This window comes from Grus americana, chromosome Z, assembly GCF_028858705.1.
Source record: "Grus americana isolate bGruAme1 chromosome Z, bGruAme1.mat, whole genome shotgun sequence".
NCBI lineage: Eukaryota > Metazoa > Chordata > Aves > Gruiformes > Gruidae > Grus > Grus americana.
Genome location: NC_072891.1, coordinates 66,354,657 through 66,498,835, shown reverse-complemented (window position 1 = coordinate 66,498,835; position 144,179 = coordinate 66,354,657). Strand labels below are relative to the sequence as shown.

Sequence of the window (144,179 nt, the reverse complement as noted above, 5' to 3'; positions counted from 1 at the left end):
CCCAGGCCCCTGGAAAACACTAATAACAATGAAAGCATCTACCCCATTTTCAGAGCTTATTGCATATTACAGATTTCACCATTTAGCTTTTTCTGTTGTGATCATAAAATATTGACATTTTTATAATCAGATACATGCCACTGCCAGCTCTGAAGCAGTTAATGTAATTTGCAGTGCAAGACAGTCTTCCACAATGATTTTTCCCTTGAATGTTGCAATGGAAGAAAACATACACTACTGAGAAACAAAAGAAAATTAAAGGGATCAGGGTGAAAAAATCACCCTGAAAAATCAGGATAATCCAGTATTTTTCTAGTTAGAGAATATTGCTTAGTGATATGATTTATGGAAAGCACAGGTTTTGCTGATATCAATAGTAACCATTATAGATTAGAACTGAATCATTTAATGACCTACCTTTCTCTAAGGTCCTCTAACGTCTGATTGCTGAAAAAGGCAAGGGATTGTAAGCAAACCTCAGAAATCTCTAAGGTTTGACTCAGAAATACGCTCACAAATCCCATTGCTTATCCTAAGCTTTTCTAAACCTCTTTCGTGTGGTAATGAAGCAGAGGATCATTGTATGATTGGATCTCTTATTCTCTTGTAGGTAGGTGGTCTAAAATAAAGGAAAACCATTACTGCTTGCAATCTTTATCTTAATCTTAAATAAGTAAAATGCAAAAACCTGAAACAAGTAAAACATTAGCCATACTTTTTGCTTTCTTACCAAAAAGATAAAGCCGGCTTCAATCTTGTGCACAGATTCAGGTTTTTCACATTTGTTAGTGATTTCCCTGTGCTGAAGACCATCGATTCCATACCTGTGCCTTTCCCATACTTCCCAGGAGCTGTGGTGCTTTATTCTCCAAGGAAGTGACTGACATGAATGGGAATATTGGCAGCATATGGCACCACTCAGGATGTCTGAAGTGGATGGTGCCTTGTACTGGAGGGAGATTTACTCTGGTTTAGTTCTCACCGTGCACACTCTCGAACAGCGCACACGCACAGCCTCTCTGAGATGGCAGTTTTACTACTGCTGCTTTTTGAGGATTTGCTGCCACTGATGCTAATGGTGAGACAAGTGAAAGAAGCAGTACGGTAGCTAGTAGGCTGAGATTTTGACTTCTAAGAGTCTTAACTACTATTTTTTTCCTTACTGCAGTGGTAGCAAAAATAGTGAGTGGTATTAGGAAGCTAAGCCTTCCATGTATATGACTTCAAAAGTGCTTGAACACAGTACATCTTGACTTTATCCATAACACTGGACTTTTTTTTCCCCAAGAGGTACAGCCACCCTCTCCACATTGGTTTTCTTCTGCACAAAATTGGGTTTGCTTTGAAAGAGAAAAATGATTCAAAGGCCTGCTCTCATCCCAACAGTCTACACCTGTTGGAAGACTAATGGTTTTAACAGCTAGTCTGCATTTCTCTTCACCATCTTCTCTCCAATATCTGCTCCAAGCAGCAAATCCATCCCCGTGCATTCAAAGTGGCCCAGGGAGGAAAAATGGATCCACAAGCAGGGGTGGGGGGTCTCTCAATTCATAAACGATGTGAAAGGCAGGAAAGCGCAATTATGTTTTTCCCTGTAGTTGCTGAGTGGATCTGAGGAAACAGGATGTTATGTGAGATCAGGCTAAACAAGGTATTACTGAAAGGGGTGGAACAAAGATTTGCAGAAGAGATGTGGGATGTGAAATGCTGGAAACTAAGAGATCCAAATAGGAAAGGAGATATAAACACCTGTGCTTGCATGAATGTGTGTGCACATCTGTCTGCTCACATAGGATTGAGACAGGAGCCAAAGGAAAGAAAAGAGGAGTGGAAAGGTGCAAATGCAGGGAGCACTTCCAAGTCTTTTTGCATAAGAGAACAGCAACAGCTAATGTGTCTTGTACAAACACCACTGTGGTAATGCAGGAAAACAGACTTTGAACTTCTGGGGACTAATTGAATGGTTTGGCTGTGCTCCTCTAAGCAAGTCATTCTGCTTTGTTTGTACGTGATAATTGCAACAGGCTTTACAGCTAGTAGTCCCTTTACTGGTAAAGAAAATTTCACTTGGGCAAATTCATTCCAGCAGGCCAGGTTTATTGTATCTTGAATATATTCACAAGTTCATACACAGGCTAGGTAATTCCTTCTTTTGTAGCTAGGTCTTAATGGTATTTTCTTTTACGTGTCAGTTACTTTCTAGCTTTTCGGTATTTTGTTGGTCTGATCCTGCCTGAACCGTGATAGCAAATGAAGTGATTACATGAGCTAGTGAATATGGCTCGGTTCTTTTCCTTTTTCTTTGCTTCAGTATCTGCTAAATAAGTGAAAGACAGCTGCCTGAACTATTTGGGAAAAAAAATGAAACAAGAGCGAACGCATAAAATAGCCTTGGATCTTTCCAGACCCCTTAGTGTTTAGTTTCAGTCTACCAGACAATAAAGATGATTATTTAGGGAATACATACACAAGGCACACATAAAATTTTCTCTGAATCATTAGTTGGCTATGAGAGTGATCACCAAAAGCAACGCAAAAAAGCCCTTTCATTCTTACAACAATCATTCTTTTTCTATTAGCTGAGTGTATGGAAAAATCCCTCAACATACATACATATAGTACCAATTTCCATACAAGTAAGTGCTGTCCAGCACTATCACATTCCAGCTAGCTCTGCTGTGAAGACAATTGTTCATTGAAAGCTGTTGGGAAGATAAAGTTCACATGCTTTCAAAAAACCAACCAAACAAAAAAACAAACAAAAACCAAACAACCCAAAGCAAAAACCAAAACAAACAAAAAAAACCCCCTGCAAACTTTTGACTGTTAAAGTCCATTATGCATTATGCTGTTCTTTACTTAAATGAAGGCTCTCATAGAAATGCTGTTACAATAGCAATGAAAAACACATTGCTTTACATGATGCTTCATTTGTGAATTCCCTGTGGCTAGTGCATTTCTTTCCCAAATCGAAAGAAATGAAGTGTCATGTGTATCAGTTTGTTCTTCATTGCCCACATTCCTCTTTGAGTTGACGAGAATTTTTCAGTACAAGAATGCAAGAATGGTACTTTACTTAAAGATACTGTGTTATGTTAAGCAGACAGTATTGTCGTTATTTAGCAGCTATGGTAGACCGTGGAAGCAGTCCTGTTGATTTTATTAAAGAGGCTGTCAGGATCTATAATTCACACATCATTAACCGCTTCATTAAGACTAGAGCAGCTCTGTGAGCCCTAAACTTGTAGCAGTTTCAAGACAATACAAGTAAATGCTCACTGTCTGAGACATGCAGGCATCTCCAGTGACTTGTTCACTGGATAGCTAAGAGCCAGTACTCGTTTTTAGGAAACACTTTTTTCAAACTATAAGCATAAATGCATAAAACATGTTCACTTAGAATTGATTTGATTTAAGTTAAAAGCATTACTTTGCAATGAGGTGTGCAGTCTCACATCGTCAATCAAAAAAAAAAGGCAATAACATACCAAAATGTACAGTCATTTAAGTATTTTCATATGGTTTAGGTTTTCTTTACTGGAATATGAAGCAGCCTGTGTGCTGCAACAATGTGAAGCAGAACTCTAACAGACATGAGCAACATTTATCGTATTTATTTAAGGATTTAGAATTAATGGAGCATTAATTAGAGAAAAAAAATATTTTCTTATTATTTTCCCCAAGTCCTCCTATATTTCTATTCTACTATACCCATTCCCTCGTGCTTGCTTTCCCTTCCTCTTTTTCAGTAGACACCTCCTTCACCCTCTCCCTGCTTCTTTTGTTAAAGCTACCAACTCAGACATAAACACATAGCATGGATTTTGAGCAGCACTTTGGAGCCTGATAGACTTGAGCGGATTTGGAAACAAGCACAAAGATTTGCACTTCCACTGATTATGCAGAGCCAAGTGTGGGAGCCTCCCGGGTGGGATGCGTATGCAGCCCTCACAGCACCGCCGAGCTCTTTCCCTCTCTTTTCCCTGACCTTTTTGCCTTCTTCCATTGCCCCCCTCCACCACCCCACCACCCCCCCACACACACACACCCCACTGGCATGGTCACTGCCCCTTGTGCATCCTCTGGGGTGCAGAAGCGGAGAACAGATCCAGCGGCCAGTCACTGCTGGCTCAGCCACCCCTGATGTCTCCTCCCCCAGCACAGCTCTTTGATACCAGGGCATGGCTCGTATTCTGCAGCGCGCGTCTGCCGACGGGGAAGGAGTTTTCCTTCTGTTGCCAGCAAGTACAAATTTCCAGCCTTCCCTACCTCGGGAGCTGCAAGCACAGCTTGCTGGAACAGAGCCACCAGCCATCCCTCCTTCCTTGCTCTTTGGGCACTTTGCTCTGTGGTGTCCCTGTGAATATCTTGTCCATCTGCCCCAGAGGCTTCCAGCCTCCTCCCACAGCTCCTTCACCCCGAGCACCCCGGTCCCTCGGGATACCCCAGCAGCTCAGCCCCACAGCCACCCCTGGTGCTGCCCTGTCTCAGGGCCACAAGGCCATGGGGCAGTCACTGGGATGGGGACAGAGGACCAGGCGGTGTGGCTGCTCACCAGCATCGATGCTGCAAGCCTAGATGTCCCAATGGGTCTGTAGCAGCATTTCTGGGGCCCAACATCTTGTACTGGGGCTCCCCATCAACGGCAGCCTGGCACCCCTAAACTGGTGCTCATCCCAACCTACAGGTACTCCCTAACAGAAAAGCAAAATCTACTTTCTTTGCAAAAAACAAGCAAAATTTATGCTGATGGCTGTTAAAGGCTGGCAGCGTTCTGTAGGGACCAGCCCACTGCTGGCATTAGGCCAAGAGAGGAGCAAGCCCAAAGCTACACTAAGAGTGGGGCTGCAAAGGGGCTGCCAAAAGAAACTATGAGCTGCCTGGCATTCACACTTTTCATGGGTTTTTATCATGCACTTTTTGAAGGCTGCTATATAAAATAAATAGCATGATATTGTATTTGTTGTTATCAGCCTAGGAGCACTATGCAAAGCATAATTGATTGATGTTACCCCAAAAGTCCATTTGAATTTTGCTAACTTAACTCCTTGCCGCTTTACTGACAATTTAAATAGCATAGTTGTTGCCATAAAGTAAATTTCTAGGTAAATGTACGGTCAGCAAACTTATTGTACCTTTCTTAGATCCAGTACGTGAATCTCTGTATTGACATTTTTTGTAGGGAAATAAGTCAAATTTTTCTTTTCTTTTTTTTTTCCCCCCTCTGCATTTACCTAGAGAGACATGTAGATAGATTTTTGCTCAGTCATGGTAGATTCTTTGAAGGTTAAATCCCAGGTCTCCGAGGGAAGGTATTATTCTCTCTGTGAGATGTCAGTGTTTCTAAGAATGGTCTAATCAGGAAAAAAAAGTCTTTTACCAACAGCACAATGCTGACAACTATTTTTGCTGGGGGAGAGTGGTTGCATAATGGCCACCACTTACAACATGCTTACAATTTATTGGGATGTCTGGGCTGCAAATCTCTGGCTAGAGTTGAGATTATTCTTTCTAAGTTTTGGTGTACTAGTGGTTACTGAGAAATAAGATCAGTTATGGTTTTCCATCTGTTGTCTTTAGTTCTTTCCAAATGTGTCAAATACTATAGGACAAAGCCGACTTTTGCAAAAGGGGACTGAATTACGAGCTCCATGGTTTTTTTCTGTAATTATCACCGGTGATTATTTGTGCTCTCAACAGCTAAAGTATTGGTTACGTTGGGACTTGGTGGATTTTGTACAAACCGGAAGGGTAGTCACTGTGCGAACAATTAGAGGCCAAGATTTTTCACCGTGACCTTGCACTGACCTCAGCCTTGAGGTATAAACTTCTTTGCGAGAGGTAAAACATGAATGCCTTCCTGTCTGTCCAGGACAGATGGCCTAAGACATGGTAGTAAATTCAGTGTGCCCAAGGCCATTCTCTAGCAATGAAGCCAATCTACACAGAACAGTGCACATCCTTTCCTTTAAATTATCCTACTGCTCAAAACAAGGCGGCCAAATCCAAGCCTACAACTTGAGTACAGTCGCATCCCACATCCAGCAGACGGTACAGGCCAAAACTGGGCTGAGGCAGCCCTGGCGTTGTGTCGCTATGGATGGGTGAGCCTAGTGCCCAGCATTGTTCCCCAGCTCTCCTCAACAGTATAGAAATAGCAGGGGGGCTTCTTCTGGTGCTCCTCACTCTTTCTGGGGAGTAAATCTACTAATTCCATGTTCATTTTACTTAGAAAACTTGAAAGAAATGCAAGCAGTTTCCTCTTAAAGGAAGGTCAATAGTCGCACATCTGAGCAAGTCAAATCAGGCTCATACATTTTCCCAGCTCAACCAACATATTCCTTTCACAGCCTCATCCTTTCCCTGTAACCTATATTCATTCTCAAGTTTTAAAAAGATGAGGAAAAAAACCAATCAGCTCAGATATTCCTAGCTGACCTGATTGTGTGGAGGGCTCTTTGTGTCCAGAGCCAGGATGACAAGAGGATTCTATCTATGGTAAATCAATGAGCACTAAATGTTACAAAAAGTTAGCAAGGCTTAATTAATTAGTCCCGCAAGATACCATTTGGCAAGTCAACAGTAAAATATTTTTCCTAAGAGGTCATCCAACTTTGTAAGAGCTGAAAAACCCAGCAACCTATGATTATGCTCTGCAAACAAAACCTCAAACCCCAAACTCATGGAACTCAGCATGAGAAAATCTTTGTGACAGAAAACTGTAAAAAAAAAAACAAAAAAAAAACCAAACTGGAAAAAATGTAAAAGTTTTTACAATAGATGTATAAAAAGCTGAAGGGAAACTGCCCTATCCATCCCATGCAAATCCAGCATGGGAAACCTGCAGATGTAACAAAAAGCAAGTATTTCTGTAACAATCTCATGAACGCTCCTCCTGGTGACAGAGGATCATCATCGTCATTTAGTGTACTAAAGCAACTGTGGTCTGTGCTTAAGCCATGCAAAACTAAAAAACCCTCTAGGAATATTTAGATATCACCACAACTTTTTTAATTAAAAAAAACCCAAACAAACAAACAAAAAAACCCCAAACCCTAGATACTGGATACTGGCTAGATTTCAGCATGAAATGTTAGCCTCCAGAGCTCATACCTTAGTAATGCTTCAAAAATCAGCTACAGATGATGGCCAAGATGGCTAGTATTTTGGGCTATAAGTCCTTTTGGTAGGACCTCGTAGGACAGTCCTTAACAGTGTGCCTTTCTGATGGGTAATGTAAATCTCTCTTGCTGGATCTCATTCCTTTACTTCTCAGCCTATCCACAATGGGCAGGAAGTAAAATTACCTTCCTTTTTTGCTTTTTCTTTTGTACTGTTTTAAGACTTTCACCTCTGATCAGATTCTTTGGCAAAACTGAAATCCCTCGGTTTTTTACTGTTTTCATTGTCTTTCAGACTCACTCTACTTAGTCCACAGCTTGAAGTGTAATGACCAAAAGATGGGCAGGGCCTGGAGCTGACTTCGTCCCATTGCTCAGTAGAGAGAGGTTGTTAGTTCATGTGTTACAGACTGTGCTATTTCATGTCCCAGCATGATGTGTTGATGCTTTCACAATAGCATGACATTGTTGACATTGTTCACTTTGATTCATGATAAACCCCTACAGAGTCACTACCTAACCACTACTTGCATAGTTTATTTTCCTTACCTATGCATCACATTTTGCATATCTTTTGTGCTGCAGTTTTCCAATTTGTGAAGATTACTTAGTGCTTCAGTCCCATCCTTTAATGCACTTCCAGCCCATTCCAGTTTGGTAGGAACCATATATTTTAAAAGGGTATATACCCTATTTCATTATACAAGTTATTGGTTAATATACTGAAGAACAGCCTCAGAGCAGCTGAATGGGACTCCCCTCTCAGTACACACATTTGACCAAGAAGTGTTGATAGCTATTCTCCAAACACATTCTACCAGTCACATTTGTTCCTACTTCACAACAGCTAAATCAACACCACACCTCCCTCACTTGTACTTAGGAGCATTGTGTAACACACAGTCAAAGTCGTACTAAAGCCAAGATACGTAATACCTGGTGTTATTCTCTTAATGTCCTATCAGAGAAGGAAGTTTGGTGGTTTTGTCTTGATTTGTTCTTGTTTTGTCCACAGCTACTCAACATCTTGTTTCAAGTGATTACAAAGAGTTTGTTTTAGCATTTGTTGTTGTATTACTCTGTGAATTTGAAGATAAGTTAGCCTCCGAGCCTCAGCTAACAAGCCCTGTTAACCCTGGATTCCCACTTTCTCCCCCTTGAAAAGCTGGTGGAATCATTTCTGCAATGTGACACATAAAACAAATCCCACTGGTCCAACTGCTTAGGCAAAGAATCACTTTTTGCAGACTTGCACAAACACACTCTAAAAACTCAGATTTTTAAACACCTTGTGGCAGTCAGCTGTTTCAAGCCAGTGATTTCAACCATAAGTAGTTTACTTGTGTCTACTCTTATAGCAAGTTTTGCATAGGATCTTTGAAATATCATAACTTTCAAGTCCAAGACTTGGGAAGAAAACAAAAGTCAGCAACTGATGATAAAAGAAATAGATAAAAACCTATCAGCAACTAAAGAGAAGTGTCCTAGCATAAACACTTTCTCCCATAAGGTCCTTGGCCTTCTCAAGCTTCTTCTAACGTCAGACTGACAGTCCAAACAGCTCCCCAGCAACAAGTTAAAACACCTGCTAAGTTTCAAGGTGGAGCTTGACTGTGGCTTCAATTTCATTACTGCTTTAAATAGTGTTGAGATACTCAGCAGATGCTGATGTAAGTTAAACTATTAGCTGAGCAGATATTAAAATCTCTCATTGAAATCCTAGAACAACTCTACAACTTATAAAATAAAATTGCTTACGGGGTCCTTTTGGCTGTGTGGAAACCTGAATCCCAAAGTAGTCTCATTTTCATATTTGTCATGTATTTCACATTCGTCATGTATCATGTATTTATCGGGTACCTCATATTTGTGGTAGATATATATCTTTATTCTTGGGAAAACAATACTTGAACTCTAGATCTAGGATAACCTGAAGAAAGACACAAGATCTGCAATAATCCCTCTGTCACAGATTGTCAGTCATTTCTCAAAAAAAAGACCCTTCTTCTCATTCTAACTGTATATTCACCATTCATAATTACAACAAACAGTTGTAATCACACAGACACAGTGTAGTGGGTTGACCCTGGCTGGAGGTCAGGTGCCCACCAGAGCCGCTCTATCACTGCCCTCCTTAACTAGACAGGGGAGAAAACGTATAACGAAACGCTTGTGGGTCAAGATAAGGACAGGGAGAGGTCACTCACTAAGTATTGTCTCGAGCAAAACAGACTGAACTTAGAGAAAAATTCATCTAATTTATTACCAAGCAAAACAGAGTAGAGGAATGAGAAATAAAAATCAAATTTTAAAACCCCTTCCCCCCACCCCTCCCATCTTCCCGGGCTCAACTTCAGGCCCGGCTTCAACCTCCGCCCCCTGAATGGCACAGGGGGACGGGGAATGGGGGTTGTGGTCAGTTCATCACACGGTGTCTCTCCTGCTTCTTGATTCTCAGGGAGAGGACTCATACAATCATAGAATCATAGAATGGTTTGGGTTGGAAGGGACCTCAAAGATCATCTAGTTCCAACCCCCCTGCTGCGGGCAGGGACACCCTCCACTAGACCACATTGTCCAAAGCTTCATCCAGCCTGGTCTTAAATGCTTCCAGGGAGGGGGCATCCACAACCTCTCTGGGCAACCTGTGCCAGTGCCTCACCACTCTCACAGTAAAGACTTTCTTTCTAATATCTAATCTAAATCTACCCTCCTTCAGCTTAAACCCATTACCCCTTGTCCTGTCACTACACTCCCTGATAAACAGTCCCTCTCCAGCTTTCCTGTAGGCCCCTTCAGGTACTGGTAAGCCACAATTAGATCTCCCCAGAGCCTTCTCTTCTCCAGGCTGAACAAGCCCAACTCTCCTAGCCCGTCCTCATAGGAGAGGTGCTCCAGCCCTCTGATCAGCTTCGTGGCCCTCCTCTGGACTCGCTCCAACAGCTCCATGTCTCTCCTGCACTGGGGACCCCAGAGCTGGACGCAGTACTCCAGGCGGGGTCTCACAGGAGTGGAGTAGAGGGGCAGGATCACCTCCCTTGACCTGCTGGTCACACTTCTTTTGATGCAGCCCAGGACATGGTTGGCTTTCTGGGCTGCAAGCGCACACTGCCGGCTCATGTTGAGCTTCTCCTCAATCAATACCCCCAAGTCCTTCTCCTCGGGGCTGCTTTCAATCCATTCCTCGCCCAGCCTATAGTCGTGCTTGGGATTGCACTGACCCACGTGCAGGACCTTGCACTTGGCATTGTTGAACTTCATGCGGTTCGCACGGGCCCAACCCTCCAGCCTGTCAAGGTTCCTCTGGATGGCATCCCTTCCCTCCAGTGTGTCAACCACACCACACAGGTTGGTGTCATGAGCAAACTTGCTGAGGGTGCACTCGATCCCATTGTCCATGTTGCCAACAAAGATGTTGTTGAACAGTGCTGGTCCCAGTACCGACCCCTGAGGAACGCCACTCGTCACTGTTCTCCACTTGGACATTGAGCTGTTGACCACAACTCTTTGAGTGCAACCATCCAGCCAATTCCTTATGCACCGAGTGGTCCATCCATCAAATCCATGTCTCTCCAATTCAGAGACAAGAATGTTGTGCGGGACAGTGTCAAATGCCTTGCACAAGTCTAGGTAGATAACGTCAGTTGCCCTTCCCTTATCCACCGACGTTGTAACCGCATCATAGAAGGTCACCAAGTTTTTCAGGCACGCTTTGCCCTTAGTGAAGCCGTGTTGGCTGTCACCAATCACCTCCTTGTTTTCCATGTGCCTGAGCATAGTCTCCAGGAGGGTCTGCTCCATAATCTTGCCAGGCATGCAGGTGAGACTGACCAGCCTGTAGTTCCCTGGGTCTTCTTTTTTTCCCTTCTTAAAAATGGGGGTTATGTTTCCCCTCTTCCGGTTGGCAGGAACTTCACCAGACTGCCAGGACTTCTCAAATATGATGGAGAGTGGCCTGGCCACTTCATCCGCCAGTTGCCTCAAGACCCGCAGATGCAACTCATCAGGTCCCATGGACTTGTGCACCTTCAGGTTCCTTAGATATTCTCGAACCTGATCTTCTCCCACAGTGGGTGGTTCTGCATTCTCCCAGTCCCTGCCTTCTGTGACCTGAGCAGTGTGGCTCAAGCATTTGCCAGTGAAGACTGAGGCAAAGAAGTCATTGAGTACCTCAGCCTTCTCCATATCCTGGGTAACCAGGTCACCCGTTTCATTCCGGAGGGGACCCACATTTTCCCTCGTCCTCCTCTTATCACTGACATACCTATAGAAGCTTTTCTTGTTGTCCTTGACATCCCTGGCCAGATTAACTTCTATCAGGGCTTTGGCTTTCTTAACCTGATCCCTGGCTGCTCAGACAGTTTATCTCTATTCCTCCCAGGCTACCTGTCCTTGCTTCCACCCTCTGTAGGCTTCCTTTTTTTGTTTGACTTTGCCCAGGAGCTCCTTGTTCATCCATGGGGGCCTCTTGGTGGATTTGCTTGACTTCTTCTTTGTTGGGATGCATTGCTCCTGAGCTTGGAGGAGGAGACCCTTGAATATTAGCCAGCTGTCTTGGGTCCCTCTTCTTTCCAGGGCTTTGTCCCGTGGTATTCTACCCAGCAGATCCCCGAAGAGGCCAAAGTCTGCTCTGCTGAAGTCCAGGGTAGTGAGCTTGCTGCATGCTCTCCTCGCTGCCCTGAGGATTCTGAATTCCACCATTGCATGGTCCCTGCAGCCAAGGCTGCCCTTGAGCTTCACATCCCCTACCAGGCCCTCCTTACTGGTGAGAATAAGGTCCAGCATGGCACCTATCCTCGTGGGCTCCTCTATCACTTGGAGGAGAAAGTTATCATCAACACTTTCCAGGAACTTCCTCACACTCTGCCCCTGTTCCAGCATGGGGTCCCTCTCATGAGAGACAGTCCTTCACGAACTTCTCCAATGTGAGTCCTTCCTACAGGCTACAGTCCTTCATGAACTGCTCCAGTGTGGGTACCTCCCATGAAGTGCAGACCTTCAGGAGCAGACTTCTCCAGCGTGGGTCCCGCACAAGGTCACAAGTCCTGCCAGCAAACCTGCTCTGGCATGGGTTCCTCTCTCCACGGGGCCACAGGTCCTGCCAGGAGCTTGCTCCAGCGCAGGCTTCCCACAGGGTCACAGCCTCCTTCAGGTGCCTCCACCTGCTCCGGCGTGGGGTCCTCCACGGGCTACAGGTGGAATCTCTACACCCCCTCATCTTTCCTCCACGGGCTGCAGGTGGAATCTCTACACCACCTCATCCTTCCTCCATGGGCTGCAGGGGGACAGCCTGCTTCACCATGGTCTTCACCACGGGCTGCAGGGGGATCTCTGCTCTGGCACCTGGAGCACCTCCTCCCCCTCCTTCTGCACTGACCTTGGTGTCTGCAGCGTTTCTTACATCTTCTCACTCCTCTCTCCAGCTGCAAAAGCTCTCTCTAACTGTTTTTCTCCTTCTTAAATATGTTATCACAGAGGCGCTGATTGGCTTGGCCTTGGCCAGCGGCAGGTCCGTCTTGGAGCCGGCTGGCATTGGCTCTGTCAGACACAGGGGAAGCTTCTAGCAGCTTCTCACAGAAGCCACCCCTGTAGCCCCCCTGCTACCAAAACCTTGCCACGCAAACCCAATACACATAGACAGATAAAATTCCTCAGAGTGCTTGTGAAGGTTGGGATCAAAGACAATCGCTATAAAAGTATTTATACATCCCCATTGTCAGGTACCATGCACTGCTGTTTTTCTAGGATCTGGCCCAGATATCTGACCTATTTCTGGGGCCCTACAGTGTACACCAAATATGTGTACACAGCCAGGATGTATGTAATACACAGAACATGCGTGCCAATCAAAGCACTTCTCACATATGGCACTGTGCAAACATGGGTCCTTGCATGTGCACAAGCCTGAACAGTGTAGTGATTTCTTCTTGCAGGTTGATGGCCTTTATCTTTTGAGTCCCTGCTATTGTTTTTAGGCTTAACGTTAATCAAATGGAGCATAACTTTATTTACAGATAAACAGGTTTTAAAGAAACAAAAATGGCAGTGGCTTTAACAGTGCCTTTTCTATCACAGAAATAATGCGAGGACAACTAATTCAAGATGATAACGTTAATGGAAGTTGATAAAGTGTTTGAGTAGACAGTTGTATGGATTTATCAAGTGAAGCATGCATCTCAAATGTATTAGAAAATTATCATCTCACACTGATTAAGGATGTAACATTTCTTTCCATCGAGATGTGCTTTACATCTGGGAGGCTGTAATGTGTCTGGCAAATGGCTTCAGTATTTCACACACAAATTATGTTTCTCACTTCCACATGTTCTGTCAGTAAGTGAATGGAGATGCTAGAAAACTCAGCTCTAAAAAAAAGTTCACTGTTTTTTCCATCCAAAACAGCCTTTTCATTACAAACCAACCTTTTTGCAAGGGCTTTATTCCATTTTGAGATGTTTCTCTTGTATTCCCTTAGCAACCTATGCCACAGTTAGACAGATATGAGGAAACTTCAGCCCTGTGAACACTTGCCCATGAGAGACATGTAATCCCTGGCAGTAGTGTTTAATCACATTCCTCAGTCAGGTGTCAAACAGAGCAAAGGCACAAACACACAAGCAAGTTTTGTTTAGAGGACCTCAAAAAACCAGCCAAGTGGCAAATTTGGACATCTGTGCTAGACTGCGGCTGTCCTGTTTTTTCAGTCTAATCTGTCAAGATAACCATTTCCCCATTCTCTTAAACAAACACAGACTTCCTTGTTTAAACACTGCAACAGTTGTAACAGAGCACAGGTTTTAATCATTCTCTGCTAAGTACACCAGAAAGAGACTCAGAAAAGAAGCAAAACATCTTAAACATAAGCTGCTGATTTTGCTGTGTGCAAAAGAGCAGGGCATGCGACCCTCAGATTTCACATGGACCATAAACAGTAGGCTTGTAATAAAAAAGTATGCCTCAAAAAGAGATGAGCTCTTTTTTGGTCTCTTAATTAAAGGAGGACAAATCAAATGCAATGCCATTATGAAAAAATAATAATTAATGGAGGGGCATAGCTTTTCTTTTCTTATAGGGTATCCCTTCCTACACATCCCCTCTGCTACTCAAATTGTATTAATGTAGCACTCGTAAAAGCTTTTCTATGAGCAACATAATCATAAAATGTGATAAATATTGAACATTAGTCTACAGGTAGCCACTGCTTTTAATACCAAAATCTAGGAAGATATGCCTCTCACAGAAAGACTATTAAAATTAGACAAACAAATAAATCTGATTAAAAATAGTAATCTATTCTTTCTGAATATTGACTTATCTTTTTACTCTTTTCAGGCTTTCCCCCCTCCTTTTCTTTTCTATTAGTTCTGATTCATTCCATTCACTTCTGTATTATTTATCTTAGATTTTTTTGTTGTTCTGTGTGTTGTTCTCTTACCTTTCTCTTCTGTAACTATTTGTTCTTTTTCTCTCTGAAAGGAGCATTTCTCTTCCATTCATTCTTTACTGCTTCTATGCCCAGCACCCTTTACTGACCCACACACTTTCTCTTTCATTCTCCTATGATCTTTCTCTTATTTTCTTTTGTCTCTTTTCATTGCATTCTACTGTTTCTTTCTTTCTCTTACCTACCACATTCACCTTTCTTTATCCTTTATCCCCAAAGTCTCCTTTCTCTTGCCATTGAATCCCTCCCTTTATTTCTTTCTTATTATGGGACTTCCCCACACCTAATCGTCCATCTTTTCCTATCCAACATATGGTGTCTCCTACCCCCTCATTCCTCATGGGGTCCTTCTTCCTGTCCTGCTCCAGAGGACAGAAATGCTACTCTCCCATCTTGCTCTTTCATCTCTTGCTTTATTTACACTACAGCACCGGTTGAGTCTTACCACATGCTTGGGAATCAGTCTTCCCAGGGTTTGGATCTTGTGATTTCCCACAAAAACGATCCCAACTATTTTCTACCTGTGAGCCACCTGGGTATATTGCGGGTGTGTATTCTTTGTCAGAAGCCTCCCTCTCCCTTGGGATGAAGGTCAGTTCAGAAGATCCCCATCACACAGTTTCCTTGGTAGTTCATATAGACTTCCAAGAGCTCCTTTTTTGTGGCGCTCTGGTCACAAGGGTTTCTTCTGGGAAACCATCGTTATAGAAAGGAACACACAAGGTCTGCCAAGGAATTTTTAAAACATTTTTTTCTTGGACAGTACAGGAACCACATAGATACATGCACAAACAAGAACACCTACGTATGTCTTTCAAGCAGAGTTTATCCTCCTCTCCTCAGTGATTCTGCACGTTCAATTTATGATTGAGGCAGATATACTACTTTCCTTTTCTTTGTTACTCTTCCATTTTGCAAGGCCAGTAAACTAGGGAGAAAGCAAGTAGGTCTGGAGAAGATATCCATCTTCTGGTAAAACTTTGCTCACCCCTGTGAAGTTAATCTCCGCTTTGATACCCTGGTAAAATAGCTCATACCCAGCTCTCAGAGAAAGACTAGGACAACTGGCTTCCACTAGCTTTGGCTAACTGCTCTTGCAAAGACAGTTAAGAAAACATCTCCCTTCGCCTCTTACATTCGGGATAAAAAGAATTAGTCAACTGGTTTTATAGCAAAAGTGGGATGAAACAATCCAGATGGAAAGTGTCATGGACAGTGAGTCTGAAATACAGTGTATTTTGACAAAATGAGATCCAGACAAACCATCAGGTTTTCTTGCACAGCAATGTATAGACATTATTTCATCAGTAATGTATAGACACTGGAATAGCATGTCACATACTTGGAAAATGTTTCTCCTACCCAAAAGGTGAAGTGATGTCCTCAGACCAATACTTCACATTGAAGAAAATACGAATTCTTAAGTGTTCCAGTGATATAGCTACTCTTTTTGTTCATTGCTGAGTAGCGCCAACACCCAAACTAGCACTCAGAAAGAAGCAGTAGCTGAGGATCATAGAGACATGAGACCCAGAAAGAGACAGAAGGTGTGCATGAAGTTCTAGCAGGCATGAAGTTTCAAATGCTTGGAAACTGGAAACAAGACTTCAAATTCACCTAGAAAGTATCCAAGGACCAGGGAAATACTAGTCGCAGCCACATGAGGCAGAAGTGAAAAAAAAACCCAGCCCTGAACTGACTAAATGGGAAGGAAGGAAGGAAGGAAGGAAGGAAGGAAGGAAGGAAGGAAGGAAGGAAGGAAGGACCTGTGACCCAGGTTCTGATTGTCTCCAGAGGTGAGTTATGCTCATCAAGCCCAAAGTGCAGTTTGCTATAGGGAGTTCCTTAAAGTGCCAAGTGCAGAACAGCTGGTTGTCCATAGTCTCCACCTGAAAACAGTGTTTTTAAAGTTTTGCAAAGATTTCTAGCAGTACTTACACAGTAATCCCTTCTGTTGCTGAAGAGTGTGAGCATCCTTAGAAAATCTTTGAATCTAGAATATATTTAAAGATAGATTTAGAAATTTCAAAATTGTATTGTACTCCTCTGTGCTCACAGAGGAGATATGTCCATCTTTGGATCTTCCATACGTGATATAATCTCAGTATTGTGAAAAATAGGTTACAGTCTTCAAAATTATGAGGTCTGTTTTGGAAGATCTCTTCTGCTACTTTGTAGAGGTCATCCATCAAAACAACACATAATTGTGTGGAGTCTTCGACTTAGAAAGTTCTGCTGAGGGCTTTTATGTTTATGCAACATGATGGTGCCTTCCATCAGTTCTGATAAGATGACTAACAAATTCATGGAAGGATCATGAATTAGAGACACAATGTTCATATTTCCTTCCATATATTCCTTCCAATCCTGCCTTACAAGGGGGTCAGCTAAAAAAACTCATAATTCATCAAACACTTGAACATTCTGCAGTTATTAGTCACCTGGAGAAATTTACAGCTTGGGGGAAAGGAAATAGTTCCAACACGAATCCAAATATTAGTGAAGGCTGAGGTTCTACAGTTAAAGGATTTTCTCACAAAGGGAATATTGTCCTGAAGATTTAAATGTCAGAAGTTTATGTGGGAAAATACCATCTCACTCACTGAAAACAAAATGAGGTTTTCCTAAAACTAGATGCAAAGAGCATGAAGCAAGGAATCCAGAGGAAGACAGGATAGATGTTGCAAGAGTCCAGAATTGGAATAGAAATGTCAGAAGCATCAGAATGGAACAAGTGACTAGAAAGGAGAAAACTGAGAATGAAGAAATAGGGATCTGTCAGACATGGTGTATGAGTCTGACTATCTAGATTTCAGATTAGTGTCAGGGCTAGGATAAAATTTGTCCTGATGTGGCCTAGGACTGGCCTGCTTTGCTGCCAAGGCACACCGCTAGCTCATGCTTACCTTGGTACCCACCAGGAACCTCAGGGCTCTTCCAGTCAGACCCCAGACTGTGCTTTTTCTTTTGGTTACTGTGTCCCAGGAGCAGTAATTGATGTTTACCTTTGTTAAACCTTGAGCAATTCTTAACAACCCAATCTTTCAGCCTGTCAATGTCTCTCTATATTGGCTACTCCTTCCCATGTATGCACAGCTCCTCTTATTTTGGTGTCATACACAAACCTGGAGAGGGTGCATTCGGTCCTATCATCTCGGTCAGTTATAAGGATACTGAGTACCACTGGTTCCACTATTCACCCTGAGGATGTCTGGTTGTGAGTGGCAGTTTGACTTTGAGCCGTTGACCGCCACCAGTCAGTTCAGACAGTTTTCCATACATCTTGTGGTCCATGTGTCCAGTCCATATCTTAACGGCTTGCCAGCAAGGATGCTGTGGGAGGCTATGTCAAACACCCTGCTAAAATAAAGGTAAGTGTGTCCTCAACTCTCTGCTCACCACTAAGCAAGTTGTTTCACCATAGACGGTGACCAGACTAGTCACGCACCATTTACCTTGGTAAATCTATGTTGGCTTTTCCCAGTCACACTCTTGCCCTTCACACACCTGGATATAACAGCTTATAAGAGGACATCTACCAAAATTTTCCCCATACACAGTAGTAAAGCTTGTAACCTCCTGGACCTCTATCTGCTTTCATCTAATTGTGATTTCCTGTTTCCAGTTTAACACAGAGGAGGTGCCTCCAAAGCTTGTGTACAGCACTTGAGGACAGGTCATGCAAAATGGCACAGTAGAAGTAGGTGCCCCTGTAACTCATTTAGTCCCTAAGAAGCTCTTTAGAGGTTCATTTGGTCTTAGAGGATCCTATAGTGTAGCTCATGGAACAACTGGCGAGCTATGGAGGAAAAAGAGGAGAAAAATCCTATCATCTAAACTGTGAAGAATGTCTTCAGCACATATGTCAGGGCAAGCACCAATGATGCTACCTCTCCCCTTTCCCAGTGACCCAATATGTGTCCAATACTGTGTTGCCCATGTATACATGCATACAGAATCTGAATATAGTGAAGTCCCGCGTGCCCGTAACATCAGTACCTTCACTAGCCTGCCCTCTAACAAGAACATATACTTCGGGGGTTTTGTTTGTGAATACTTTAGGCTCTGTGTGAGTGTTTATTTATAAAGGCCAGGATGTTTTTACTTGCACCTTAAGTTCTCTCTGTTGAGGAGCTGAATCTCTTGTTTGAACATCCTAAAAACCCAGGAGATGGAATGAATATTTGCTTGATAAATTCAATAGAAAAGATACCTGAATGCATTTCTTATAGGGCAACACAAAAGAGGTCTTACAAAATAACAAAACCTAACTTTGAATATTTCCTAAGAGAAGAAATAGGTTTTGTAAATAATATAATAGTGGAGGAATAAAGTTGTCGCTAATATATTTTATCATAGTATATCCCTGCCTTTACTTTTAGGCAAGGTAATTTAATCTTTTACACTTTACAGATAGCACAGAAAGGCTGCATTCTTTTTCAGAGGAATGTGAATATTACCTATTCAACAGTGAGGCACATTCAAGACCCGTGTTGGCACAATCAATATAGTTTTATGAATACTTAGTTTATTAGTGTCATAAATAATTAATTAAATCTAGGTAGACTCCTTTAAAAGGCAATTTACTAAGCTGTCCAACAGTACAGCAACAAAATATCAGGAATACACTTTGCTAAGAGGCATAATTTTTAAAAAAGGATTAGTTACTATATTTAAAATATGATAAATACTTTTCTTCTGAACCTGCAGTTCAATTGCAGCATTGTCTTCACAAAAATTCACAACTATGTAAGGTAGAAAGACAAGCAAAAGATGTTATTTTAAATAATAAAGATTAAAAAAAAAAAGTAACATATTACAAGAGTATTTCCCATCTAAAGGAGGTGGTAAATGAATGTTTTACTTACTTCAGAATGATTTAAATATTGCTCAATAATTAATGCGCTGCTGTGCTAACGTGGCATTATAGAGAAGAGCTAATTCAGAGGCAATTAGTAGTATTAGATGAAAGTTTTGCTTTGGGGACTTTTATTATTTAGAAGCTATTTTTTGTCATTAATTTAAACTTGATAGCTTACACTTAAGCTTAGGTGGCTGTGGCTGCCTGCTACGTACAGACTCTGGCAGAGATGCATATTCTCAAGCCAGTCAGTCCTTGCAGCTCAGAGGCAGCGACGCCAGAGCAGCTCAGTACATTCAAGCTGTCCCATGGGTGTGCAAACATTTTTAACCCTGCCACCTCCTCGCTATTGTAGCTAAGATATAAGGGAAGAATGCAGCATCCCAGCTTTGTCTTGCACTTTGGTCCCACCGAGAGGCAAAGGTTAAGAATGAGGAAAATTAGGCAGACAGCCCTGTGTGGCCCAGAGAAAGACATGCTATTCTGTGGGGGTCATCTCCCCTTACATAAATGGGAGAAAGCTCTATGAATGAGATCATTTTGACTTCCTTTACTCACATGCTAATGTGGGCTTTCTTTCCTTTAGTTAAAGCAGGTCAGCCGTGCAGCAAGGTTCAGCGCCACATTGTGAACCATTTCCGAACCCCTGGTGCCTGTGCTGTGACTCGGGTCTGAAGGACGTGACTCACGTGGGCTTTTCCCGCGCTGCCGCCAGCGTGCGAGGGTCCGGCATCCCCAGAGCCCACCGCCCTGCTCCCAGCGAGGTCCCTGCAGCAAAACCCTCGGCAGTCTGCACGCCCACAGGAGAAGCGAGCTGGATTTTAGACCACCTTTCAGGGGCTTGTTAAAATTGGATTTGTGTATGTCCAGCCCTCATCGACAGCACATTAAATTTTAACGGGGGGCAGCTCCTCAACATTTAAGAGTGCCAGCGATCACGTAGTCACCATCATAAGTTATCAGGCAGACACTCTCTGCTGCTGTTTGTTTGATGGCTTTTTTAATCCTTGGATTACTTTGCCCTCAAATTCTTTTATCGTTTACTCACTGAATTATGTTCACTCCAGAAAAGTGAATCCAGTTTCTTCTGTTCCCACAGTAATCATCAGTTCAAGCTGAAGTGAAAGGGTCAGATTTAGAAGCAAGTAAATGGTGGTGTAAATTTCTCATTAGCAAATCAATGCAAATCTATGAAATTCAGTGTCATTGAGCCACAGTTAGCCCTGCTTTAAGTGAAAACAAATGCCATTAATTTCTGCGGGAATAGCATGTTTTTTACTCTGTGTTTGATCCATTGGGCCAAATTACCTCTATACCCTTGACATCTCACTGTGAATTTGAATTAATAAGGGAGGTCAGCATCTCTGACACAGTGAATGTAAATCTGTATAATTCACCTGCTGAGAGGGGAATAGAGCTGAAGTAGCAAAAAAAAAAAAGAGTCAGAATAACAAAATATACTTGGCCACCATAACATTTTTATCATCCCCTTGAACTTCACCGGTGGTGGCAGCTTCTACTTTCTCAAAATGTGCACTGCATTAATAGATTCTTACACTCAATGGACTGGATGAGCAGATGGCTGTTAGGTGGGAGATAAAGTGCCCAAAAGGAGGCTGCTGGGCATACAAAGAAAATGCCATCCCTACTGCCCTAAAGCCTGCCCTTGGCTGGCATTGCCCCAGACCGAGTGATTGCTGCTGGGGGAAGGACAGTGGCAGAACCTCTCTAGAGTGTTGGCTAAATACCTGCTGAAAGGCAGTAGGTTATCTTACACATATTAAACTTTGTTAAAACAAACTAGAAATAGTGATGAATGAGGAGAAACCAACACACACACCAAAACCTGTAAGATGTCCTTCGACCAACTACAGAGTCACCCCACAGCCCTCCACCAGCACGTGCTGTCTGCTCTCCTTCCCAGAGGCTCACAGTGCCTTGTGTGCCAGGAGCGGTGGTTTACCTCCTTGCACTGATGAGAGTGGTGCAATTTACTGCTTCTGGTGCAAGCAGGGAACCCTGCCACAGACGTCAGCCGGTGCTGGGGTGCACACTGAACCAGCAGTCAATGGCAGCTCACCACTTCCACATCCATGGCCTCTGCGTATGCTGATGAGACTCCTTAATCCCCACTGGTTTATTTCAAAAATAGCCTTTGATCAGGCTTCCACATTCATGGAGAAGTTAACAAATTATTTTACTTATGCCTTTGAAAATATAACATGCATTCAACTGTTTGAAAATCCTTAATGTAGTTTTACATATATATGTGCATGTATACATACTTATATATACATATATATCTATAAGTATAAAATTTTAAATGTAGACTTACAAATAATAAGTTACACATTAGAAATAAGAAAAACAGAAAGGGAAAGAAATACACTTTACTGTGAAATTATGTCTAACTATAAGCTTTTTAACAAGCCTTTATTCATTTAAAGTTTGCAGCAGATCAAATTTTCTCCTCTTTTTCAAAAGACACCTTACCAATGCTGTATCATATTACGAATTCACTGTAAGAGACTTAAATTCTTATGAAATGGATGTATTAGGTTAGGTCACGTTCAGCAGTAATGCTGTCAAGGACAGCCTTGGCTGCTCTTTTTTATTATTATTTATTTTTCACATTGTCCAGATTTGCTTGATATTGTTTTGCATTTTTAGCACTGTTATCTCTGAAAGACGAGATGAAGCATTATACAAGAGTCTTACTATTACCTCTGAAATATATATGAACAAAGGCATATGTGAAGTGTAAGCAGTTTGGAAAAAACACTATATTCAACATTAGAAATATTTAATGGATCAGATTCTAGCTGGTCCCTTTAGGCAGAACTGTTTCCTCCCCACACGTGCATGCAATTAAAACTAATATACTTTTAAATGAGATTTGTGACTACTTAGCTCTGTGTAGTTGCCTGCGTAAGAGCCTTACAGAACTCCTATAGAGGCTAAAATGAATTTGTGAACAAGCTAAAACAGGATGGTAGCACCTATGGGTGCAAAGGCCGCTGAACTGTATGCCAAACACATGAGGACTCGCCCACTTTTCCTGCAACCGTTATCAATATATGTTCAGGCAGACTATGCTGTCTGGAGTTAGCACTGGGGTCTGAGTTGCTGTCACGTATCTGTCTGCAAGAAAAGCTGGCGCTTGGTTTGCAGACTGCAACACTGTTCCTCATCTGACACTCACTAAACACGCTTTCTGGAAATGGTAGAGAATTGCAATAAATTTCAGGACTGTAGATGTGAGGACACATAGTCTGGATTAAAATTCTTGGCTCTGAATGTTTTAGAATTCAGATCTGGATCACATTCTAAGCAGACAGTCAATATTGGATTTGCTGTGGTCAGAGTCTCATGTGAGCTGCCAATTGTATTTCCTATCAAAAGAGCAGGAATTTTATGAAAGCAGCTGTTCTGAAGACATTTTTTGCTGTTCTCCAGACTGATTTCAACTGATTTGCCTTCATCTACCTTGCACCGTACTCGAGCTCTGGGAAATGTACTTCAGTGTGCTCTGTGGAGCAACTGAGAGATGAATCTGTGTATCACCAGCAGACTGAAAAGACTCATCTTAGCCTCCCACTTTACTTGCTGGTAGGCTTGTATATGTGAAATAGCAAAACAGTAGAGGAGAACTGTGTAGTGTAGTTTTTAACACACTGTCAGACAGAGGAACAAACACCCAGCGCCATGGTGAAGGCTCTCTCTCCCTGCCCCATCCCTTCTGCTGGGAACCACAGGAATATCAAGAACTACACACAGCTGCTGGAGGTTGTAAGACCTCAGGTATGCAAACCAACAGTTTAATTTCTACTAGCTTTTGATGGCCCCTTCTGGGGTCATTATTCCATCAGGATTGAACTTTGTAGTGCACATGCTCTCTGCCCTGGTACGTACTATACATATTACGTCATTTAACCAGTGCTTCAGGAATTAGTAGTCACTGACTTCTAGTGCAATTCTCTAGACCTAACTGCCTATTTTTGACTAACCTAATTAAAAAACTTGTTAAGGATTTCTTTCAACTCCACGTGGATAACACTCACATACTGGCCCTGTCCCATTCATTATGAAGAACAAGAACTGAAACACCCTGCTACTGCTGCTGTCAAACCAATTGAATCACCTCTTTTTGGCTAAAAAGAAATGGGTTTGTTCAGCCTTGAGAAAGGAAGGCTGAAGGGAGATTTGATTGCTGTCTACAGCTACCTAATGGGAGGATGTAGAGAAAGTGGAGCGAGATCTTCCCAAAGCTAGACAGGGGTAGGAAAAAAGACAAAAGATACAAGCTGGAACATTGGAAATTTCAACTAGGTATAATAAAGGCAATTTTCACTGTGAAGGTGGTGAAATACTGTAACAGAGGCCTAGAGAGGTGTGGGATTTCCATCCCTGAAGATGTTTAAAATCCAAGTGGAACATCCCTGAGCAACCTCATCTAATCAAGCCTTCTTTGAGCTGGGTGTTGGACTACAGGCCAACACAGGTCTCTTCCAGCAGAAATTATTCTGTCATTCTAAAAGCAAAACAAGGAGGTGGATTTAATAAAATACGGCTGAGGGTACGTTTCTCATCCTCCTAAGTTGTCTCCTGAAAAGCCTCCTAAGCGCTATGTTTCATCTGCCCTATTCCAAATCTGTACAAAATCTCATGACAATTCACAGAACTAGATTAAAATGTCAAAGCACCCATAACTCTAAATGACTTTAGTTCCCTTTCATGCTGGATATAAATACAAAATGCACTTCCACGCTTGGCTGCTTTATACCACTTCTGGCAAGGGAAGTCCTGCTTTACAAACATCTTGACAGTCAAGGGATCAGCAAGCATATGGAAAAGGATGATTCAACCAGATCGCTCCTGTGATATTGTCTACTTGGCTTTCCAAACGGCTTTTGACAGAGATCTTCACAATGCCTTTTAAAGAAATTCACCAGCAAAAAAACACATGTAGGAAAAAAAATGGGCTACAATCCAGGAAGCTGAAGGTAGGAATAAATGGGTTGTTCTACAGTGGAAAGATAAAAATGAATGTCTACAACTATAAAGGATATATTAGAAATAGAAAAGGTACAGAAAAGAATTACAAGGATGATTAATAAAAAAAAAAAAGATTAGTCTGGGAGTCTTTACTGTGGAGAAGAGATGACTTAAGCTGGAATACATTAAAGGCAAATAAAATCATGAGAGGTGTAGGGGGAAGATGACTAGGGAAGCAATTGTTTGCTGTTAATTCCAGTACAAGAATCCAGAGTCATCAAGAAAAGCTAAGAAGGACTGCATGCAGGACACACAGAGAGTCTTTATGCAATGGACAGTGCATGTGGGAACACCTTGGCAAAGCAGGACACTGTGGATACAAAAAGTTTAAACTGAATTCAAGAGGAGATTGAACAAGCGCTTTGGGAAAAAAAAGTTTGTAAATTATTGCATAGAAAAACCACAATAGAAAATGCCCTGGCTGAAAATTGTCAGAAGATGGGAGAGTATTAGCATTGATACGTTCCCTGCTCTTGCTCCTCTCTAGGCATTTGCTTGTGGCCACTACTGATGACTGAGCTAGCCGGAAACTGATTGGTTTTATGTTCTTTGACCTTCATTTACGCAGAGTACAGAGAAGAACACTGACTGAGTAGACCCCCACACCATACCCGAGTGCAGCTGGCTAACCCATGGCCATGGACTTTCCTGCCTCCTGATCAGTTCCCCAGGACTTTGAACTCCCGGGATGGCTGATGTACGTGTGTCCTGCTGAGCAGTGTCCGGAGGATTTTGCATGTATCTTGGCCATGAAGCTAAATCTCAGCAGACCTGAGACAGTGGGAGTGGGAAAGTGAAACCACTGGTGGCCTCTGCTATGTGGCCTGAACCTTCCTATGGCAAGAGCAGCTGGATTTCCAAGAGTGTTCCGGCTCTTTGCAGGAAATCTCAAAATGTGTTTCACAAGATAGTTGCCAGATGTCTAACTCCCCTTGATTGTAGTGCGATAGCACTTCTGAAAATACATGACACCTATCTACATCTTTAGGTGCTTAAATCTCTCTAGCGTGCTGACCCTGTGCCCTCCAGAACTTAAAAATAACTTTGTCTAATTGGACTCCTACTTGACCCCGTGTGGTTTGAAGCCTGCTCCATCTGCCTAGGCTGACAGGGCAAATGAAAATATATTAATCTGCAGTGAAAAGCACTTATTGCAGATGGAGCAGGATCCCTTGAGGTACATTTCTGATCCCAAAGTTACAGACAGGCACAGCAATTTTAATATTAATACTGTGTTTTAAATAATAGAGAAGCTGTGAGATTATCAATTTATGGCCTAGCAAAATACAAATCACACTGTTATACGCCAGATTAAAGGACTGTAGTCTATAAATTGTCGTGGTTCTCTATTACAACAATACTACAGTGGTAAATACTATTAAACAGGAAATTGCTATATGTGTGGGGGTGTTTTTCCTCAACACAACAAAAGAGAAAGAAAGGCAGAAGGAAAAATGGTGGGACAGGTCTTTGTAAGTGTGTTTCTGTAGCATCAAGCTGAGCAGGCTGGAAGCTTTGGTGGGCAGGGTAAAATAATTTAAACTCCAAACAAAAGAGCTCAGAAAGGCAAAAGACAGAGCAGGAGGTATGTCAGACAACAGTATTACCTGTGTATGCACGTACCAAAGGTATATCTGGTCACCAGATGATCTTGCACATATGCATATTTATGTAAGCGTTCCACTGTTTTTTCTCTCAGAGAGCAGTTTTGTTATCACACACAGGCATTCCCATGTTTGGCACATTCAGGATTCATTCCCGTGTCTTTGCTATTTTTTTCCTTTTTTTTTTTTTTCATTGCAGTATGAGGCACTGTATGAACTTTTTTTTTTGGCTCCTGATTAGGCAGAGAGAACTTCTTGTCCAATTCAAGGATGCATTCACTCACATTTTCAAAGCAGATGATTAGCTGTCCCAGGCTTTGCCAAGACAGTGGGAGTTGCATAGCTAAATCTTTGTGCAGGTCTTTGAAATTATTCTCTCTTGGTAACTAATTGCAGCAGCTGACCTTCCCAGTTTCTCATCCATCCACAGTTTCCGAACAACAGTGCAATGCACCACCTACTACACCAGTCATCCAGAGGTCATTATCTGCAAAACTGCAAAAAAAAAAAATTTTTTTCCTCTGTACTTAGTACACTGCTTTAAACTCAAAGGCAGGTAAATGGGTAATGTTGTGATCCTGGGTCTGATCCTGCTCACCTGACCTCAGTGGCAGCTCAGAGCTTTAGGATGTCACTATCCCAGCATCATGCCCATGTCAGAGGCAGCCAGCCAGGTGGTGTGGTTGTGCCTCCTCTCCACCGCTGGGGTCAGCGCAGCCCAGGGCAGCTGTGGGACAGCTCTGTACCATGCCACGCTGCCTGTCCCCAGCACGATGGGCATGTTCAGCCATGGGGCAAGCAGGGCACACGTGGCAACAGCATCCTAAAGCCCTGGAGTTAGAATTGCCACAGCTCTTCCACCTGCCTCCTGAGGTTACATCTCAGCAGGAGCAGGAGATACGGAGGAAACTCTCCCGTTGCTCTCCCAGCTTTAACAGAGGCAGTCTGCAGCACACTTGTAGGGCTTCTCTGGAGTACTGTAATTATTAGCTGAATGTTTTCTGGATCACTTCAGATGGGAACAGCACGTCTTCAGCAACACTACAAAGCATATTTGATTAGCAGCGTAGATCAGTCTGTACCAAAACCTCAGATTCAGAAAGTTCGTGTTAAGCTTTTGTGGCTGTAACGCAGCTCAAGCCAGGATGTGCTCTTCCCCCAGCTATTTATTTAGCTGAAACACATAAAACTCTTGTTAGTGCAGCTAGGGTTGGGTATTTCCTTTTTCTCTGTTCCAAGAGAAGCATTGTTCTACAAGAAGAAACAGCTTGTGTCTAAAAGTAACTAGGTTAGCAAAATAGCTGGTGTCAATGGGCAACAGGAGCACTCTCCCCATAGAGAACAACTCATTTGAGTGGTTAATAAAGAAAATAGGAGTCTGACTTTAGGTGCCCAGATTTGAAAGTATTGGCCTATGTTCCTGAACTGAGCCCTCTCATGCCCTAATTCAATTCATATCGACCTTTCTGTACAGCAGATTGGTGAATCCTAAAACTGGATGTTTGTTGTAAACAAACAAACAAAAATCACTCCTGCAACTTCCATGATAGCTATCTGAGCTCAGCACTGTGGTACAGTATGTTCTTCACTTGAAATTTCCTAATACTAAACATACATGTGCATGAAAGGGAAAAAAGATCCCCAGCAGCCACGCCAACCTCATTTGAACATTAGATTATTCACTTTCCCAACTAATCAATAATTGTTATAATTAAAATTGATAGCTGCAAATAACATGACAGAGTGCTGCTGCCAGAATACTGATTGTGTATTTGGCTTGGAAAGATAGGCAGTAGCGTGGAACACTTATTTTCCAATTTGCTTTTAGCTGTGTGCAAATTGCTTTAGCTGTATCCAGCTGATTTAGACCTTGCCTGGAGGTACACTAGATTAATTGGGAGCCACACATTCATTGCTTACAGAATGGACTCTGTAATTGGTGAAATTTGTTAGTGCCAGTTATAAAATAACTATATAGTTCTGCTTTTTAGTTGTCCTTTCATTACTCTTTCAGGAAAGGGGAAAAACAATTAGAACCTTTCAGATGATCAAGATTGCTTTTAAGTCTTTATGTAAAACCGCAAGTGTGACTACAGTCAATATTTTATGCAAGCAAACATTAGTGTGAATATGGTATTGATTTTTTTTCGAAACTGCAAAGCTCTTCAGCATACACAAGAGGGATTTTTTTTGGTCCTTGTTGTGACTGAACTTTACATAATGAAATCATTATGCTGTTACTACCCAGAGCTTTCAAATATAAGTCTTTGTTCTTTTTTGTATCTTAACTAGCTTATTATTAAACAGTAGAAAAATTCATTGTTGTTTGTTGGTCCCCAAAAGCATTAAAAAAAAGACTATGGCCACAGTTTTTCTTAAATCCAGGCTCCTTATTTGCCTATAGGTATATGAGGGACGCAGAAAGCCTGCAGCTACGTATGTAAATATAATGGACTACTTCCAAGTCATACATTCTTGTGATTACTGATGGATTTAGGAGTCAAGAGCCATGACCTAGGGTTATTTCAGTTTCCCTTGTTCATAACTTTACCCTAAAACTGAACAAATTATAAACCAGTTACTTTTCAACAGCTATGATGCCAGAGACATTCTGCATCTTACTTGTGGTGCAGAGCGTGGTGCAAGAGACTGGAGTAATTTCACAGAAAGAGTCCATGCCTGGCCCTGAACACAGCCCATCTTTGTGAGGGGAAAAGATGCCATTACGCTCACTGCCACCTTTAAGGGTTTTGACTCTTCGGGACACACACATAAGGCCACGCAGAGGATACCCTTGCACAGCTCTCATTTACAGCTCCTGTGATCACACCACGCGTATAACCTTTACCTTGCACATGGCATTCGAGCCTGCTGACCAGTTGCAATTAAACTAGATACTCCAAAGCCACCCTATAATTTCACAACTATTAGTAAGCAGGCAAAGGAGAGGCAGCCTGTTAGTGGCCTCATTTAGGAAAAATTTAAGAAGTTCACACTTTATTGAACATCTGAGGGTCTAAACAAGCAAGAAAGCCATTGAAAACTGGTCTTTATTAGCTGCACTGGTCACAGAAATTCTTGTTGTTCTTCAAGTCTCTTTTCCTTGGTGATTAGCTAGCAATTTGTTTTTGATTGTGTCAGAAGATAGAGGTAATTCAACTGTTCATTCAAGTAGACCATCCGACCTTCATACTATCACTAGGGACTAATGGATAGTAAATATAAGAAGAGGGCGAGGGGCAAAGCATAATCTAAAAGGGGTGTGGGAGTGTGAAGGGGAGATGGGGAAGCGGTCTGCATCCCGCAATGCCCTTGGCTACCCTGATAAAACCTTCTCCTGAAACCAGTGGCATGTGTTTGCTTTACAGATTTCACAAAGAGAGATTTTCAATTTTCATCCTACTGACCATTGTATACTAGTCAAATGAGCTTTAGTGTGAGTTGGGGGGGTGATCGTATTATTGACAAATATTGTCTCCATGAAATCAGTGACTTGTTTCGAAATTTGTTTTGCTTTGGATCTGCTACCAGATGGTGCCAAGAATCTGAATGATTCGTGAATTAATTTTGTCCTTTTAAAGAACTAGGGGAAAAAAATGTCCAAGTTGAATTCTTGGAAGCTTATTGTTCTGTTTCAAATGAACAAGATTAAAACAAACAAACAAACAAAACAAAACAAAACAAAAAACAAAAAACCCCCACAAACAAAAACCTCCAACCAAACAAAAAAACCCCTACAACACCAAAATGTTACTAAATATATGTGGCACTTAATATGAAAGTCTAGTACCAATTTTGAACACATTGCATCCTGAAGATTCAGCTGAGACCTCATCAAAGCTGCATGCTGAAGTGCTAATGTCTAAAAATATAGCAGCCAAAACAAAAGCATCTAGTGAGGACAAAACTATCATGTCCCATGATGGAAATATCCTTCTTACAGAGAAAAATACTCAAGATGGCTTCTTAAAAATGTATCAGCCAATTAACGAGGAGATATGGGTCCTTTGTAGTAGTAATCTAACACTGCCATTTAATGGGCCCCAAAACAATGTAAGAATCGATCTACTTAATGACAACAAACAATGAAAGAGAACAGGACAAAAGGTCTCAACTTACTGCCATGAGAGGAAGTGTAAATGGAGACATACATTTCTGGTTTGCCACATATGGTCTCCTGGCTGATAATTTTCTACTCTGCAATAAAGTTCTCCTTATGAAAAAGGTATTCCTCTTTACTCCTGTCCCCACATGGCAGATGATGGTTCTTGGTGTATAGCAGTTGGAAGCAAGGGCAATCATGTTCCCTTGGGGCAAGGGAGTTGCATGTGAGTCATGGGACAGGTTCAGTGCCTTATAAAGACAAAGTTGTCAAGGCCATGCTTGAGCTTTAAGGCTGCCTCATGCTTTATCCTGTCTCACCTTCTGTAAGTTGCTCAGACGTAATTAGGTAACTCTGACCACTCTTCAGCTCGTAAACACCCTGTCTCTTGATGCTGCAGACCTGTGCCACTGAGGAAAGCAGAGCATACGGAGGTGGCAGCTCATAAACCAGCAGCATGTGAGCCTGTAGCAAGCACCCGCGTGCTTCAGGAGAGTCAGATCTGCTCCGAGGACATTTGCTCCATGTTAGCTGCATAAAGAAGATCCACCTGTCCAGTGCCAGAGCTTTCTTTACTAGGAGCCATTCCAATCCCCAGTATCAGCGTTTGGGGACTCACCTGCACTTGCTCAGTGACTTATGCAATGCTTGGGTGAGCTAGCTGGACCCATGACCCTCCAAATCCCAGTATTTCAGTACAGAGCTCAGCACTGGAGTCTTTAGAGTAGATTCACAAGTTTTCAGCTAGGTCACTTTTATGTTAGAACCTCCTGTTCTCCCTCCCCATCAGGGCCAGCTTTAATCATTCCCTCCTCTTTCTCTATACATCTGGAATGATTTGCCAGGCCCATACACTGACATATATGTACTGCTGCTCTTTAATAAAACAGAATTTTAGTGTTTCCACAACTTAGGAGAATTAACCCTTTTACAGGCAGGACAGGTTTTAAAAGCTCATGACCTAGTGTCAGGTGCAGAGATAAAACTCCAAAGCGGAGCAGTCATTAGTGCCCTAGAGAGCTATTTTATTGCCAGTAGGCTACAGAAGAAACCTCTAAGCAAATTAATATCAAATCATGCATATAGCATTCATATGTGACCTTCTAACAAAGGAGAGAGTGAGTACATGAGCATCTGAGAGAAACTTACATGGGCATGCACTCAAGGAAGAAGTAAAGAGCTATACTGAATAGCAATTACTGCTCTGCCTCAAGGGACCAAATCCTTACCTGAGTTGCAGAAGCAGAACCCACCTAAGCCTAATGAGAGGTGCTCTAGCATAAAAAAAAAGTGGACTCCATCTTGCTATTTTTAGTGTTTTCTTTCTATAGTAGTTCCTTCTGCACCTTGGTTCTTTAGGGAAGTAACTCCAAAAATGGCGACAGACTTTTGGCAGATAAAAGGGAAAGTGGTCAGCTGATTTCAACAAAGCCACAAGCCATTTACAGAGGCTGAGGATTTGGCAAATTCTCTGTTAAAGGAAGCCAGCTGCTTTCCAAGTAGGAAGATCGTGAATTAGCACAGCAGATACTTGCGGCAAAGCTTGGTATTAAATTGTTATGTTCCAATGTACGGCATGGGGAGACATATTGTGTCATTAACATTTTAATGACCTTTTCTGTCTGGAGCTCTGCTTAAAAAACAGTAGCTTGATGAGGCTCATCACTGCAAACACTTAAACTGACTTAGTGACAGAGCTGGGGAAAGTTGTGGACACAGGAGATTATAAAAGCCTTGCTCTGGCATGTGTAGGCAATGGAAAAGCAGAAACTTCAACTGTCCCTGCGGTCCATGTAGCCCTTGGTTCCTCCTGCTCTTGTCTGGGGAAGACAGAGCCCCAAAGGAAGGAGGCAGAGTCATGATTCTGAAGCAGGCAGCAGAGCTGACCACTGCTGAATAGGGACCTTATCAAGGAGAAACCTGTTCCATGTCAGGCAGGTGCCAGGTTTGAGCACCGTGTATTAAGGGCCAGCTCCTTTTAAAGCTAATTGCAAATCTTGTCCCTTTCAGTCACCCACATTGGATGGGGAGAGGAAAAAATTCCCTTCTCCCCTCAAGTTATTTCTAGTGTTGCTTGGACTCTCAAATGCAAGTTTATACTATTGAGGGAAAAGGGAAAAAAATAAAGAAAAAAAAGGGACTGTTATTTCAGGGCAGCCTGTTAACTACACAGGAGGTTCTTCAATCAGAAAATTCTGAGGCTTTTTATTCCACACCTCATTTCCATTATTCTGTAAGAGCTTGTTTTGAAACATATAAAGTCAAAAATACTTTTTCACCTTTCATTTGTATAATTAAGACAATATTACCAAGAATCTTACTGAAGCCCATTCCCTGCATGCCATTCTCTTAGGAACAGCCTAAACCCAAGTCCTGTAAGAGCAGAAAGTGCACATCCTTGTTCACAACCCTGAGAGCACAGCCAGGGCTGGGGGCTGCTGTGGGCTGGCAGGTCCCATCCCACCAACCCCAGCCAGGGACCCAGGGGTCCAGCCCCAGCCCAGGGCATCAGGCAGCCCTGCGGCAGGGAGGGATGAGCTGAAACCAGTCCCGGTCCCCGGATCAGGGGTGGGGGGAGGCTCCATGGGAGGCTGGGCAGGGCCAGCAAGGCTTGGTAGTGCCCTCAGGGCCCGGAAAACAATTAAGAGAATTGCAGTCATTTGCTCTACCTGTCAAGATGTATGCTTTAAAATTAGTCTCCTGTATTAAGGGTTTAAATAGGCTTTCAGAGAATCTTCGCTTCCTGATTTAGCTCGTTTTTTAGCAGGCACTGCTGCACCATTCAGTTTTATGAAGAAACCCTGTAGCATTATGCTCAAAGCAATGAGTAAGCACTGTTCTACCATCAGCAAACTCAAATGACAGAAATCATGTAAGTAACATACACCATTATGCAATCCAAAATGACTGCAGAATGCTGCTGAAACGACTATGAGGCTACTGGAACTGAACTACAGGTACCAGCTTGAGTTCATTTGTCTATAACAAAATCTGCTTTCAAAGTCCCCAGAGCACTTCTCTGCAATATTATGGTGGCAAATAACAAGTTTACTGCATGATAAATATTGTCAGGCTGCAAGTAATAATTACCTTTGCTAAGTCCTTAAGTTTGCTAATTTATCAGTGCAGACAAGAAGTTCCAGAGTTGCTACTGAGGTTGAAAGCACTATTTAGCAGTTTGTGTGGCAGTTTGCACAGGAGGGCCCTACAACCTACCTGTAGACTCACAGCCCAGGGAAGTGCTCTGGGTCTCTGCCAAAATGGTGGGCACTCACCTCAGAGTTAAAGCCAGTGTTCCCACAGAGAACATCTCCCCTGAGATGTCTGACGCATCCACCCAGATGGAGGTGGTAAGGAAGGAGACTTTGGTACAGGTGGCAGGTTGCAGAGAGTGAAAAGGTAAGTATCTGCACAAGGTGTGCACAGGTTGATGATCTGTTACGTCAGGTGGCCGAGTTGCAGGAAACAGTTAAAAGGCTGCGCAGTATTAGAGGAGCAGAGATGGAGGTAGATAGGTGGTTTCGTAACCAAGTTCCCGTAGCGGACACCACTGAGAATGAGGCATCTTGGACCCTGGTGACCCACAAAAGCAGGACTCCATTTCAGTCTCCACACTCCAGCTTCACAACCAAAAACAGGTATGAAGCTTTAACAGCTGTAGACACCCACGAGCAAGGTCCACAAGGAGAAACTGCACCAGCAGCACACAGTGGATACCGTAAAAAGAAACGACGAGCGCTCGTAGTGGGTGACCCTCTGTTAAGGGGCACCAAGGTGCCCATCTGCCGACCTGACAGGGAGTCACAAGAAGTATGCTGCCTTCTGGAAGCCAAGATCCAAGATGTTGCCGAGGGGGTGCCACAACTGGTCAAGAGCACAGACGACTATCCACTGCTACTCTTTCATGTGGGCATGAATGACACTGCAAGCCGGAACCTGGGCAGAATCAAGGAAGACTATAAAGCCCTGGGGGTGCAAGATAAAAACATTGGTGCTCAAGTTCTCTTTTCCTCCATTCTACCAGTTGGAGGAAAGGGGGCAGCCAGAAATAGATCTATAATGCATATCAACTCCTGGTTATGTGGCTGGTGCCGTCACAAGGGTTTTGGCTTTTACAACTACAGGACATTCTTTGATGACTATAACATGTTAGGGAGGGATGGGATCCACCTGTCCGGAGGAGGCAAAGGAATCTTTGGCAGCAGGCTAGCCAACTTGGTGAGGTGGGCTTTAAACCGAAGGACTTGGGGGTGAGGTCCAAAGTCTCAATACTCGGTGCCATCACATCCAACTGGGGAATAAGGCAGGCCAACCAGAGAACCGACAAATGTTCCTTAGCTGCCTCTGAAGATGAGAACCAGAAAACCAACTACCTCAAGGGCATGTATGGCTACGGTGGACCCTCTTGCACCCCCCCAGGGAAACCCCCATGCTCAATTACCTCTCTGAAATGCCTGTACACCACCACATGCAGCATGGGGAATAAACAGGAAGAACTAGAGGTCTGTGTGCAGTTGCAGGGCCATGACCTCATTGCAATTACAGAGACATGGTGGGATAGCGCCCATGACTGGAATGCTGTCATAGATGGATACATACTTTTTAGAAAAGACAGGCCAGCAAGGGGAGGTGGAGTTCCTCTTTATGCGAGAGAGCAACTGGAATGTATTGAGCTGCGCCTAGGGGTGGATGAAGAATGAGTTGAGGACTTATGGGTAAGGATTAAGGGGCAGGCTAACAGGCGTGACACTGCTGTGGGTGTTTACTACAGGCCACTTGATGAGGAAGAGAAAGTCGGTGAGGTCTTCTACAGACAGCTGGAACCAGCCTCTCAATCACAGGCCCTGGTTCTTGTGGGGGACTTCAATCACGGACATTTGCCGGAAAGGCAACACAGCCAGGCACACACAGTCCAGGAGGCTCCTGCATTGATGACAACTTTTTGACACAGGTGGTGAAGGAGCCCATGAGGAGAGGGGTGCTGCTGGACCATGTACTCACAAAGAAAGAAGGATTGGTTGGGGATGTGAAGGTTGGGGGCCGCCTTGGCTGCAGTGGAGTTCAGGATCCTGCGCGGAAGGAGGTGGGCAGGAAGTAGTATTACAACCCTGGACTTCAGGAGAGCTAACTTTGGCCTCTTCAGAGATCTGCTTGGGAGAATCCCGTGGGTTAGGGCTCTAGAAAGTAAGGGGGTCTGAGAAAGCTTCAAGCACCACTTCCTCTGAGCCTAAGATCGGTGCATCCTGAAGAGTTGGAAATCAAGCAAAGGAGTAAGGAGACATGCATGGATGAGCAAGAAGCTCCTGGAAGATCTCAAAGGGAATAAGGAAGTTTACAGTATGTAGAAAAAGTGACTAGTCACTTGGGAGGAATATAGGGATGTAGTCAGAGTGTGCAGGGATGCAACAAGGAAGGCTAAGGCCCACTTGGGATTAAATCTGGCAAGGAAGTCAAGGACAAGAAGAAGGGCTTTTTCAAGTGCATCAGCAGCAAAAGGAAGACCAGGGAAAATGTGGGGCTGCTGCTGAATGGTGGGTGCCCTGTTGAAGGAGGATACAGAGAAGGCCGAGTCACTGAATGCCGCCTTTGCTTCAGTCTTTACTGCTAAGGCCAGTCCTCAGGAAGCCCAGACCCTGGATGTAGGAGACAAAGTATGGAGAAAGAAAGACCTTCCCTTGGTCGAGGAGTATTGGGTTAGAGAACACTTAGGCAAACTTGACACCCACAAATCCATGGGCCCTGATGGGATGCACTCATGAGTGCTGAGGGAGCTGGCAGATGTTACTCCTGTGCCACTCTCCGTCATCTTTGAAAGGTCATGGAGAACAGGAGAGGTGCCTGAGGACTGGAGGAAAGCCAATGTCACTCTGGTTTTCAAAAAGGGCAAGAAGGAGGACCCAGGAAACTACAGGACAGTCAGTCTCACCTCCATCACTGGAAAGGTGATGGAACATCTCATTCTGGGGGTCACCTCTAAGCATGTGGAGGACAAGAAGGTTATTGGGGATGGTCAGCATGGATTCACAAGGGAAATCATGCTTGACCAATCTGAGAGCCACCTGTGATGGCATGACTGATTGGGTGGATAAGGGGAGAGCAGTGGATGTTGTCTACCTCGACTTCAGTGAGGCTTTTGACACTGTCTCTTATAACATCCTCATAGACAAGCTTAGGAAGTGTGGGGTGGAGGAGTGGACAGTGAGGTGGGTGGAGAACTGCCTGGATGGTAGGGCCCTGAGGGTTGTGATAAGCGATGCAGAGTCCACCTGGAGGCCTGTAGCTAGTGGTGTGCCCCAAGGGTCAGTACTGGGTTCGGTCTTATTCAACACATTCATCAATGACCTGGAGGAGGGGACAGAGTGTACCCTCAGCAAATTTGCTGACAATACAAAACTGGGAGGAGTGGCTGACACACCAGAAGGCTGCACTGCCATTCAGCAAGATCTGGACAGGCTGGAGAGTTGTTGTTCTAATGAACTAATGAAGTTCCATAAGGGCAAGTGTAAGGTCCTACACCTAGGGAGGAATAATACCAAGCACTAGTACAGGTTAGGGGTTGATCTGGTGGGAAGCAGCTCTGCAGAGAAGGACCTGGGAGTCCTGGTGGACAATAAGCTCTCCAGCCACAAGGAGGCCAATGGTATCCTGGGGTGCATTCAGAAGAGCATGGCCAGCAGGTCGAGGGAAGTTATCCTCCCCCTCTACTCTGGCCTGGTAAGGCCACATCTGGAGTACTGTGTCCAGTTCTGGGCTCCCCAGTTCAAGCAAGACAGGGATCTGCTGGAGAGACTCCAGCGGAGGGCTGTGAGGATGATTAGGGGACTGGAGCATCTCTTGTACGAGGAAAGGCTGAGAGAGCTGGGTCTGTTTAGCCTGGAGTAGAGAAGACTGAGAGGAGATCTCGTCAACACTTACAAATATCTAAAGGGCAGGTGTCAAGAGGAAGGGGCCAGACTCTTTTCAGTGGTGCCCAGTGACAGGACAAGGGGCAACGGGCACAAACTGGAACACAGAAAGTTCCACCTCAATATGAGGAAAAACTTCTTCACTCTGAGGGTGCCAGAGCACTGGAACAGGCTGCCCAGAGAGGTTGTGGAGTCTCCTTCTCTGGAGATATTCAAAACCCGCCTGGACATGATTCTGTGCAACCTGCTCTAGGTGATCCTGCTTTGGCAGGGGGGTTGGACTAGATGATCTCCAGAGGTCCCTTCCAACCCCTACCAGTCTGGGATTCTGTGATATGCTGCACAAAAATTGCTAACAGCCAGTGTGAGGATTTTAATGGTGTCTACCTTCCTACCACTGCAACATATGTAACTTCAGCTGATGTCTCCTCTCATGAATAAAAACCTCTTGCATTTCTTGGTAAAAGTAACCATAAGATTCCCTCAAAAAAATCTTACAGGAAAGGCTGAAGCTATGAGAATTTAGGAAATACTGACCTATGAAAAAAACCTACATCAAAGAGAACGGTAGTTCACGGTAATGCTATAGAGTGTTTAGTATGGAAAGCGAGGTAAAGGGCCAAAAGTGAAACAAATGAAGAAAACAGAGCTCTTTCTAAAGCAGAACAAAGCTGGTTCACTAAGTAATGACTTATTGAACCTAATGTCTCCACTTCCCTTGGATACAAGGAGATAGTGCTTCAGACTTCCTATATGGGCTTGGTATCATTTCCAATTTTTGAGGCATTAGATGGTTTCAAAATACCTTTTAAAGCTGTTATGGTTTTTGTCAGTTATTTTAAGCTCCTTGTTAATAATGGTCTGCTCTAGCTCCTCATAGCATCTTGTGCTATCTTCTATAAGAAGCTATAGCTATTATTCAGAGGGAATTATAAATATTAACTATGTTGTATGAATTTCAAGTGAGACATGTTCTCTATCCCAAACACTTTAGGCTGAAAATGGACAGGATACATTAACACAGCATGAGATACAGAAAAAAACACAGGTCCAAGGAAGTAGTGTCATAAAAGGAAAGAGAGGGGGAACTAATCAAGGGCTGAGATCACAAATGTATGCAGAAGGTTTTTAGCTGCAGACATAGACTGAGTTTTGGTGATATCAAATGGATGTAAGAGCTTATTAAGTGGGCAAGTGGGGTAGAGTGGGGAGAGAAGAAAGGAGTGAGGGAGTGTAGCAAGCAAACATTAGACTGAGATTCTGAGACAGAAAGATGAGGACAGTACGTTTGTCAGTTGTGATGAAGACAGTGACAAGACTGTGATGCCAGAAGGAACTAAGAACTAGATTCCCTGCTTGACTCTCTCACTGGTTCTCTAAGAAGAGCCAGGGTGGAGAGCTGCAGAAGGGCATTTTGGTCTTCTTTGCTTATGTCAGTTTTTGTCCTATCAATAATCTCTGGTGTGTTTTAGGATGGATTCAGGGGTTTTCTAACTTCATGTCCTTCAGGGACACTTGTCCTGCCAGCACTTGGCAGAGTGACAAGTGGGACTAATGACCCAATGGCCCAACCAATGCACCTTTCAGAAGCAAGGGGGGATGGCATGGCACAGAATTAGCTCTGTGAGTTCTCAGGTGTTGACTAAGGCCACCAGGGAATCCAAAATTACAAAAGTGGATAAATGTTCCTCCTAGCCACTATTTTGGCCAGCTCTAGTCTAGCCCTGGTAGCCAGCCAGCTCAGTCAGTTAGACCCCTGTCCTGTTTCAGCCTCTAGACCTACTCACAAATTTTCTGAGTATCAAAATTTGTATTGCTCAAAAAAACCCCAACCACTTCTCTTGTTCACATCCATTTTTTTCCCAGTGCAAGCACTACAGGCAGTAGCTCCCTGGCTGGGTTTTTTGGATCTGTGTGATGGGCTGCCATGGACACACCTTTTATTTCTCTAGCTTCATTCCACGGACAGGCTAGAAACTCAAAGTGCAATGCATGTCCTGCTTCACCTTTGCAAGATACCCAGCAACATCTGGATGAAAGACAGGAGCGGGGTCACTGCCTGTGTCTGTATCATGCTGCTTCAGCTGCTGCTTTCCAGTGACCAGCCTCTGCAGCTCTTAGCTCACAGGTCTGTGAATTGTCTTCCTTGCATTAGTGCTTCAGTTTGCTCATCCTTTGGATGCTCAAATGGTGGTGAAGTGACCTCAGCAGCTGCATGTCAATGCTTGGACATGTGGGTGGATACCTTTTGACTTTGGGGAGTGCTGAACCAGGGAGTCAGGCTCAGCGTTGCACAGCCTTTAAGGAGGTCAGCATGGCAAGTGCTAAACCAAAAGGAAAGCTATAAAGACAATAACCTTAAGTGGAGGAAGACAATAAATGGCAAGGGATGTTAGCCCCTCTTACAGATGTCAGGGATATAATAAAGGTATAACGTTGACTGTAATTTTAACTGTTGCTTACCCTGTATCAATCAGAGTAATTTATTCCAGTTACTTATCACACTCAAACCACACTAAATCAAAATCACCAATAGTGTGAATTTGTAAGATCTGTTTTGCTGCAGAAACATTGATGGGATAGGTGAAAAAACCAAAAAAACAACCAAACAATCAATGATACATTTCAATACAAAAACCATCCGAGCCTTTACTATAGAAGTAATAAGGCATTTATTATTTCAAGAGCCCTGCATTCACAATATCCCCTTTCAAATGAAAACACCCCTTCCTTCCCATTTTTATGAGGCTAATTTGTAGTATGTCACCACTGTGAGACTTCTGAATGTGTTCAGAACAAGACAATAAGAGTAAGCCACAGATGAATGATGTGTAGTAAAAATCAATAAACCTTATAACTAGTCACTAAGGGAACTGATTTTATGCCTATAAAAATAAAACAATTATAGCAATATTAATGGCAGATTCATCATAGTAATATAAAAAGTCCAAGTGTGCTTGTCTGTTGGGAATCTTTAATTCATCCTTCTGTATTAAGTATTCACAAGGTAGGAGAAATGGAACCGACTTCAAGAACAAGCTTTAACTTGTAGTAATTCACCCTGTCAAAAAAACAGACACAAAACCAAAAAAAACCAGTAAAACTTTCAAAAATGGTTTTGACAATCAATATAACTGGGATATGCAGGAAAGGACAGAAGTTAAAGCCTCAAAAACCTGACCAGTACATTTGATTTTTTTTCATGTCGTGATCAGCAATTTCATATTACTGTGTACTGTGTTAACCACACTGTAACAAAACAGGTGGTATAGCCACATAAAATATTTATTTTGTGGTAATGCAGGTTAAGCACAGCACAGGACTTTTTTTAATCAACAGGTCCTCTGTTTTTAGGCATCTATTCATTTGGATAGAATAGAAAAAATTTGCCTATAATTTATAGCACACAGAGCTGCTCTAAACTGGTATTAGAGAATTAAGTTCCACTAATACCATCCAAGGTGTTGCTACGGGCCTTTTTCGAGCCTCCCGTGGTCCATTTAAAGGGGTCCACTGTCATCTGCATTGCCCGCAGGGAGAGGACATGCCACTGGCCCAGCGGGGAGGCACGGGATGGCTGCAGGTGCACACCAGTAACAGCCCCAGGGAGAACCTCTGGGGACACAGACCAGTAGCTGTGTCGTACGTAGCTGCAGCCTCTGCTATCTACACCTACGACACATCTTTTAAAGTGGCCCATAGACACCAAGAAAGTACAAACCTAAGGTTTTTTCTTTATTCTGATTGCCAAATTATTTAAGGCAAGTATAAAAATGAAAGCATTCAATATACATCTTACATAAAATAAACTAGATTACAGCATAAAACAAATCACCAGCCAATGGCATTAAAGTCTCTCTTCTAAAACTGGGTAATTGTAAACATTAAAAAAAAGACTGCAGGACTATTCAAGTAATAGAACAATCACAGATGTCTTCTGGTATGCAGGCTATTAGGTTATCTGCCATTCAAGATTATCAAAAAAGACATTTCATTATTCACAGATGCTCATTATCTCCATTTAAAATCTATACATTATATACAACACAGTTTTTGTGGTACTAGAATCCCCATGCCTTCCAAAGGTATATTTTTCACAATACACAATTACAATGAAACAGTGAATACAGTAACATTTTACACTGATGCATCTTAATAGGAGCCACCAAATAGACGTCTACATTGTACCAAAGTGTCATCACAGTTAGCCTCTCTGAGAGCTTATGGGAAATATCAGAAGGGTATGCAAGGTTCAGGCACACTGATACATAACATTATTTATTTACAATTGGAAAGAAAAAGAGAAGAAAAAAGAAGGAAAAAAAGGAAGAAGAGAAAAGAAACAAACAGCCTTTTGCGGTTAACGCTTTCTAAACATGACAAATACATATCTCCTTTTACTGTGTGGTTCGCAACGTAGCAGCAGACCCTGTGTGCGAGCCTTGGTACTGATACAAAAAAAGTAAAGAATATATATATATTTTTATATATATATGTATATATATATATACGCATATATATATATAAAAACAGAAGTCTAATTACAGCAACATTTGTTACTCTGTGATAAAATCTGCAATTTACAAAAATGAAATGACTGGTTTTTGCCTGCCATTAAGGCATTTCAAATTAACACCATGGAACTGATGTCTGTAATAAAGCGCTTCCTCATGTGATCCAGTCACATGACAAGGTACATCTCCAAACTCATCATTCTCTGGAAAGAGAAAGAAGAATGTTTTAGTATGCAGTATCTGTTCCTCCGGGGGTTTTTTCTGCACCTCGGATACACCATGAAATGAAATCTGTGCATTACTCTCAATCCCAAGCCATCTCCTTGTCCCTCAAATATTCTCACTCAAATAATTCCAGCTAAGAGCCTTACATGGTCGCTCATTTTCAGAGTCAGCTTTCAGAAAGACACCCATAACCATGGAATGTTACAGTACTATTTAATACATTAAACTCTGAGGCTTAACATGGCAGCGATGAAAGAAAACCTAATGTTAAGGATACTTTGTTTTTTTCCCTTGAGATGGGATCATTGTAATACAGAAGAGTCTCTTTCCTCTTGATGAGTAAGGATGATCCTTGAAGAGTAAATTCTACTGAAAACCTAATACACAAGCAAGAGGCAAATGTGTGGAATGGGTAAGTAACTTAAATGTGATGTCACCTCTAATGGACTCCCAAGCAATCCTCTCCGAAGACCAAATCAGCAAACCAGGCAGACTTGCAGAATAGGTAAAATCTTAAGTTTTCCTGGTAGCACATGGATCTAACTGAACATAAACTTTAAACCCCTTTTATAGAAAATCTGGAGCTCAAATTATATTTCATAATCACTTGTTTTATCTTAATACCAATCCTTAAAACATAAGTCTATGGAAAATCTCAGAAGACAGACTACTTGTTCCTTCTTAATGATGTATGTTACGGTTAAAGGACGTAAGGACAAAATGTCACCTTAAAGAAAATAAAACTACAATTAACCCGAAGTCCCAAGTTTTTCTTCATCCTTAAAAACTGTATCCTACAGGGAACTGCAGACGATCAGGCTATAAAATCTATGATTTGCTTTCTCCTCTCTATGTTAAGATATATAATTTAAGATTTACTGGCTATTTACCTTCTTTGTGCAGGAAACATACCAGATGCAGATGCCTGTGCAGCCACCTGCTGAGTGGCAACAAGGGCAGCAGAGGTCAATCCTGAGAGAAAGAAGAAAGGAAGGAATGTTGATATACTTCTGGTTTTAATGGATTTTTGTGCTCTGAGAAATGTTAGGAAGCATCTCTAAGGCAAACAGACAAAAACACCAACCATCAGAAAATGGTGGGGTTTTAACACTACATAAATGGCAAATATTTCAGGCAACAGTGTTAAGACAGTCTGCCCAGTATGATCAATATGACCTCATATAGTAAACTGAATTGTCCTTGGTAGATATTTTACAAGAAAATACAGTATCCCTACTTATTATATTCCTTTCCAACTACTGCACTGCATGATGCTAAGTGGTTTGTATGAGCTCCTGAATAGGAAGCTCAGTAGAAATAATAGGTACCAAGAAACAACAAGAATCAAAAGTCACAGTGAATTACAGAAATGACACGCCAGCTGCTCAGAATACAATACTTTTATAATAACTTACCATTTTTGCAGTTTTCCTACTGAACAAGCATAATGCATCCCAAAAGGCATATGGAATCACTGAATCAAACTGAGAAATGTCAAGACTTTTACACAGGAAAAATAACTGCTGAGGCACCAAGTGAATGTAATGAATTACTGTCATTTAGCCACCAATTGTGATAGCATGTACTTTGCTGCATGGGAGGAAATCTCCTTTTAATTCAGCTAGAGTCCAGGGTTAGAGAAAAACAGTCAAAGATTGATATAAAACCTAGGGAGAATGAATCGTATCTTACTGTGCTGCTTTTTCCCTGACTGCAACTTTGTGCACTGCATTTGCCAAAATACAAAGAGTTCTCTTTCAGATGGTCAAATTATAACAAGCTCAAACCCTTGTGACTGCAACGCCTTGTACATAAAATATGTTCAGTATAAAAAGCTTTTGTCTTTGCTACACTTCTTCCATTGCTTACACAACCCTAATTATACAAAAAGGATGTTGTTTGGTTCAGTTTTCTTACTGCCTTTCAGCCAGTTAATGTCAGTTTGCAGTAGGAATCAAAACATTCACATGAATGACAGCCTAACTGGTAACATCTTTAATAATGTTCTAACACCCAGTTTTGGAAACAAAACTTAGTATTTCTCAGGCATGAAGCTATTCATTCGCTCTTAGTCCATGCTGTGAATTTTCAAGCCTTCTTCCTAAATGTAAAGCACTTCTGACTTAACAAGGGGATCTCTATTTAAAATGCTTCACATAGGCATGATTTCCAATGTCAAGGCAACAACTCCGTGAGGCAAGCTAATCCCACCATTGGAAATCATCCGCTCACCTTGAAATGGGTCATATTGTCCAGGTATAAGGGGGTAACCCATTCCAACATGTGTGTGATGGTGTGTATGGAGATGCCGCTGGCTAAAAGGAGAATGACGGTCTCGTTCCCTTTCTGCTTCCCGTTCACGCTCAGCTGCTGATTTTTCCACAGGCTTGTAACAGAAAGTGAAAGAAAACTGATGTCAGAGTTTTAAAAGGGACAAAATCACAACAAAATCACACTTGCCATTACCTGCAAACAACCTTTTGAATTCAAATGATGAAGCTGATTTTTTCTGAAGAAGTAGTATCTCTACTGGATTTTTTGCACTTGATTCCAAACTAAAGCTGGTGTATCTGTCTAATGGAAGATTTTCCGAGGCACAGAGATTTTGAGGCAACACACTGCAGCTTGAAGCCACCATGATGACTTCTAGTTTTGGGCTCCCTTAAGCTTGGCTGATTTGCCAATGCATGAACAACCTAGTTGAGCTGCTGAAAGCTGATGTAAATGAATCCTCAGCCCTCTTTAATGCACTCTGGGGATCAAGCCTGCCTGAATTGCAAGAAAGCCCTTTTTAAAAGGTCAGTGACTTGCTCACAATTAAAACTACCACCAACTTATCCGAAAGTAAAATAACAGTATTTAATCCAATGTGGAAATCTTCAGAACTGGGGGCTAGTAATCTGCTGTTTGGAAGATGTTGCAGGGAGCGGATATTACCACATCCCACAGCCCAACTTCTCATTTCATTATCTGTTTCCAAACAGGAGCTTCCTGTTTAACTGCAATAAACTGTGCACCTCTGAATCTATGTTTCTATAAGAATCCATTAATTTAAGATAGGAAGACTCTGAGCGCAGAACTGTGTTATACATGTCACTTCCAGTTTACACCACGGAAGCATCCTGACTATAAACGGCTTTTATTTTAAGCAGTACTATAAAGAAGAATCATGCATTCAGAGCTTGATGCCAGACTATGTGCTTCTTAAAATTATGTTCTCTACCCCTCCCCATATGTACCACTCTTCAGTAACAACAGATGAAGCCTTACAACAGGGGACTTGCTGCGATACTGGTTGGCATGCTGCTGGAGCAAATCCAGTGCTTTGGACTCAGTGGTTGATTTCGCATTGATGCTCGGGCTGGTATTGACTTTCTCTGCCTCTTCTCTCCCTGACATCTTCCCATAAACTGGATAATGAAATCCTGGAGAGAGATAGGCCCCTGCAGGTAAACAATAAATACCACATCAAGTTACAGTTTTTTACATTTTGGTTATATCAAGGTGGGAGGAGGGAATGCCAGGACAGAGGATATCAAAAATGGATCACGTGACTATCAAACAGCATCTTTGCTCTTCAATTTCTTCACGTAATTTACCCTGATGAATGGAGGTTATAAAGAAGGTTGAGCTGATAGCCATTTCAGACATTTATGGGTCCTCTTTAAGTGAAAGGAATAGTAACTATAATGGTTCTGACAGTAAGTGCTTAGAATATTTTTATAGGCAATAAACTATCTGTCAGTCTAACAGCAATAGCAGACTGTCAAGGGTTGAGAAAACTGTAGCTAGGAACTGTGACAGTTCATAAAAGGAACATCTTGTATTAAATCAGTTTCATCTACAGAACTTTCCCTAGTGGAAGCACAAGCAAAACAAATGTCACCCATGAAGCTTCTAATTTACCCTAGCTACTAACAGAAATATTAAAATGCAGGCTTTACTGCACTTTGAGGGTATAAACCTTAACTAACATGCAAGGCAAATTTCAGAATACATACCAGGATAGCTGTGCATTAGGACAGGAGAGACTGCACGATAGGCTGGATGGTTGGGATCGTACATCTGTGGATAAGGATAAGCATGCAAGTACTGGATATATGACTGATGCTGACTCATTGGTGAGGAAACTGCTACCCTAGCACCCCGTGAGTCCTTCCAATTTACAGGAGTCTTTCGATCATCATTTTTTATCTTGCTCTCATCCACTGATTGAGAATCAGAACGCTTGACCTCTTTAGGCTCCTCTTTAATGCTTGCTAATGAGACAGGAAGGTTAGGCAGGGAACTTTCCTTGTTAGGTGTTTTTCTAGGGCTGTCTTCTTTTAACTTTTTCTCACGATCAAGTTCTTCTGATTTTTGCTGATCAAGGTATTTGGGCTGATAGACATAATGATGCCATGTTCGTGAATCTGGATCCTAATGCGGAGGAGAAAAAAAAATTTGTTCTGAACTTAGATGTTGAAATACGATCGTTATTGATATTTCCCATACTTCAGTTAATGTATTTTTAATAGCTGTTTTAATAACATATCCCTATTACATAGAGGAGACGTTTGCTTGCTACAAGTGCCTTGAGCTCAAAGTCAAACTAATATTCCCATGAAGGAGCAGGAGACTATTATCAAAATTTAATTCAATTGCTTCATCTTATATCCTTCTTCATGCTTTTAACTAGTTTAATCATGAAATACATATGCATTGCATCAAAGTTCTGAGACCACACTATTCATAAAACATTTTAATTAAAGCCCACAGAGAGATTTTCCCACTAGAGAGCAAAAAATACCTGTGAACCACAAAATTAAGCTGCCTAATGATATGCAGGAGCACTTAGATTACCTGGAACAATGAACCTGAAAAACTGATCTAGCTGGAAAGATGCTAATCCTGCCTCTGATATTACAAACATTCAGGAATCAGTGGAAGTAAGTCAGACATTAAGGCAGACTTCTTCAACTGACAGTCGTATTTCAAGTCTGTAAAATTACACATGTATAAGTATTTACAGGACCAGGACCACACAGTTTAAAGAAGACGTACAGGATATCATATTTTTGCATAATATATTTCATAGACCAGTTTATAAACATGTTATAGAATTAGGTAGGTGAGCTCTTTACAAGACTACACCAAATCAGTACTCGTCAGTAACAGGGAGACTTTTCTTTGTAATACAGATTATGCAAGAGCTCATTGTAAACATTGTCTCCAACTGATTTATGACACATGCAACATTGTCTCCACATTTATGACACATGCAACAGAAACATAAGCACGCAACTAGACGCTTGGACAGTCTGGTTCAAATACTCATTTGAATCAATAGAAATCTTCTACTCGGGGCTGCACCATCCCACTCCCTTCAGAGCTCTCTAACTCCCACTCACCTGACCCAACCGTATCTTGAAAGACAGCCCACAAGGGTGAAGTCTGGGATGTGCCATGCACCAGAACATGAAAGCATTGAGCCTTGAGGCTCCAGTTCAGAGCACGGAGACAGTCGCATTGCTTCAAATGAAGGCAGTGTGACATCTAGGAAGGTCAGCACGAAGCCACTGGATGAAATTCTGGTTCCACTGAAGTCAATGGCAAAACTATCACTGACTTCAGTGGAGAGAGGATTTCATCCATTGTGTAGGTCTGTAGAAGCTTGAGGTTGGTTGAGGAGAACGGGAACTTAACTGCTTCAAAAAGGTCACCTTGGGTTAAGATAAAGAGCTGAGCTTCAAGCCAACTCTTCAAAGAACCAGCTCACCCATCTTTTGTAAATGCCAACTGTCATTTAACAAAAAAAAGAAACACTTCAAACCATGTTTCAAATCTACTTTAAGTCCTCTTACAATGAAAGCTGCTTATTTTGCTTGAAATTTCTCATTTCTGAACTAAGCAAATTGCTTAGAATTTACATCTAAAAGAGAAATCTAATTCTATTTTATTCATGCATGTAATTTAAAATAGTCTATTCAGGTCTTAAGCCTGGGTTCTGCCACCACCTTGCTATATTTTTTTTTCTTTTTTCTTTTCAAACAGCTCAACTGAAAGGTCTATTGGTCTATTCACAGACTACTGTACTATATCCAGCACGAAAAAGGATGGTGAAGCTTGTTTGGCTGCAAAAGTAAAAGAACCTATCAGAATCAGGGACAAAATCTCACATGACTTTAGGATAAACCAAGTCACCCTTGTTCCATTTCCTTGTTCCATCTTACCTGTTTAAATCTTGTGGTTGGATCTACTCCTGTTTGCTTCATGGAGTCCATAACAGATTTCATCTCCACAGCCTCCTTTATGAGCTGGTGGTTTTCCATTTGTTTGGCTTTGAAACTGTCAGACTGAAGCTGCTGCTGGTGATTGGAAAGGATCTGTGATTTGCCTGTCTCCTCACCTTTGTTAGGGGCTGATGACCCTATTTTAGTGTTATTTTTGCTGGACTCTGGAGTTGAAGGGGCCTTTGAAATAGTGGCGGATGGAATATTCTTCTGCTTGTTGTCATCCTTCCCAGTCTCCTTCAGGGGTGGGTCATTCTTCCTTTCACAGTCCCTCCCAGGTTGTGCCATTTTCTGTTCTGCTAGTCTCTGGTCCTCATAGTACTTTTCATACTGCTGCCTGTAAGCAGGGTTAGAGGCCATTAAGGACTTTTGGTCCATATAGAGCCCATAGGCATACTGTCCATAATAAAGTGACTGAGCAAGTGCAGGGTGTCTTTGCGTTATTACTGACTGATGCTGTGGCTGCAAATTAGAGGAAGTGTTTTCATTTTTCTTGGCATCTGATGGTTCTGCCTTCTCTTTCTTTTCAGCCTCTTCCTCAGCCTCTTTTTTGATCTTCAGTCCCTGTGGGGTACTGCTGTTCCCAGCTGCTGGGGCACTGACCTGTCCAGAGTGCATGTAACTTGGGGAATAATAAGGATCGTAGCCATGGTAATAGGGAGAATGGGACTCTTTTGCTTGAGCTGATTGTGCTGCAGTTGAAGAATGTCCTTTTACAACACCATCCTTATTAGAAATAATATCCGACGGAGAGCTGGCCTTTGACCTCATGCCCTCTGACCTGCTGTCAGAGCCACCATCATCAGCTGCATCAGAAATATCCGAGTAAGCAGGGCTGTTGGTTTTAGCAGCCGCGCTATCTGCGCCGTTTTGTGTCAACACGTGCAGTGGCACCATGGCAGATTGTCCATTCACCAAAGTGCTGCATTCCATCCTGGAGGCACTCCCTATGGAAGGGCTGGGCGCATTGTCTGTGAAGGTGTAAACCTTATCAGCTTCAGCCTTAATACTGGCCATCCTGCTCTCTTGAGACTCTGACAGTCCATTAGCTAGCACTTCATTCTTGTTGAGATGGTCCTTTAAAAAATGTCCAGTTAAGTCTTTCCCAGATCCTTTTGAATCCTCCAGCTTTCCCAGCTTAGAATCCATCTTGGGGCTTCCTGTCTCTTTGCTTTCTTTGTCCTTCAGCTTTCGCTTGTCCTTTTTCTTTTTGTCTTTGAGTGATGTGAGAGCTGGGTTTACAGTGCTTGGCTCTCCCATAATTGTGGGCTTTGGTTGAATAGGTTTTAAGGGAGGGCTCTTTGGTGTAGCCTGAACAATAGTAGTTGTTAGAGAGGGCAGTCCCGGTATTGTCCCTGTAGTGGTGGTTGTAAAGGCTGTAGTAGGTATAGCTATTAATTGGGGAGGAGTAGGTGCTGGCGCTGGGGCAATGGGCCTGGCTGTTTTCAGTTTGGAAAGGTTTTTATCCACTTTGCAATTGTTCGCTTTCTTGCCTTTATCACCCAAACTCTTCTTGTCGATTAAACCTTCAGCCTCCAATTTTGGCATTTCGGATTGCAAATTGCCATCTGCTACTGAGCAATTATCCAGTGTGGCTGCCATATTAGAAATTACTGGAAGGCTGTTCAATTCACTGTTCAGACCCTTCTTTTTGCCAGAATTCTTGCCAGTTTTGGAACTGATAACTGAACCGGGGCCGTTGCTGGTCAGTTCCCTTTTTCCCTTGGGGGTCCCTGGGGTAGTCATGGAGGAAGGAGATGTCGGTGCTTTTAGTGGATCAAAGCCTGGCAAATTTGTGCTTGGCTCACTGCATTCAAGTGCCACATTACTCAGTGCTTCCTCACAGTCTGAAATTTTGTCTTCACTGTCAGGTTCAAACTCCAGTTTGTTTTCTGGGTCTAAATGTGCATGAGCCTGATGGTATCGCAGTCCGTTAATGTGCTTGTACTTTTTGTTGCAGTTGGGGTGAGGACAGTCAATCAACACTGGAGAAGAGCAGCCTTGGTCCAAAAAAGTAGTCTCAGGTTTCCCCTGTGGGGTGGTGGGAGTGCTTCTAGAGTTAGTACGAACACGTTTTCCAGATTTATTGTCCTCTGAACTAGAGTTCAAATCTAGCTCCATTGGAGGCTTAGTTTTTCTCTTGTTTGTGGATGAGGGGCTGGCTTTGACTTCATCCATGGCACAGTTTGGGGGTGTCCTGCGCCCACTTGAGTTAAGGCTGCCCCGCCTCCCCTTCCCATTGGCACCACCTCGATTCTTATTCTGAAGTCCCCTAGACTCTGCAAAACTCGCATCATTCCCAGGCACAGCGGCAGCTGCAGCGGACCTTGCCCGCTTTCCCCTGCCCCGTCCTCCACGCATTTCCAGGTCACTTGTTGGTGATTCACAAAACCTACATAAACAAAAGCAGATTTCATCAGCAGGAGCTGTGACCTGAATAAATACCAAAACACCACTTCCCGTAACAGAACCTTCGTACATCTTAAAGGAAAGGTGTCCTTCTTCCAAATGACAATGCTACAATCTCAAAGGGAAAGTCATTAAAAACAGACAAAAATGTTAAGAACAAGACCACTTAATTAGAACAATGGAGAGAAAAATTTTCCAAACTTACAGAAACGCGCTTTTAAATTAATTGCCCTCTGATTGAATCCCATTCGTTTCCCCTTCTCTCTCAGAAACACAAAACAAAAAGAAACAAAAACTCCCACCCCACATTTCAGTGTGGAACAGAGAATTACTAGTTTCACTGGCACATGTTTTCAGTTATAACCAGTTGGTTTTTATTAATCTCTGTACAGTCTCTTGACAGAGATTGGGGGTGAAAATACAGCAGAGAAAAAACAGACTCAGAATGATTGCCTACCTAGGAGGGGCCCAGTCATGCTTTGTGCAGTCCAGCAGTGTTCCCACATAAGTCTTGTTCCTCCATGTAACATTTACCACCAGGACACCTGCCAGTGGGAGAAAAACAAAGTATTATCACAGTCAGAACAATAATTGGGGTAGGCTTTTTGTTTTGCTCTTTTTTCATTATTTCTCTCCTTCCCCACAAAGTGAGAGCTTTATTCTCATTTGCTTTCAAACGCTGTGGTCTATACTCTTCCTCTTTTCTGGTTTCAGTGACCTCAAGTTAAAACCCACAGGAAAGACAGCAAACGACAAAGAACAAGAGAGCGTATGTGCATGTGTATGTGTGTAAGAGAGAGTGTGCGCCTGTGTGACTGTGTGTGTAATCAAGATACAGCTGACAGAAGGAAATGGGCTTTGCCATGTCCTGCTGTAAAACAGCAACACTCACCTCTTAATTTTGCTATTATTGCACATAATTGCTTTCACTTGGCAGCCAGCCAGCATAAACTAAGCACCAGTTAGAGTGTTTAAATCAGTAGGTGACTGAGAAGAATCTGCTTTGCTTTGAACAATACGATAATGATGCTTCTATTTATTTGAAATTGCATATATCCAAACACACAAACACACACATGTATGCATTGCAAGTTTTGTTCAGCTGATATAGATGGAAAAGTGTATTATTTATCTTGGTTTTTGTTCTGTGGAAAGCAAGGGACTAGACATGGAACCACAACCATACAGTAAAGCTAAGAGGAATCGCAATACAGATACTTAGAAAGACGGATCCTTTAAAAAACGTAATTTAATTGCTTTTCCACTTATGACTTTTATTAAATGTAAATTCATCTGCTCACCTAAAACAGACTACTAATTTTGGTTTATTCTAATTATCCCTGTAAAATGTGTGCATGGTAAGGGTATCCTAAGTAACAATGAAATAAATGTGAGGGATGTAATTCAAATGTTTTCAGGTTGCCCTCAAATACTTCTTCACATAATTTATCATCATGTTTATAGAGTAGCCAGCATAATGACCCCTTTAATTCATTAACTTCCGCAGACAAACACAAGGTAATATCATTGAACCAGCCATCTCTTCTCATTAGAACACACACTGAAATAAAAAATATATTTTACCTAGCAAAGAAAGGCGTGATGCAAAACGGTTCCAATTTATGAGAGGCATGAAGACACTAACGTGCAGCTGCCAGCCTTGTGACTTGTTTTTCCTCTACACTTCCCTTGTTCTGGCCGTAGCATTTCTATGACAGATATAATAAGGGCACTGTGCCAGAACATTTCCAGCCAGTCTTTCTGCTTTGTCCTACCAGTGTGATTTCTAATTTTGCACTAATACGATCCTTCTCTGCAGCACCAAGGTAAAGTAAACATGCAAACAGCCATTTATTTCCTTAGGGGCCTTTTAACAGCGGGGAAGTATATTTGAAGTGTTGTTAGTGGAGGTACCAAGGAAGAAGGGATTTCCTTGAAAATTCTCTGTAGCAGATTTGAAAATTATTCCCCATACGGTTTTAAGTTGCCATTACGATAAGGCAACTAGAATTATGTGTGCTGGGACAAAATGCTCCGAAGGAGGAAAGATAAACAGCGCTCCCAGCCAGGGTCAGAGACAGGCTTTGAATACCTAGAAGGATTAAGGTTAGATGGCTATGCCGTGTTTTTACGACCTACGCAAACTTGGAAGCTGGGGGGAAAAAAAAAAACCCCAAACCAAGCACGTTTTACCCTCGCCGCCTCCGAACGGGAACCCCCTCCGGAAGGAGCTGCCGAGCGGTAAGAGCGCTGCCGGGGCCTGCCGGGATCGGCCCCTCTCCCGCCCGCCGGCGCTGAGGGGCCTCGGTCGCCGCTGGCCCCCGCCGCCATTGGCCCGCGTCCGCCGCCGGCTCCGGCTCCTGATTGGCCGCGCCCCGCTCTGCGGCTCCCGCCGGCGCCAGCCCATTGGTGGCAGAAGCCGGGCGGGGTGGGGGTGGGGAGGCGCGTGCAGGCAGCTGCGGCCCGCGGGCAGGAGCGGTGCGGGCAGCGTGGGGCTCTGCCCGTCGCCCAGTTGCTCGGGCAGCGCCGAGCCCCGCCGGGGAACTGGGTCGTCCGTCCGCCCGCGGCCCGGGGCTGCGGCACTGCGCCGGCGGCACCCGCGCCCTACGGTGCTGAAACCGCGGGGTGTTACGTGAGCGAAGGCGAGCGGACGGAGGAGTCCGATCGGCGGGAAACGGCTCTTCTCCGTCCGGGAGCGGAGCAGGCGCGTCCACCGCGCCTCTGCCGCTGGCGCCAAGGGAGAGCAGACGCCGTGTCCTTTTCTTCGAGTCCTGAAATCACGCCATGTCTTGAAACCTCTACACCTTCTCAAAACGTGTGGCAAAATCGCGAAGAAGAGAATACGTCAGTAGATCCGCAGAGGAAAAGCTTGTCAGTGGAAATGGGGTTTCTTGCAACAAGCACCTCCAAGCTATGTTCCCATCTGCTGCTCGCACACCAGAGAGAGATACTGAAAAGGTGTTTCTCTGGTAACTTTGATGCTCCCCTTCCACCTTAATAGCTTGTCAGCTGTGACTACATAATGCTCCGGCTGAAAATCGTGGGTATTTTCCATCGCTATGTTCTATTAATGTCATGCAGTCCATCTACCCCCAGCAGCACAATTACTCCCTCCTGTCCATTTACCAGTGTTTGTCCAATCTCCTAAATGCACAAAGTGAGGAGGGCTTTCTGACTTCCCACAGAGTATTACCAGAGAATTAACTGTGCCCTTCATTTTTCACTAGCCAGTTCACCCTTATCCTTTTGTTAAAATGTAATTGTTAGGTTTTGTGGTGTTTTGTGTGTTGTTTTTTTTTTTTTTTTTAATTACGTTGTATTCCTAAGTAACTCTTCCATCTTCCTCAATACTTGTAGTCTTGTCTATCTCTAGAGGCACTTTATTTATTTGTTAATTGATATAACGGACCTAGGAATAGTCCGTTACCTATTAATAGAAAAGAGAGCAAAGTAGAAGGCATGGAGTAGATATAATAATAAAACCCTCTGAAATCAATACACATTTCAGTAATTCTTAGAAGACATTCAAATGACCTTCCACTGTAAGGAAGTCAATACTTCAAAAGCAACATGAGTAAGTTCCTCCCTTAAAGTCAGTTACATTTAGCATCTCAGTAAGTTTGTTAGTCTTAGCAAAGGCCCTGGTATGTAAGTAGGAGGGAAGATTAATCCCCATGCTGCCTTAGAATAACTGTGGCAAGGAATAGATTTCCTTTCCCTAATGAACAGCACATTACTCAGCCACAGGTAAGATTCCACAGAACCAGCAGTGAAGGTAGCTCATTTAATCTTCTAAGATTATCTAGAAATGGGTCAAGAGAATCTAAGTAACATGGGAGGTAGGACTGACTCCTAAGGAAACATGCAGCTGGAGGCTTATTAGACCAAAGCACTGGAAAATCAAAACGGAGATGAGAAAGGTCCACACTATATAGTGGATGCACTACTGAAAAGAAATGATTATTCTTGCTTCACCCAGTCAGGGTGTACTATTACAGGTTTCTTTGATCCAAAATACTTGTCCTGGCACAGGGTTCAAGCTCCAAACAAGAACTTCTGCTGTGGCTTCTCAGCACTGTCTCAGAGGCAGAACTCAAATGGTGCTACAGCGGTCTTCAGTTCACCTCTGAGTATTGCACCAGAGTACACTGGGTGTGCAGCCATGGATGCACCAACCCTTCTTCTGTAAGTGGTCCCAACTCCTCTTTTGAGCCTGTATGTGCTGGGGCATAGCTCTCCACATACTCCTTCCATCTGACGAAGTAAGTAACGTATCACATACAGGATCAAACCTCACTGGGGCTGTGTCAAGGCCTAAGAAGTCCCTGCAATGAGACCTCTCATTACATTAGACTAACCACATCATGTAACAATCATTTATTTAGCACTGCCTGAACGAGAGTGAAAATGCAAAGACAGTCTGAGGAACCCACAGATTTTGTACTGTCTGAATACAGAGATGTCTTTTCACCTTAAGAAAAAGCCCAGGAGGCTAAACTATTTAACCATTTATGAGGAACAGGAGAAAAATTCAGATGCTTGTAATGCAGCATATGTGAGGGTATCTGGATTCTAAGATTCCAATTCAGGAAATCTGGCCAAATATCTAATCCTGTTCTTGTGTGGTCGGATGAAACAATAGTGAATATATTTAGACTACATGCAAATATTTCATCCACCAAGTAATGGTGTCAACTGAAGAGTTTCACCAGTTACCACAGCAGAGTTCACAAGATTTGGATGTAATAGAGGAAAACTTATTCCAAAATGAGAGTGTAAATTTCTTGATTTAATTTCATTTATCATTCCATTTGCAAACTACATAACTATTCACAGTTACAGTATATCTGAAATTAGCAATATCCTCTGCAGTCTTCAGTGTCAAATACCATAAATTAAAGCAGAATAAGAAAATTAAAATTTCAAAAGTTGCTACCTGTGCCACTCTTTAAGGAGTAGACACAGTAAGTGGTGAACGTGTTATTTGTAGGAATTACGAAATGGTGTCTAACACAAGAAAATGGGGTCATGTTACCTAGGAGTTTTAGAGTTCACCTACACTAGTCAGCATCTTTTCTGCCCAAATCCATTATTAGCCAAGGCAGGATCATACACAAAAGCCTTAATGCACAGCAAAGGTGCACACAGGATGTTACGTAGTGCCCACCACTATCAGCAGAGTCCCTCCTTTAACATGACGGGGAATGTCATTAGCTTGTTAGGAGCAAGAAAAGATTCTGTATTTTGGTGTTCTCCTTCACAGTGCACATGCCATTATGAGCTTTTTTCTTTACTCATCATATACATAACCACAATGTTTATGGCAAAAAATTACCCAACAACAGATAGGAAAAACTAACACATGCTCAGAGGAGCACAAAACCATTTTACATAAGCAGTTCTGATAGATATAATGTAATAATCTGTACAAATAACTGTGACAATTTGTACTTGAATTTTATTACGGAATGAAAGGTCACATGTCACAAAAGTGATTTGTAATAAAATCATTTTCAGAAATCTACAGAAAGAAGCACTTTTTATGAGTACTGTGGATGTGATACATTTATTCTATTTCTTATCCCCTCCCTTCCTTCTTTTCAGTGACTGCATAACACAGACCAGAACTAAAATTGGCTATTTCCTATTAACTAAACATATAGAATGAAAAATGCCATGACAAACTGGAAGTGAACTAACTACATTTATTGTTCACTGTTTTAAAAAAGAGCCTTTCTCTTTTAAAATCAGCTTCACAAATGCAGATGTGCTGGCATCTTCAGTACCAAGCCAGGGTACCATTCATGCTGACTACTTTGACACTGCACTTCTAGCAGCCACATCAAACTTTTAAGGATCTAGTCAAATCTATCAGGATACATTCCTGCAGATGTTCCTTCATCTAAGTAACAAAAGACTGAAGGATCTAGTCTAAAGCAGATACTAATGCTTTTGCTTTCTTGACTCTGTTTTCTGCAATGAACATAAGCCAAGAATTTTTATGCTTTGTATTCAAAACTTTGAAAATGAGATCATGTGGTTAGGAATCAAATTATCACATTAATAATCTTAAATGCAGGCCCCAGTTTCTGAAAATACTGGCTTTAGAAAACAAACACATTCAAATTCCAATATAAGTAGACATAGCTCTATTAATCAGACTGGAAATCCTGACTTAATGTTTACAGCATAGGCTGCTTTTGTGTTCAGATCACAGCAACTGCTACAAAATTCTGTTTTAGTTCAAGTTGATTATTTTCCCAGAAAACTCAAAAGACCAGTTATCTGAATGGGTGAATGGGTAACGCCTTCATTTCTGTAAAAGGAGCTGTTCCCTCTGTTATTAGCAGAGAATCTGGCCAAAAGTATCTGCACAAAGTCTTTCTGAACACTTCTGTAACGGATTTGTTGAAGAATATTTAAATGATCTTCTAAAACTAGGAATCATGTGTTTGCTTTTCAGTCACCAAAAGTGACTTATATGTGAAAAGTCACACAAGTCACTTATGTTTAAATATAAGTGGAGTCCTGCATGCTCAAAATTCCCATTTGGTTAACAGTTCTGCCTACTGCCTTTGCTATTCTGAGTATCTTTTTAAGACAACTTCTGCTGATGCCAGAGGAAGATCTACGGAAGTATACTATGCTTTGTAGTAATTTTTATAGGAGTACTTCTTTAAAAGTTTAATATGACAAATTCTTATAGCAATATTCCTGTGGCATAGCAGCTCTTCAAGGCTGAAATGCAATTCTCAGTATTGAGAAGGCATCACATCATCACTTGATGTAACATTAAGCAAAATCAACTCCTTGTATCTTTATCGTCAGTGAATCCACAAATTTGTTTGCAAACCAAATTCCATTTCCCAATTCCCAACCTTGCCAAGTACAAATAACACAGACATGCCTGGGATAGCCAAACCACGGCATATCTGTCACCAGTGAGTACTCCATGACCATGGATTAAACACATTTTATTCTGCACCTGGCACTGCGAATTTTTTAATCCCACATATATCTATTTGACATCACTGTTCTAACAGTAACTAAAGTATATGAAGTGCAAAAAGCCGTAAGATGAAAATCTATAACCTTAGGATTATCTCAAGTTTTTTCATTGACGTTGCTTTAGTAAGAGCAGTATAACTCATTTGCCTCACAACATCCACCACATTGTCATCAATCCCAGATCCACATATACACCTGCAATTCATCCAGGCATAAAAAACACAGAACAATGTTTATATTAGACTTGCAATGCAAATGGCTTATTTCTCCCTGATTGCTTCCATCAAGAAAGTAATCTAAAATTAACAGTAAAAATTCTATGTATAAAGTCAAGTCTTCTACACTGAATACTGATCTGGTAGACATACAATTTATTTACTACTTTAATCACACTCTCTGTCTAGCGTGGCACAAGAACTTAACTACATCTACAGCAGGTGCACATGTAACAGACATCAACATCAGCAAGCCTGAGAATGTAATGACTGTCAGGTGGCCTGGAAATGCAAGACTGGTGGGCTTTTTTTGGTTTTGTTGGTGGTGGGGTTTTTTGGTGTTTTGTTTTGTTTTAAAGAGCCGTACTGCTGCACTGAATGTTTGAGAAGTCACTTTAACCACATCCTGTAATCAAACCATCTGGAGCACAGATCTACAATTAGTCATCCTGGACACTGGACTTTATCTGAACAAATGCTGTATAGCAATGAAGCTGGGAAGACTGGATAGCATTAAGGAAAAGAAGCATAATGAAATACTGCTGCTACAGTCATAAACCTTTGAGACGCTTAGCTGTGGTGTTAATTTAGTACTTTATGAAAGCATAGTAAGTTTAAAGGTTAAAGGGCTGAGAGGCTAAAACCTGCTATTTTAGTTAATGTTGCCCAGCTGGTGGCTAAAGCAGGTTGACATTACTCTAGCCATATAAACTGCAACATAAGCTTCTTCAACAGCATAACAAACTCAGTTCATTATCTATGTGATTTCCAGTAATTCCTGAGTAACGTCAACCTACATTTCACAGATACTTTATTCAAATGGCATGACCTTTCTTTCTCCCCTTCATTACAAAGTCATCAGTACAATATATTCAGAGTAGCAACCACCACCTTAGCTTGAAAATGTTGTGTTACACCTTTAATGACATACAAACAAAACATATATTGCCTGGACTTGCATTACATACTCCAATTTGCATTCAGAAAAGAATTAGCAATTATACAGTGAGGAGTACCTCTCGAAGCCATTGAGTTGGGCTATCAAGGACACTACTTTTTCATCCCACTTAATAATAACTGTAATATATTTTCTTAATCTAAAGGTTTATCCCAGAGCGTATAGAAGAACAAATCCTGAAATAACGGAAGAAGGCCCATTTCCCCATTAGCCCGTGTGCATAATACACAAAAGAACACACAGTCACTTCCATCACTGTCACGTCTCCCGCTGCCTTTGTTCTGAAGCCTGATAAGCTGTATTGATTTGGGAAAAACATTGAGCTTCTTGGAAAACTAGACTCTAGGTTATTCACCACCATCTATTTCTTTCTTATGAAGACAGTTGGTCAATATTCAGTTGTATGGTCAGCTAAAAGAAGCTCTGGTTTCTTTTCTTTTCCTTGCCTCCCTAGTAACATTATCCTTTTTCAGCTTTTGTAGACAACAGAACACAGCACATTAGGAAGACTTGTTGCTGAGGGTGAGCTGAAATGGTAGTGCCTCTGGACAAAGCTATGACTGAAATGCTAAAGGCAGGATGGCTCTGGAAAACAGGGCAGCATCTAATCAAAGAGCTTATGTCCTTTATCAGTTATAACAACAATGCCACTATAATTTTTTCAGTGTATGTTTCTTCCAAAGACAGTCTGCCTAACAAATAACCAAGATCTAAATGCAAATGGAGAACTGAAAGAGAAACAAAGGTTGTAATCAAGTACAAGGGTAAATTTTAAACTCATGAAAAGAGCAATAAAAGACTCACTGAAAACTGGGTAATACCCCAGAAAGTACATCAGATTGGGTCCCGAATGGCTTTATCCACAACTGAATAGATCTACTAAAATACAGGCTACTTAGAATGGTGATTTTGAAAACTATGAAGCCACAGCATAATTTTCTCCTGTCAGATTTATATTTAAGTGATTAGATTTTGGCAGGATGAGGAAAACTTTTGGATAGATTGCTGTTACACCTCTTGAATGTCAGACCACATGTCTGCAGTGTTTACAGGAAAACGTGCAATTAATGTTACTATAAACTCACCATAGGTTTCTGACCTCCAGAGTACAACTACAGATTTGGTTTTGTACAAACCTTACCTTTTCTTTGGCCAGAGTAACTGAACTACTTCACTGTTTTACTGAAGCTTGAGAATAAAACTGCAGTCTACTTTATTTCAGCTGACACTAAAAATGCAAGTTGAAAATCATTTAACATCTGTGTGTTCTGAAGAAAACCAAATCTGTTTCAGAAATAAAGTATTTTGTTTCTAGCAGATTTTTTTCTCTTTTACTTCTGTAATCATAACTGTGATTCACATAGCCTGACACTGAAAAATGTCAGTGTCTCAAATTTAGAAGAAGGAAATGCTGTTCTGTAATCCCCTGAATTTCCCACTTGCTTCTCAAGGAGTGTTATTTCAGCTCCTATATTGCTGCTCTGTGGAACACATGGACAGTCCTCTGCCTTCTACTAGAGCGCAAGAAAAAGAAGCCCCACAATCCACTGCCTTTGCTTGTACTGTAGGACCATATGTCACTTGAGATAAGCAACAGAACATAGGGCTTTTCAACTCATCTGTCACACTCGCTTCCTGCAGTTCATATTAATTACAGGATCTCTTCAGCTAGTTGTTTCTCTCCCAAACTCTTTCACCCTTAAAAGCAAGTAAATAGCAAAGCAAAACAAGACTAGAGTGTAGGGAAAAGCGCTATTGTTTAAATATGAGAAGTAAGACAAAAAAGGGAAAACCAAAACCATTTTTTCTCACCCTGACAAGCATTCAGGAGTTCCTTTAATAATTATCTGCTTCATTTCTATTCTTCATCTCAGACACCAGACCACAGAAATACTGTTTTCATCAGCAGACTGTTGAGAAACAGCTGCAGAAATAGGGAAGCTGGTACAAATTTATGTGTATGCGCGCGTGCGTCTGTATCTGTCTATCAAAAAAAAAAAAAAAACCAAAAAACCCGCTCTTAAGGAGCTCATACGTTTTTGGTTTTCTTCCTAAGGTAAGCATTAGGACATCTCAGTAGAGGTTTGTGTCCCAGCTCTGAACTCTGCTACCATAGGAACAATTCAATTGGAGAGCAAAAAGGTAAAACCTAGGCAAATAACAGATGACAAAATGCACCTATAAATGTTCAGGTGTCTTTGGTGATTAGTTCCCCCGTGCTCTACATCATGATAGAGAGCTGCCAGGTGCAAATAGGAGTACAATTATTTATCAAACAGTAGAGCAGCTAACAAAACCTAAAGGAATGGAAGACAAAATTTGTGGAAAAGAAACAGCATGGATAAAGAAACAATTCCAAGCCCAAACCATGAAAATGCTTCCAAATCTGTAGACTGCAGATACCAGAATTGCAGTCGATCCAGGCAGACAATTCTGCTCAACCTCAAAGAGCTGCTGCTGATCCATGTACCTCATTGGGATTGAGAAGCAGAGCCTCTTATAAATTATGATGCTTTACTTAAAGTCAAAGCATTTATTTGCTTTTGTGCCAGCTTTGGATCCTTTTCATCTCTAGCTACCAGGCCCAAGAGAGAACACATTCCTGTAGCTCTGCTGGCAGCCAGCTGTGGCCTCAGTAAATCATAAAGCCTCCTAACAAGCCGTTCTTTACAAAGGCCAACTGCAGTTACTAGACATGGTAACTTCTCTATTATTCCACTCACTGGAATTTAAAATAGCAATTTAAAGCAGTGGCTGTAACACTGAAATCTACTGAACTGCATTTTACATATCTCTCTCTGCAGTAAGCTTCATTTATTTCATGAAGACTTCGTTGCCCTCAGCCTGGGAAAAGGGTAAGTAAACACCTGAGACAGACACATCCAAGACAAAGGGGAGGGAAAAAAAACATTTTGGGGTTTCTTTTGCAGAACTCCCTCAGAATTTCTTACTACAGCTAATAGGAGACAAGTACCTTTTCTCCTTTCATTCATTTTGTGGGACTTGCAGGGACACATCTTTTATGTTTGTGGAGATAAACTTTATTAATATCTTAGCACAGTAATTACCCTACCATGAAACTTCACAGGGAAATACATAAAGCTAAAAGCAGTGTATAGTCAAGCACGGGATGTACATTAGAGTTCAATGAGTACTGCAACTGTAAATGAGTAGTTCTGTCTCTTCTATCTCTTTCCCGCCCATGCACTGGAAAGGAATGTTAAGTGATTCCACCATTCCACTTTTTCCTTTGTTGAGAAAAAGCAGATCAAGAACCTTACTCATCTGAGGCTCTTTTTCCTCCACAATTGCTTCAGTTTAGGATTTGGAGTAACCTTGTTGTAAGGTCTTTTGTTGCTATAGTTAACAGATTAAAAACAAAAATATGCTAGAAATTCTACCTTTTAGATCTGAAAACCACAAAACAAATATTACGCATTGCCAAGGCTAAACACTACATAATTTTTACAGCTCTTATGCCACAAACTAGTTCTTTTCCTTAAAAAATAGTAGGCAGTGCTGTCCTTCCTATTACAAAATTCTTGTATTTTAGTGGGGGAAAAGATGCCCAGAACAGTTACAAGTATTTCCGTAACACACTTAAGATACCAGTTCTGTTTTGTAACAAGCCTAGTGAACTATGACTAATAGTGTTCTCCTTGAGCAGAAGAAAGGTGAAAGGGCTTTTGTTAGCATCTGCTGAAGCAAAGTAGTCATTTTGCTGGGACAGAACAAAAGTCAGCTACTTACTAACTAACCAACTTCAATAGGTGTCACAGTTCTGCAGAGCAGTTCACCATGATTTTCTTTCCTCTGTTTCACATTACCTCCCAAGTGGGTAAACTAGCAAAACATCTAGTTAACCAATTGGCTTATTCCAGCTGTTCATCAATACTGATGCAATGCAAAGGCAAGGTACCAGCAAACTGATTTCCCACTAGTGATCAGTACACTTTCTGCTAGGCTTCTCTTCTCTTATCAGTGACTGGTTGGACAACTTTCCATTAAGAGTCCTTTGTGCACACTGTCCCAATTTCTGCACTTACTAATAAGAGCCTGGCTAGTTTTCCCTGACCTGCTGTGATCTATGCTGCTACTACAGCTTCTCTTGGCTTTTTCATGCACTAGAGCTGATCAACCTTTGACCCTCATGGGTTTAGAAACAAAACAATTTAAACACTGAGGACAGACTAGTGTTGCGTAAAATGTAAGTAAAATCTTAGGGTTCTAGGAATCCTAATATAATCAGGTAAAAATCTCTACCTTTATTTTGGCAATGAAACATCCCTCAAAGGATCATCATAGGCGTGCCCTCCCTCATTAAAGTACAACCAACATGATGACAGAAATACATATTTCAATATTAGAAGACTATTTTCCTATGTCACTAAAAGAGGAAAAAAAAAAACCAGGCTGCACTGTCAGACATGACTTAATTCTTTCCTTGGTCAGACAAACAGTATCAAGATAAAGCTTGCTTTACTCCAGGATCTACACACAAATTTCTGTATAAATTATTGGCTGCACTTTGGCCTCATCTGAAACGTTGGCCCCTAAGGCTGATAAGCTCTGACCCCAGGTGGCACATCCAGCCTTCTCACAAGAGGCAGGAACATTATTGCTTTGCACTGAGGACTGCAGCCCTGGAGCCAATCAATCAAGCTCCCTGACAGCTTTTACAGCCTCCTCACATTAGGCCTAAGTCAAACTCCTATTGTTCGCATTATTCTTTCTTCCTCTGCTCTGATGAAGTTAGGGCAAGTCCAAGGCTTCAATGAGAAAGAAAGGCTATTATGAGCAGCTCAGGGTTTATTGACTCTGAGCTGTACAACAATGGTCCAAGAAGCCTTTTCTCTGAAAGTAACACATTCCTAATTGCTAATAATCATCAGTAACAAAGATCAGCCCTTAGACACCTACTTGCATGAAAGAAAGGTGTAACATTCAAACAGCTAGATTCACCATCTTTACATACCAAGAAAGATTTCTTAAGATAATTTTATGCACACCAAGAACGATAACCTTTCAGCCACCCAAGAACTGTCATACGAATGTTGGAATGTCCCATAATATAACTTGTGTATTAGAAAACCAGTGACCAAAACAGATTTGATTAAAATATCCCTTGTGGAATCATGCTATGCTAACTCTGGACAAGTGGATATCTTCTTCTTTAGTGACCCTATAGTATTTTGAGATCAATATCACATAGTGCTCAAAATGGGAAAACACTTTCAGAACTAATCATAGTATTTTTCCCTAGCGTGTTGAAGTCTGAAAAGCATTTAAGTGGGACTCCTACAAGTCTGATACGGAAGAATACTGACTTGTCTTTGAAAACATTCACCCTTAATTACTCATATTATTTTTAAACAACTGTGTGTCACTTCAGTTGCATGCATAAATCTTTCTACCATGAACAGGTCATTTACAGGGTCATAATGTACTGTCACCAAATACACAGAAACCCTTTTCCTGGGTAAGAATTTCAACATTGCACAACATGACTAGATTTTACAGTTGCCAAAGTCTTCTATGTCTTTTTTTCTATTTATCAAAGTAAAAACTGGGGAAAAAAAAAAGAGGAAAGCAGTTTTTTAAGGGCTCATTTTGATAGGAATGGAACTTGTGATCAACTAGCAGACATCAACAAATCAACTGCAGTAATCAGAGATCAGTTTCCCTGGGTACTGAAGAATCAGAGGGAAGAGTGTGGCTTTCTTGCCTTTTTTTTGCCCCCCCCCCCCCTTTTTTTTTAATTAGCTGTAGCTTTAGATTATTCTGCTGTTATAACTCCAGCTTTTAGGAAAGGATAATCTTATTCTTGATTTTAAATATTTACTTTCTTAAACCTGAATATCAGTACTAAGACAGTGAGAGGTACTTTCAATTAAACTCTTTCATCCATGTATTTGTTAGTGCATTGACTTCACAATTGGACTGCGACTGGTAAGAGATTCCGAGAGCTTTCTGGGAAGGTGCTGGCTGAAAGAACAGCAGCTTCCTTCTGCTAAATCCCCTGATACAGCAGCTTGCCTTTTCAGCTGTCATTCAGTCCAATGTGGCTTTTCATACAAAACCAGAGGAGATCAAGTGCAGACTAAAAGCTTGTTTCAAATGAAAGATTCCCCTCCCTGCCTGGCTTTCAGCTGAAAGCATATTTACACCCTGAAGAATGAGAAGAACTCGTAATTTGTAGTCCATCAAATAGCTTGTTTTTCAGATTCTGCTGAAGATGAAGTTTCACAGTTATTTAGGTGGACACCTGAATAAACAGAGCAGTAAGCATTGGTAGTGCTGGAGTAGCATAGTAAAAATTAAAAATATAGCAGGCCTATTCAATTTATTTATGTAGCTACTGTAGATCAAACAGTCACAGTATTAGTAACTACAATATTAGTTTTAATCCTTATGAATATTCTCTTATTTCCTTTCTTAAAAATAGTAACAATGCATGCAATATTAAATTTCTGGTCCCTACAGGGACTTAGAAGTGGCTGGCAAAGCGGTGTGAAAAGGTGAGCACTGCAGCACCCTGGGCTCCTGTTTACAGTGCTGTCAATTAGCTGTCACTCACCGGCACTGCATTCAGCTTGAGCTTTTTTTTAAAGGGAAATAAATGTAATACTATTCTTGTCAACTTACAAAGCTGAGAAGTAATGCTGCTATATTTAACCTAAATGCCGTTTTTCATGGGTGCTCTGCAGGATGAATGATAGCTGATTTAGAAAAACGACAGTGATTTCGCTGAGCTTTCCAAAATCAACACCCATTTTAGTTGAACAAAACAAGAGACTGCGGAAGCACATTTGTCTCTCTGATGATATATATTCACTAAGTACAGCCCATAACCCACCTACTCACAGCAGCTTCAGACAGCTAGCCTCACCCACAGATCCTTGCAATTTAATGAACAGTCATATCCAACAAATCTTTTACCAATAGCCTGACAGTAGTTATTCTTTTAGACTCCAGGCCCAAAAGAGAAATTTGTCATTGCTTAAATAAATTTTACAGATGTAATAGATAAAGACAATAAAGAAAACAGGGCTTTTATAAAACAAAATCGACAGAGCAGAAAGCTGTTCCTCTAAACTGTGCGCAGGCGCGCTGGGCTTGTGTGTACCAAAGGGAAATAGACAATGAAGGTTAGGAAGCATGAAATGACAGCCTTCTTTGCTTTTCAGGGAACGTAAATTTTATTCACAGAACGTAAATCTCAAAGTCATGGTTTTCAATCTGCATGCATGATCACACGAAATTGATTTCAAGGAGATTTGGAAGTATTTAACTCATTGCTCAGAGATGCAAATCCCATCTTGTACAATCATTATTGTAAAAATAGAGGAAAAAAATGGGTGATGTTTCAAGGGCTCTGCCTATACATTTTCATTTTTCAGATAGTCACAGCTCATTAAGCTCCCATTTCAAATACGGACCTGTCTGTATTGAAGCACCCAAACAAAGCTGCGTATGTTCCATATGTTTTAGGGCAGCTTAAAACTCTTAATGAATAATACAGCTTAAATGAAAGACGTTCTTGAATATGTTTGCCACAATGTAACACACCCATGCTTATGTTCCTCACTAAGTGAGCCGGAAAACATCGTTCTAATGCTTCAGTAAACATGGCAGCAGCCCTAATGTGGATGCAGTGCTGAAAAGTTTTTGGAAATGCACAAAAACATTTCTTGACTTCAGCACGTCTGCTGCATCTCACAGTGGTTTTCTTACAATTTGATACCCCTTTCTTGATACTTCACTGCTTATCACAAAACCAATCAGGTAGAAAACCTGTTATTGTAAAATTAAGAAATCCCAAACCACAGATTCTTAAGCATGGTGGGTCAAGTTAATACATGATAGTATTAAAAATATCTCCGAAGTGCAGCCTTTTCTAACAGAAAACAGATCTACTCTTGAACACAGATGAGCTTCCCCTCTGTCAATAAACACAAACTGTTTAAAACAAAGAGGAAACTGGTTAATTTCTATCTCAGTAAAATTTATGAAGCAATAAAAACTTTGTAGTACAAGCTGTGTGGTTTGTTTCACTTCCTTGTCACATGAATTAATGAGGAAAATTCTTCCCTTCATTCTGTTACGCAGACTCATGGTGGAGAGGGCACCGTACACTGACCAAAAGCCCCGAGACCCTAATTCTGATTCCCACTCCTCACCCTCAGTTTCTTTATAAAGTCTGGAAAGGAACATTTTAATTTCCCATCTTTGTGATGACAGTGTTTGTGAACTTGATCGCTACTACATTGTGAATTATGCTCAGTAATATAGTGTAACTGACAGGGAAAAAAAAAAGAAAAAAATGGCATGTCCAAACTAGGGTAACTGTCACCAGATCATACTAGTATAACCCTTAATCCTATATTTATGATACGGAAAATGTCAGCTAATTTAAATTTCTGCAACCTCGGAATAGGCACAAAAGGGAGGGAGGGGGAAATGTACTGAATGTCTGAAAATATATGCCTGCAAGAGCAGGAACAGAAAAGACTGATAAAGACTATGCGTAATATTTAGTCAGATTAAGTACAACTCTTCACTGCTTGTTTTATTGTCATTTACTTTCTCGCTGACCACATGAAGAAAGCTGCTTCTGACAAGCCACAAAAGCAAGGCTTCTGGGACTGTTTTGTTCTTTCTCTTCAAATCCTCCGATGCATTAATTTCCTGACCTCTCTCCTAATATAAAACTACAGCTCCCTCCTTACATGATCATCTTTGTCAGAACAACTTCGACTCAGCAGCTAATCCACTACAGCTAATGGCTTCTGTCAGGGAAGAAGCAAGTGAAATGATGCCATCATTATACTACATGGAATAATCTACATACCTCACGTGGACCTCCCCTTTCATGAAATACCAGTGTGATGTATCAAACCCATATAAAATTTAGTTCCCTCAGTCCTAACGTGTGAACGCGGTTCCATTTTGCCAATGCATTTTTTGTTGTAACCCTGGAGATTGTGGGAGTTCACCGGGGTGGGTATTAACTCTCCTGTAGGCTGGAAGACAACTTCATGGAAAGGCTGTTTCCTTGCTCTTGGTCCTCCACACTATTTGTATAGTTGTTACTGTCTTTTAACTCACCTACTTGCCTTATAAAGAGGAGTCTTTGTGTTTCAGGACACAAGATCGCCTGAAGATGACCATCTGAAACCACAAAAGTAATTAGCAAAAACGATACCGTATTTTTCTCTCCCTTACACTTTCTGTGCAATATTCACCAGCAGATTAAGGCTGCTTAGAGGGAAGGATGGAGTAGAATCACACAGAATGAGGGCATTTCATTAGGAAAAGGAGGCAGCGCTGACAGATAAAGGGTGCCAATGGGGAAAAGGTCAGACCTCCATATGTCTCCACCCATGGGTTTCTGTTGATGGACCACGTCTCTGAGCAGTAGACAACCAAATGCAGTAACAACAGATGCTGTAACAAGAAGTTTGTAACACTTCAGGAAGGTGTGAAAGGAATGACAGTTGGCTGCCTTTCTTAAATCTTTGGCAGAAGCCTCTCTCCTCACCCAGAAGGCAGCCAAGGCTGTGGCACCTTTCCCTCACAGTTTCACCGTGTTCTACCAATGATCATTGGGTATTTTAGTCAACTAGTGACTTCAGCTACAGAGCCTGAGTTTCTTTCTAATGGACCCTCCTCTGTGACAGAGACAGAAAAGACTACTAGAGTTCAAGATAAGGTCATACATTTGTTTTAACTGTTAAGGAACACAAGAACATGGAGGTCTTTCTGTCTCTTTTGGGAACTGAACAAAAGTAGGACTTTTGTCCGTTGGTAAGGGAATGTTACCTGGAAGACCTTTCCTATTCTGGTTGAAGAGCTTCTGCAAATGTTATTTTGAGAAAGAAAATGACCAATGAAAACTCCACAGAAAGGGGTCACCTTGCTTTTGAAACAAGGAACACCAGTGGAGATTTGAGGACTGCAGGTTTAATAACAGGAACTGATATATTATTCTTAACAAAGATCTGAAACCACCTAAAATAGCTACCAGACAACTCAAATAAGAGAGTAAACTAGGTTTTTAATGAAAACATTGGAAAACATTTGTAGAGGTAATGTCTTTTTCCCCTCAGCATATTACTGGCAGCCTAGATCCAGTTAGCATCTTAATTATGAGAAGCCTTCTTTTTCTTTGCACAGTCCAATGCACTACGCACAATCAGAAGCAACCTCTTTTTAGCAGGATACCTTTTGGGGATAAGCAGATAAAAAGGCTGCTTGGTGAACTGAATGAGATTCCAAGGAAGAAGGCTTGAGGATACAGAAGAGCTACACCAATGGAAACCCACATCAGGTTTTTTGGTCACCTTCCAGCTGACAGGACTGGTAGGCTGGTAGAAAGCTGGTACCTTTACCCTTTCTTTTGAAGGTTTTGAGAACTGAGGGACACTATGGAAAAATGTCTTGGGCAAAGACTCCCTGTTGCCCAACAGATCCATTCTAACTTTCCTTAAGTTTTGCAAACTTATTTGACTTTTTGCTTCTCTCCTCTGAAAAGGCCCCTTTTTCCTCTCTTGATTAAACTGTTTAGTGGCTGAGAACACCAAAATCTGCATTTGGTCCATCTGAAATACAAACTTGACCAAAGAGTTCATGAAGACTATTATACAGACAGCTTGTTTACACTGATAGGATCCTGAAGGTGTAAGCACACTCATGAAACAATCTCTATTTCCTAAACAGTGATAAATTTAACAACCATTCCTTTCAAGAAGTTTGTTTTTTTCTGAAAAGAAAATTTTGTTTTATCTTTAATCACCTATAGACTGATGCAAAGACTCAGTATTTCAGATGACAAATGACAAAAGGCAAATGTGGTAAACTTGAAAAACTGGGAAGTGGAAGTAAAACTTCTTTAAGCCAAAAGACTGCAGGTGATTCTTTCAGTAGCTAGCCTTTACGGTAGTTCAGAAATTATTTCATGCAAAATGGCAGCCACTGAGTTTATATCAAGTACTTTTAAATTTCACAGATCAACACCTACTGTTTTGGAAAAATTAAAAACTATTCTTGTCTCTGATATGTCTGTCTTTAGGGGTTAAATATATCCATGTCTAGTACACTTGGGAACTTAAAAGAAGCCTCTAAACATCCATGGATAGGAGGCTCTACCTGACAGGAGACTATCATCAGAAACATTTAGAGTAGAAAGATAATTTCTTCTCTCCAAAGGATTTCCCACCTACAAAATTATCAGTCCCTTGGCAGTCAAAGCAGAATACTTCTAAAAATATTTGAGTCAATTTTGGTCTTTGTTTTTGAAAGCAAAGGCACTGCATACAGAACCTTCAAAATTGTTCTGGATTTCAGGTATTGACAATGATAGCCACTGCAGAAATAAAGGATGAATTTGTGTCTAGATAAAACTGCCTTAAACTACTATCTCACCTGACCTGTCTATAGAATGTAGCAGGCACAATCAAAAGTTAGATTGTTATTGGCTGAAGATCTCTTTTCTTCAATGCTTCTCAATGGGAGATTAGTAAACTATCTACATAAAATACTTTTAGAGAAGTGTGGGGGTTTCTCTTGTTGGCCATGAGAAAACATCCTCTTTCTTTCAGAGATTCTAGACGGAAAGAAATACAATGTATTTGCAAGCCAGTTGCTCCTTGGCAAAAAGGTTCATGGTTAGATAACCAAATGGGTAAAGACTGTTCTTTGACAAAACTATATGGCTGACCAGCTGAGGAATTCATAATGAGATCTTTAGACTTCATAAAATTTCAGGAGTGCAAGGGAGCACTGCAGAAAGAACCCAAGAATCAAAGAGAATATTGTTGGTAAAGCTCACTATTACTCTTTCTGTATCACAGGAAAGTCAGCTAGAGTGAAAAAAACACAAGAAAATCTGAAATACTATTACCGATAGGTGGTAGGAAATAATGAGGGAAGAATGAGAAAAGTGGAAAGACTAAGAGTGAAATTCTTTCTCTTTATGGCTGGCTGCCAACTGTCTTATAGATGCCATAAATAAAATATACCTGGCTGTATCTTTGAGACCTTGAAGAGATTTTTTTTTTCCTTTTCTCAAAGCAAAACTCAGCATACAACCAATACTCCTCAAAGAAACAAACAAAAATGCTAATATATATTTACTGCTGGAAAAATATTCCATTGAACATAGTTTGAAAAAATGAAGGAGAAGAGCAATATATCTTTATTACTCTCCAAACTGAAACCAACAGCTGTCCTCACAGAAGGAAGATTAGTGTTATTTATGTGCCTCACTCAGACTCAACGGTATTCTTGGATCTCAATATGCTGTACTATGTTTATAACACTGCCTTCCCTCATTCCTCATAAGACAGCTTTAAAAGATTACGTTACAGAAAAGCAAAGGTTACTGGAGAAGCGTCCTTCAAAATGATGAGATATTTACTAGCTAGGTATTGGTATGAAAAATTAAAGCTTAAGCCAAGCACAGGGGTAACTTTCCAGCAAAGAGGATCTGCACACTCTCCTTCTTATTTCTTCAGCTGTATAGATTCAACAGTTGGTCTCTTCATTACTAGGCTGTCCATAGGAGAGTTGTTCTCTGCTCCATATTTGGTTCCCATGAGCCCTTGATTAATAGCTGTCTGCTATAATTTATATACAGCCCAAGTTTAAGCAGCACAATTTCCTTTTTACTGCCATTTTTAAATATTTCACTAATGCTGTTCAACTAATTTCAAATCTAAAAAAAGAAAAATAAAGAAGGTGACACACTGTGTCCTAATTTCCTAGGAATTTCCCGTGTGAGAAGTAAAAAACCAACCAAATCAATTATGAACTATCCTGTTCTCAGAATCACCAAACTATAGAGCTGAGAGGACCTCAAGAAGTTGTCCGGCAAACACACACACACCCACCCCACTTCTGAAGCAGCATCACTATCTATCCTGAAAAATGTTTGCATAGATTTTCCTCTAACGGAACAGTCCACAAGCTGCTAGACTACCTACTCCACAGCCTCATTATCCTTGCTGTTAGAAATGCTTTTCTAATTTCTCACTTGAATCTCTCTTGCCTCAACATAAGATCATTATTTCCTCTTCTTTCTGCCATGGTCACAAAGAACAGACAAACCTGTGATAACCAAGACCTCATCTGTCTTAATACTCTCCCCAAACCAACCAAATGAAACAAAAAAAATAATCATAAATCAATTCATTTCAGTATTGTGATATATTTTCTAACCTATGCTGTGAGGTTATTTTCTAATATATGCTAACCTTATTCAGTGAAGATTTGGGTTTAAACAGTCCTGGGGGCAAAATAGAAACTTATTAAATCCTATGATTAGGAACCTAATGCTATTTACAAGTCTATTTCCACCAAACCAATATTTCCTGCATAAATGCACTGTGGCTGACCCAGACTGTCTGTCATAAATACCTTATACTACAGCAGCAGTTAAGTATTACATATTTTTCAAAGAGTATTTTAAGGAATGGGGGGGGGGGGGTTAAGGACCAAAGAGGAAACACTGTTGCACCGCTTTTTTTGCACTGCTTATAATAGAAACCTCTTGTGAGGTCTTCTAAAACAACAGTTCAGCAAAAAGTGAATGCTGAAGCCACTGAGTCAGCCTCTATAAGCCTTTTTTTTTCAAAAAGGCAGCTTTCAATGAATCCATTTTAAATGTTTCTCACCCACCCACCCCCATTATTCTTATATAAAAACTTTCCCTCCCAACCCCTTCTCTTTGGAAATTTGGTAACCATAGTTTCTGTCTCCTGCTGAGACTTGATATGTAGAGCTGCATTCTACCTGCTATTAAGCTGCTGATAGCAGTGTTTCTGTTGCAATTTATGAGAAATGTCAGTTGAAGGCAGAGAGTATTGTACACACTATATTTTCCCAGCTGGATTCCTCCGTGAACAGAAAGCAAAAACATGAACACACATGCACCACACGTTTGGGGGTGGGGAGGAAAGTAACTGCAGGAAGAAACGGCTGCAGGTTACATGGGATGTTGGGTGGTCTAAAGCTGGTAGAAAATGAACACATGAATGCGAAGATACATCTAGCATTATTAGAAAACACCAGAGCTTCTTAATGTAGTCCTTGGTGCTACATCACCAATATGAAGACCCCTTTGTAGACTCCTCAGATGCCTCTTTCCCTTACACGTATAAACTGAACTGTTGCATTTTGAAAACTGTCACATTAATCTGTTTGTTTCTCTGACCCAGGACTGCAGGTTCTTGTTTAATGTTTACCACAAAGACATTTTAATCCTGAATGCAGCTTAGCCACTTCAGCGGTAATTATACTTGAGGGTCTTTTGGGGGGTTTGTCTTTTTCTCCTTCCCCATCCCAATTCCCCCCTTCAGTGGAATGAAAACCAAGTCACCAAGTACAGGAAATGTAATTGTGTCTCATCGTGCTCTTCAACAGCAGTTTACTTACTTCAATTATAGTGATATCGTATAGCAGTACCTTGTTTGTGGAAGTATTTTAGCTTTTCCTGGATAACAAGGATATCAGTTTTCATGTTTCTTCATCACACTGACAGCTGAAGGTAAGAGACTTTACAAGAGAGGAACTGAAGTCCCATTCAGCAAGGAGTGAATAGGAATTAAAGCAAAATTTTGATTCTGTCTCCTAAAAACATCATGGGACTGTAACTTTTTCTACACCAGAAAGTACTGAAGATTACAGTAGAAAGTATTCACCAAAGATTACTACTTTTCAAGCACTGCCTCCCTGGAGATCAGAGTTTTACGGCCACGACCTTCTCTCCAGAGAGTACTGTGCTGAACCGAAAGTTTGCAGGCAAATAGTTTAACAAATCCTGTAATTTATCTCTACTTCACAGTCCGCACTATACAGAAACATTCACCTGTCAATGAGGAACTACTCCAGATGTAAAAATCACCAGTAAAGGAGAGATTATTACTGAAGCAAAATCATTCATTATGGAACACATGTTGCTCAAATACCATATGTGCCTTCCGAAAAGTTATCAACTCTCGTCACTAGTAACTAGCTTCCAAATTTGCAATTAATCTTTGTCATTCCCCAAATCACCTCCTCCATTAGAAGCACAGAACTGAAAATAATGAAAATCCCAAACCTACTAAAGTTAAAATGCTCGTAGTCAAACTGAGGATAGAGCCAATTACCATTTAAATAACAACATGAAACTCTTTGAAGGAAAGGCCTTTTGATCTCAAAGATTCAAATGCTGAACAGTGAGAATCTGAGTTCTTTAAATTTCCAGGGAAAAAGCTACAAAAAAAGAACTATGACCCAGGCTGTCAGTCATGTGTTTAAATCCCTAGCATTTTTTACTGTTAAATGTAGCTCTCTTGGAGTGTAATTAGTGGTGATATCATCATCAAAAACACAGTTAATAAATGCTTAACTCTTTTCTTGCAGGTTGTTCTGGTGTGGAAGTGCAGAGAGTAGCAAGAAGTGAAGGGGAGAGAGACCAAGGGTGAAACATGAGTTACATTTTTCATCTTTCCCCTTGTGGAATGTTAAGTTTAAGATTTCCAAGTTTTGATCAACACACACTTAGTTGTTAATACAGATTTGGAAGTCTGAATGCCTTGTTAGTTTCAAATACAAAATAGAGGAAAGTCAAATGGCATTAAAAATCTCATTTGAGTAGAATTACTAATCCTGTGCCTTTTGAGTGACAAAGGCAAACAATAAAACTGTACTGAACTGCAGTTCAAATTTCTGTCATTTTTTAATCCTTTCTCTGGAGAGCTGTGAAGGAATGATGCTTTGAAAAGTGCTTTAGCCTTTGACAGCCTATGAAGTTTGCTGATGTCACACTAATTGACACAACACAGGGTCTGCATGGCACATTGCTACAACATTTGTTTTACAAGTGCACGTTTCACAGGAAACCAACGATTAATTTCCCAAAGACTTAAAGGCATACATTTCCAAAAAGGGAAAAATAAAACTGTTACATATCCACACAAATAAAAATTTACAGAATCGTGGCAGCCAGCCAGCAAAACTACTCCAGGTCTGCTTTCCCATCTGCTTGGCCTGTTAACTGAAAGAAAATAATGAAATTGCTCCTTCTGCAACTAATTCTCAGAAGAACTCCCTAAAAAGCAACTTCCATGACACAATTTTAATAATGCAGAATGCCTTACGACAATCAGTAAACCTCCTAGCGCTGTGCAATGTAGACACAATAGCTCAGAAACGGGTGTTGAGACAAGAACGGTTCCCTCCTCCCCCAGCACTGAAAAGGTACTGTGCCAAGCCACTATTGCTGATCACAAATCAGACCTCTCTTGATCCTTTTAGCAAACTAAGCCCTCCAGCAGATAAACTTGGCCAAATCTTGATGTAGTGGGTGATGCTCCCCCTCCTGTACAGCTGCCCCGGCCCTCTGCTTGAGGCTACCGCCTTTGGAGCAGGGAGGGTAGAAACAAATGCATGTCAGATCCTTGGTCACCTGCAATCATAGTGTTAATGTAAATGAAACTAGTGCTGGCTTATGCAGGTTTGTGAACTTGCTGGCACTGGGGAGCACACACAATCCCTGCTGTTGCCTCTGCTAAATGGGAGGTAACTTACACAGATCAACCAGCTGAGCAGTTGAGGTCAATAATGCCTTCAGCTATTTGTCTGCTGGAGCCCTGACAAGCGATTCTGAGTTTATGGCAGTGTACCATGTCAAAATCATTGCTTTTTCTTTTAATCTATAAATTAAAAACCCATAGTAAAGACTTGCACAGCTTTTGTCTGTCTACCATTGCAATGGTATACAGTAATTAATATACTACAGGTTTCTACTTCACAGATGAAAAAATAATTTGACTAGGAGCACTTTGAACAGCTGCCCATAAATCAGCCCACTCTCAAGAGTTCAACTCAAGAGTTATTGTGTCTATTGTGCATCTTAAGGTTCAAAGAAAGATTATTCATGCATTCATTCATAGCCAAGAATGTATCCCAGCAATGAAATTTACCCTTCAAAGCTGACCCAAGCTTAACCACTGGATCGACTAAATAATTTAATTGCTCAATGATATGCTATATCCCTTCTCTGAAGATTGTATTTTTGGTGAATTGAGCTACGTTTATACCAGTGGTATGTTAATGGCACATAATCCAGAAGTGTAAGCAGCTGCTGCCCACAAACATTGCCAAACTGAATAACAGGAATGCAAACAAATCTCCTGGTGCACACTTAGGTTTTTTAAAGTATTTAAAAATTGTAGGGTTACAAAATTACTTTTGTGGAAGAAAGAGGCAGAAAATAGATGAAAGCAAAGCTGTTATTTACAGAGAGCCCCTAATAACTGAGTAACGTTGCCAACGTAAGAACATTAATTCTGTCACCTCCTTTTCATACCCAACAATTTATTTTCCTTTCTGTGGAAAAGGGTTTCTATGACTAAATGTTGAAAAGAACAGCGAGTGTTCTCACATACTAGAAAGTCAGTAAAGCCCCTGAGTAACTTCTCCTCGCCTGTTCGGAGAAGCTACCCAGTGCAGCTAATTCAGTCAACATTCCAGCCTTTCCTAGCTACACTAAGCCAATGAAGCTAGACTGAAGATTAAGGAGAAGGGAAACAATTACATTGTGTGTTACTGCCAAAGATGCAAAGACTCTAAATCTCCTTGAAGCTGAAAACAAATTAGCAGCTTTGCCTGCATCAAGCTGTCTGTCGAAATGGAGGTTTCTTTTCACAACAGCATTACTAACTGTGCTCCTTGAAGATAATGCTTTGGGGATACAAAAACTTTCTCTAAGTTATTTCCCGTCACTTGCTTGTCTAGACCAACAGAACCATTTGTAACCCAATCACCACCCACTGCCTTGAAGCAAAACCAAGCACAGATTTACTCCTGTCCCTCAAGAGTCCTTCTCCTCCCTTGTTTTTACTGATTTCACGTGCCACTTGTGTGTGCAGAATCAAGAAGAAATGCTGTTAACCTTCTGGTTCATGTTTCATAAAAATGGACCATCAGTTGGTAAATCTGAACTTCTGTGCCACCTTCAGTCTCAGTCTAAGGGAGAAACTGCCTGTCGGTTCTTGTGGAAAAACCTCCAGACTGGGTATCATGAAATAAATGACTAAAATGCTACACAACTTCATTCCCACTGTCAGCAGGAAGGTGTAGTCATTCCAAATCTGTTTCAAGTCTGCTGGCATCTACAGTTTCCCTGGACAGGAAGAAGCTGTACCTGGGTGTAACAGCACAGAGGTTGAGGCTATCAGAACTGCAAGCGCTGGAGAAAGGAAAACTCACAGAAACCAGTCTGGGCAGCTTTTGGGACACATACACATGCAAAAAAAACCCCCTAGAAGACAATTCTTAAATAAGATGTGAAGGTTTGTTGTGGGAAGTTTCCATAAGAGCCAGACTGGAAGAAATGGGTCAGCAGAAGTCGGAAGGAAGCACTGTGGAGATGTCTCACCCTTCCACCAGCGCTTGTGAGGACAACTTCAGTGCCACCCTTTCCCTCCCCACCAGAACGGTGTTTGAACACTTTCCCAGCTAAACCTGTTTCTAACAAACCCTGACTAGCCAGTTTAATGAGAAACAAACTACTATGTCATTGTGCTTCAAAAATAAGAGCTTTCACTCCCACCTTAAATAGCCCCCCGCTCAGGAAGAGATGGGGCCTAACTGGGGTTTGCAAAAAATTGGTCAAGTTGATAAAGCTCAGAAATTGGCAACTGTCAAAGACCTAAACTATACTGCCACTTAAGAGTCACACCGGTCTGACATGCTTAAAAATACTGAATTCTTAATTTCTATACAACTACCAAGGAAAACTTTCTCTTTTCTTTATACAACAACAGAAAAATGAAAGGCTTTTTCAAGTGCATGCAGACTGTACTGAAATGTCATCCTCTCTTTCAGAAGTCAACAAAAATGATCTGATTTTCATTAAGTAACAAACATTAGTCGCTTCCACTGGCCTTAGTTCAGGTTGTATCACCTCTAAATACAGGTCTATAGCTGGGAATTGTGGCAAGCCAGGAACAATTTTTTTTTTTTTTTTTTAATTTGCTTAGGCTTGTAACCAGTGATACTTCTTACTTTGAAGCTAAATTAAGTCTAACACGGTTCTTCTGGATGAAACTGGCGTGGATACAGACAAACTTGTACTGGTTTCACTGCCACCAGTAGTGGTTTGAACAAAATTTGTCAAGAAGCAAATATTAATTCATTGCAAAACTTCCTCAGAAACCACAGAACCTAGGGTCATAACTTTTGGGACTTTAATAAAATTGTAGAGAATAACCTAAAAAGTAAGCTTTTTGTAATGCACATTAGAAGTCATTGTTGAGGGATATTAGTTGTTTGACGTAAATAAGTAGGTTTTAGTTATAATAAATTACTTAGGAATATAATAGAGTGTAATTTTTTGCTTAGCTCTACTTAGCATGAGTGGCTACATTTGCTGAAGCCTTTAGGCTGTGATAGAGGTATTTTTCTCAGTAATTTTCCTAGCAGCTGGTACAGTGCTGTGTTTAGTCTTTTAGTTTGGGAAGTATTTTGATATCACACTAATGTCTCAGTAGTGTTTTTCCAAGTCTGGGACTCTTCAGTTCTCCGTGTTCCACCAGTGAGGACAGGGGCACAGGGAGTGTAAACCAGAAGATAAGGAGGCTCCAACCTTTGGGGAAAACTGCGGAAACTGCAAGTCAGCAAGTTAAGATCCTGCCTGCCTGGACACAGAAAAAGAATCCCATTAGATGTTAGAAGACCCCAGACCAAAAATCACCTTTGGACTGAGGGACACATGGACAGCACGTGAAGGGCGCATGAGGAGCGGGTGCATGGGTCCCAAGGGTGTAATTGTCCCGGGGTTTCTTTGTTCTGGGTCCCTCTCTTTGGGGGCACCCAGCCCAGGCTGATCCTGCTGCTCCACCTTTCAATTACATTAATTCTTTTATAAAATTCGATTCCTGAGACTCGGCTGTGGGAAACCTAGGGTCGAGCCTGAAGAAGGAGGAAGCGTGCCCAAGAACAAGTGCGTGCGTGTGTGCAACACCAAGAATGGTGTGTGAATGCAGGGGCAGCAGCTACTCCTTTAACAGTCATACTCTGCTAAAAGTTGACATCAGCTTATCTCTTCCCCAAGGAAAACAGCTCCTTTAGTGAAACCTGAGACTTTTCTTTCTGTTTCTAAAATCCCCCAACTAGAGGGGGTCACACAGCCTCAGGCTTTGAAAGATCCACAAAAGCCAGCTCTGTATGAATACAAGGTTAAGAAGTACAGGTTCAGTCACTGTAGGGGAAAGCAAACAGGCAGTAAAACGTAATTGCTTGTTTCAACCTACTTAAATGCAGAAGTTTTAAGTGACTGGGGACACCCCCCACACCCCCGCTGCCTCTAGATTAACTGAAGATTGATCTGGAACTGCCCCCACTTGAAACCGATTTTCTACAACCCCTGTCCTCAGTGTTAGGGACAGGCTACAGAATTGCCATCTACTGACAACTAACTTAGTGCCATTTTATTAATGGCGATCTTTATACTATTGGCTATATCACTAGAGAAAAATGACCTGATCTGCCTGTTAATGCTCATATAGAAGCAACAACAACAGAACTCAAAAGAAAACTTCAGCTGATACTCCTTAAAAAAACCCCCTCAAACCACAACAAAAAAAACCCCAACCCAGAATTAGAGCAAAGCACTCTAATACTGGCCTTTTGTTTCTTATCTCAGATGATTTTGGGTTTTTTCCCCTAAATCTCGTGTCATTTGGGTATATAAAATTGATGAACCTCAATTGTGGTTTCCATTGCAACACTAGCTTTAATAAATCTAGACCTAGTTTTTCAGTCTAAATCAAGAAAGCTATTTCCCTTGAGCTTTTCTTCTTTTATATTCTTTGTCTTCACCTTCAACCTCTACTTTTCCTGTCTCCCTCTTTTAGAACAAAAATATAAGCTGTAATCTTTTAGTAACCCTGAAGGCCAAAGAACTCTTCGCTGTTCAAAATTTTTAAATTGAGGTTTTTCTTCTTTTTGGATTGCCTCTTGTCACCAAGAGTTCCAGACTAGTAGCTAATTACTACCACATCAGTAATAACTGGAAAGAATTATGAATATGCCCTCAGGGTGACAAAATGTAAGTTTCTACTGATTCTAAAAAAATGAGAAGCTGGATATTAGGCCAGCCGCTGATCTTATAAAAGCAAGTTAGTCCCAATGCCAAAAGCAGTTTTTCACTACATAGCCTGAAATGCAGGAAAAAAGTATTATTTTATTAACTTTATATTAATCTGTATTAGTGAAAACATACAGTTCAGGAGCCAAGAGAGCCTTTCATTCACCACTGCAGAAGACCAGCAATACTTAGGAGTGTAACAAAACTGGAAGACCACAACTTGTCCTAAGTAGTTAAACTACGTACAAAATTAGAGTGACTGTGAGAACACCTTTAAATAAGTGGTTTAATCCCTGAATCACACCAGTTAAAGATACCATTTCAGCTGTGCTTTCATTCCTTACTCCAATGGTATTTATTTAGTAAGAAAACACTTGCACGCATACACACTTTTTTCATTAGCAGTCATCTCTCCCCCCTGCTATCTACAAATCCAAACACCACATGTTGCAAGTATTTTGTGCTGGAACGGTCTCACTTCTAAGCAATCTGCTGCTATTGAGATTTTGCTTTTGAGCGGTAAGTGCTCAAAACTGTTGCTTTTCTTAAAGCAACTCCTTCAGTGTTCATAACCTCACTGCTTGAGCAGGCTCAGTTTTGCATTCAAATAGCTCCAAGCAAATGTTTCCAATCTCAATTATCCTCCTTCCTTTTTCTATGCACCCTCCCTGCCCCCATATGCTTGTTTGTAAAAGGGATAATTTTCTGTGTATGTACAAGCAGTGCAGGGAGTCTTCCTCTGTAGCAGTCTGGCAATATACAGCTTTTTTTGTAAGCACTCTCTGGAATTTGTGAAGTTTTTTCATCCTCTGCTTCGGGTTATACCAAGAGAGTTGCACCCAGTCTTCTCACTGAGCTGTATAATGTGTCATTTGCTAGGTCTCTTTAGATAAGCTGGCCATTACTACCCTGGCTAAATAAGACATTTTGGCTAATTTTGGTTGGTTATTGAAACTGTACTGTAGCTATGCTCTGCTTAGCATTACATCTGTATCCATAAGAGCGAAGCAACAAGACAGGCACTCGGCAGTAAAGAAATCACAGATCCCTCCATGCAACAGAGATGTATAGCCTCTCTAATCAAAGTCATAGGACTAGCACCAGTTAGACCCTGGGGGTGTGTATATGTTCAAGGAGGAACGCTGACATGTAAATACGAAATTTAACATTTAACAGCATCTTTACACAAATTTCCCAAGTGCTTTTTTTCCAGTAGTGGTTTGCAGTCTTAAAAAATCTTCTGAAGCAATGGCGTTGGGAAGGAATGGAAGGGGTGACGAACTAGCTGGACTTCTCCACTGCATTAAGAAAGCCTGGAAATTAGCAGTGGCTCTGTCTTCATTTTTTTTCTTTTTTTTTCTGTTACAGATCTTCACTGACCTGTGATGCTTTCCATCACCTAGACAAACAGCTTTAAACTTAAATTACTGTTGAAATGAATAAGTAATTGAACATTTCTGGAAAAAGGAGTGCTTTGTAAAAGAATCAGAATTAAACTCAAGGAGGTCAAAGTATCTCCCATCTGACATTTAGCTCTGCCAGCAGGGTACATCTGTAGCCTATTTTGCATTTCTCTTTCACTGAGAAGGTTTATATTGACATGATTTATCTACTGTTTGCTGTGAACAAAGAGCCTGCAAAGGTTTGGTTAGCCCAGCTGATTCATGGCAACTCATTAAAGCCACATCAACTGAACTGTGTACACCTGGTTCATAAGAGCCAGTTCCAATGGTTTAAAACCATTTTAAAGAGCTTCTGTGGATACACAGGTGTTTGGGTCTAAAACTACTATTTGCTTCTTTTATTTTAGATGAAAACAGTATCAAATACAAGTAGTTGTCTCACTGGGAAATTGAAGGTTGTATGTGACAGTTCTTATGAGGAGCGACTGAGGGAACTGGGATTGTTTAGCCTGGAGAAAAGGAGGCTGAGGGAAGACCTTATCACTCTCTACAACTACATGACAGGAGATTGTAGCCAGGTGGGTGTTGGTCTCTTCTCCCAAATAACAAGTGAAGTTAGGAAAAATTTCTTCACCGAAAGGGTTGTCAAGCACTGGAACAGGCTGCCCAGGGATGTGGTTGAGTCACCATCCCTGTAGGTATTTAAAAGATGTGTAGATGTGGTGCTTAGGGACATGGTTTAGTGCACTTGGTAGTGTTAGGTTTATGGTTGGATTTGATGATCTTAAAGATCTTTTCCAACCTAAATAATTCTATGATTCAGTCAAAAACAGTTCTCTGTTTGTGCTGTAGCAATAAAATATATAAAATATAAATATAAAATATAAAAAATAAATTACTGCCATAGTGGCTTTGACCAAGCAATCCATCTAGCCCACTCCTTGCCTCTAACACAGGCCAGCACCGGATGTTTCAAACAAATGTGCAAGTAACACTGCAGAAGCCAGTTACAGGACAATGTCAGAATTTATGTCCCTAAACAAGCTCATGCACTGATAAGATCAGACAAACTGCTGAGATGATCAAAAAGGCCCCTCAGACCCAAAAAACCTCAGTGTACCTACAGCTAAATCCCTCTCCTCGTCCAAATCCTGTCACGTTAAACTCTTAAAGCTTTTCTCAGATAGTCTGTGTACATTGCAGAGTACAATCGCCCAAACTCCTTTTGTAAAGTAGGTAGAGCTTCCATAAACCACAAACGTTTTTATGCAAGTCTGTGGCTTCGCATTGTGTGATACAGCCCATTTCTCTTTTGCTACAAATTTCTACACGTGCTAAGTGTCAGATTCCAGGTGCTTTAGATAATACAATGAGACAGTTGAGGTCTATAAAGAATTGCCTATCTCAAGCTTCCTTAAATCCGTAATTTACTGGCTCTGATATCACAGACAGTAGAAAGAGGAAAAATTAAACATAACATCTAAAAATATAAACACATATATAGGCTTTTTCTGAACAGATGCCATTTTGATACTGGCTGACATTCATACTGGTCAGCAGGTGACTCACATGACAGTAGAAAATAGCTGGACTTTAGGTGTTCTGTTAATGTAGCTAGCCAAAAATATATTCTCTGCAAACTGCTTCTCTGTTAACACAGACACAAGAAAGCCTAATTTTTGTGCAATTGATATCTTTATGCTTCTTCTCTCCTATAAAAATACCCTCTGTCTTTCAATTCTGAATATGCTGGTTAACAATACCAAACCACTACTTCCTGTATCCAGCAAATCAATGGTCTGCATCACACAGAAAGGACAGAATATAAATGCACCCAATCTGAAAGCTTACCTGTTTTTTACAACTGTATCACTTGGTTTAATAAAAGATATTACTTCTCTCTATAAATCTTGCCTGAGCTCAAGACAACAGTGTGATTTAATCATGTTTATCTGAATTTCTATGAATTATTGTAACATTCTTTGATAAAATAGATTTTTTAAAAATCTCTAATTTCTGCATTTGTTTACTTACATAGTTGACATAGCTTTCAACATTACAAGTTTCATTGTTTCATCATGCCTTTGTACTTATGAAAGTAGGAAAATGTGGTTGTTAGACCACAAAAATTGCTAAGGGGAATCAGAGGCGGTCAGACTACTTCTCATTCTTCTATTTCTATAGACACATACACACCCTTACTTACACACTCATCTACAAACCCCTATATAACAAAAGACATTTAAAAGAGACTGTTCTTTTAAAATAGCTTTTGCAAAACTAACACCACATAGTAAGGCAGGGAGGAATGCACATCAGTTCTGTGCAACAAACAGAGATCTTTTCAAAGCAACATCGATGCGTATTAGTTGAAAACCTGGCAGGCTGGGAAACCGATACACAACATGTACCAGCATGCCTCTTTGCATCTAAGCGTTCTCCTTTCTACTGAAAATTTCTGCAAAATAGTGTCAGAACTGATGCTAGGATAAGTTTGGAATACCCTGGAGATGATCCCATCAGATTTTTGAGATCCAGCAGATTCCTATTTCTTACATTTGACAACTAGTCTCAAGTTATAAAAATCAACGAGCTAACTCTGTTAAGAGGACACTTGACGTAAATGCAACTCATTTCCCCATTATCTGTTACTGAACAACGACAGCAAGTTGTACCCAAACTACAGAGAGGAAGAATGTCAGTGTAGCGATGTGAGAACTCCAACACCACACGTAGACAGCTTGTTCCGCACAGAAAGGCAGCAAGGTGACGGATGGCTGTGTCCTGCACAGTTTTCAAGCAAACAAAACATCATCAGAACTAGTGCTTCCCACATTTAGGGCAGACTCTACTACTAGATGCAGAACCAAAAACAGGACGTGACCCAGGGCAACTGCGTGTGAGAAACTAAGTAAAAAAGCAAGCTCTAAGCAATTTAGAAAGTTGGTTGGTGGTTTCCCTTTTTTCTGGGTCATTTTTGTTTCCTGCAGGTAGTAAGAAATAATTACTGCTCTCTTCAAAACTGTTTTGCCAGAAGATAATTACTTGCTTTAGCAAGTACCTGATTCTAGATAAACCTTATTTCTCAGTATAAAAATACTGTCTTTTTAGCATCTGTTTCCCAGAGTATCAGAAGAACGAACCAACCAACCAACAACAACAAACAAAAAACCAAACAAAAAAACCCAACCAAACAAAAAAAAACCCCAAAACACTCCATTAACAATACCAAGCTGCTTTTTGTGAAGGACTTTTACTGTTACTGGATGGTAGTTTCAGGTGTCAAATATCCGCATCAGCTGCCAACTTTCAGGCTGACTTACCCATAACCATTTCTCATTCCACTGCTACAGGGTAGCCTCAGCTAGTTCCTTCAATATTCTTTTCTACCGCCATTAACACTACTTTGGACACATTATCAGGTCATAGCCCAAGCAGGTCATTATGCAGATGAAAATGCCTACAGCATACATATGTAGAAATTAAACACTACACAACTTAGTAGTGCAACTGAGAAGCATCCATGTGATAACCAGCAGTCTCAGTCAATTGTATGAGTAACCAACTATGGTTAGTTACAAAGCCCTGTAATAAAACATGACAGACTTCTGATGCCAGCTTTACTCTACACATCTTAAGATTGGAACACTCTGGGAAAAACGGTCTGATTTATTAAATCTGCTGATCAAGTCAACTGAATAGATTGGTGTGGAATAAATGAAAAGAGCTGTAGTAACAATGCTCTCTTTGATCTGCCACAGTTTTGTCTGAAATCCCGTGCTGCTTTCCCCCCCCACCCCGGCCTTTGGAGTGATTATCTTAAAAATATGACTAATAAAACCAAACATCATCCTTTTTCTGACCTTAAAGAACAAACGCAACAGAATGTGACAACTTGTTTAATATTCCTAAAAGAAAACTGGTTATTTCAGATACCAAAAAACCTTCAAAACATGAATTCTCAAGTATACACCTCCTCCTCTATAAAGCATATATTACATTTAATAATGTATATCATGTCATCTTTCTCTACTAACTCTACTATTCTTATTATAATAACTGCGATCACCACATCCTTTCTGTATTTGCATTCCCACAGCTAGTTGCTGAGCATATGAAGGCTGCTCAGTGGCACATTTGGTTCATAGTTCCCATATGCCATAGAATATGCAGACAACCTACAAGCCTGTTCTCATCACCTCACAACTCATCTGTCGGAGTGGCTAAATCAGATACAAAATAATTCAAGTATCTCAAAACACAAGCCAACATCATACCTTAGCTTATTAGAATTGTTATATGTTAAAAACCTATCAGATACATAGCTAGATAGATGTCAGTTTGCATGTGTGTTTTTATTAGGTTTTGAAAAGCAGTGAAGGGAGTGGAAAAAAAACATATGGGCATCACTTAAGCAATTTGTGGTTCCGTTGGTCATTATGAACATCAAGATGGTTTTAGATGTCACCAATTACAAAGATTTCAGTTAGAATATTCTGGATTTACACCAATTTAGGAAAGGTCATGTTCTGGCCTAATTAAAGTCAAAATCATAACTGGAGCAAATGAGTATCTGATAATCTTCCTTCTGTTAAAGATAAATAGAAGACCCATCTGCACCCTGTTTTCTAAAATTTGGCAGAAGTGGCTTCATGCAAGCTGCTTTCATGAGCATGTCAGAAAATTTGAAAACATCTAAATAGATACATATATGTGTGCCCCAAACATCAAAACGTAATTAAAATGCAAAAATTATCATTAGAAACTCATTTTTCATAATACAGTGTTGATTGTGAACACTGGGAAAACAGAGTAAAATTTAATGTTTTCTTCAGTCAGCAGGGTCTGAAACAGTAAAACACAAAGGGCACAGTAGAAACCACACAATATGAAATATCAATTATCTTCAGTCTTTTAATCTACGTTCTAGCTATATTTCTAGAGTATTTTAGAATACTATTTTATCTATTATTGTAGTCACTCATAGCTGTAGTGTCGCTAAACAGTATTTGTAAAGCTGTGAAAACACGCACATTCAAAGCCGTTTCACTCAAACATGCTGTCACTGAACTCTGAGTTGATTCAGAAAATTGTTTTAGACAAACAGGGAAAAGGTTAAGGGAGTTAATTTCTATTAACTAACAAGAGTTTTTAAACCAGTAGAGTGCTGAGAAACTAGTAAATGGAATGTCATCCTGACCAGAATGCTCTTTTTTTTTAATACTTCATTTCTGGTGCCAAGCCTTTAACAAGGCAGGCTTCTTAAATTCAGTGAGGGTCAGAAGTTTAGTTTATTCAGCAAGAATAACACTATTAACAGCTACTGCTCTTTCATGTCAACACAGTTAACGCCCACACATTCCAAGTCTGGTTAATACAGGCCAGTCAAGGAAGATTGGAGCTGCTAAAGGCAGCTCTGCAGGGATATTTTAAAACAGAATTTATACTGTGCTTTAAAAACAATCTAAAAGGATCAATCTACCTTATGAATCTGCTGTAGACATACACAGAGAGAAAGATGGATGGATGAAAGCACATAAAAGCAAGTAAATCTGACTTTCTCTATTGATTTTTGAGAGGACAGTGTAGAGCACTTTGGTGAGGTCTTATATATCACTGCAAAGGACCAAATGCCGTTGTGCGTATGTCTGAAGGATGTCAGGATTTATCATGAAGCGATGCACTGCTGTATTCTTTCATTATACCCTTTAGTAAATAATCTTGGTTTTGCTGTTGAGAGAGGTAGATCACTAAAAATTAAATAACTCTTAAAACAAACAAAAGAACAATCACAGGAAGACTCTCAAGCAGCTATAACTGGAGAAATCCACTATTATTAAACAAAAAGTTGCAGAAGTTTGGTGTACACTTGCAGTATTTTTAGCATTAACAGGAGAAAGCTCGTATTTTAATAATGAGCTTTTGAAAACCAAAATGGAAAAATCTGCATATCACAGCATAATCCTCTTCCTACTTACTTTGTTCTAAATCATAGCAAATCAACGTTTAGTATTCCCCAAAGCTCTCCAGCACTCCTGCTTGGCCAAATGCCTTCAAATAATATTAAAAAAAATCACTCTGGTTTAGATAGTACTTCTTCACCAGATGGAACACTTCGAGCAAGAATGCTTTCCTCTCAAAGCATGCTTCAAATAACCAAAATGCAAACAATCATCACATCAAATTGAATTTCTGTGGGGTCTCTGGGGCTTCTATTGTAATAGTGGCATCTTTGATCATAGTCTCTGAATTCCAAAATATTCAGCTTTCTAAGTTTTCATCTAAACTATTCATATACCCACTCCTATCACATACACCCTCCTCATGATGCACATTTATGCTATTCTATTAGCTATTTCTTCATACACTTTTCTCAATATATCAATAGGAAGCAATTCTATTGTTAACTGGGGTTACATGTTAGGTCATTTGGAAAACACAGTTGCTTAAATAATAAAACCCCTGCCATTTGTTTTTAAAGAAAACCTTACTAGCTGAGCTATAAAGCTGTGACTGCCATTGTACATAATGGTGTCCCAATAGACTAGCAAGCCCTTAGTTGTCACCCAGGCAGGTACAGTGAAGTGTCCTCCTTGTTAACATATGTCACAGACAAACCTAATGGAAAAAACACTTTACCTTCTTCAGTTTCATGCCACACAATTCCTTCCAAGTTCACGCTGGTCCCAGGTTCACAGGGTCCAAGGCATTCAGGTTCTGTTACTACTCCAACCTCACAAGTATTTACACCCACTGAACGGGTCCGTACCAAAAGCTGCTCGACTGGTGCTGCAATATTGGATGAAGATGGGGAAAAGTAGGAAGGCAGAATCTGAGGTGTGATACTGCTGGAAATCGGAGGTGGAGGTGCAGGCACTGTAAACAGGGGATCAACCTGAAAACAACAGACAAACTTACTATAATGGTGCTGTGAGATTTAAAAAAAAAAAAAAAAAAAAAGATAAATTAAAAAAAAAAAGAAAGCCCAGTTTGCTGAAACTGCATTTGTGTATGCAGGGATTTGGTGTATCATGGGTAATTTCAATCTATCTTATGAGTTTAATTTTTTTGACATCAGCCCAAATGCTGCACATGAAAAATTAAGTGCAAAAATATCTATCATGCTAAACAAGGCAAATTGCTAAGTTTCTACAAGACTATTCCCTGTTGTCATAAACTGCTAGTATGAAATAATAATAAATTTTAAAAACAAAGATTAAGGCTACTTTTTTCTTGGTGCTTACAGAGGCTGATTTGTGGACAGAAATTAATTTTGCAAACTGGGAACTTAATTTTCTATTTAAAGAAAAACACACATAAAGACAGGACAAAGACATATAAATGCAATTTTTTTCATATGCATCATAGAGAAATTAGCACTTGGAACAATTCTAATATCCATATGGCATCAAACATAATCTCTTGTCATCCAATCATTTAAAATACATTAGGATCACCCACCCAACAGCTTACAGATAACATTTACATCTTTCTACTTGAAATAACAGATGAGGACTTTTACAAGAATCTATCCAAACCATCTAATTTCTAACGGTTTCCAAAATGCATATCTGGAAGAATACAACTCGCCAGACAATCAGTCTGTACACAGACAATTCACACAGAGACAATATCTATATACAAACTGAATAAGTTATCTTTCCTGTATGACTTTGAATATACCCAGTAGCAGATTTTCTGTATGCAGATTTTCTGTATACAGTTTTGGCCTGAGGGTTCTCAGTATTTTACTGTGGCCATAAGGTCCTTTGTCACACAAAAGACAGTTAAATGAGGCTATGAGTGTGCCCACTCAAATAGCTAAACCACCTAAAATTCATGTTTATTTGGCCCACTGGATCATAGATATCACACCAAGAAATCATCCTTCAATCCAATGATTTTTTTTTAAAATGGCTGCTTTCTAGCTGTTTTGAAATAGATGATCAAATATCTTTAAGTCTATGCAGTTTTTAATTTTGGACCCCATATAAGACTCAACAGAAAAGACACAATGACTCACTGTACACTGCCATCTAGGTTTCATTCAGATGTATCTTAACATAGATCAAAGTTAATTTTGCCTTCTTTTAAAGCCAAGTTGGCAAATGGGGATACAAAGAGAAGAAAGGACTAAAGAGTATTATCCTTCTATTACATATCCTTTGTATCATAGATCAGCTCACTTCATTACACGTTCACTTTTCATAATGAGAAAATAAAATGGAGATCTAAAATTAAAAAGAACTTTTAAAAAATTGTAACAATTGTTACAATTGGCCTTTGTAACAATTCTTTTGCTTTGACCATCATTCTTACATACAAACTGACAGCCAACACTTTTACATGTGCACATGAGCCTTAAGTGTGCCAAATAGTTCACAAAAATGTTTTGTATTATCTTTGTACGACCAGCTTGGATTCTGATCTCAATTACACTAGAAATAGGGAAGAGAGAGGAGGGACCTATAACCACATTCTTCTCCAAATTCTTCCCTGTTTGAGGAGGCTTCTTTTTATTTAGGACTAAAAAACCTTCAGGTTAAAGATAGAATAAAGTTTGAAAGAAAAAAAATCAAAGCAAAACGTGAATACTAAAAGCATCCTTTAGGAGTAAAAACCTGCTAATACCAGCAAAACTCCACCAAGTAAAGCAGAGTTCCTGTGGCATAAAAACAATGCAGTCAAGCCATCATATCTTTATTCTTCTTTTCATGCCATCGCAATTGCAGAGTTAAAGCACAGGCAAGAATGCTTTGCAGAGCAGACTTGAACACAGACAGACAAGTCAAATATCAACTGACCCCCAACAGCAGCTGTGACTTGCAATATCTAACAGTACGCATAACATAAAACCATAACTGTGTATGCCTAGCACAGGGGCACACTGATTCTACGCTACAGAGATTCTGGCTGTCTGATGGCAAGTGGAGGCAAACAGCTGGACAGCGCCGAGCCCTGCTCCCTGGCACTGGCCACGTAATGGGGCTTGGACAATGACATGGGGTCAATATGTACCCCAGGCATAATTTTGAGGAGTTCTTAATGTATCTTACTTCAAGCTGGATGAGAACCAGGATCAGTAACTGGCAGGTAAATGGAGCCCAGTGCTTAAGAAAAGCTAAGCCACATCCCTTTATAAACCCAAGAAATGCCGATGAATGGCGCATTTGATAGTTTACAGGGTGGTTTGTAAAGCTGTGCAAAACCTCCTACTACACATGCAACATCATTCTTCCGTAAAACACACTCGTCACAAAGCCAGAGAAAAAACAAAATGTTTGCTATTATCATACTAAACCAGCCAATGTTTTAAATGAATGTAGACTAAATTGGCAGATGTGTCTTCCATTTTCCAAGTATTATAAACAGTGAGGGGGAGCTAAAGAAAGCACAGATCTGACAGTGTACCCTACTAAGTTCTTTGTTACAAATATTTGTATTCAGTTCTGGTTTATTTAGACCTGTTAATAAATGTGCTTGTTTTCCTCTAGAAAGCCAAAAAGTGGCTATTGCAGTAAAAGGGGCTGTTGCTCTGTGAATTAAAACACTAAGCCTTTGGTCAAGAATTAAGTGGACATTTACTGTCCCTGAGGTTCATATTCATTGCACAAATATGACCTTACTTGTAAGAAAAAAATATGCTGAACTTAAATATTGCTCCAGTTTTCCACGTTTTAAAATTATCCCATCTTGTTTGATAATCGTAACGTCAGCATGGCAAAGTGGTGGTTCTCGGCGATCATTGCGGTGACACAATTGTTTTCATGAATTCTCCAAAGGGCACTGATGTAAGCTATTAGAGGCAAAGAGAGAGGCAGGAAGGCCGCCATCTCCAGTGGAAAAAAGGCACATAAGACTAACATCTGGTGGTGGCAGTCTGTCAAACTGAGGAAAGTTAATGTCAAGAACAGATGCTCCGCTGTTTCTCACTGTTATTTTTGCATGATTATTCCCAGGTGTTGGCGCATACTGAGCAGTAGCCTTGCTGTTTATCACACAAGAGATTCCAATATGAGAAAGAAAATCTAAATCTGAGGAAGGTTATTTACATAGATGCTCTCTTTATACACATAATCAAAGGGCTCCAAAAAAGACAGAAATATTCAAGCAGTATTTTCTTCATTCACCTAATTCCAAGAGCTTTTGAGAGCTGATTAGTGGCAAAGGCTAGAAAGCTGGAGTGTTATTCATGGCAGCTTTCCACTGCCAAGTGTTTGATTGTATCAGAGAGCTATGGCTCTTAGTAGTAGAAAGCTCACAGAAAATGAAGAATGCCTGCCAAGCAATGTAGTCAGTGCTCCATGGAGCAATCCTCTATGACAAAAAAAAAGTATTTTGGTGGCTGCATAACATTAGTCAGTATGAGGCAGAGGGTATGGGAAGAGAGAGGAAATATCATCCTAACTAGAAATAGGCATGACTTTCTAATAAGCAGGATTCTCTTGCAGTTACTCAGGCAGGCACTTTACATGCTGGAATCAAGTTCTGCTCATCAAAACTCATCTTCCTGATGCAGTGTAGGCTTCTAAAATTATGTCTGCAAAATTAACATTTTGTGTCCTTTGTACATGATTTCCTGACAACCAGGAGAGATTCCAATGGGTAATGCTTAGCTCACAGAAGAAGGTACACAGATTTGAGAGGACTTCCCAGATCAGAGAGTGCCCAACATCATACTGTTGCAATCAGCCATATCATGTTCCATTCCTGCAGGAATGGGAGAATTTTAAGTCTTTATGGGACAGAGTCTCTTGTGCACCCCTGTGGAAAACTCACCTGAATTAAAGAATAGTGAGTTACCAGGAACACCTATGGCAGTATTTGACATGGTAGTAACCTGACAGAAACAGATTTACAGCAGTATTCAAAATAAAATCACTTTTCACGGAGATTTAAATGGATAACTTTTGATCATATTATCAAGTGGAAGTATTCTGTATCTATGTATTTAATTCATTTCAACTTTGAAAACTTTCAGAGGGTGTGTATCTTAAGTGTGAAATGTTTCTGTCATAAATCACAAAATGCAAACTAGAAAATAGCTGCCATGCAGCCAGGCCACGTGATGTGACCCATCAAAGTGTGCTACAACATGTGTAACTAGGAATGTATGTGTAGTTCCACCTCATTAATGAAGGTATATCTTTGAAGATGTAACTCAATGATGACATAGTCTACCAATCTAAGATCAAACAAGGTCACAGACTACTGCAGTGTCACCCACCAGGTGATTTTGACATATACATGCCAAAAGCCACTTCATCCATCTACCCATATAGAGCTTGGAGAAAGGCTCAGGATATACCCTTCCAAAAAAGCACTGATTTTTAAATTGAGAAGAAAAATCTACTGTAAGCATTCCCAATGGGAATGTCTGCACTAGTAGAACGAATGTGGGAAGAAGATCCAAATCCTGTTATGGGATATACCTAAAAAAACCAAGCTTGATCCTTTGCAAAACTAAATCCTTCCTTAAAAAAAGACACCAACATAAAGACTGAAAGGAGTAAGAAACCTCCAACCTTCTAAATGACAAATTCTTTAGAGTTATGAATTAATACTTCACAGAATTACTATATCTGAAATGAAAAATGGGAAATAAAGGAATTCAGCCCTAGACGGAAGTTTTGCTTTCTCTAGATTTTAAGGTGAAACGGAGATTACCATGTTTTTTATATAAAGTATGCTTGCCCCTACCTTAATTTTCTAAAGCAAAAGTGACCCCAGAAGACCTCATTCTAATCTCATTCACAGCATCATAAATCAGAAGTAATTCTAATGAAATCAATGAAACTGCTTTGGAAGAAAACAAATGTGAGAGAATGTGACATGGAAAAAATGTTTGGGTGCTCAGGAGACTTTGCACATCTGAAAACTAAAGCTACTCCTTCATATTCTACCATGTAACAGAAATTGCCCCTATGAAGAATCTCAATTTAATCTCAATTCTGTATTTCTTGCATCTAAATTCACATAGGAGGCTGCTCAGAAGCGTTTTGACACCATACTTAACAGAACTGATGTTTTGTTCTCTTAAATAAACTAGTATAAATTTTGAGATGAGAAGGATTTAATCAATTATACCTTTGAAATACTACTCATTACCTACAGATACTTTATTTATTAAAACACATGCTTATTATCTAATAAAGGCAAACAAACTTTCTACATCAAATTGCTGGAAGAAAAGTTCAGTGTCATGAAGGACATGCCTAGAAAATAGGAAAGATATACTGCAAGACATTGATGTAGAAAAGAATTTTGGTCACAGGACAGACATATCTATTATAAGGCTTACATTCAAAATACAGGAAAGTCAGAGGTACTAAGGAAATTACTTATTTTGGTCAACTTAGTTGAGAATCGTGGGAGCTTGAATAAAAAAGAAGGATGAAGGAGATTCAGGCTGCTTAAATCTCATCTGAATTTTAGAAAATAATAAAAAAATATGCTTATGCCTTAAGAATATCGTAGTATGGAGGAGAAACCTGACACATAATTGTGTTGAACTGAGTAACACAAGTAGCATCTACTTGGACATTCCAAATATTTCCTACTCTTAAAATAAACTTCTCCAATCAACTGAGGAGTTGGAGAGAAAGGAAAAAAAAAGCAATCAAAAAGACACACTAATAGAAAGTTACACATTTTTTCCCAATAAATCAGCAAATCACTCACATCTGGAATAATTTCAATATTCTGAATATTTGTTATCAAACAAAAAAATCCACTTAAAACTCTTACTATGCTACTAATCTTTTCAAGATCGTGTATGCCACTCCCATCAGATGCTGAACCAGCACACACAGTTCTGCAAACTCACCATCTTTTGACCGTTACTTATTCTTTCTACAGGCAGACCTCCAGACCTCCAGATATTATGTGACTATATCTACAGCACCTCCACTGACATGATAACGTTAATATTTTTTTAGGACAGCATTAATACACAATGAAGACCGTGATGAAAACTCAAAGCTTTGAGTGGGATCTAATGCAGAAACAATGGGGCTAAACAACAGGCAAGGAAAATTCCTTGTCCTCTCTTATATCTTCTATTCTAGCTCAGATGCTTGGGATTTCCCAAAGCCATTCACCCATTTTACTGTGGGAGAGATTAGCATTTGACAGCTGCCAGCAATATCCTTCTGCCAAAGGCTGCATCTGTGAAAAACTGTATGTCAACTCTAACGTTTGGCAGAGTCCTGGGAGGATGTCCAGATCACCACCTGCAAATTTCTAGTGAAGACATTTCTCCTTTTTCAGCCCAAGAAAACTGTATTCATTCAGATAATTTTGTCCATACGTCTCTATAAACACATTTCTCCATTGAAATTTGATTTCTCCTGGTCAGCTCTCCAGTCTGTACTTCCAAACTTTTCTTCAGTCAGCCTGAGTGCTTTGCTAAGCTTTAATACAGAATAAACAAGCACTAAAATTCACTGAAGATACTTATCCTATCTAGAGAGACACATTGTATTCCACAGTCAAGAAAGGAATTTCTCTGAACTATTTGGGTTTAAACAGAATGTGCATAAAATGATCCTCTATCAGATGATGTGACTGAATGTGGTAAAAACCGAGACACAGCCATTTGCTGGTAAGGGTTAGGTACTGCTTTATCGAGTTCTGTGACCCTTTAGAAGCTTTTCCTTTTAAAGAAAAAAGTTTTTCATTTTAAAGATGACAATCACCTCTTTTTCTTCCCAAGTTTCTGCTACGCTCAACCTTTCAGAGTTCTGAGCTTGAAGAAAGATAAGGTATTTGCTCATAGAAATCTCACAGCGTTACTAATAAATGGTACCCTGAAGTTGCCAACGTTTATGTCTAACAGGTGTGATACTTTGACCCAGGAATGAAGCTATGCTTGTTCTACGACATATCAAGACACCAATTGACCAAGGAAAATTTTCCCACTCTTAATTGTAGGAAGATAATGGACAATTTAATTGTACTACGACTTGAATGCATTTAACTGTTACATTTCAAGTTTTCATTCTTAATGTCCAAGCAAATCATGCCACAACCCTATGACCCCACAGCAGAAGTTCTCCATTACCAAAAGATGGTTTCAGTTAGTCAATGATGCGACTGCAGTCTGGTGGAATAGCAGCCTTTTCAGCCATTCTGGAGTGCAAGGACATACAGAAGCGAGCTTTTCCAGGAATCTGCAATGTATAGTCCAGTGGCAAACAAGGCTTAGAAGAGAAATGGCTTCTCTGCACTTCTTCAGCTTTCTGCATGTCAATGGCCTATCACTAGATTTTTTGTTGCCTTTTATCAATTTGCTGAGCATTCTACTTTGTGAGTGCAAAGTTGCGTACATTATAATTCAGGTTGTCACTTCCTCAACTCAATACTTTTTTGTTGAGAAAAATCACCTAAGCTATTAATTTCTCTTCCAAAAGCTTGTCAAAGAACCTCTATAATTCTCAGAAACAGAACTGAGCTTCCTTGATGGTCTATGTATAGCAGAAACTTTTAGTTGCCTAACTAGATTCGTATGGGTGACAAGAATCTGCTTGACTGACCTGATCTCTTTCTATGACCAGGTGACCCTCCTAGTGGATGAGGGAAAGGCTGTGGATGTTATCTACCTGGACTTTAGTAAAACCTTTGATACTGTCTCCCACAGCATTCTCCTAGAGAAGCTGGTGGCTCATGGGTTAGATGGGTGCACTCTTCACTGGGTAAAAAACTGGCTGGAAGGCCGAGCCCAGAAAGTTGTGGTGAATGGAGTTAAATCCAGTTGGCAGCTGGTCACAAGTGATGTTCCCCAGGGCTCAGTCTTGGGGCTGGTCTTGTTTAATATCTTTATCAATGATCTAGATGAGGGGATTGAGTGCACCCTCAGTAAGTTTGCAGATGACACCAAGTTAGGTGGGAGTGTCAATCTGCTTGAGGGTAGGAAGGCTCTGCAGAGGGATCTGGACAGACTGGATTGATGGGCCGAAGCCAACTGCATGAGGTTCAACAAGGCTCAGTGTCAGGTCCTGCACTTGTGTCACAACAACCCCAGGCAACGCTACAGGCTTGGGGAAGAGTGGCTGGAAAGCTGAACGGCCGAAAAGGACCTGGGTGTGCTGGTTGACAACTGGCTGACCATGAGCCAGCAGTGTGCCCAGGTGACCAAGAAGGCCAACAGCATCCTGGCTTGTATCAGGAATAGTGTGGCCAGCAGGACTAGGGAAGTGATTGTCCCCCTGTACTCGACTCTGGTGAGGCCACACCTCAAATATACTGTGTTCAGTTTTGGGCCCTTCAGTACAAGAAGGACATTGAGGTGCTGGAGCATGTCCAGAGAAGGACAACAAAGCTGGTAAAGGGACTGGAGCAGAAGTCCTGTGAGCAGCAGCTGAGGGCGCTTCTTTGATTTTAGATGAAAACAGTATCAAATACAAGTAGTTGTCTATTGGGAAATTGAAGGTTGTGTGTGACAGTTCTTATGAGGAGCGGCTGAGGGAACTGGGGTTGTTTAGCTTGGAGAAAAGGAGGCTGAGGGAAGACCTTATCACTCTCTACAACTACCTGACACGAGGTTGTAGCCAGGTGGCTGTTGGTCTCTTCTCCCAAGTAACTAGCGAAAGGACAAGAGGAAATGGTCTCAAGTTGCATCAGGGGAGGTTTAGATTAAATATTAGGAAAAATTTCTTCACCGAAAGAGTGGTCAGGCATTGGAATGGGCTGCCCAGAGAGGTGGTGGAGTCACCATCCCTGGAGGTGTTCAGAAAACGTGTAGACGTGGTGCTCCGCGACAGGGTTTAGTAGACATGGTGGTGTTGGATCAACAGTTGGACTTGATGATCTTAGAGGTCTTTTCCAACCTTAAGATTCTATGATTTTTTAGCATGTTCCAAAAATTCATCATTTGACTTCATGGCTCTATATTTATCAGTGTCTACAGACCTCTAAAGTTTTAATTTAGCTAGCCCTTAGGCTTCTTAGGCAAGATAAGTACATCTTTGGTTAATATATTCTGTATTATTGCCCTAGGTCTCCCACTTGTAAGAACCTGTATCAGTTTTCCTCTGTATTTCTCAGACTAACTTCATGGTATTAGCTACAAACGCTACCAAGTGTATGATAGCGTGTCCTAATTCTATTTAAAGAGCAAGACATTGTTATTACTTTTAAGAATAGTACATACACATTCATGGTTATTTAGCAGTCACTAAAAGAAACACTTCTAAAATGACCTTTCAGCTTTCCTTTTCACTGTGATAGTTCAACTGAAAAGAGCTGAAGCACTGTAATTTAGCTATCCCTGTAACTACCTGCTGTTGAATATCTATAGTTAATAACAAAAATAAAATCTTTATTCTCAAACACAGTTTGAGGGATTTACAGTATCTTAGGGAAAGCCAATTTATTATAAGTGATTTTTTCCTCTTGACTGGTGTACACCTTTACTCTGGTGTAAATCCAGAGTAATTCCACTGAAGCATAACTATGGTCAGATTTGGACTGTAGTGTTTGTTTTACCAGGAAGAAAAGTAATTAGGATTTCAAATAATTTTTCAAGAGCTCTAAAAATATTCTGAAAATAATACATGTACAGTAAAGATTTTTAAGAGGAAAATAATCCTTGTGAGGAGGAAACCGCCAAAACCTATTCCCTCCAAATTGTTTTGTATTTTTTTCATCTTTCTAAACTGAACATGGTACTGATGCAGTGTGTCCGATAATCCTCAACAATGAGACTTAAGGATTAATCTTACAGTATGAAGGCAAATAGAAGTGGAGACAGCAGGAAAGACCTTTCTAAATCTACGTACCTCCTTGCCTCAGCTCTGAGGCCATTCAGTTTTGGTAGAGATGAGAAGCACTGGTTTAGTGTTCTCTTAATTCTCTTTCATGAGAGCATCCACACTATCAGCACCAAATCATCTGATTACAGGCTGCTGAACAGACAGCCAAATCTTGTCCTTTCTGTGGCTTAGAAGCAGGTCACCTTGAGATCGCTGTTCTCATATCCCTACCTCAAAGACATTTTTCCCTATTGATTTTGCCTTAGTACCTTGGGATCCTCATTAGCATGCTCTCCAAGCACCCAAACACAGACAAAAGTTTACATTTGCAGAGTTTCAGTATGGGCTTATCATTCCTGTCTTGCTGAGAAAGAATGGAGACATGCAATGGACCCGATTTCACCCAGAAAATCCCAGACACCATTGTTGAAACAATGTTGTGTTTCAGTACATCAATCTAACCTTTAACTTCCTCCTTTCTTACACTGTCTCATAGACTATTTTTATAGTTTAACACTGTGATAAACACCTGCTGCAATTGAAGCTCCCTTTCTGTTCAAATAAAGCAAAAGAAATCAGTAGTCCAAGTATTCCACTTTTCATGTGTTATATTCTGCAGTTACTTGCACCTTCTATTCTCTGCTCTGCCCTAATTGTACATGCCCTTTCTATTTTATCCACTGCATGACGAGCTTGTAACAAAGACAAACAAACCAAAAGAAACATTTTTGTACACTTGGTAGAAATCCAAATATTTTGCTAAACTGAAATAAAAAATAAACCTAATCTAAGATGTCATGAAATTATGAAATTACTCTGGCAGTTCTATCAAACTATACAGACATGTGCAGATCCTTTGAAGAAATGAAACTGCAGTTTATCAAGTGTGATTTATAAGCAACACTGATTTAGCTGGGAGATAACACTGCTGTCTAATCATTAGTAGTCAGACAACAGCCATGTGAACACATCAATTATGGGCCACTGCCAAAAGCCCTTGAGATCCCAGAGATTAACAGCCAATCCTCTGTTTTACAAGCTCACATCAAAAAGAATATTAATAAGAGGAGGGGCAATGTGAAAGCTTGTCAGAGTAATTCACGCACTAAACCAAGGCATTTTTCCTTTTGCTCTGCCTTCAACTGGTCCATGAAAAAAGCTGGCATCAGCTACAAAGCACGAAGCTGCCAATTTCTCAGAAAATGTTTTTCATTAACATATGGGAAGTTGTGAAAGGCTGCAAAAGCTCTATTTGGTGGATAAAGGCGACAACTTCTATGTGTTCCTTCCCTGAATGTATCAATTATACAACCTTAATCATTATTCAGATATTTGGAAATGAACATCCATGCACAGAAGTGTTTGATGGCTTTTCTCTCCCTCAAAACCAGAGCTGTTTACTATTATAAACAAATTAGCCAGCTTCAAGGCATCCATTTACTCTGTCTTGCTAATGACTTAGGAAAACTACAGTAGAAATACTACCAACTCATCTTCAGATTCATTTCGGTCTTGTGGAGGGAAAAAACCCCACAATTGTGCCTTTCTTACTGACTTCTGCGCAGGGTGGCTGACTAGAGGGTTTTTCTTATTATGTATAAATGAATGGAAACAAGACAAGAATAAACGTCCAAAGGGAGCAGTTATTTCTCTGTAGAAATGTAAACATGCCTATTGAGATTGACCTCGGACAACCTGTTGCTGGCATTTTAGATGCAGCAATATTAAACTGTATAGTCTTTAAGCTTGGTCTAATCACTATCCAGTCATCAGTTATCCTGTCCAGACTCTACTCAAGGGTCTAAAAATAGAGAGATGTCTTACAGTATGGCTGCAAACAACTTGCATTCAATTCTACCAATACTGTATTTAAGGGTTTGCAGTTTGGAAGAGAGAATTTCATTTGCGGGGACTTTACAGAGCTACCTTTATATAAGCTATCTCAGGTTACTGCCAGCAATTAACCTCTGAGCAAAGAGGGGGTAAGAAGCAGGAACCTTTTAGACTGTCTCTACAGCCCCAGAGCCAGTAATGTGAAAAATACACCATTAGGCACAGCTGCAGAATACACATTCTTTGTCAGATGAGCCAGTTTTAAAAGTTCCCACTTTGCTGTGGTCTTCCATTCATTCCCTTCACTTGTTTTTACCTGGAATATTACACGTACATATCCTACTGGAGGCTGGCATATTGTTAGTCAAAGTGACACAGCTAAGAGGGTCATAATCACACATGGAAGGACACACAGGCAGGAAGCATTTCAAGCAACAGATTCATATTGTAGAACTGCCCAGTTAGTAAACAGCTGGAGCAAAGAGATGTCAGTCCCAGATTGTCTGCTCAGATAACCATGGCAATGTTAGCTTCCACAGCTTTACTGCTTCGAGGACAACCATAATGGCAGTTTTAACTAAGGGTACAGTCTTGTATCAGTCCCTATGTTCCTACAGCTGAATAGGTGGACAACTCGTATCTGACCAAAAAAAAAAAAAAACAAACCAGCAATATCCCACAACTTGTCTCACACTTTTGGTGGGATTCATCTGGACATGCCAGTTAGTTATCCAGGGTCCATGGGAAAGTCTGACAGTGACAGCTGAGTTTTAAATCGGTTTCTGCAGAGATGGAACCACAGACTAATAGTATGCTTTGCACCGAAGGGGACAGACGACTCTCACACAATCATTCTGCCAGCACAGCCATGGAGATGGCAACTGCTAGCAGAGACATGCAACTTAAGCTCACACTGATGCTTGACAGCTCAATACTGTGTGTGAGAGTCCCTTGCTCACTTAGGTTTGCACTTTATTTTCCCATAGCAAAAGAAACGCCTGGAACACGCCAGGTCCTTAAAGATCTGTCACTTGCAGTTTAGCAGCTGACACAATTTTAGAAATACTTTTTATCTTATCCTAGATGTGTTTTGGGAATATATCCACTATTTTAAAAGAAAAGATTCTCTCTGATATATATTCAAAAATGATATGTTTCTCTTACATGTCCAAAAAGAACATCATGCTATAAGCCACGCTAAAACATCTCAAGTTTTTAATTTCATAGAATCATAGAATGGTTTGGGTTGGAAGGGACCTCAAAGACCATCTAGTTCCAGCCCCCTGCCATGGGCAGGGACACCCTCCGCTAGACCACGTTGCCCAAAGCCCCATCCAACCTGGTCTTAAACACTTCCAGGGAGGGGGCATCCACAACCTCTCTGGGCAACCTGTTCCAGTGCCTCACCACCCTCACAGAGAAGAATTTCTTCCTAGTATCTGATCTAAATCAACCTTCCTTCAGCTTAAACCCATTACCCCTTGTCCTATCACTACACTCCCTAATTTCAGTATATTGTCTCTTTCCATCATTTTATGAGGCCTAGCGATTTTGCAATTCAATTGCTTAAAAACTAACCTGGGAAAACATTTATCAGGCAAATGTCTTCCAAAGCAGTAACTTCATAAGCATGTCGTAAAACAAGAAAGTGATTTAACCACTGTGTAGCTCATAAGGGGATGGGGGAGGTTGTGGGGGGAGGGGGGGAATTTTGGATTGAAAAGAAGTTAAATTTATTACAAGGCCATGTTTTTGTTCAGCTGGCTGGGACAGGAAATTTGTCTTCCAAATGTTCTCTAACATTGTTTTCAAATTTGAATGAACTAGTACAAACTAATACCAAATGTTGGACTTAATGCAACAACTGACATGCGTTAAGTTTGACAGGAGTGGCCTCCCAGTATCTAGCAAATTATAAAGAGAGAGTGTTTATCTATTTTTAGCCTGTATTCAAAACAGGGTCAAGATTTTCTAAATTTCCAACTTAAAGACATCCTTTTCAGAAAGCACTGAGCAGTCTGTGTAAAAAATCTGGGACTTTTGAGATGTCTCATACCAGGCAATTGGAGGTCTCTTAAATCATAATTAAAAATTTTTATTTAAGAGCATAAACAACTAACATAGTGCCTGAATCAATGGGATCTTATTAGACATGTGGAGACTTTAACTGACTTTAATGACTCTTAGATTGGCTCTTACTATGCCTCCTAACTCACTACCATTAAATAAATGCAGGATAAAACAGCAAGTCAAAAGAAACCCTTTGAATAAAGTAGAGGGCAGGACTTAAATCAATTAACTCATTTTTGGTACAAATGCTCCGCAGGTTCTACATGGCACAGTTCTCAAGGAAATGTCAAAATGACATAGATATAAGTGCTGTAAAACAAGGGAATGTATTAGAATATAGTAACTGGATGATAGCCCTAATACAGAGCTCCTGATGATGCACAGCAGCAGAATCTTTACTCCGAGCAACACGTTACTTTTTCAATTCACTATTAGAAAGGTTTTCAGCACTATGTCAAGCTCTAAACACTTATTTGCTTTAAGAAAGTGTTAATGACTTGGCTAATCACAGAATTTTATAGTTCTATAATGTACTGTGCTGTAAAAATTAAACCAGTGTTTATTACACCTCTGCTACCTTTCCTTTCCTTCTTATTGGACTGACTCTTAAATGGTTAAAGCAAATACTGTACTACAATAAAACATAAAAAGTGCACTGGTTGACAACAGTTCTCAATATGTAACACTATATTTTAGTTCAAAGCCTACTCACAAACAAAGTAGTTCAAAACTACTCTCAGATACTGAAATTAATAGCATACTTATTTTTTTCATTTTAGATGGAGCTACTCCCTCTGAAAATGTAGAAAATTGTATCAATGTTAAATTATATTAAAGGGATACTGACAGACTAAAATGAAGCTACCTTGCTTTTATTATTACTAGCACTGTAGATAAGTGGAAAAGGAAGAAGTTAAATTTTCATGTAATTGTTTTTATTTGCTTCTGGAATTTAACTCCTTTTGGACATTAAAACCAACCAAGTCAGTTTTCCTTTTTCTATCTGAACAACTCGCTTTGTATTTTTGCAAAATTACACAGTTTTGCAAAGTCTCTTTGATGTCAACAATATTTATGTGACAGGCCATGATACTGTACTGTTACAACAGTATTGAGAACAAAGGTTCCTTTATGACTGGAGAATCAATATGACTAATGGCCAAGCAGAAGAGACTGGATCAAAGATACCTGAAGATGCACTGCGTGTGTGTTGAGGATAGAGAAAGAAGAAGAGGCACACGCACGCACACACACACATACAAAAACGCTGGGAAAAGCATACATCCCAGATACAGAGTTGGTGGATCTTTGAATATAAGCAAAGAACTTCATACACATTCTTACATTGCAACCTAGCTTTTCTATAAAGAAAAAAATGGCAAAAAGACTCAGATAAACACAAGCTTCTTTGATCTCGATAGGCATGATAAAGAAAATTATGCACTTTTACACAGCAAAGAAATAGGTATTTAAGCTACTCTAGACTGGATTAGCTTGATTATCTGCTTAAGACTGACCACATGCTTTCAATACTGTTTATAATTAAAAGGGAATCACCATGCATTTTATTAAAATTACTGTCACGGCACCTGAATTCTGAGGAGTATTTTTTACTGCTCCATAGAAACAACACAGTATCTGTTGTTCTGCCCCCAATCAAGTAAGTATTATTTCACATGCCCAAATCACGTTAAAGAGTCTGATAATAATGTAGGAATGGATATAGTCAGTGCTTATGGCACTGTACAGCTAATTTCCATGCCTTAATGCAAACAATTTGCTTTGTGGTTCTAAAACTAGGAATTTTGAGATCACAGACACATTTCTTTTGGTCTCAATTTTGGCTCTAAAAGCCACTTTCAATGGAGCTATTCAGTATGGAAATATATTAGCAATTTTCAATAATTCGATGATCTCTCCATCTCAATTTCACTGACTATAAAACGGGAATAGCTTCCCTCACCCACCCACCCCCTTCCCTTTGGGTACTGTGAAGCTTATGGCCAGACTGTGTACTATATTTAATTAGAACTTAAAACCCAGAACTGATGCCAGATTTTCAAAATAGCTCACAAATCAAAACAAGAGGCCAGATGTTCAAAAGAACAAAGCACACTGGGTGCATGGGTTTCCCTCAGATTCTCACAATGGCAAGAGTAAGTGCTAGACAGTTCAAAAATCTTACCTAGTTGTAGGTGTTAACCACATTAAAAATCTGCCCTTCAGAAATGAACTTGTAATGCCCCCAAGTGCTTTGAGATCCTTGGAAGAATTGAAATAACCATGCATTGAAATATTTAGACCTAATTCCTCTTTCATTCACGTAAAAGGAATCTGGAATTTGGTCTTCCATCTGTTTGGGGGCAAGGAAGAGACTGCTTCTTGGCTCGCCTCTTCCTCAGTATCACACAGAAAGCTTTCTGCTTTTTTTGCACGTGTTTGTTCTAAGCAAAATGAAGAAAGACGACTAAAAATGGAGTAGGATAGGATGCCAGTGAATAACTGACAAATTAAGCTATGTTTCCTTCTCCCACACGCAAGCCTTCAGCTTAGTCCAATACATCACACCAGCACAAGGGAGGAGGATGTATTGGCTTTTTCTGCTGCACTCACATTTGCATGAAAAGGAGCAGTCAAACGAAAATTAAGCACTTAAACAGCTTAAAAAAGCACTGGTTCAGAATACTGTACTTCAATAAAACATTCATTGTTATTCAATGCTTGGCAAATGACATTGCCATCACATACTAGTAGAAGAACCGTCAAGAATAAATGCTATCTGAAAAAGAGGCTTGTACTTATGCAGCGCTAATGACCATCTAAAAGAGCGATTCTGCATGGTTACATCCTCTTTGAGATTCACAGCTGCAGCTTCACAAGAGCAGCCATACATCATAATCTGCAGCCATTTTAGGCTACCCTTGTGCTTTGGACAGCAATATGGGCAGTAAGGAACCGCTAATCTGTAAAGTTACAGTCAAAAACAAGTTTATTCAGCGGTGACGACTGAGGATGAGGAGGTATTCAAATTTTAATGCTTACAACACTTTGACTGTAACAGCAGCGACACAGGGGGAAGAGATTTCCGCACAGTTTCATTAGAGAGAAAACATACTCATTATTAGATTTTGATTTCTAATTCATTATAACAGTGGCACGGAGTACCACACAAGCCATTCTTTGAAAAGGTCAGGTAACTGTTTTAAGATTATAACACATTTTCATTAACATGAAGAATCTGCTTACTGAACAACATGTTGATCCTGTAAAAATCATTAACTGATATACAGTGACTTTTCAGAAGTCAGAGCTAGGGAACAAACATTATTTCATCATGCTTTGAAACTGTCTGATAATCAAAGTCAATGCTAATATCCACTGAATTAGTCTCAGATTTTGTGGACAAACTGAAAATAGCCTCCACTTTCCAGATGCACAAGACTTACAGGCACACCCATCACACGAAAATATTTTCTCCAATTATGTATACTTCTTCAAGCTCAGTGATATGGAAGCAACTATAAGTCTCTGCACAGTACATATCTGTGGCTTATTAATATACTGCTTCGGATCTTTAATTAGGTTAGGCAAAATAAAACAGTCTAGAAAATCTTTTTGTGATACTGTCCTTGCTTGCCTCATACATTAAATATCTTTGTCTCTTTCAACAACTACCTAAAGCACATTTCTCAGGCCAGGTCATTCAAGCTAGTCCTCCACTGCCCTGTAAATGGCATCAGTCATCATCATCATAACTCCCATGATATTTGTATATACAAATCTGGAAGACAGAAATGGAGCTGGTGCCAGTTTAAGCTGTCAAGATTTCAACCAGAGGCTAACTGTAACCAGGAAAGATGGCATTTTGCTTCCAGCCCCCAGTACTGTATCAGCCAATATACATCTCTTGTGCTTCTTAGACTTCTCTTCCTGAGATAAAGTAGCTTGAAATCCAAGTTACTACAAGCATAAGCATCTATATGAACATGCTGGCGTTCTGAAGAAAAACTAACCCTTTGGTAATTAGTTACTGCCACAGGCGCCTCCGCACTGTGAGAACACATGTAACAGGAACGAGTTCATACAAAATGTTCATTGATTTATGTTGGTTACTGAGAAGCTACATTTCAGCATTAAATATACCACTTGCAATATCTGGCTAAGGCCACAGAAGGACGACGAAGCCAAGATTCATGAGTCACACTGTGTCACAACCTAAAGCAGGCAACACAGAGATTCCATGAAGAGACTGTCTGTCCCTCACTGAGGGCTTATACTCTCTTGCTTCCTCTTCCTTCCCAAAGAGGTGCTTTTTTATTTCAATGGCATGCCAGTTCCACAGTCACATCACTACCTGACTCCCTAAACAGCATAGATTTGCACGTAAGCACAGAATCTATCAAATTGTATATATATCTCTCTATATATACCTCAACTTGCACAAGAATCAATGGTGACCTATGGAAAAAGGTAACCATATAACTATTTCACTGGGTACACAGGGCAATCAACAGATCAATGAAAGATCCCCAAAAGCCTGTTTAGCACTCAAAAGTGCCATAAAGACAAGGCTGTTCCTGTCTTGTGCTAGCTCCAAAAAATACGTTTTCCTGAGTCTGGTGGCAAGTGTGGAAACAGAGGCAAAAAAAAAAATTCCTTCCACATGACCAGAAGACAGATGTTGCTCAGCCTTCCCCCTGCCCCTCCCCCCCAAAAAAACCCCCACAACCCAAACAAAACAGCTTCCCCTGAAGAATTGAAGGGTGAATTTTCATCTTATCTAAGTGAGCTTCATTCATATGAAGTGACTCAGTTCTGGCTCCTATCATTATGCCTGAAAATCCTGTCCTTCTTGCTACCTGTGATATTCTTTCTAGCTATGTTCAGAGCACCTGGCCACCATACAGCCAGATGAGAAGTTTCAAATGTTGCTAAAGAGGAGGTCTAGTTGGAGACTTCCAAGACGGGACAGCAAAGGAGATGAGGATTTAAGCAATCAGGTTTCTACAGGCACTGTCCCTTCAGGTTAATGAAAGCTTTTTAAAAGGAAAGCCTGACAGAGTTGTTCCAGATTACAGTTTACCCTGGAGACTTCTATACATATTTGCGGTTTCACAACACATTTTCCTATTAATTTGGAAATACTTTTCTGTCCTCCGTAACTGGTTGATAAGACCACAGAAACAACAGGGGAAGCTGACAGAGTACACCAGGGAACCAGAGATTTGAGTACGTATACAATCTGTCAAACAAACAGGAGAGTCCCGAGGAAAATATTCTCACTATATTCCACCTCTTCTACTAACATTGAATATGGCAATGTAGATGGGAAAAAAATGAAAAAGTCATTACTATGTGAGATTAAAATGCAAGGAATTAGTGTATCACACAAATGCAAGCAGAAGTAAGAATAATCACTCATCTTGTGGAAACGAGAGAAAAGAATTACGCATAGTGATGGCTTTCATGAAGAGAGCAGGTGATATAAGAAAGTAAAAGACTTTCAGTGCTCATTTCACTTGATTTTTTTTTTTTTTTTACTAAATTGCTCTGGTTAACCAGGAGATTGCAAATATCAGTCTAAATACACAAATAAACTCAATACATTTGGGCTGGAGTCACACATCTTGTTACAGCTGCAACTGAGCTAAACTGAAACGAGGGTATCAAACCCAGCTACTCATTACCAGCCCCACCTCACTTCTTCTGGAGATCACTGCCTTTCCCTCCACATTGCCCAACTAACCCCACCTTTCATTCCAGCCAAGTTGGACACCAGGCTAGAAGCAGCACACTATTGTGATCACTTTTTTTTTTTTTTTTTTGAAAGAAGCAGGCTAGGGAATGGCCCAACTTGTAGAAAATAAGGAGGGAAAGTACGAAAGTACTCATCAGCAATGAGTACTGATAGCATTCTGGGTAGATGCCGTTAGAACCCCACTAGGGATTACAGCTCGAGTTTCATTTTCAGAAACCTCAGACCACTGTTCTGCCGATACCTGCAGGCTGAGGCACGCTCTCGCTACCAGTTTTGTCCTGGCACTGCTCCATTCACACTCATTTCACTACACATGCAGATGCAAAGACCATAGTACAGCCAAAGCACTTGCAGAGGCTCTTTTCTAAGAGAGCTGTGCAAAACCTTTTGTGAGAAAACTGAACAAAAATGTGACCTTTTGTGTCCAGAAAGCAAGCAAACAAGATTTACCATAGCCCACTTCCACACTGGCAAACCCATAAAGATATAAAAGAATTTCTGTAGCGCTCTAAGAGGAGTTAGTCTTGGAGGGCCTGCTTCCTTTAAGTGCAGCCTGACTTAAACCAAACCAAAGAAATTACATTTCCCTACTCAAAAGACTTGTAATGATGCTTTGCTCTCATACCCCAAACCAATGAATGCAGTAATTCATCTCTGAAGTGGGCTCCAAGTTTATTTTTAAATGAAGCTGTAATTTAAAAGGAGAGTCAATTAATCTCAAAGTAACTAATATTTCCTCCCTGTTCATAGCCTGGTCTCTCAGCGACTGCTTTACAAATTTAGTAATGACTAAAACAAATTAGCCTAATTACCTGAAAAACCTGGTATACTGACTTTCAGTTTCCAGATCAGATGACCTTCTCTATGTCAAAATACTGAAAGTATGAGAATGAACAACAAAGGTGTCACACTCCTCATCGGCCCAGCCGGTTTTTAGTCGCAAAAGTAAGTGCACACAGTGACTCCTTTGTGCAAACAACGGCAAGAACAGGTCAAAACCACCCATGGGCCATACAAACACAGGCCAAGTAGGACAGACAAAAAAGTACTCTGACCTCTGTATTTAAACTTACCAAAGGTTTGTCTCCTGCAAGATACTGAAAATTTGTTAGTGCAGGTTAAACCACTCATTCCCCACCTAATTCTGAAAGTAATATTATATTTGCATGGCTTTTCTTGAAAGGATTAAAAGGTGATAAACATAATTATAAGAAAGAGGAGCTCTTATGGCACCATAAATATTATCCAGAACTATTTTTAGCTTACTCAGTTAGAATCATGTCAGCAACTTGCTTTTTTTCTTAGAATTTTACCAGCCCCTTGGCTTCCAGTACTACAACAATCAAACTAAGCCTGTATAACATTTCCCCAAATCCTGAGATTAAATAATTTCTAGGTCTTAAATTGTCAATTTAGAATGCAAATTTCCTTTTGAATTTACTGAGACCCACAATCAGGGCAACATTGCTTAATTACAGTTTTTTACTCTACCAAGGAGACAGAGAAGTTCATTAAGTCTATCAAGCATTTGGATGTGGTACTATAGATAAAGAAAACCCTTAACTTTCTATTACATTCTTCACTACACTGATCAAAAATGGAAGACTTAGCCTGCAGTGAATTTGTCTACTGATAGTTAAGCACCACATACCCGCGAAATAGAATAATTTTGTCTTGAGAATTTATGAACTTCACCTGTTATTTCACTGCTATCATTTTTAACCTGCAGTGTGATGAGGAGCCACGTATCTGTTAGAAGCAGTAACAACGATAAAATTATATACTTCTTAGTAAATGCAAAAAAATATTACCACATGGAGGCTATGGCTTAAAATTTTCTATTGCAACTTCCCTATTTACAGACCGGTTTTGTAGCTCTGCCAGTCACATTATACAAGTTCTAAAGTACAATGTGAACAAAATCACAATACCAGAACATAATGTAAAGTTCTTTAAGGGTCACTTAGAACAATGCTTTCAGTCATTTAAAATACAATGTCAACGCTCATTTTACCAAATAGATATCAGATAACAGACTGATTTAATGTTCCAACGGAAACAGTCATTTCACTGCCTAGGGAGAAAACAAAGGGACATAAATGTACACAAATATGCATACAATTAGACTGCATAGAAGAGACCCAATTCTTACACAACTTTCAAGGCAGCATCCTCCTTGCAGATATGTTAGTGCTAATGTTGCTACTCATTTCAAAGCAAGCAGACTGCCACTAAATGCGATGGGTGAACTGGCTTGTTACTTGGGAATACAGCTACGTGTATGTCACCATGTACTCTCTCTCATTCCCTGGATAAGGAAATACAGTGGAAACTAAATATAAATAAAAAATTCACTCTATTAAGAAGAATACTGCTGTTAGGGTTACTACTTAGTAGACTTAGTAGTTTGAGAGAGTAATATTTTTAATAGCACAAGCTATTGGCAATGTTCTTTATGTTTGTTTACACATAAGCAGAGAGTAAAGTTTTATATACTGTCAGTAAATTTCAATCAAGCAATATGAAAAGAAACAACATATAGTGTTGCTAAACACTTAAAAGGCCACACCTGAAGCTCATTAACTTTTTTCCTATCCCCTTATGGAAACTATACAATATAATGTACACTAAAAACTTCCCTATTCCTGTACTGGATTTCAAATATAAACAAGTGACAAGTTATTTTTTTCCTGCATCTTTCAATTTTTCTTTACATAAGCTTGCCACTAGTCAAAGGGATAAAAACCTCAATGTCCATTTTATTATAATTCAAAGGGGATCAAACTAAAAGCATGTTTTATAATAACTTTGGATGACCAGACATAACTTGCCAAATTCAACTGTGCCTACTCCCTCTCTCATGCAAAGGTACTATGATCACTGAAGATGGAAAATGGAATATTTATAGCCAGTTTTACATAGGCCAAACATATTCTTCAGAAGGTTCATAATCTGATCAAATCAAAGCCAATTTTCACACAAGCATGACACATTTTCCAAGAAGGCTTTGCCTACCAAGCTACTGGCAGAAGGGATGTTCTGTATAAATAAAATGTTTTCTTTTCCATGATGTTTTTTTTTCCCTAATATACATTTTCCCTATTCAGCCTTTGTAAATTCATTTTCATGGCAATGATGATGGGGAAATTACAGTAGAGAAGTCACAGAAAATTCAACTCAAAAGGTAAAAATTTTGAAAGGCTATAAATTACTGAAAAAGAGGAGGTTCAAATGAAGAAGCTTAAGCAACCTTTACTGTAGACGTTACTTGTGCTATAATGCTTTCTTGACTTTGATCTTTAAACCAATGACTCATGAAAATGATATCTTCAAATTTACAGGCCACCAATAAGTGGGTCTTTAAAAAAATGTTGTGTGACAATAAAGCAGGAACCACAAGTACTTCTTAACCATTTGAACTGTCAACTAATTAATTATGATACTGAAACAAGGCCCATTTAAAAAACTTGCTTTTAAAAAGAAGAGAGGAGAAAAAGGGGGGGGGGAGAGGGGAAAAAAAGGTCTTGTGAGTAAGCCAAACTGCATTTCAGGGAGCAACTTTCAAGAAAATGTATTATGTTTGCTCACATTAACAGTGGCATTTCTCCCCCACCGCATTCGGATGGAAAACCAAATAGGGCAGCTCTTCTTGCTGGTGCCCCTGAACTGGAAGCAGCTCCAGTTGTCAGGTTCCTGTCAGAGTGTAAAGCACACCAACACTTCCCTTCTCCCACCCTTTTGGTCCTACTTAATATGTGCACTCTGCTCAGCGGTCGTTGCTGTTAAACAATTCATTTCTTTCCTTGCCCCCCCTGCTTTAGGAGGAGGCAAAAATAGCAGAACTTAGTCACAAAATATAAAGCTCATTTCCTGTACCTTAGTGCCTCATTCTTTCACCTCCTTGTCCACAGGATTTGGCTACCAAATAGGTCTTAATCTGTAAACAAATGATTTGCTCTACAGTTAAACCATTCAGTTCTTCCTTCCCCCCCTCCCCCCCCCCCGCGCCTTTCTTTGGCTGCTTGGCTGCTGTCCAACGTGGAGGCTCATAGGTTCTTCTATTATTTAGTGCTGGTTAAAAGGCAATAAGCTCATTTAGAGTTTATAAAACTATAAGCTATTAACAAAAGCATTTAATGCTTCTCTGAAGCACTGTGGCTTTTGCCTGAAAAATTAATAATGTGTGCGTGCGTGTGTGCGTGCGTACACATACGTGTGGATGTCTGGGTGTTTTTTTACGTGCTGGCCTGGTTAAACACTCTGGATGTCTTTGACTCAGTTATTGTAAGCTACAAATACATACATTTCCCTTCAATTTTAATTGTCTGTGTATTTTTTTCTCAACAACTGATAATCACAGGAACTGCGATTCATCATGGCTACAGAGCTGAACCTCAAGGACTTTGATGTTGTATGAGAAAAAAATGTCACGCTGCTGCAGCATTTCACAGTGTTTGCATATATTGTTTCCTTATAAAATGATACTGTGAATCACAGGAATCTACTAGAGTAAGCAAAACCTTTAGAGAAATAAATAACATGTTAGGTTTCTCATCTCTGCAGTTAAAGAGTCACTCACGACCCAAGAGAAAACAAAGTGACATCAAGGTCATTTTCCTTTTCCTCTATTTTTACATTTCTGTTCTTGGTGGAAAGTAAGTTCTCAGGGACTATGAACTGAAACGCAGCATGTGTGTGTTTGCCTTCATTCATATGTTTATACATACAACATGGGGCTAGCAGGCTACCACATCAATGGGACGGTAAAAACAATGAAACATTTTTTAGAACGTGTCTATACATAATTATTGTAAATTAAAAGCTAAATGTACAGCTGTAAATCTCATTTAGAAATGACAGGTACTTAGCAATATCAACTTCAGCAATATACTTTCAATGAAATTCTGCAAGCCTATTTAAAGTCTATTACGGCTGCTGACATCAATCTGCCAAGCTGCAGAGTGCTAAGCTCCACTAAAGATTTGCACCTATAAATTTAGCTACTGGTGTATTTCGATTAAATACACTGTGTTTCTCCATACAGGCAACTACAGACATAAGGCACTGAGGTGGACGAGCAATAAAGCAGAATTGTCACAGAGCCTCTGATGCCAGTTTTGCCTGAACAAGGACTGAAGTTCAGAGTCCCACTTGGGTTTAGATTCCAGTCCTCTCCACAGTGTTTTAGTCAAGATTTCCACACTTTCCATTCAAAATTTCACTTTTTCCCCAATGAATACAAAAGTAAAGGCTGTATTCCTACTGCAGTTGCTCATAGGACTATGAACACTACAGGAGAATCCTGAAAACTCAATTTATATAAAATATTTTAAAGGTACACCCATGTATTCCTGTGTATGCGTGCAGACACAAGTACAGACACATACAAAGATACAAACAGATTTTAATTAGCTGTACCTATTAAGACTCACCAAAGACTAAAGGAGTCTCTGTCTCCCGCCCCCCAGCCAAATGACAACTTCTGGAGTTGCAGATAATAGGCGGCAGGCAGACAGGTGGCAGATAAGTATGTTTGTCCTGAAAAACTACTTCAAGGTTAAAAAAAAAAAAAAAAAGTTGCTCTAGGCCTGCATAAAAGAAATGCCTCATATCCTGAACTGGCACAGCAATCTCAACCAAATTTTAACCTTAATTATAAGTATTGTTCATTTTTATCCATATGTAATGTATCTTCAATAATTACCAACCAGCTGAAAAGGTTTTGTAAAAATTAAGCAGTAAGAGGCATTTTAAACCTGTAATAAATATTACAGTTTGAGGAAAAATTTAAATCTTGGAAGTAGTTTGAAAATAGTTGGCAACTTTTCCTCCCAGAGTAAATCTGAAAGCTCAAAAATAAATATTCAAGAGCATTAATTTGTTTCTAGATTTGTGCGTGCAAGTAAAACAGCAGCCATAATGTGGAAATTTGAGTCACATTTTGCAACTAATTGGAAGCAGATTAGAATTCTGCCTCAGGGGAACATTGTCAAACTAGAAGCTGGAGCAAATGAAGAAAGAGGTGAAAGCATCGTGAAGAGCTGACAGATTTACAGTGCTCAAGGCAATAAACGGGTGCTAGATGAAAATGAATGTGCTTCACTGTACTGCATGCAGTTTTCAGTCATATCTCAGCAATAACAGCATACAGCCATGAAACTATTATTTTCAGAGAGATGGTGAAGGAAAGAGTAAGAATGAAAAAAACACTATTCAGGCAGCGTGCAAAAAATATAAATTGTACAGTGGCTCAAGCTGTTACAAGAATAATCAAATTGGTCATACTGGGCCCTGTTTTGTAACCTGGACTCATCTCAAGTAGGGCTTACACAGACATAATGCAATGAATTACTTACTTGAGTTGAGAAAGGGCTGTAAGCCCTTGCTCACTGTGAGCAAGAGTCAAAGCATTAACTTCTTGAGAGAAAAAAAAAAACACACATCTTATATGTTCAAAGCTAAGAGCAGCACAGAACGCTGCAGACAGAAAAATCGGAGGCGGGAGGAAAAAATCCTTTTTAGAGGTTGGTTAGGAAAGGTTGGAGGGGAATATAAAAATGAAAATAAAGTGTAGAGGCTAATGTACCAATGCTGTACTGGAAACAGCTGCTGGCTTTCTCCTTCAATGTTTGGCATCTGGTGCAGCATCACAGGAAAGATTGTTACAGGAACTGCACATTAAATGTAAATATGGACTATTAGCCAAAACTCAGGTCACTGTATTTATAAAACAGTAGCAGCTCTTTTTTCATGTGTGTGTATATGTATATATATACACACACACATATACATGTACACCTTCCCCATATATATGAGTGTATATGTATATTGATACACATACACACATACAATCCTGTCCTTAAACAGCAACTAGTAATGCTATTACATGACACTGCACCTTACTACTGGCTGAAGTGGATAAGAACATGAATTTAGTTTTTTCATAACACTGGATGTGGAACAACCACCTTCATTGTTCTCAAATGAAGCAGTATTTTTCCTTCAAATTCCAGAACTCCAGTGCAATTCAACATACACTGCCTAATGTTAAAACCAGGGCAAAAATTAACCAGGAAAATTTCATGTCAAATATGTTCAATATATCCAGAAATACTCCTCGAATATTAGATGCTTATCATCAGTGCAAGCTAACTAAACAACTCCCTGGACATTTACTAAATCAGATTTAAAACTCCTAGCAGCAAAACAAAGTTCAACTGAGTAATGCAGTCCCTTTCTAATTGTATTTGCTTCTAACTATTACCTTTTGTCGTAGAGATACAGATCTAGTTTCATTTCCCTCCTTCAAAAAAGGAAGAATTGGCAAGAACATGAATGTGACTGCTGCCATTACTCCACTGCTATAAGCCTATAATAAATCACAGATTTGATAGTACTATCCATGTAGTGTGGCGAACCACACACAAATAAACAGTTCTCCACGAAGAATGAAAACCCAAAGACCAAACCCTTCCAATTCAAACATTATTGTTGCTTTTAACATAAGCCATCCACAGAAATCAGCCAAGGAGGTGACAGGAAATCCAAAAATAATTTGGTCTGGCCCTACACACTATGAGAAAGGAGATTACAAGTTGCTTTTCACTGTTCTTACAGGTTGAGGGAAGCAGTGAAAACTATAAAATCTATGCTTATGTAACAGACACCTCTGGTATCACTCCTGTGACAGACTTATTTCTACCATAGTTCACATCATCACTGAAATGCATCAATAAAGGTGGCATTTGAGTAGTGTGAATTTATGTTTGGGGGGGTGGGGGCTGGGGACTTCACAAAACCCCTGAACTGATTCAATGGCTAATGCAAATGACTAAATGTGTGCAAAATCAAACTGTCTAGTGCACACAGTTAAAGAGGCCAGATGTGCCTCAAAATTTCCTGGGAAACTGAGCCTAAACTTGGTGCTTTCTTTTATCAGAATGAAAAAAGTGAGCTCCAGGAGTTTACAAAAGTGTGACCAATTGGAGCTTAGTCTTCTGTTGCTAATTGAAGCATGAAAATAAGCGCCAGTTTCTGAGGGCAAACTACAAACATATACTTTTTATATTCCACTGCCACATGATAAAAAACAGAATCAAGCTGACTCGTAGAAACTTGACTGGCAATGAAAGACCAAGCTATTATTTCAAACTGTTATGGGAAAGCAATAAAATTGCTACCAGGTCTCCTCATGTTACTCTTCAATAAAAAGAAGCCATCAGGGAAATAAGAGGAAAAGAAAACACATCAAAACCTCTAAAGTTCCTTTAAGTAAAAATACACCTCTGTGGCATAATGCCATCTGCTTCCTGGTTAACATGACAAGACAATTCAACAACTAGAATACCAGTGTTTTGAAAACACCAAGTAACCACAATCAATAGATTCTAGTTTGCTCTTTTGACTGCAAAAACTGCATTCGCATGCCACTACTGGCAAATACTTCAAACATCGTCATGAGGACATGTTTCTTACGTTATTTGGTGGAGCTTCTCAGGAGACAGGAACACCTAGCCAAGCTGGGTTTGTGCCCAGGAATAAGATTTACGCTAGGAAGACTGAAAAACTGGGAGAGGAAGATGGGAGATGATAAGGGAACCAAATGTTCAGTATTTATTTCTTCTAAAGATCAGTAAGTCAAAATGGTTGAGGAGGATTTATCATAAAGGACGTGCAATTCAACGTAGCACATCTTCACTTCAAAATTACTGAAACAAAGAGCTTCACATTTAATTCCCAATGGCTTTGATCTGAATAGCCTCAGTGGGCTGAGTTACAGGTAGATGCTAGAAAAGTTGATCCCTTTGTTTTGAGATTTAGCAGTATTTGCCAATTTACAGGAAAAGTAGACATATTATATAAAACTTCTCACCAAAATGCAACTTTTTGACTTGTAGTGTTGGCTTAAGATTTCAGAAAATTTAATCAACACCATAGTAAGCCTAGAAGTGGAAAACCTACATTCATCAGTCCTATTTCATTGCATGCAAATTACCCTATGTGCTCACTTAAATTGTTTAATCAACTAGTCTTTTACATAAGCATATATATTATGTATATGTATATGCAAACAGGGACATCAGAGGAAACCACCTATTCCCACCCCCTTGAATTTTCTCTCAGCTGTTTCAAAAAACGTGGAAAAAATTACAAAGAACTTGCTTGTCAGTCAAGTCACTCTGAATAGTTTTACAACCTTTCATTCAAATGTAAAGGCTTTGTTCCAATTGCAAAGACCATTTAGTCAGAATTAGAAGAGAAAATGCAATACAGAGTGCTTACTGAAACCCTGGCTACAGCACAACCAAAAGTCATAGTCTGATCTTTGTATTTGCCCAATTGGCTACTCATAGCCTGCAGTAAATTTTTGTTTCAATCCAAGAATGTAATAATAATTTAAAAAAATCTTGTGATTTAAAATCTCATTTTATAAAAACCCCTCAAGTCCTGCCATGAAAACTGGTAATTATCTTTATTCAAATTATCTCATTTCAAACATATTTTTAAGCAAATTAAAAAATGAGAGCTTGTATTATTATTCACTTTGGTGAAACACTGCACCACAAAAGAGGTCCACTGGGCAGAAACACTCTGATGCAAAAAGGGAAAAAGAAAAAAAGGTCATCAATTTGAAAAATAAAAAAATAAAAACTGAACTTGTCTAAAAGCTATTTACTTTTTGTAATTATGTCATCATCAGAAATTTTCATGAAACACCAGTTTTCTGTCTTTCATCCGACAGGGAATGTTATGTACAGACCAAAATTTTAAAGAAGATCAATATATTTTCTGTGACTATTATTAAGAAATAAAAATAAGTCCTTGACATGTAAACGCACTAAAACAAACTAGTTTTTAGCAAAACCATGGCCAGCCCTTCAACTGAAGTCACTGCATCCACAGATCCACAGGTGTGGCCCAATCGGAGGACTCATGGGAGGATGTATTTCTGTTGTAAGAAATAAAGCACAATTAACAAGTCAGATAATCTCTGCAGCCTTTCAGAAAACGCAGTGACGTATCACCATGTACGTTAGAACGTTATATAAATACAATATAAAGCTGGTATGGTGCTAAGTATATTATGTGAAGAATAGCCTGGTTGTTGGGTCATCTGTACAAAGTATTTTAGCTCAGAACAAGGCAGACTCTACAACTTGGTTATATCAGCAATCCCAGTTCTATACTATGGAACAAAACTGGAACACGTAGCTGATGTGCCATTAAAAAAGTGAGTACTACATCTGAGAAATACAGAACACGTGGCAATGACATGAAGCTGCCTAAGTAGCTGCGGGGGTAATCTAACCTTTTTTTCAAGGGTGGGTAATAGAAATCCAAAATATATTCATCTTTATCCAAAATAGAAGTAAAGGTGGTGTTTTTGATAGCAGAAATGTCAGATCATATTCCTGATGATGCTTGTAAAATGTGCTCAGATACCACCTGTACCAGTAACACCATGTAAGATGTGCAAAATCACAGATTTTTTTTACTCTTTTACTCTAAATTAGTAAAAAAAATTGCTTCAAAAAGAGCATTACAGCCAAGACCTTGGCTCCAGGGGCAAACAAGCATGCATAGCCTGTCGGGACACTACTGGCACACTGGGCATTTTGAAGGAAATTCTCATTCTAAGCATATTTGGCCTATGTCCCCCAAGTCCCATTTCTTTATACCTTCTCTTCAGGCAAATTTTCTCATCTCCTGTTCCACAGGTTACATTCACTGACCTTTTAATCTTCTGTGTGGTTCCTAGAGACAAGTGCAAAATCAGTGGCTTCAGAGTGGAGAAAAGCGTGCCGGGATATAATCTCATGCTCATTATTAACCTCACACCTGACAGCTTTTGGGGATCTCTCAGACACCTGCTCTCCTACCTGTCCAGTGGATTTTAACAAGTGGATGCACGCAGTCTAGCTGTCAACTGGAACAGTCTTGAGATGGCCAGGACATACAGAAGTGTTCTGAGATCCAGTTACTGGCCATGGAGAGCGTGGCAAATTTAGACAGTACACGAGGCACTGGGGCTGCCATCCATCAGGCTGGCAGGTACAGAACGTGCTGGTGGATTTTCTGGAATGTGCGGCAAAGCGGCACAAGGGAGAAACAAACAGAAGCAGATCTGCGTAGCCCTGTACAATGTCAAATTTTCAATTTACAATGGGTACCATGGTGTTCTGCCCCGCCACCTATGCGGAACAGTCTTTTATCTAAGGGAACATAATTTTCACTGTTGCGGATTGTTGGGTTTGTTGGGGTTTTTTTGAATACACCTGTTTTACAAAGCAAGCACCAGACAGGGCCAGCTCTCACTGAAGTAATAGCATTTAGCTACTTTTACAAATGCAAATCGCATGGATAACAGAGAGCAAATAAAGGGGAGCCTGCATTCAACATGCAAAGGATGTGTCCAATTAACAGAAAGCAGGCCACAGAATCTCTACAGACGATACATTTTAAAACATAGCTCATTCATTTTTTACCGGGGGGGGAAGTACAAGTTTTAGCATGCAAGAAAAACTGCACATTTCAGATTTATGATTTACGTTGTTGTCAATAAAATAGCTTTCCAATTATCAAGGCCCTGGTAGGAGAAGCTGGAACACATTATGTGTTAATGATCACAACCAGGGGTCCAAGCTTTACTCTTTTGTCAGAGCCGTAGCAGATCCTCCCCGCAGCTTCACCATTAACATGTCTGTTTCCTGTCAGACCACTCAGAGATAATGTCATTTATCTCAGGGCGGCACAAGACCAGTCATTAGCTTCAGTAAAAGACCTCAAACAAAGGCCGGATGGTGTTTTATCCAGGGCTGGTAGGCTGCAGCCAAGAATCTCATTGCCTAACAGTTCGGAACTTAAGTTATCTTTAAAAGAGTAATTTTCCCCCTATCAACAATTCTAGAACACTTCTCTGAAGAGCAGAAAAGTCTCTGCATGGAAAATTTTAGTCAATGGTTTTATCATATGCAATTAGGTGACTGATAAGAGCTGGCTAAAGTTATCCTTTGAGAGGCTTGCTTGCTTTTTTTTTTTTTCCCCTTTTTACCTCTTAGGGAAAAATTGTCAGAATAATTCAGGTTCTACCTAAATAGTAAGACCTTTGAAGAACTGACCCTTATTGTGTTTGCCTGCAGGAGGTGATTCACTATTATAAATTCTTCAATGACTGAGCTTCTGGAAGTCTCTTTAAATGAAAGTGGAACTGCTTAACTGTAGGTACGAACATGTGTTTTCACAGTCTCTCCTGTATTACTGCATTTCAGAATGCTTCTATAAAGTGCCAGGTGAACTTTTTTAAATAATGATAATAATAATAATAAAAGAGAGCGTCAAAAAAATATGAGCAAATCTCAGCCATTCAATTCCCGTTTTTATGTTTAAAACTAGGAACAGATGGTACTTTCCATGTTCCTTGAATCTGGTTATTGAACACCTCTATGGTTACGGGAGATTTTGCTTAGCACTTTTAACATACATTTCATTTATTGGACTATAAAATGCTACTTTGGAAAAACAAGTCTTTATATAGCTATAATTAAAACAGTCTTGCAGCAAAGCCCTTTAACAGGGAGAACATGGTTAACCTCATGACATCTGGACAATCAATCTTTTCCTTTTTACTGGGTATTTATGAAGTTATTAAAATTGTAAAATTACCGATGCCCAAAGTGAAATACTTTTCCAGTAGTTCCGAATAAGGTTATCAGCTTCCCTACTTCATTTTATAAACGTTCTAGACCAGCCTCCATTTGGCTACACCAGCTCTTGCTTTGCACGGGAATTCAATAGCAGGTCTGGTCATACATATTGGCAGAGGTCAGCAGGTTCACACGGAAAGCTTTCCTCTGCCAAAGGGCAACACCTCTTCACCCAGCTCAAAAAGCACCGTCACACTACTAGACAGCACTACAGAACTTTAAGAACCTTGAGCTGTGCTTATTGTTAGACACCCATAGTTATCAATGTTTTTAACAGCTAAATCCCTTATGTAGCTTTCAAAACAGTTTGCTGTCAAACAACAATAGACTTTGTTCTTTAATTACAGCAAGTGACCTCCCTGCCCTTTTATTTCACAGTGAATAAACTACACCCAAGGCCAGCAAGAAAAGTACATGAAAAGCATATCTCCATAACATCATTAATCAAAGCATGTACTTAAATGATTTACATCAATAGGTAAAATGCACACAGAGTTTCCTGATGAAGTGTAAAACAACATCAAGCCCGCTATAAAAAAAAAAAAAAAGATAAAATAAACAATACCGGCATATGAATTTACTGAAGACAACTTTCAGATGTGAAATGCAGTCTTAATAAGAAGCAATAAGCTAATACAAGGGAAAAATTAAATCCTGGAATATCACTAGACTGATTCATTTAAAAACAGCAGCTAGACACCTCTGATTATAGCTTTGTATCTTCTGTATTATTTTCACGTAAACATACTGATTTTCACATGCCAAATACAATTTTCCCATATCTCAGAGTAAATTGTGTCTGTTTGAATCCCCAAATCTCCCTGCAACACACACAAAGCAAATTCTTCTAGATAATCTGAACACTTCTCAATGAAACAGCTGTTAAAAATACAAAAAAACCCACCCCAAAACTTAGCTAAAACAGATTAAGAGTTCACACTGACAAACAGTCAGTAACTGTGCTAAAAATGGTATAGATGAGAAATGGAAAATGGAGACAGGTTTTAACACCAAAAATCTTAGGAGTGGTTAGCCTACCTGTCAAAACTACTTATTCAGACATGTCACTGATGACTTAACCACAAAATGGGCTGCACGAATATAGCTCAAACATCTTAGAATTACAGCATACTTTAACTTTATCCACATATTAGGGGAGTGGCGACTTTTACAACATACTTGCGGTTTCTGCATAAAAGAGCCGGCAGAACACAGTCATTGATTTAATTAGGCTTCATGAGATCCAATTTATCATGTTTTACATGACTTTCTGCAGCAAGGAAACAGAATAAATAGACCAAAAATAGACATTGAAGCATGCTGTGAAAGCTAAACAGTGACTACAACTCCTGGGAATCTGCTCCAAGCTTTTCACAAATAGTAAACAAATGCAATATTATATTCCACACCACATACCAAAACCTGTAGATTTTGAATAAGCAGGCATGAACTCATTTGTATCTCAGACAAAACATTCAAATTCCTAAGACATGTCTTTTCACAACATCAAGATAACTGGAAAATGATTTTAACATGCAGGCTTGAAAATTATATATTTATCTACAGACACAAGGTGCTTTGTGCAAGTACAGCTTGTGTGTTCTAGTGTATAAATAGTCAAAGCAAGAACACTTAACAAATCTAAAACCCTTAAAAAAAAAAATCTTTCTAATGATTGTTAAACATTTGGGAAAAAAGCCAGAAGAACAAACATAAAGCACTTAAGTTTGATTAACAGTACCATAGGCTGGTTTTAAGGTTGCAACCATTGTAAGCAATGAGGTTTTATTATGGTATGTCTAGAAGGGAACATTCTTTGGGAAGAGAAATACTAAGGCATGTTACTTAGGACAGCAAGCAAGCACGCCATTGTGCCAGACAATGGCCAACACTGCACGACTCTAATGTGCGAAGCCTATATTAAACTCAGTGTGTGCCAACAGCAGTGGCTGTTACTGGAAATGCAAGCTCCAAACCTCCTCCTGGAGCAACAACTACAACACAAAGTGTACCACTGGCTGTAAACTGCTCCATACATGTTTACTCTCTATTTGCATGCCATCCCATTTACATCGCATGTAAAATCACTCACATGTATATGGATTCTTCATACAATTTCCTGTGTCACTAGAGAGTGAAAAGATCACAAAAAAGGGAGAAACCACACCACCCTCTAATCTCTGTTGCCATGACAGCAGCCTTTGAGATACTGAAATGTTCAGATTGCCAGCTAAACAAAATTGTTGAATGTGAACATTTGGCTGAGAGATTAAAAGGCTAAGGGGGTTGCAAAAGGGCAGTACCTCCCACATTCCAGGCAGCCACTGAATCCAATCAAATGGCTCTGACTCTTTAACCACAGCCATTGTGAAGACCGGATTAGGGCAATTTATCTAGATAGTTAAAACAGATTAGAGAACTGCAATTTGAAGACTATTGGCAACAGAAGTAAATGCCTACTGTACTAAGTTAATAAAGAGACCATGAGATTTTAGGACACCTTTCTGCCACGAACAGAACTTTCATAAATCAAAGCTCAAACACACACACATGAATTACAGCAATCTGGTTTTCTCATCTACATTTAGAAAAGGTTGCAAGGCTCATTCAAATTCATCCATAGATATGCTATCTTAAAAGCAATAATATGCATACAATATGAAATTTCATTTCTTTGCCTTGAACAGAAGCCCTTGAAATTATCTTCCAGTTTTAACAAATATCTGATGTCATGAACACCCAAATCTAATCCTCCAGTTAACAAATATTACAAAAACTTCAACATGACCGAAATACAAAAAAGCCAGTAATGGGTCGTAAAAAAGACATAACCTTTCCCTGAGACCTTCAGCTCTCCCAGACACTTGCAGACCATACAGTTAACACTGACCCGAAAGTTTTCCCATTGCTGAAGACTCACACAGGGAAGTTGTAAAAGCAGGTCATTTAAGACCAACAGCTGACAAAAAAGTCACAATCTAACACCCTGAGATTGTTCATGTGGGGAGTGTTGGTTTGCTTTATTTTTTCAGGCAGATCAGGTTATCTTTGTTTAACAACCTGTAGAATTCATCGGACTTGTAATCCTGGGTCAACACTCACCCCCAGGTCCCCCAGAAAACGCCTTCTGCCCTACGGACAGAACAATTCCTGCCAACACCAGAACCTCCTTGAACCAGCGGTTAACAAAAGCCAAGCTCTCCCTCCACCCTTCCCAAAGAATAGAGTCGTGGCCATCCATTCTTAGAGAAAGCATCCTTCGTAAGGTAATAGAAAGAAAAAAAAACCACCAACACACACCCCCATCTGATTTCTTTCATACATTTCAACCACTCGACAAACGAGTAGTTCACATCCAAGAACCAGTGGGGCTCAGATAGGAAAGCTCCCCCAGACAGGAGACAAACTGCTCCCCTCTGTTCCGAAAGCCGTTTTGCACACACACCACTCAGCACAAGGTGCATTCCCCTCCTCCCAGCCGCCTCCTTCCAGGAAGACGAGAGGCACCGCCTGTCTGCTGGCTCCTTCCTCCCCGTCCTCCACACCAGCCTCTGAGGCCTCTGGGCTGCTGTACCACAGGAGCCCCCGGTGCGATAAGCATCCTGCGTCTCCATGAAGTGCTACGGCAGAGCCTGGGGTCTCTGCCAATGCCTCCTGTTTCCCTCCCACCAAGCACCATTTCAACTCCAGGCAGTGGGTCAGAGGAGAAGGGAGAAGGGTCCGTTTAGACTTTGGGAGAGGAATGGCCGCGAATGCCCACCAGTGTTGTGGAAAAGTGTCAGCACATACAAGACCTGCTGCTCCTGGAGCCTGAGTTACGCACCCCCCTAGGCAGTCACACAGACCTCCAGCCTGCAAACATGTGCCATCCCACTGGTACCAACACTGCTGGTCTCTGCTAAAACCGGGGACAGCTCAGTCAGAGACGTCTCGGGGGTTCTCCTTCTGGGTGAGTGCGATCAAAAGGAACAGACAAAACAGAAACGTTCTCCAGGTCTGAGGACAGGGAGGGGAAATCCTAAGGAAGAACAGCACACTCGTGGTGTCTTCTGTCTAGGGAAGAAGTCTTGGGGTTGTTTCTTTTATTTTTAAGAGAAAGAGGAAGAACAGATGCACGTCACAAATACACAGCGGAGAGTAGGACACAGGAGCCAAACACACAGTTGTGGGACATTTATTATAGACACAGACATGGAAGAGAAGAGGTGGAGAGGAGCTTTGTCCTACCTTTTCTGTTTTCAATTTCTTGATTCGCCTGTGGCTCTCCTCCTCCTCCTCTTCCTTCTTTACCAAAGTAGAGTTCCCCATTAACCCTGAATCCGGGGTACTTTTGTTCACCTCCCCCATGGCAGAGGAGGTGCAGTGGAAGGGGCTGCTGCTTCCACCACTGCCTCCCTTGGCCCCAAAGCCATAGAGATGCCCAGGGGGAGTTTGGCTGCTGCCACCCCCGCTGCCGTTGGGGTGGCCCTGCTGCAGGTCATGCTGCTTGTCCTTCCTGGATTTTCCTGCATCCTTATCCCGCTTGGAGCCTCTGCTGCCCGGGGCTTTACCTGGTTTCTCCTCTTTGTTTTTCCCACAAGAGGCAATGGTGGTGGTGTTGCTGGTGTTGTTATTATTGCCGTTTGGGTTACTGCTCACGCTTTGACCCAGTGCTGAATTCATGCCAGTTGCCTCTCCAGGGCGCCCTTGGACTTCCTGCCTCTTGCCAGCACTGCTGATCTCAGGAATCCCATACAAGGCAGCAGAAGGCAGAGATTTATTAGCATCCTTAGAAGTTTTACTCCTTTTCACTTTTGATTTGCTAGTCTCTTTGTGAGAGGAATTCCCCTGGGGAGCAGAGGGCTGAACAGAAGCAAATTTTAGGCCATCAGCTAAGGCCGAGGTAGCATTAGCCCCACTGGAAGCCAGACCCCCGCAATCCTTGGAGCTGGTGTTGCTGCTGCTGGTGGTATTAGTAGAATTATTCATTTCAAATTTCTGTCTGTCCTTCTCCAAATCGGCGTCCAAATCGATTATTAAATTCCCAACACCGATTTCCCAGTCATCGCCACTGTCGTAAGTGTCAACCGCGTTTGGATCCACACCTTTTCCTGCAGTGGAAGTGTTCAATGACATCCTGAAGATGAGATCTCTAGAGTAAAAATCCGATGAACTTTTCTTTGGAGATGTGGGGACATTCGTTTATCTCCGTTGGGCTCTCTTAAGTTCAACTCTTCTTGTCTTCCTCCCCTAGGTGTGTCTAGCTTCAAAACCTGCAGTCCACGTCCACCTTGTCCTGTGAGGAAGGGAAAAGTCGAATATTTCTTGTCTGGGTGTTACCAGAACATAATACGACTTAAAAAAAAAAAAGGGGGCGAGGTAGGGGGAGCGAAATCATTCACCGTTGCCACGTTTTTTTCTTAAGTTTGTTAAACCGGAGGCAATGGCCATGATGCTTTTATAGTGAGCATCTTTAATCTAGTTGTATACCAATATCCACAATTGCTCTTAAAAAGTCACGTCCACAAAAAAAAAAAAAAAGGACAAAAAAAAACCCCAAAACCACAAAACCCCAATTAACTACATGATTTAAATCCACAAAGCTCAGGAAATACAGTCTTAGAAGTGGTGCCTAGCTGTTGGAGCACATGTAATCTAACCCCTTGGACCACCACCTAGGCACGAAAGGGAGAAAAGGAAGGACACAGATTCACTCTTCACTGCATTCCATGGATTTTGTGGCTTTAAACCAGACCCTTGAAGTTTTGTGACTCTCCTATATTATCTTCTACCCCCCTTCCACTTAATCTCTTGGGGGGGAGAGGGAGTGCTAAGGGAAGTGGGAAACCTAATTTTCCTTGCCACAATACAGCGTCAGTTAAAAACCAATAACCTACAAACATAAATGTTTACTGGAAAATATTAAACTTCATAGGTTACAAAGAGAAAAAGAAGAAAAGAAATAAAAAGGTCTTTTTTCTTTACAAAAAAAATTCTCAAGATAACAGTTCTACAAGCAGTTCTAATGTACTCCTAGGTCACACAATTGCTAGGTCTGTTAAATATAGTATTACTGACTGTACAGGAAACTGATTAAGACATACACTTTAAGTGATCTGCACCAAGGTGGCCTCAGTGACCGCAAATGAGTGTGTGTTTGACAAAGCTTAGTTAAAACGATTTTTAAAGGGATCTCTCCCTTTTACAGTCGACTGTCGAAATATTTATATACATATATATGCATAATGCTTACCTTTAATCCTTTATCATTTTTTAATTAAACCAGCAAATCAAAATGCTGTTCCCACTCGTCTCAGCAACAACTCTGTGCCTCATTTTACTTAAAGAGCAAGTGATCAAGAAGTAGAAAGCAAGTATCATCTCAGCCAGTATAAATCGGTCAATAACATATCTCCCCCTACTTTGGCACACGGATCAGAAGTCCTTTTTTTTGTTTGTTTAGGTTTTTTTCCTCCTTGCTCAAAAAAAAAAATTAAAAAAATTAAAAATGCTGAGCCTCACAACTTTACCAGCTGGTAGGTAATATTTCACATTCAGACATTCAGAACTGAAGCATCAAGGACCAAATTTTTGTTTGTTTGCTTTTCCTGAATAAGCACCGAGAGGTAATAATCATCACAGTTATTAAAAAAAAAAAAAAAAATTGTTTCCCCAACTTCACACTCCGTCTTCAGCCCCGGACCTGGGAGCCATCCTGATCAGTAAGTAATGATCCCATGAAACAAACCTACAGGCGCCCGGGTGTTACAAGACAGAATGTGCTAACATCGGGATAAATTAGTGAAAGGGAGGAAGGAAAAAAAGAAGAAGAAAGGACTGAAAATCTGGGCTGGATTCCGCCTGTTAGTTGGGAAGTGGCATTTTTTTCGCCCGTCCTGACAGATCTGATTTCTTGAAGTAACTTGAGGGGAAACGGGCGGGGGGGGGAGGGACGGAGGGAGGGGGGGCGAGGAAGAGGAGGAGGAGCGGGAGGGGGGAATCACTGATCTGATAAACCGGTTATCAAAACATTTAGTGGGAGTGGAGGAAGGACAGCGTACTCTCAAACGAAGTAAATTTTCCCAGGGATAAGATTTCGGGGAGGGGGGTGTCTGTCCCCGTCCCCCCCCGCCTCAGATCAGAGCTTTTTAAAAAGAGTAATAAAAAAAGCATAGGCACAGAGTTTAAAATTGCTGTCTTGGGGAAAAAATAAAATCACAATGAAAAACCCGGGAGCTTGGACTAATCAGTCATGCGGTAAGTAATTCAGTAATTAGAGTCCGAGGAGATAAAGCAGACGACCTTTTTTTCAGGACAGATCGCTCCCACCTTATTGTCTCGGCAAACCTCGCAGTCTACTTCTATCCCCCTTCCTCCCCTCGCCCTCCCGCCTCTCCCCCCTCCCCAAGTCAGACGGTCTCGGAGCTTTAGCTTAGTATTTTTAATTAGCCGGCGATGGGAAGCTAAAAGCCGTAATGAATTGCCGGTGGCAGGCGGGGGGGGGGGAGGGGGGGGAGGAGGGGCGCTCGCGCCAGCAACCGCCAACCCCCGAGGCGCGGCGGTTCCGTTACAGTTCAGGCCGCCCGCGTCACGTGAGGCTGGCGGGCTCCATTGGTTGTCGTGAGAACAAAAATGGGTGACAAGCGTATCCAGCGAATGCGGGTCGGGTCTTTAACACACAAAATACACACCACGACAGACAGGCAGAGCCCGTCAGGTCTGCTTCTCGCCCCGGCCTGTCCCCGCCACCCCCGCGGCCGAGGGGAATCCCTGGAGCCCGGAGATGCCGCAGCAAAGGGGGTGCTCCCGAGAAACACCTTACAAACTTTTCCCCCGCCACCTCCCGGCGGTCCGGCGGGGGGGGGTGGGGGGTGCCGTTACTCCGAGGGTTTTCCGCTCCTCTCGCCTCGGGACGGCGAGCGGCAGCCAGCTGGGAGATCGAGGCGGGGGGTAAAAGGGGCCAAGGCACCGGCGACCAAGGGGCGATCCCATCCCACACACCCCCACCCCACCCCCCCCAGCTCCAGCCTCGCGTTTCTGGCGTCTCCGTGTGACAGCAGAAATGCCTCCCGTGCCGCCGGGATCTGTCGGTGCCCCATCACTCCTCCTAACGAGCGCCTTGCTCGCGGGGCCGAGGGGGGAGGGGGCGGTTTGCAGGCTTGTCTGTAATTGTGTCACTTTTATTTTCCCCCCTTGGTTAGTTAAAACCCCAAAAAGGCACTACGCTTTAACGCCCCCCAAGTGCACCGTCAAGTATGATTTGTGTGACTACAGTGCTTTCACCCACTTATTTCCCTCAAATAACTCATCCTGCTTGTGGGATTCTTCTTTTTCTTTCTTTTTTTTAAACCCCAAAAAACCCTAGTTATCTCAACTCCCAAAACTCTTTAACACTCCCCTTTGCAGAGAAAAAAAAAAAATCCCCTCTAAGTGCTATAGACACACCACGCAACCGTACTTACGGTCTGTATTGGATCGAGTTGACCTTTTCCTTCTAACTGCATTGAGTGTGTTTTTGTTGCAGCCGCTTTTTATTTTAGGAAAAAAAATCTAATGTCTTCAACAGATTTATTGTGTTTGGAAGAAGAGAGCACCAGATACCATGAACCCTCCTTTCTTTATAGAAACAAAATTAAAACAAAAATAAAAACAGGGGAGAGAAGAAGAAGAAAAAAAATAAAATAGCACCTATCGCTGTCCCCTCACGGGCTGACACACACGGGGGACACGGGCGCTGCCCCCACGGCGGCCGCGAGTGGCGGCGGCCGAGGCGGGGGATTGGGAGCCCGCTCCGGCGCGGTACCTGAGAGGGACTTTTCTTTGTTCACAATGCCCTTTCCCTCCTGTCCAATCAAAAGCCAGCTTTTATGAAACCGGGCTCTCTGATTGGTCCGCCGCTCCTCCTGCCTGCCGGCGAGGGTGAGAGACAGAAACACGCACACACACACACACACATATTGTACACACCAGGCATTAGGCGCACGCATACACACACCACACACACACACGCGTGCGCGCGCGGTCGTATTAGGCACACACACACACACGCACGCACACACGTCCCCTCGCTCTGCAGCCCTCAGCATACGCTGGGTGCTACAGTCGGCAGCCTCCTGCTGCAGCCAGATACAAATCATGTTTCCCATTTCAATTATCCTATATAACATTTAGGGCTTAGGGAAAAAGAAAAAAAAAAAAGTAAAAGAGAGAGAAGGAGGAGGGGAAAAAAATAGAAAACCAAGGTGGAGAGTAACTCTGCCAAGACTCACACGTTGGGAGGAAGACTCCCTCATTTCGTTTTAATTTAATTTCAGGGCAGTTTTCGAAGCGATGATGAATGATTTTTCTGTGCCGGTTTCAAAGAGGCAATTTAGAATCTCACTCATAATTTTTAAATGCCCCCTCATTCAAAATTATAACAGCTTGAAGCCAGCGAGAGAGAGCTGCTGATACACATGTGCGATTATTTTCGTGCTTAGTGGAGGAGAAAAGCAAACAGTGTCTGGAGGAAGGGGCTGAAGGGAGGTTCAGGGCAGGGCAGCACCTCCACCTCTGCTCGGGGGGACACCGAGGTGCTGCTGCGCTTTCGGACCAGCCCTCTTGCATTCGCTCTCTTCCCCTCCTCACGTAGTTTATTCCATGTTCATTTTTACAATATGGCTTAAGTTAGGCAGGTCGGGGTTTATTCTTTTCTTTTTCTATTTTTTTCCCCTTCTCTTTTTCGAAAGGAGGGGGAGCAAAAAATAACCCTTTTGTTTCCAGGCTGCTGATTTACTGCCGCACGCACTGAACTGTGAATGCCAGCGACCGTATAACTACCACGTGAACATCCTTTCACAGGAATTAGTAACACAAATCTTCCCTATCGGGCTTTGTGTAGCTCGAAAATATCCCCCTTAATCATTCCTTTTGTTTAGGTTGGGAGCCATTATGCTACACCACTGCGTTAAATTACGTTTAACCCTTCGCAGACGGCGGTGGTGGTTGGGGGCGGGGGCGGTGGCCGCCCGCGGGCACCGGGGAGGACTGGGGTGGGGGGTGAGGGGTATCTGCTTGTCGCCGGTACCCGCCGCCGGGCACCCGCCGGCACCGCCGTGCGCCGGGCCGGGGGGTCGGACCCTGTCCTTTTTCATACCCTTAAGCACGGTTTAAGTTCCCCACCCTCCTTTTTTTGGAGGGTTTTTTTTTGTTTGTTTGTTTTTTTCCCCTTGATCTCACTGGGAATTATCTCCCTGTGAAAATCGATAGGGGATGTTTTTCTTGCCAAACGCACGCGTTGCCCAAGTCAAGGTTTCCTGCAAGAAGTCAAAGCGTGGCATTTACGATGTCCTGCACACCCGTGACAAGGGTGACAAAATACCTCTTTGGACTTCATCCAGCTGAGCAAATTGCGGGCGTTAGCGTCCCCGCGTTACACGCTTCCCATCAAAGAGGTGATTAGTGCAGAGGTAGTGGAGGAGTAAAACCTCCTAAAACCTGCTCGCTGCGGGGGCATCGGGGAAGGTGACGCAAGATGGGAGGTAAAAGCCGCCCCGTGATGTGGCACCCGGCCGTGCCTTGGCCACCAGGCCGCCGCGCGTGACCTGGGCGCTGAGGAGGTAAGGCTCCCCTCCCGGTCCCGGGATCCTCGTGTCCTCATCGCCCCTCCGGCCCCGCGCCGAGGGCGCTTGGGGTCACCAGCACACGCTCCCTTGGGAGGTCTGGAAGCGGCCCGGAGAAAACCCGCTCCGTTTCTCCCGGTGTAAGAACGCTTGCCCTTCAGGGGCTGATAATGAAGGGTTTATCAGCAAGGATGAGTTCATTGCCAAGGAGGCCCGCGATCACATTAAATTTTTAAGTGATTACAAAGGGGGAAATAATAATAAAACGGCACGGCATGCGTGTAGTGCGAACAAGAACTGCCGCGGTGTGAAGGCGTCCCTGCCCTCCCGGCCTGGCGCTCTGACCGCGCTGGGACAATGGCAAGGAGCGCCTGCAAGGGGCCGCTTCCCAGCCCGTGTGGCCGCCGACGCTGCCAGCCGTACCCGGCGACGGCCCGCTTGTGCGAGAGAACAATTTGCGGGAGAACGAGCAAGCATAATGTTACAAGGCACTGAAAAATCACAGGTTCCGCAGCGCAACTTCTGGGTGATTTCACTCAGCGGTTAGCAAATATTTTAAGATCAGCACCATCAAGCCTACTTTTTTTAAGTCTGCTTAGTCGCAGATCACTGTTCCTGTTTTTTTTACAGTATGTATTTTTCAGATTTAGGTAATGGCCCTGATTTTTCACTATCGACCTCTGTTTAGACACGTTTCACTTTGGGCTACTTCTCGTCTGCGAAATTACAGTCATTTTCACATTATTATACAGTGAGTAGGAGACAGTTTGTATTTAGCGTTGGGTGGGGGAAGGGGTATTATGGGAAGTGATCTGCTACGGTCAGCACATAATTTCAGCCCAAAGAAAATTGCTTCTGAATAGACGGTCTGTTAACTAGCCAAGGAACAGTCACTGGGAGAGATTGCAAAAATGCTTCTGCTTTATCTGCGTTACACCATCATTTTAATTTCTAAAAGCAACGGTCCGCGGAAGAGCCGTTTCTCCAACCACAGCTGCCCATTGATGGGTAAAATATCCTCACAAACCTGCTTAGATCACAAAATTCAGAGGGGAGACTCCCCTCTCGCCCCTCTCCCTCCTGGCTTTTGTGTATGACTCTACAGGGAAGGAGCCTGACCAACGTACTGAATGATTACCGGAGCAGGGTTTTATTTATCTATTTCTGTGGCAGAAATTACAGCAAGACCACTCGCAGGCCCCTGGGTGTATCTGCAGCAGTCGATTCCCATGAGTGACTGCAAAAAGACCGCTTAACTCGCATTGTCTTGTCAGGCTGGAAATGTCCCTATTTCAAAAAGAGGCCAGTGCCCGCTGTGTGATTTAATGGCTTTTTCTCCTTAATTTCTGCCTGCTCGCCAAATTAAATTACAACTTTGTATTCGTGTACGTTTTACAAGACAGACAGAAGGCCAATAAATTAGTGATGTTTGTCTAAAATAGGAAATACGGTTTTAATTAATGCAGCTGCAGACCGCTAATAATCCCAAAGAGATCCCCATCCCTCCTTCTCGCCCCTCCTCCCCCCCCCCTTTTTTTTTTAAATCTCGCCAGACATATGTATCATATACGCTAAGAAAAATTACCGGCAAACGTCTATTTTTCTCGAAAGGAATGTGAGGCTCTTATCTTACACTCCTGGACAGTTTAAAAACACATTTGTTATGAGGAAACGCTCTTTTTTCCTTCTCCCGAAGCAGCCTGGCGACAAGATCAATCAGTGCAGCCAAGCAGGAGCCTCCAGCCAGCCGCGGAGCAGCGGCGAGACCTCTCCCCGCCGCCCGGCTCCGCTCCGCTCCCCCAGCCGCCGGCGCTCGGGGCGCGGAGAGGGCAGCGGCCAATCACCGCTCCAGAAATCGCTTTCCCGCCCTCTCATTGGCTGAGACTGGGTGCTGGTGTGCGGCTGGCGGCGGCGCCGCGCCCGGCTCTGCCCGCGGGGGGAGGCGGTCGGGTCACCCCGCTGTGCCCTGTTCCCCGAAAGACCGGGGCACCTGTGCCCACAGGCAGGCTTCCGTGGGAAAATAAGCAAATACTTAGTCAAGGACAAGTTCAGGAAGGGTTGTTTGGTTTTTGTTTGGTGGTTTGGTTGGGGGTTGTTGTTGTTGTTGTGTGTTTTTTGTTTTTTTTTCCCCAATCCTTGCCGATGCTCCTGTCCCGCTAATAAGACGAACTTTAAGATCACTGGTGTTAAATTTATTAATGTCTGAAAATGCCACGTAGTCCTACAGTCATTTGCAGCTGAGCCTTAATTACCTTCCTTTAGACGATCTCTTCCAACTGCACCCTTTGTTCCTGCGTTTCATGTCGCAGTAGAGGTACGTGTATGTGCAGGCAGTCTCAGTATTATACGCAGCATGTCTGCAAAGATTAAACCATCGTTCTTTTTTCTTCAACTTTGCATTAAAAAGAGGACAAAAAACCTATCTCTACTGAGGACTTATTTGCCAGATTAATTAGGTAAACCATGAGTGGTATTTCTCTCATATACAACATTTTGCACATAAAGGGTTTCTCACAGCAAATCTGAAAGCAGTACATTGGAAATTATCATATTGATCTAAAAATTTTGGATGAGCACATCCTTACAATCACAGTGTATCCTGCAGTCTTAAGAACAAACTTTTAATTGATGTGCGCAAGCTACTGGCTCTGCAGATTAGTTGTGGATAATTTATTACAGCTTTACAGTCTGCCAGTGATCAGCAGACCAGAGTGTGGGAACTGGTGATACAAACATACAGAGGAGTCATTATACACTTGGCAGATACTTATATTAGATACTACTTTTTTTTTTTTTGAAAGAGGCAACGCTGACAATGTTTTCTTCTTCTTTAGAACAGTCCATAGACTCTTTTACAATTATCTGCATATTCACAAGGAGTCTCAGTTTGATATCTAATCTAAAGGTCAGTGTCTGTGATGTTTCAGCACACAAATATAGGTTATATATGGAAACAAAGTACCACTGTGGTGTTTAAAGAAGAGCAACAAAAATGGCCTGGCAACTGGCAAATAGAGGGAATGATTTATGAAAGACTCTGTGTGTATGTGTGTGTGTATGTGTATTTATCTGGGGGTAGGGAGAGAGTGTAAAAGGTAGACAGAATAGAAACTATCTTTCTGAGAGCACAGGGGATTTAAAAAACAAACAAACAAACAAAACCCCAAGAGTGGAAGATTTAAACAAACAAACAAAAAATATCCTAACAGTGAAATGTGCTAAACAGTAAACTAAAAGTCCCAAAGGAAGTTCTTAAGTCCTGTTGCATAGGACTTGAAAATTAGGCTGGGAAAAGCACTAAAAATAAATACTATGGGGAATTAATCGATTTTGGCATTAGAACAGACTGAATGACCTAGTAAGTCTTTCCCATTTTGTAACTTAATAGTTCTGTGAAGGTCTGCTGTAGAATTTGAACTACAAACCTTTTATCCAGACGTGAATATAGCCTTCAGTTCACTGTATAGATACTCAATTTCTCCTCAAGTAATTTAAACAACAGCTTATTTATTTATGTTATGTATTGTGTAAACATTCAAATAATATTAAAAACATGTATTTCTTGCTTAATAGACTGCGTGCGATGAGAAACAGGCAATACAAGTTAAAATCTGTTACAGCCTTTTGTCATAGCCCTAGTACTCTATTACACAGTGTATTTTTTACAGCTACTTTCATACAAAATAGCTTAATGTTTCACAGTCAGTTATAATTTGTAATAGAAATGATGGATGCAGATTCAGTATTTTAGTCGGGCAGCATTCACATTATAGTAGTGCTAAGGTGAAAAATGTACAAAAGGCCAGTGGCTGGGTGCCATACTTCAGAATTTCACAGAGAATAAATGAGCATGGGGAAATGAAACTGAGACTTAGGGAGTAGGATTGGATTGTTTTATTAGAGAGAAGGCTAGGAGTCACAGGGCAGGGAGAGGGAAGATGAGTCTTGAAATGGAATTTGCAGAGAAGTAGCCAGTTAGACGTAAGGAGTCTGCAGCACAAGCAGGGAGAGGGATTTGTTGTATAATGTGAAAGCAGAGAGAGAAGCATGATGCTGGATAAGCAGAAGGAATAGGCCAGAGATAAGATCAGATACATACTAGGAGTAAGATAAAGATAACTAAGAGGCAGAGTGTGTACCAGCTGGTGAAGTGAGGAATGAATCTGTGAAAGTTTTCGAAGGCAAGGTTAGGTATATCATCCTCAGGGGAGGAATGAGGAAACATGCTGCTACATTTTTGACAGAAAGGAGCTTGAAGAGGAATGACCCTGAAAACTCACCAAAGAAGTTATCAGAATGTGTTTGGGAGTTGGCGTCTGCTAGATTCAAAAACTGCAGAGGTGTGGAAGGAGAAAATAAACTTTTTTTATTATCAGATGAATGCCTGTGATGTTGATAATCAGGCTGAGAGGCATTTTAACAAATTAAATATGTGGGCCAATGCAGCTACAAGTGAAGAGAGTATCCCTAAGAACTTCTGTGTATGTACCAGAGCTGGCAACTATGGCCTGTTGCTGTCCCGTTGTTTTCTTTGCTGTACTGGGGCAGGAAGAGAGAAACAGAAAGAGAGCTTCATACCCTCAACGCACAAGAAGGGACCTGCTGGAAAAGAAGCGTGAGGAGACAGAGATCAAGACAGCAGGAAAGGAGAGGGGTGTTTGAGACCAAGGGAGGGAGGGAGAAAAGAGGACAGTGTAAATACAAAAGGGGAAGAATGATCTCCTTAGTGCAGAGGATGGGGAACTGGGGAATCTGTTCTCAGCTGTCTCACAATTATTATGGGACCTTGGGAAGATCATGGTAGTTTTCTCTGTGACTTGGCCGTCTTTCCTTGAAACGGTAACTAAAACAACGCATGGACATAACATCCTTAACTCCTCAGCCAAAAATAATGCAGCTATGTTTTTTCAGTGGAAGGGGAGGCTGGATCAGATGAGACATTACTTGCTTGCATTCTCTGTGGAGCTACCTGAAACATTGCAGAACTATGTTCTTGATGTTTGAGGAGAAGACCCATTCAGCCTTTAGATATTTTCTGCATAGATATGGTTGCAAAAGTTTAATTTAAAGAGAGAAGAAACCTCATAAATAAAGAAGAAAATGGTGAGAAAAAAATATCTGAGGAATGCATAGAGTTAGAAGTCTGGTGGTAAGGAATATCAAGTCGCAAAAAATATGTAATGTTTTGAGAATTTCCCACAAAAGGCAATAAATCACCTGAGAATCCAGAAAAAAATTATACAACATTCAAAAAGTTTTCGGTGGTGTCCTGCTCTGTCAATATATGTGTGTGTACAACACTCCAATGGTCTTGTTACGCTCCTTGGTTCAATGTCTAGGAGTTGTACCACAGCAGGGGCCATGAAATTTAGCTGGTGTTACACACCACAGCCGTGATACAAGAAAATAACAAACATCATCATCACTGGTTGATCATTCTTCTTATTAGGGAAGAAGGTTACAATTGTAGCTACACCGAGTACCATCACTTATGTCTCTGTTTTAAAGCAGTGGCATGCACTTGAGCTGTCACAGTTTGTTTCAGACACAGGCAGAGGTGATCTGTTCAGCTGGTAAGCCTCTGCACAATCTGGACTTTGAAATCTGTGGGTCTTCTCATCACAATGCTTCTGCTTCCTCACTTTGTAATTTGGTCTAACAGTGATTACTTACCTTACAGGGTGCCCTGAGGACTGTGTTTGTTAAGCATATTGAGATCAAGTGTAATGTGATTACGAACATCTGCATTAGATTTAGACATGTGTATTGCAAATAACTCCTATTAAAGCAGACCTTCTAGTGACTGAAACTGCTCTCTTCTTTGGGACTAGAGAAAAGACAGACAGTCCGAAGAGTCACACACAGATCTCAGCTTTATCTGCCTTATGTAAAGATGCTCTGTGCTTTCAAACCCTTTAAGCAGGGATGGCAGCAGACTTTTTGTCGTATTCCCTGAACAGCCACGGGGATGTGAAAAAAGACCTGTTGCACATTTCATAATTCTGGTTAAAGAAGTCTTGAGTCCTTTGGAGATGCCCAGGGATCCTTCTGGAGCCTAAAGTTTTCTGTGGTGTCCTGGAGCCAGAAGTGCTATATTTTCAAACATCTTCCCACAGAAATACTATAAAAGAACCTGGAAGAAATGCTATGAGGATCACTGCTTCTACAGAGTGTATTCTAGCTCAAATTCATCAAGAATTCCCAACAGATTTCCAAATCGTACTTAAAAGACAAGGATATGTATGAATTATTCCATACGCTGGACCATGGAATACTATTTTGCAGAGTACATACTCCTCCTTCCCCTTATCTCCAGATTTGAAATTTAGGAATAAATAATAGAGTTTTTATTATAAAATTTTGCTTTTTCATTTTACACTTCCATAAGTGCACAAATGTAATGCCCTCAGAATTAAAACACTTGTGTTAAAATTTTGCCCAAAGCAAAGTTTTATAGCTTTTAAACAGTGTTGTTGGGTTTTAATTTTAATGGTGATATTAAGATATCTGTAAGTACATTAATATTAATAATAAGTATTAAAATGCAGAGTTTTTATTTGGATAAATGAATTTGTGTGAACTATTTCTAGCTGTAAAACTTTTTATCTAGCACACTGTATTTTGCTGGTTAAAAGCGTTCCTCTGAGGCCAAATAAAAACTGTAATCAAATGCAGACCAACTTTCTCTTGTACTGCTGTTCAAAATGGTGAACTAGTTCTGAAATACAAACTGTTAGCATACTAGTAATGAAAACATTTAGCACCGAGGTCAAGGCTTTTTTGAAAAAAAAAAAAAAAAGCATAGTGCACTTTTTCAGGAGAATATTTGCTGTCTGCTCTTCTTACTTGTTCTTTGTAAAAAACCTGGGTTATAATTTGTCTTTTTTCTGGGAAAATATTGTTGACAAGGGTGCATTGCAAGTGCAAAAAATAAGTGGACAACGGCTTCTACACGATTACTTTCCAAGGAGCAGGTGTGAGAACTGTGCCTGTGCTGAGCCCTACCCTTGTCACATCCACAGTTCCACAGACTTCAGGGTGAGGAAGAATGCCAGACTATGAACCTAAGCAGAAAATATGAAGCCCTAAGTATTATCTGCCCAATATTTTAACATGTTCACATACTTCAGAATGATCAGAAACTTCCAAGGATACGTTGCTGTATTCACACACAGTGTCACAGCAACTCAGGTTGCAGATAATTGTTCTTAAGTTCAGTTCTCCAGAAGGTATTTATAGAAAGAGCTTTGAGGAAAATGTGATTGTGTTCCTTTTATTTCTCTCTATTTTAGCCTTACTAAAAAGAGAAACTATGCATCTGAAAAGAAAAACATGAAGAGGAGACCCCATTGCCATTACTTTGGAGAGCTGAGAGGTGGAGAATGAAAAAGCCATTGGTCTCAGTTTTACTACCACAATGGCCTTTTATGAGAGGGATTAGATACGCCTAGAGCTGGTGCAGCATTCAGTGCTGCCCTGGACAACAATCTGGAAAGAAAGACGATAAAAATCAGTTTGTCGTAAGGTTAAATCACCCCAGACTAGCTAGATTGGCTTTTCAGATTGTTTTTCATTTTGGGAAAATGAGAAAAAACAGAAAGAAAGAGAGAAATATGGCTTTAAAGCTCTTTGGTGTTGGGGTTTTTTTCCTTCTCTCCCTTTTTTTTTTTCCTTCTTTACTGCAAGATGTAGCATTCAGAAAACATGTTGAGCGAGTTGAGGCATTAAAAAGATCAGTCTTTGGTTGCTGAATGAAAGACTGTTGTGTGTGTGACTCACATACTAAACAGAAATCTACCTTCAAAGCCTATTTTACTGCCTAATTATATATACACAAAATGTAGCTGTCTGTTTCAATCAAATCCTAGGAAAAAGAATAAAACTCCTCTTAAGATGCAATTTTCATGGTTTTTCATAACCTTAGAACACACACTGCTAATGCAAAAGGGGGAAGTACAGCTGCAAGGTCCAGATAAGGCACCAGTAATTGTTTTTCTTTTAATTATTACTTTATAAAGACATTATACCTCCTACTTAGAATGAGGAAAATTACTGTCTTCTCCTTTTTTTTTTTTTCTTCTTAAGTTTTTGCTTCCCCCCCACCTCCAAGAAAGCTTGCTATGCATTTCAGGAGCAGCCAGCAGCTATGGAAAGTACTTCTAAGCAGCCTCTGTTAATAACAAGCTTTCAGGAGGGATCTAGGAATTCCAACCCTCTACAAACCTTTGTATTGCACTGAGCACTCCATATGAACAAACCCAAATATAGAGTGAAAGAATGCACCGTAAAATATAAAATAATTGCTGGCAATCAGCTCTCTTGGAAACTTTCAAGCTGGACGACATGTGTGAGCCATTTCTTTTATGAGAGACAAAAAACCCCAAACTGATTTTAGCTCTTCCTGCAGTAATGCAAGTATGTGCATGTGTGTGAGTATATGTATATACATACATATATATATAATTTTTAAGTCATCTACTACTCAGAAGTCTTTTTTAAGAACTTTAACTGTAAAGTTTGATAAGCCATTACTAATTTACATCCTCTTGCGGATTCAAATCATTAAAATGAAATGATGTTTTAATGGCTTATCCAATATATATCTAATTGCTCCTTAAAACTTTGTTACTCTGAAGACACTGGATATCTCCCTGGGAGACCAGAGTGGTAGAGATCGACATTTACTCTGCAAATCGCTGTGCCAGTGGAAGAGGTACTGCCCATGATCTGTCAGGGGATAGTACATCATATTCTCCCTGACCTGAACACTCCCGAGACCATTCCAGCCCAAGTGAAACAAACTAGCAAAAGTATTTTCCCCACTATTTAAGTAGTTGAACCCACTTAGGCAGAAGTGAGTTAGAGAGGGCTCTTACCAGAAGAGGTGAAGTTTAGTAACTTCTGGGAAGAGGCATGGGAGTTCAATGATAAACAAGCCACAATGGACTTAGAAAATGACTCTGTTTCATCTGCAATGGTTGTTTACAGCCTAATAATCATATCCTGAAGCTGCCTCTATTGTTATAAAGCCATTGATTCTAGTAGAATATTCTTGCTAATTACTAGAGGGAATAAGGTCAAAACTGGTCACTGAAAATTTAATTCAAACCCACATTTTCTGTCCCAGCCACTGGCATTACTTCTGCTCGCAAAAAGGCTGATCTCTCCAAAACTGGGCAATGCCTGTTAATTACAGAATTAATTAGATAAGGGGCCCGACATGTTCTGCTGTGCAATGTATGTGCATTCAGCCAGAAAAATTTTTCTGGAAAACCTTTCTCCCACCTAATCAACGTCTAGCAATTTGAACTCTGACATAATACAGCCATGGGGTAAATGGGTAAGATTTAGGAGTTCTGGTTGGTGTGGTGAGCTTGCAGGTTTACTCTACTTCTGAATGCCCCGGCAAGTGGGTATCCAACTCACATGGCTTGTGTCTTCTCTCTCCTAGACTGGTTACAATGAAGACTTGTTGAACATAATGACTGTACTTAAGCCAGACAATAGGTATGCTAAGGAGATTAACTGAAGCTGCTTCCCTTACCTGCCTGCAGGGAGGGAATTTGGAGAATAAACACAGCACAAAAGACTTATGGATCAAGTGAAGTTACTGCAAAGTACGCAGGGGCGTGACTTTACAGCACACTAGCTGCTACACTCCTTCTCGTATGGGCATCCTTTGTGCACGGTAAGGGTGCAGACACTTGAGCTGCTCTAACAGCTTGCTGCTGCTAAAAGGGGCAGTCCCATTCTTCAGGCCCTGCTTTCTCACTTTTTCTCCAGCCCTTCAAGCTGTGTGGTCTCATCCTCTCCATTGCACAGCTCTGGCACTCATTTGACCCCTAAGTGAGTCAGTGGAGTTTGTTAAGCCAACAAAAAACTGTTGACTGCTTTGTGGGGTTAGCGTGCTGCTGGCTCAGTGAGCTGAATCAGCTCACTCTGCAGTCAGAGGGGCTGTTGCGTCACCTCTAAGGGGTTCGCTGGCAGCATGCAGGTTAGGTGGGAGTGAGGGAGAGGAAACCAAGGGCTGAACAGAGCAGGACCATGCCTTTTAGTCATAGTAAACCATGAAATTGGGTTATGCCATTTCATCTACCTACACTGTAAGAAGAGAGACCTGTCTCTTCTCAGACTACTGTCCCAGCTGCCATCACCAGATCTGCCAGTTGAATTGCCAAAAAATATGTTTTAAACATAAACCAATCCAGTCCATTGTGCCAGGAGCAGACTAAGACATACTCATTAAAGCACCTCATTCAGAGAAACAGGTAAAAACTTTTGGTACCTAGGGATAAAAACCACTTCCTCTGGCACGGCTGCAGTAAAAAGAAATGATCTGCCTCTGTCCTTAGAGCATCCACACTGTGAGGGATTTAGTGCAGAAGAATGACTGTGCTATAAATTCACAACAGTACACTTTGCAGTAACTTTTTCACTGAAAAAAAAAGCAAAGAAATCAAGGTGTTGGAACAGGGGCTCACAGAGATGCATGGGAAATCCTAAGCAAATGAAGGGAAGAAAATAAACCTGCTTTCATAGCAGAGCAGAGAGATTTGGCTGTTAGATCAACATATGTAATAGATGAGCTGAGCTGAAGGCAGTAAATGGTTTGGAAGACAAATGGTTTGGAAGAGTCACATAGAATATTCAGCCAGGCCACTGACTACTGAAGAATGTTCCAAAATGGTAAGAACTCAGGAGTAAGAGTTGCAAGAGTTACTGTTTCTTGTTTTAGCCTGTGTATTTTTTTGTTGAGTGAAATTCATTGGGCCATTTTAGAAACTCAAAGTAAATCTCTGTATGACTTCTTTCAGACACAAGGAACCCGATACAAAGTCACCCGATTTCTTGCCACGTTGCCCACTGGCTTCTGCCCTGTCTTATGGGTGGGCCACTGGGTTGTTGCAGCATTCCTGTCTCAGACTCGCCCATGGGGACTGCTTTGTGCTTTATCTCCCTCGTCCTTCAGTGCATCAGCCTGGGATGCATTCACCGGCACACATGGAGCCACAAGTCCTTATTTTTTCACAGAGGATTTCAACATCTTATTCTTCACTGTGAATTTAACAAAACGAGAACTTTTTAGTGACATTCTTGACACATTCATTTTGTCTCTTCAGCTTTAAAGTTAAGCATGGAGAAATGTCTCTAAGAGGCATCCCTACTGCTAGGACTGGCATAGACTCACTATTAATTCCAAATCTGTAATGGGATATCAGTCATCCAATCAATCAATCAATCAATCAATCAATTTATCAATTAAAAAAAAAAAAAAAGACGACTTGGAAAAGCATTGTTAGGTTACAGTGGTGGAACTTTAACTGTAGTAGTACTACCAAACCAACATAATACTATGGCATCACCTAAAGCCAATGGGACCGGTACTGGTGTAATTCAGTATCAGATAAAGCCAGTGGTAAACTCTGATTTCCAGACAATGATGTTGCATATGCAGTTTGATATATTGCAGGCATGGAAGGCCCTGTCAGTTGACTTTAAACTTGCATTAATGAAGTTTTTGGAAGCAAATATTCAAAGACAGAAAAGAGAGACCAAAATTTTTGTGGTTTTTTTTGTTTTGTTTTGTTTTCTTACCTCTTATTTTCCACAGAGTTAAAAAAACCCAAGAAAATGTGATTTATTTTCATAAATACCTCTTCATAATATGTGTATGAAGCCCAAATATGACAGATATATCTAGTAGACAAACTGCTAGATAGACAGGTAGTATGAATGAGTGCAAGTTTAAGTGTCATGCATGAAGTCTGAGGCAGAACTAAGAGCACAGCTGAAATCACTGGACTCCTAGCCATTTTGTTAGAGAACACCAGAATATGGGTTTGGAAAGGACACTGTACAAGAAGTCCAAGTCCCCGCTGTTGCAGAAAACCATGCAATAAGTGGTTTAGAAGGTGCATAGAATATGTATTCTACATACTGTTGATAGATCATAGGCCACAGAATGCATTCCCAAGTACTACATTAAATAGGAGATTTATATCCAAACAATAAAAGCCACACCTATAGTATGTCCCAGGAAGGCAGCTGACTTTTTTTTTTTTTTCCCAGCATTGTAAGCCCCTGCAGCAGAGGGGAACTTGTTAGAGAAAGTTCCCAGACAACCACTGGAAAAAGGCTAATTCTATAGAGGAACATCAAGAGTCTATGCCAATCAGATCTCAATAAAGATCGTTTCCAGACATCAGTTTGGCATAAAGTTGTGGCAAACACACATGAAACAGATGTCTCATAAATTTCATTGCTACTAGAAGCATCTCCTGCCTTCAGCTGTGACCAGTGCTTCTGATGATCCGTAAAAGGAACGTTCTTTTCTAAGTGCAGGGAAGCATTAGACTTTCTCACTGGTTTCTGCACTGGTCTGCTACAAAAAGCCCACTCTTGCTCAGTACATAGGGAAGGAGATAAAAAAACTTAATAGTGTCTGAACCCTTGCAGAAATGTGATTCTCCTAAAGCTTCTAAAGTTTGGTGCTAGGCATCCTTTTCAGGTTACCAAGATGAGCTGCCACCTACCCTTTCTACAGAAAACAGCCTTTCCTGTTGAGGACCTTGATGTGGCAATATCCCTCCTGTACATCACAGAGGTCAGGTAGGGAGTACAGGACTTTCCAAGGAGAGGAGGATTGCCTTCAATGCTCAGTCCATCCAGCCCCAGTCAGGAGCCTTTTTTGTGCTCTGATGGGACCACTCTGTGAGAGCCTGTTTTATTTACTTCTATGACTCTGTAGGGCTGTCTAAATCCACAACCTTATATAATATATATATACGTGTATATATATATATAACACCTTATAATTTGGGCAAGCCCAAATTTTGGATGTTGGCTATATGAAAAAACTTCGTTATCATTGAAAAAGAGAGCATTTGATATTGCAGGCCATTGCTAGGCCATTGCAGAATAACAAAATAACATTAATCTGCCTGCTTTAATTTTTTAGTTCAGCAGTTTAGTTTCCATTCCTGTTGCTGAACTGCCTAGTTTCCTAATTTTTTTAAAACATGAATCTAGTGGTTTTGACATTTCAATATATTTTCAAGACAGAGATAACTGACAGTAAACCTCACGTCACAATAGGTTTTTCTCCTTGGGGTTTTCAATGGGAATTATTTGTGTTTCAATTATCCTTTTATGACTGTATAACATAATAAAAACAAACAAACATTTAATGGAAGTTTCCAAGAATGGACAAAGGAATCATTACCTTCTATGGTGTAGAATGTAAAGGCATAG

General features: G+C 40.8%; 1 protein-coding gene across 3 annotated transcripts; it reads right to left on the bottom strand.

Annotated features, from left to right (window-relative positions):
* Positions 1 to 39,772: 39,772 nt before the first annotated feature.
* On the bottom strand, positions 39,773 to 129,057 carry ZNF608 (zinc finger protein 608). Of its 3 annotated transcripts, none has more exons than XM_054810487.1 (10): positions 128,790 to 129,057; positions 124,576 to 125,623; positions 87,872 to 88,127; positions 50,970 to 51,057; positions 48,044 to 50,495; positions 45,833 to 46,250; positions 45,102 to 45,274; positions 44,064 to 44,217; positions 42,722 to 42,803; positions 39,773 to 41,809 (listed from the first exon to the last, which is right to left on the bottom strand). In XM_054810487.1, exons 2-10 carry the CDS (start codon positions 125,461 to 125,463, stop codon positions 41,803 to 41,805), a joined length of 4,518 nt encoding a protein of 1,505 aa, XP_054666462.1. In that variant the 5' UTR covers positions 125,464 to 125,623; positions 128,790 to 129,057; the 3' UTR covers positions 39,773 to 41,802. The 3 variants fall into 3 exon arrangements, with proteins under 3 accessions (XP_054666462.1, XP_054666461.1, XP_054666463.1); XM_054810486.1 differs by lacking the exon at positions 128,790 to 129,057 and adding an exon at positions 126,581 to 127,216; XM_054810488.1 differs by lacking the exon at positions 128,790 to 129,057 and adding an exon at positions 126,581 to 127,210 and having other exon boundaries at positions 39,773 to 42,803.
* Between the last annotated feature and the right edge of the window lie 15,122 nt (positions 129,058 to 144,179).

Coding starts and splice junctions, on each gene's coding strand:
- ZNF608 (XM_054810487.1), bottom strand. CDS start 125,463: ATGTCATTGAACACTTCCACTGCAGGAAAAGGTGTGGATCCAAACGCG. Junction 51,058..87,871: donor GTGGCATGAAACTGAAGAAG/GTAAAGTGTTTT, acceptor TCCCACTGGCAG/GTGTCCTGGTGGTAAATGTT. Junction 44,218..45,101: donor ATCGCAGCAAGTCCCCTGTT/GTAAGGCTTCAT, acceptor TTCTGTTACAAG/CCTGTGGAAAAATCAGCAGC.